Genomic DNA, 144,179 nt, shown 5'->3' with positions numbered 1-144,179 from the left:
TTAAGGGGCGTTCGAGGGGCTCCAGGTAGACCCCGAGCTGCTCCGCGACTTGGGCATCAATAAAGTCCTTCTCAGCCCCGGAGTCGATAAGGGCGGAAACGCATAAAGTCTCTGTGCGAACGCACAGGGTGGCGCTGAGCCGCAGTCTATTAGTAGAGTCCAGGATGTGTTGCTCGCCCACCAGTACTCCCAGCGCTACTGGTGGGCCCCCCCTTTTGGCCGAACTGGGCAAGTGACCACATAATGTCCGCGCTCACCGCAGTAGAGGCAAGCCCCGGCCAGGCGACGCCTCCGTTGACGCTCCTCGGCCGACACAAGGGTCCTGTCGAGTTGCATGGGCTCATCTGGCGGGGGCGGGGCAGCGCGTGGCTCCGGCGGGACCGGTGACCGGCGTCTCTCTCGGCGACGAGCCCGTAGCCGGTTGTCAATACGGTGAGTGAGGGAGATGAGGCTCCGCAGGTCGGGGGGTTCGTCCCGGGAAACCAATTCATCTTTCAAAGTCTCGTTCAGGCCCCGCACAAACACAGCCCGCAGCGCGCTGTCCGTCCAGTCCAGCTCCGCCGCATGTGTCCAGAATTCAATGGAATAATCCGCTACCGTCCTGGAGCCCTGGCTGAGAGTCAATAACCGGGAGGCAGCATTGTCCTGGTAGTGCGGGTGGTCAAACACCAGCTTAAACGTGGACACAAATTCATTAAAATCCAGGCTATCCACAGACGTCTTCATTAGGCGCGCCTCTGCCCACTGGAGAGCTCTGCCCCGGAGTAATCCACATATATACCGGATCTTGGTGGCCCCCGAGCTGAAACGAGAAGGGCATTGCTGGAACATGAACTCGCACTGGAACAGGAATCCGCGACAGAGGTGAGGTTGTCCAGCATACGGCTCCGGATCCGTGCCTCTCGGCTCCGGGAGGCGTGGCGGCGCTCCAGCTGCAGCAGGCGGGGTGACGAGGAGCGCGGCCACCTGGTGGTTAAGCTGTGCCACCTGCTGGGACAATGTCTGATTTAGCTCCAATAGAGTTCAAATGGATTGTTCATGCTGACCCAGCACCGCCTCGGGGTGAGAGTGCGTGAGGCGGCGCGTCTGGTCCGGGTCTGAGCCTGCTTGGTCCATAGTGGCCAGACCGTTCTGTCGTAACGGTGCGGATAGGACCAAAAGATGCAGACCAGAGCAGTTTTAACAGTGTTTATTTACAGCGGTGAAAATGCAGTCTTTAAACAGGTCACAAGAGCAGGTACAGGAACCGGGGAGCGGGAGACGGGTCAGGCGGGTGCGGTGCAGGTAGAGGCGGGCAGGACAGGACCAGGACGGGGATAGAAGCAGGTGCGGTACCAGGGCGGGCGGAGCAGACGAAGACCAGAGCGGGGAGCGGGTGACAAACCAGAGACCAGGACCGGACAGGAGACGAGACGAGCAGGAGACGAGACGAGCAGGAGACGAGACGAGCAGGAGACGAGACGAGCCGGAGACGAGACGAGCAGGAGACGATACCGGGACTGGAACGTGACGGCAGGAGCTGGGCGAGTGGAGGCAGGAATCTGGAGGGTGCATAAATCCAAATGAGCATTTGCAGGAAAGTACCAAATAACAAAGCTTAGCTAGAAACATTCACGTTTTACACGCGGACGGTCTGGCACCGAGTGTAGACTGCCAAGCCTTCTTGTACTCAGCAGCAGGTGGTGGTGATTAGGCTGATGCACCCCAGGTGTGCACGGGAGGAGTCAGGCACTCCACCCAGCTCCAGACACACAGGTAGGGGAGGGGGAGAGAGCACGGGAGGACAGGGAAAACTGACATCATGACAGAAATTGACTTGCCTAACTTTACACACAAAAGTTTTGACATTTTGAAGGATGATATATTGCTACAAAAAAGACTGCGAAAAACGATAATATTGAAACTACTTTATGGCACTTAAGCAAAGCAGGACAGTCCCAGTAAACCAGTTTTTCAAGACAAAGAAGTTATCTATTCAACCTACCTACCACTCACATATGACCGTAATAGATACAAATGGCAAAAATGTCCCTACTATTGTAATGAAACTGTACACACCATAAATACTGAGCCCAAAAATATTGTCCCAGGTTTCATACATTGAACAATAAGTCGATATAGTAATTATCGTGGCAGGTCTAGACGAAACTGTCTCTGTATCTTTTGGGGGAAACAGTCTAAGCAGGGACTTCCAGACTTCCCTCACCCTGGACACTTCCTCCAGCCGAGAGACATAGTCCCTCCAGCATGTCCTGGGTCTTCCTCGGGGTGTTCTTCTGGTGGGCGTCCAGAACAGACCTCAGTTGGCTCCTCTCCACGTGGAGGAGCAGCGGCTCTACTTCAAGCTCCTCCCGAGTGACTGAGCTCCTCACCTTATCTCTAAGGGAGCACCCTGCCGCCCTGTGGAGGAAACTCATGACCATAGGTGAGGGTAGGAACCTGCATTGAGCAGTAAATCGAGAGCTTTGGCTTTGGACTCAGCACCTTCTTTACCACAACAGACCGATACAGCACCTGTCAATCTCACACTACATCCTGCCCTCAGTGAACCAGGACTAAACCAGGTCTAACCCAGGACCAACTAAAACCTTGTGAACAAGACCTTGAAATACTCTCCAGTTTACAGCTATGATGGATGGAGGTATGATGGATATATATATATATATATATATATATATATATATATATATATATATATATATATATATATATATATATATATATATATATATATATATATATATATAAGGCCTTTTAATTCAGTTGAATAGAATTTTATTCACATAAATAGAGTTTTTAAGTGTCTTTTGAGCAGATGAACAGTCTGAATCTTGGACACAAGAAATTACGCTGACTTCTAAATGTTCATTCACATTAAGATCCCTTTCTCTTCATCTTCCTGCCTTCGTTTTTCTTCCCTCTCTTCTTCTCCATCGCAGCAGACAGTCATGTGCACATTAGAGCGCATTACTGTAAACCTGTTAGCCGGAAGTCAGAGGTCACAGGAAATGCTCACGTTTGATCTGTCAGTGCAGAGTGTCTGACCAAACAGAAAACTTTGATGCCAGCCATTACTCTTAAGCTGCGCACCTCCTTTATCCAATTGAAGCAAAGTCTGGTGCCCTTCCTGCTCACGGCACTTTGTTTGTGGAGACGTGAAACCAAACCTGAATATTTGAAATGAGAGTTCTAGATCATATCCACAGCAAACAAAAGCATAGTGTCCTCTGTAAAGTGGAACTAAACACCAAACAAACATTTATTGCTACTAAAGTGTGCATATGGTGTTTGAAGCATTGCCTTCTCTTCCTAGTTCTTTTTGACATTTGCAGTGTGTCCTGGCTCCAGTGGCCAATGCAGTTTCAAGTACTATGTGACATTACATAAGACTCTAGCTCTGGCTCCAGGGGTGGAGTTTGAAGTGTGCCATCTGTTATTCTTAATTACAAAAACATTGAACATGATGTAGAAAATTTTATAATTTGGTGTTTTGCTTCCCAAGATGATTATCCAATGATTTAGGTCCATCCAATTGGTCGACACCTAAAAGGCCTCTCTCTGATCTGAATGGTCACTATCCAAACCCCAGCACCTGCAGCCAATCATGAACCAGGGCTAGTGCAGCCTCTGCGGCTCAGTGCAGTGAGTGAATTCTGGAGGTTCTGAGCTTTCACACAAGACATGGTCTGTCCATAACCTGAGAATGTGCATGAAAAACTTGTATGTGTCTCTGTCGGCAGGTTTAGACACTGTGATCACAACCCAGGTTCAGCTGAGATCGTAGTGCTGTTTTAACAGTAAGAGAACAGGTTACACACAGTATCTTAACAAAGATAGACAGATCCACTATAAACAGGAGCGTAATAACACGGCTGCTGGACAAAGACTAACTGTCCTTATCTGCTGTGAGGCCTGTGCATCACCTCATTCCTCTGAGGTGACTGTGTGAGTACACACAGGACACAGCTTTCGCTGATACTGCAGCACTTCCTGCTCTGGCATCCTCCAGTCAGGTGATGAGGACTGGCTAACCTGATTATGGGATGTAGGTTTGAGTTAGGCCTACCGCACCATAGCACTCAGTTTGTCTGTGAGTGTGATATCTGCGTGTATGAAAAAGGACGTCTATTGTAAAGTATTTTGCAATGATGGAATAAAGTACTTTGTACTTCATGATTTTGATGAACTGAATGCACAAACAAAATGTCCACAAAAATACATTAATTAAATAAAAATACATTAAATAAATTTAAAAAAGCAAATACATCAAATCAATAAAAAAAAATTCTGTCACTTTTTTTCACTGAGCAGGCTTGTCTTTCCATAGATCTGGCCTGCAATTTGGTCTTGCTTGTCTGCATGTACATAAATAAGTTTGATAGCACTTTGGGCATATCAGGGCAAAACAGCATCATGGACCATGCACCAGGAAAGTGAGTTAGTGCTCCCTTGAGGCTGTTCAGATACATTTTGTCTGCAGAGCTCCTGCTCCTGTGGGACTACATTTGTTAAGGAGCCATATTGGCAGTGGTGAATTAGTGTTAATGAATTGCCATTCATTAACGCTAATTCAGAGTCTGCTTTTGGAGCTTTATTTGTCATTAAATGAAGTCTCAGATAATGATTTATCTTTAAAGTAATCAGATTAAACATTAGTGACCTTTACCTGGCCCGGGTATAGAGTATAGATCACATAGATTTCGACTGAACTTGGCAATATGTGGACATCTGCTTTATATTTCACCTTCTTACATCATCAAAGAGGGTTCCTGCAGATGTTTGTGAAAAATAGACTTCATTATGAAGCCCTGTACCTGTAACATTTACTGATACCAGTTTAAATAATGTGAAATAGATGAAATAATGAAAACACCATGTGCTCAAATTAAAATGCAGATAATGTAACCTATTAGCAGCTAAAGGAAATTGACAGTGGTTAGCAAAAAGTATTTGGGATCATTTCTCTTCAGTCTACTCTCTCTGCCTAATTAATAGACTATAATGGTAATGGACAATACACAGATGTAGTTTTTGGATCGAGGCTATGGCTGAATCATTCAAATAAAATTAAACAGAAAAAAACGATATCGCTGTAAAAATACTTTCACAGTTCAAGTAAAGTACTGCTTGATTAGCTGCTAGCCCGTTTAGCTTCAGAAATCCACTTCTAACATCAATCTGCAGCTTTGTAAATCTGGTAAAAGGCTCAGGCTTCTTCTACACTTGATATTGTGAACATCCTGGTGTGCAGCAATACTCCTACGGCCGACGCTGTTGTTGGGAATTCTCTGCCGCGACTACTGACACTATGGAGTTTGCAGGTGCATGCTGGGATTGTATGACAACAACTGCAGGAGCTCTATAGATGTGCCTTTTACAACAAGCTGTAAGGGACAACAGAAACGATTCTTGCTTTCCACAGATCTGAACTGTAATCACCTGACCTTCTTCATGGAGATAAATAAGTTTAATGCCGTTGGTGCCTTTTATTGTCCGAGAACATTGTCCAGGAAGTACGCATTAGAGTGCTAGTCTACATGTCCCTGTTTTTTATCTCACTATTGTGTCCGTAACATTAAAAAACTGTTCACTCCAGATTGGCTCTTTGGTTGCTACAATGCTCCCAGCCAAAATTCCAAATATGGACTTCAGCTCCAGATTTGCCCTATAACTGCTCTAGCCTCGATGAGCTTCATTTGACTGGAGCCGAACACTATGGGTGACGTCACACTCCCTCACTCTACTTGTGTATACATGCTGTGGCCTCTTAAAGGTGTGAAAAGTGCTTATAAACTCATCGCAGTGACAAATTAGGATGTCCGGAAGGCATAAGGTGAGCAAAGAATAACTTTGGACCACTGCAATTGGTTTAAAATGAAGTAGTTGCAGTTAAACATCAGGTACAGGGCCTTGTCAGAGGTCACGTTAGGTTGCATCATGTCTCTGGATAAACTAACCATTCCCTCACAGGTCTGACTCTTGTGTTCTCCTCAATCTCATCAGTCAGACACCGACAGCAGAACAATGGACCGGTGTAACCTTTAACAACAACGTGTTTGTACAGAGACGTTCAGATATGATTCAGCTGACTGGGCATTTTTACATCGGGGGAAACCACATTGCAGCTTTAGTTATCCAGGAAATGCTAACCTGAGAGTAGCCTCAAGCCTGTTCTGCTCTTAGTTCATCTCATGCTGTTATTGCAAAGACGTTTACTTTGTGCATGACAGGTTCAGAAAGAGTCAGATTACCCAATTTGAGTCATTGGGCCAAGTTTGCGTCAGTCATGCTAGTGGTTAGATTGACTATATTTTCGTCATTTTATTTAAGATGTTATCGGTCGTAGTAGCATTCCCCATTTCGTCAGGTTTTCATGTTTTTCTAATTATGGCGTGGTTTGGTGAGACAGTATCTGTGGTCAATATTTATCGTAGTTTTACATCAGTTAAATGTCAGTTTGTGGAGAAAGAAAGTTGAGAAGAAAAGTACAAAATTACAGGAAGTAGCGCTGAGTTCTGATATAGAATACTGCTATTGAATATTGCACTATCAACACGGAAAAGACAGAGAGAGAGAAGAGACAATTTATGCACAAGGAAGGGATTTTTATGACAGTTTAAACTTTCATTTAAAGAAGACATATTGTGCTTCTGTCTATGTCTTCTGTCGGTCATTATGTTATAATTTGGACATTTTTAAACGCAACATACATCTAAAACGACTTAATAAAAGAAAGAAATCAGCTGACTTCCGCGTTAGAAAACTGCTGTGCCCAATGGCAGCTGACGTCATCACAGCAAAGAGTCGCGAAGTTGTTGACACCTCCAACGGACAGGTTACTGCACAATGTTGACGAATCCTACGTGTCGTTAAGAAAATAAAAATGGAGGACAAAGGAAGTACAGAACAGTGGGCGTATGTCGGTGACGGTGAAAGCGAGAGTTGAGAGACAAAATGGTGTCTTGAAAATAAGCGCTTAAAGATTGCTCCAACATGCACGAATCACTCCAAAAACAACTTCAGGTGAGTAAATGGTAAGGGGAAACAACTATAACATGGTTAAAAGCTTTACAAATTTGGCAATTTTGCAGAATAGGTCTGCTTCAACAAAATAAAAGTGTGCTCAGTTTATAACTTTACTTCCTGGTTGGACACAGTCAGAAAATAAGATGTACGTAGAGGGAATTCTATAGCAACCATAGTATTAACGAGGGCCCAAACATGTCTAAATTACACAATAGTTATCATTAGTCACATACAAATAGATGACAACATATTTATTTTGTTCAAATCGAATCTTAAAACTGTCCCGGCGTGTTTGATGCGGTTTTGGTGTTGATGATATAGGTAGTATTGGTACGTTTCAGCTGATGTAATCACCATTCCCTGGGGGTGTCATACTAACTCTGTCTGAGGCTTCGTTAGACTTTAATCTGCGCTTAAATTTAACACAATCTGACCAGAAACAACTGACTTAGCTGGAACTACAACATATGAGCTGATTTGTGCTGTTAAACACGTCCCTGTCAAATACTCACTTTTTTAAAAATTGAAAATCACTAATATTGATGACAGGCTCCTGAAAATGTGCTGTTTAAATCCATTTCTTGAGTATTCAGATGATCTTAAAACTTATCTGGCAGTGTTGTAATGTGTCCATTCTGCCCCCATGGTAACTGCTGAACAATTTGCCTCACACATACATGCACAAATCCCCCAACGTGATGTCCTTCCATTTCATCTATGCTGTTTAATAACTCACTACTTCCTGTATCTTTCCACTTAAGTCATGTAAAACTATGATAAATATTGACCCACCAAACCAAGTCAGACTTAGAAAAACATGAATCTTGTCATATGCATTTAAGTTTTATCGTGTGTTTCCTTGGTTACTCAGAGGTCACGACTTGTGGCATTGGAAAGTACCACATCAGCAGAGCACCTGTCGGACTGTGGCAGGGACTCAACACGCACAGCTGCTTCCTGTCCACACAGGAAGTGATGTCCCTGCTATACGGGACATTCTGAGAAACACCGGACTGTAGGAAATGTTCACCTTCTGCTGTGTGGAGCTGGATTTGGGAGAACAACAACAACAACAACAATATAAAACATTCAATATGTCACGTTCACGTCCTAGAATTTGATGGTGTATAGTTTCAGATGGAGAGCGGAGGCCTGTATAACTCTATATAAATCTATAAGAGATTCACTGTTTTAGGAAGAAATATTCAAATGTATTAATTCACAAATGTTTGATGAAAAGTTATGATTATTTGTTTGGGACTAGCTTCATGTAGTTGTAATGTTAATCTCATGGTTTACAGGCCCGCAACTGACAACAGCCACGTTTCTAATAATGGCATGACTTTCTGAAGCTATTGCAAAAAATAAATAAATCCATGTTTGTTTATTTATACTGACAGAGAAGACGCTGAACTTTGTGCCAGTTTTTTAATTTTTATTTGGATAGTCCCAGTAATTACAGAGATATTAACCATAAACCAGGTCAACACTTCTGCAATCTATGAGCACATCTAAAGTTTGAAGTAACAGTACTGGAGTATAAAGTTTTGGTTACTCCTCCCACTGTGAGGAAGTCTACAAGCACAGATACACAGATGTGTAGTACTCAGTTACATTTTACTTTTTGAACAACCGTATCTTTACTCCTACTTAAGTAATATTTAGTTTGAAGTAACAGTCAACAAGTGACAAAAGCTTTATGTTGACGATATGAAATGATCTGAATATTTGTGTTTCTTGCACCGCTCCTTCAGTAGTAGTTTCCTAAATACTTCATATAAATACTCAACAACTTGACAAATTTCTTGGGTTACTCTTAATCTTATTACTCTTATTAGTATAATATGTGGCCAACTCTACCCAAGTTGCACGGACATCAAGTAACAGCAACATTTGACTCACAGTTAGCTAATTACTACTAGCGTTAAACAGAATATATTTAATATTTTTTACATAAATTAAATGCCTAAATGTAGGTAAAGTATAGTAAAAAAGTCATCTGACCTGGGACATGCTGAGACCTGAAGTGGTTGAATTTGAGCTCAGTTGAGTTCAAGTTCTGCTGAAAAACAAACAAAGAATTAGCCGATTAGCTTGATGCTGTTAACCGCTTTTTAAACACAACCCACAGCTAACACTACACTTTCTATTATCAAGATCATTGATAAAACAGACATGGCCAGAAACAGAAAGAACAGGAAGAGAAGGACCTCTAAGACGATGAACGAGCACAGCACTCCTGCTGAGACTGTTGTTGCCCACGGTCCTGAGGAAATGGACACAAGGTTAAATACAACCGTAGAAATTGTGCAGGTTCCTCAACCTGAAACAGGGTCACGCGCTGAGACAGTTGAGGGGCCAAAGCAGCAGATTTCTACTGCTCAACCTCCAGTGACCCGAGAGCCTTTGAACCCCTCCACCCCAAATGAAGCTGATCAGGGTGTGGAGGACAATTCAAATGAGGACATGGGGTTTGGGAAACCCAGAAAAAGAGATGCCGCCGAAAACAATGTCAAAATACTTGCTGCACCTAGGGAACCACCATCCAACCCCAGGCCCAGAGATGCAAGAGGCGTGCCCTCTGGGGGCACTAGGCCAACCACCCATCACCACACTCACAGAAATCACAGGCACGAGATGGGCCACCCTCCACAAAAGTGAGGAGAGGTGGACATTTTAATGAGCCCGAGAGGAAAATTGCCCCTTCCAATAATTGACAAGTCAAGGCTGCACCAAACACTGTCAACCCACAGCAAATACAAGCAACACCACACATCATACTAGAAAGTACAGCCAAAAGACATACACTAAACAAAACCCCCACAACACAAGGGGAAGACACGGACACAATGACAATAGAGAGGGCAGGATTGAACAGGGGTTTAAAAACAGGCCAAAAGGAAAACACGACAGTCACAGTAAAGCACGAAGGGACAATCATCCACAGACCTGTCAAACATCCACAAACCAGGCTCTACAAGAATTTATTGTGTCATCATCATACCATACCCACAACCAGCTCCTATTCCTAAAGTGAACCCCTGGGTGCAAAGAATGGAGAAGCGGGCTCAGGAGGCCGCAGCCAAGCAGGCTGCACAAAAGGATGACGGGAAAGAAAGTCCCTCATCAAATGTTCAGTCTCCTCCATAACACCAAAACCCGAACCAGAGGTGACTCTCAAAGAACAAGGATCAAACAACACGCCCAGTGTTAGTGTAGAAACATCTGATTCAACAAGTGAGGCACCTACTCCAAAAAAGAAAAAAACAAAATCGAAATAGGAGGATGAAGCAGACTTTACGTGTTGAGGAACCCGCAAAATCATCTGTTTCTGAGCCTGAGGAGACGAAGACAAGTGTTCATTTCTCCAGAGAAACTGTAAAAGAACCAGTAACTTCAGTCACTCAGGAAACATCATACCCACAACCAGCTCCTATTCCTAAAGCGAACCATTGGACACAAAGAATGGAGATACGTGCTCAGGAGGCCGGAAAGAAAGTCCCTCATCAAATGTTCAGGCTCCTCCACAAGCTCAGGCCCCAACACCAAAACCAGAGCCAGAGGTCACTCTCAACAACGCACCCAGTGTTAGTATAGAAACATCTGATTCTACAAGCGAGGTACATACTCCAAAAAAGAAAAAAACAAAATAGGAGGATGAAGCAGACGTTAAGATTACAGGCCAGCCTCATCCAATTAAGAAACCAGGCCCCAGCACCAGAGCCTGAGTCAATGGAGAGTGCCCCTGCCCCCCGCCCACCGAGAAGGATGTGGGTGGACATGCCCAATGAGGAAAAAGATGATGGTGAAGTCTACGCCTGGCAGCTGACAAAGCCTCTTTCTCCCCTTCCTCCCTCATCTTCTTCCTCCTTCACCCCATCCTCCTCAACAAACAGTAGGTGTTAAGCCCCAAACCACTGACGCCTAAGTGATTTAGCCCTCCAGTAGGGCTAAAGATGATGGCAGACGGTACAGTGTTATGAAGTGTAAGAGGAAAAACACTGTTGTCTCAGATGAACTATATCTTTGTTCATTCAACAATGTGACATAGTTCGTTTGAGAGTTCTGTGGGCCCTTCTCATGAGCTTTTAACCCAAAAAGTGCTATCTGACATCAACGGAGCAGTCCCCTCAGCTTTCCTAAATTCAAAATTTTCCCCAAACCATAAGCACCCCTACCCCCTTTTTACCCTTAAAAAATAAAAAATGTAAAAAAATTCCATCCTTCCGTCTATCTATCTTTTTCTACTTTTTGGCTGGGTCTCGGAAGCAATAACCTACACAGGGGCTCCCAACAAAAACATTTCTCCCATCCTCTATATATGAATATATGAGTACATGAAGTGCTTTAAATGACATATTTATACAAGGAATTATGTCTATTTTTCAGGTCATGAAAATTCCATTTATTACACTAACAGTAACTGCAGTATTTTCCGGAGTATAAGTCACACTTTTTTTTATAGTTTGGCTGGAGGTGCGACTCATACTCAGATGAGATTTATATGTGGAATTATTAAAATATATGATTTCACATTTTCATAACCGATACTGTAAAAAGATGTAAGTTTGACCGCTGGATTAGCCAATCAGGGACAAGCATGGTTCATCCGTATCTAAACTAATATGGCTGCTTATGAGAAAAAAATATCAAATATCATAGGGGACTGAAAAACATGGCGTATTTTTGCAGAATTGATCAGCAAAGCACTAAACTCATCTAACTTGTGAGAACATATAGTAAAATAAGTTGTAGGAGTGAAGACCCCAGTCCATAAGTGTAATGCCAAATTCTATGCACTTTTTTCCTGTCCCAGTAAAAAGCCCCTGTGTAAATGATGGACTCCTGCCTATGGCTATGTACAAACTCCATAATAACTCCATAACTGTGTCAAAGCTGCATTACCATGTGTTGCAGCATCTTCCTCCTCCTCCTCTTCGTCGTCCTTGTCCTCGTCTATAGATGCTGCTGTTCTATTTCTGGGGGCAGAATGTGGGCGTGTCCTACCCCCAGCTGTTCCGTGTGTGCGTGTGTGTAGGCGGGTATTTATCACATTATGGGTACAAAAATCAGGGTGCATTCACATTTGTCGTTGTTTAGTCCCAGTTTTTGTCCTATGTAGACCCGTTCTAGTCTTGGTTTAGTTCTAGTCTAGACCCAGTTTAGTCTTAGATGTAATTTTAGAATGGTGATTGCGGAAGTAATTCATTATTATTAGATCAACATCATGATTAAAAGTTCAGATACTGGCTTAAATAGGTTATGGCTTAAGTTAAACACAGTGTACCTGATTTTTACTGTATTAAAAATGCAAAAAACAGTGGTCCAAAGTTATTCCTCATTCTGAACATCCTAATTAATCGCCATGATCAGTTTATAAGCACTTTTCACAGCTCTCACACACCAGATCGGATGAAGCGCTTTCAAATTAGACGCAGACATTACACAGCGGTCTTATTTTGACCTCAAGAGCTGCTTATACAATATATCTGTGCTGGGGCAAGACAGATTTCACTGGATAAGTTTGGAATCAGTCTTCAGGAAATGAATATAAGTCAATGTAATGTCGTCAAGAAGCATGGGAACTCAACGTGTGCATATATATGTGTGTGTGTGTGTGTTGGATGGTTAGATCTGCCTCTCCCACTCCTCTCCCAGGCCCACCCTCTGCTCCATGCATGGGACAACAGCGGCATGTAGGTCAAAGCAGAGTGGAGAGGAGACAGGAGGACAAATGGAGGGGTGGGAGACAAAACATGGGGCCAGGGAGACACTTATCCACTGTATGGTAATGAGGTCTGGGAGAGGGGGGCGGGACAAGGGAGGGGTGGGTTTGATCTAGGTGTACTGCTTTATGGAAATCCGGAATGACTAATGTTGGACGTTGGAATAATAACACTAGTAACATAGCTCCAGATAACGCTTCTTTGCCCCCGTCCCATAAAAGATGTATTTTTATAACATACATTGATCCTCTCGTACACTCCCTACAAGACCATGTGCAGAGATATGCTTTTTTTGTGATCTTTAATTCAATTTAAATAACAGATATCAGTATCGGCTCAACAAAAATATCCATATCACCATAAATAACATTATGATCCAAGTATGTTATGTGTTAGTGTAATACTCCCTCTATTAATTTGTCATTATATTATGTTATTTTATGATACGTTGCCATGTTATAACAAGAAAATTACCTTGAAACATGTAAATAACAGTTAAAAAAAAGGGAATGCAGCACAGGTCACAGTTCTAGTGTGAGGCCTGCTGCATCTGGGGCACAAATGGTTGACAAATGCACACATTGGTGATTGGAATGAGCTGCCATTTGTAACACCACATGTATTTATTTACTCTAACAGGTTTATTTAGTACTTCTAACACCTCACATGGCACTACAGGACAGCACTGCAGGAGGTATTCATGGTGCAAACATAAAACAAACAAGTAAACAACTTTATTTTCCCCAATGCCTGGTGCAGTCTTCACTAATATGTTTTTGTACTACTTGTAAAACATGTCTACCTGTGCTACACTTGTACTTCTAAGTCTCCTTGTCCCTGTGTCAGATGAGAGCAGCTCTGATGGAAGAGTGTGAATTATTCAGGGCCAGTTCATTTCCTCTTGGCACGATCTGATGGAGGACAGGAGCAGGACTGTGACTCTGACTGACCACTGCAGAGTGAGCCAACTACGGCAATCCTGTGCTGTACTCCTACTCCGTGCTGTATTCCAACCACATGAGGCTCTTTTCTGGGGTACGCTGCTTTTAACTTTTTAATTACCATATTTTCCAGACTTTAAGTTGCACTTTTTTTTGTAGTTTGGCCAGGGATGCGACTTATTCTCAGATGCAATTTATATGTGAAATATATGCTTTTTTCTTCATTATTGTGCATTTTTTGGCTGGTGCGACTTATATTCCAGTGAAAATGATAGTCCTGAATAAACAGTAATCAATTTTAAATAAAAGCATGACATAAAACTGTTCCAAGATTGCATTAAAAAGTAATCAGTTTGAGTAGTATTTTTCATGCATACTTTATACTTTTACAAAAATGTAAGCAACAGTATATAATGTTCTGGAGGTGGCAATTGAAGATAATAAATAACTTTTATGTCAGACTGTGGAATATTATAGCCAAAGGAACAAAATTTCCATGGAAACAAGAGGAGGCCCTTCTCAAGGCCAAATAAGAGTCAGGTTTGTGGAGATGCAAGCCCACTCCAAGTAAGGGTGTTTTTTCAGTGTGATAAACCTAACAAAAATGGAAAAAAAAAAAAAACAACAACAAGTGACATGTGGCTTTAAGTACAAATTTTACAGCACTACTTGTACATGTAAATTTGAGCCATGTAACTTTTACTTGAGTACAAATTTTCAGCACACTTTTCCACCATTTTTACCACTGCTCCAGATCTCCCTTACGTAATAGAAAAACTATATATATATATATATATATATATATATATATATATATATATATATATATATATATATATATATATATATATATATATATATATACAAAGCCCTTGGTTAGTAGTTGCTGTCTATACTATCTAGACGGGTTCCTCTGTGTTTTTAAAGTCAACATTCTTCCACCGGCATCCGTCCATTAGTATCATATTTAGAATTGCCATGCTGCTAATTCTGCTTTTCACAATGTTCAATTCTTCAGTGTTACCAGCAGAGGGCATCAGTGCTAATCCCCATTTGCCCTGATTACTGTCACTGTGTCCTTAGGCAAGACACTTCACCCACCTTGCCCGCTGTAAATATATTGTATGAATGAGCGATTAGATTTTGGCACAGAGAAAACAAAAGCATCCATTTGCAGAAGGCAGTTTATTGACTTTGCTGAACGAGCCTCTTCCTCCTTGATTCCACTTCCTGTGTGTGCGTCACTCTTTTCCTTCCCCCCTCTGTTGTGGGTTCCCCTGTTTTTCTGTTCCTCTGGTGAACAGGTGTAGGGTCAGTGCTGAGGTGCTGATGGAGAAGCCTGGGGGAAGCACATGTTTTCAATGTTCTAGAAACGTGTCTTTAACCATGAGCTCATGTGTTATTTTAGACACGGGACCAAAACAAACCTCTGTCCATGTGGTTAAATATAATGTTTTAAGTTTACTGTGGCAGAAAAACAGTAATGAAGGCTGTTGATGCCAAAAAACAAATAATTTCTATCACCGGATACAGGAGTATTGTAGAAATAACTGCATGGCTAACACTCTAGAAGTTTAATTTTGCTTCGATCCGATACCGAGTAATATACAAGTATCACAATATCGATCCAATACCAATAGTTTTATATGCAAATGCAATGAAACTACTACTATAAACAAATTTGACTTTAATGTTCAGAGGCTAACATCTCTTCTTTTCACCCCAAAGTCTAAATATATGTGCAGATAAACTCAAATATAAACATTGTATCTATCAAAAATGAATTAAAATGTTATTTAATAAATCTGCTATTTTAAAAAAAAAGTGGATGGGGGGAATAAGATTAATAGTTTGATGAACATAGATAAGGAGAGGCATTCAACTGCAGAGGGTAAGTATTAGACATGCATTTGGAGGTTTACTAACTCATTTTAGATCAGCTGCGATGATGAACTACGCCTCCCTCCATCTATCTAGTTTGTGCTGTTTCATTGTTTTAGTCCTCTATGTAAAAAAATAAATAAATAAATTTAAATAAAAAACTAGTTTCAATGGGTTTATTTGAAAGTCACTTGAAAATCGAACATAAATGAGTTGTCACCTATCTATTTCTGTCAAAATGTGGTTATATGTATGATAATCGGCTTTAGCAATTATAGCTTCAAAGTTTCAGTGCTAATCCTAAATTACTAGCAACACCTGAATGTCTCATAGCCCCTGTTCGCAGCTATTCTGTTGTTTGAGCTGCTGTAGACTGGGACAAGAGTGATCTGGCAGGTTTTGGAGCAAAGACGATTTGAATTTGAGCTCTCTGTGCATGTAAATGTAGAGACTGAAGGATGGGTCAAACGCAGTTCTCACCGTGGGGACAGTAAAGTTGCCCTTACATGACTTTGTGCTCCAGGGCCTGTCATATTGCAGGGCTACTGAGCTCCAAGGGCCCCAGCAGCAGCATATCAAAAACCCACACACAGAGGGCCCGTTTGTGCGGAGCTGAGCCGGTGTTAGTGACTGCAAATGAGGAGATGGAGCTGTGTAGGGTTTCATCAAACAGGAGAGGGATATCTATATGCACACTGCCTCTACTGTTAGGCAAGGCAAGTTTATTTGTATAGCATAAGTCGTACACAAAGTAATTTAAAGTGCTTTACAGAATAAGAAAGACATTAAAATCCTAATACAACAAATCAAAACATAAATAATCATCATAAAATGTGCAGAATAAAAACCTTTCAGTCGTATGCACAGCTAAACAGAACTGGATTTAAACATTGTCAAAGTAGAGGCCTGTCTCACATCTTCAGGAAGACTGTTGCAGGTTTTAGCTGCAGAAAACTGAAACACTGATTCTCCATGTTTAGTTCTAACTCTGGGCGCCAGCAGGAGGCTGAGATGGTTCATATGGCACTAACACTAGGCCGTGGAGAGACAAGCAGAGCTGTTTTAAAGTCTGTTCTCTGAGCCACAGGAGCCAGTGCAGAGACCTGAGCACACTGCTTGTTGTGCTGTAGATGTGCTGTCTACATGCACCTCGGAAACAGCTCAAGCTAAGGTTTGGCACAGAAATGTGTAATATGATTGCTTATTGTCAGAGTAAATAAATAACAAATAATGAATGTAAATTAAATGGTTTGGATTCCCACGACACACCTGGGCTCTGATTAGCTCTGCAGAAGCTGCTCTCAGCTCTCAGCTGAGCGGGGCCTGACGCTGGACTATAAATCAGCCTTTATGTGCTCGTACTTCCTGGTTCTAGTCAGAACCCGAGCAGCAGCCTTCTGGATGCACTGCAGCTGTCTTAGCGTTCGTTTGGAGAAGCCAGTGAGCAGGCGTCTTACTTGAGACAAATAAATGGATAAGTCTGGTTTAGACAGTATACCTTTGATTTTTGCAATGTTTTTTAGATGTTAAAGAGGGACTAAACACCTAAACTCAGTGCTGAGTGATGTCACCAACTACTGGAAATCGGAGAGGGCAGATAATACTATTAAAACCCCATATACACAGCTTAGATTTAATGTTTAGTCCAATTTAAAGTTCAAGTCTGAGTCCATTATTACCCCGACAAGTCTAGCCTGAGTTGAAGGTTTTAGAGAGACTGGAAGTGACTGCTGACACTTTCTTTATGTTTCTATTTTTCTGTTTGCGCTCGGAAATGAGGTCTGCACGTTTATCAATCTGGAACGGCTCTTGTCTGAAAGCAATCAGGAAAAGGAACCAAACGTCATGATGTATATTTGAAGCTGATTGGTTGAAGCCAAGAAATGAAACTTTTGTTAAATTCAGTCGACAGATTAGCATGGACATCTTTCCTGTTCACAAATACACAAAGCGCTTTTTACTTTACCTAAACCTCCAGACGGTATGAGTGCATTTTGGAGACTATAGGCATTCTTGTGGCTTAGATATTGCAGTGTGAGAAGAGGAGAGGCTGAACCGGAGGAGCCAGTTCACCACAAAGAGCTCATTGTACCTGAAACAAGAGGGCTAGATCTGTGCTGAGACTGGGGCACGGCTGCACTACAGGTATATAAGCCATCATGAGAACGCATTTGGACGGGAAGGACTTAAAGGTGACATATTATGCATTCCCGTACCTTTACTGGGCCTATAAATAGACTTACGGTCACCTGGCATTAGGATTCATAATGGGTGCATTCAGAAAGTACATTTCGGAAACTGTCACTTCTGTCTTTCCAGTTTTACGCTTTATTTTATGATGTAACTTCAGGCTAGAGGTTACGTGTTTAAGTTACTGCTGCTAACACGTTAACTAACTCAGAATTTTTCCATTTTATCTAAAAAAGTCTCTCATTTGTTTTGCCAGTTTCAATGCTGAAATCCATTTGGTTTAAACCTAAAAGGACTCTCTCTGATCTGAATGGTCACTACCCAAACCTCAGAAATTCTAGAGGTTCTGAGCTTTCACATGAGGCCTGTACTTATACTGAGAATGAGAGCGGTGTACCCCAGGGTTCTACATTAGGGCCAGTCCACTTTGCTCTGTACATGCTTCGTGTAATGGAAATTAAAATATTGTGCCATTATTTTACCTTTCAGAAATCACATGGTCTCCTAACTAAAACTCATTTGGTTTGGTCGTCAAAGACAGTGTTAGAAAAAACCTTTCATTTCAACCCTTTTGTTCCCTTTTGGTGGCTAGACTTGTTAAGATGTGTTGTAATGCAAGTGAAAGTAGATGCAACCAGACCATACAGTCGGCTTTCAATCCCTATTGACCCCCTGAGGGGACCCAGCTCATGAATGTCTTCAGGAGCTGGTCTGATCACCCCTCAATGGGAGTGTCACATGCTTACTTTGTAATGTATGTCCTCTGGTCATCTCAAACTATATAAACTGGGTGCTTTCCAGCATTCGGGGTCTGACATAAGGGGGAGATGCTGTCGGACTTATTTCTTGCAAGAAATAAACTCTTTGTCTTTTGCTTCAATATTCTTCTTATTTCCACGACACTTCAACCGGGTGATGTTTTTAGAAAGCACAATGTTGCATTTTAGTATTTTGTAGATAACATTCAAATATATCTGCCAAACCACAGTCAGAGCTCTGCAGGACTGTCTCAGGGATGTGCAGACTTGTCTGAGTACAAAATCAAACTGAGATTGTGGTGTTGCTTGGGCTTGACAGTGTGAGTGGTCGTCTGTCGTCTTATTGTTGCCCTGCAGTGAGGAATCTTGTTCTCTCTTGGACTCTATGTTCAAACTGGACAAGCACATTAGCTCTGTCAAGTCCAGTTTCTTTCAGTTGAGGCTCGTTGCTAAAGTAAAGCCCTATCTTCCAGAGACAATTTTGAAAAAGCAATCACCTCTTTTCCCTGGCGTTTGATTCTAGCTAGGCAGAATATCTTGGTGTTTCATTGTTTTATTTCCTATCTGTCTTTTTTTTTAATTTTTAATATGTTATATTGTATGAATAAAATTGAATTGAATTAAGAAAACCCTGTATGTGTCCTCTACCTGCAGGCTAAGACTCTGGAAACACAGGTTCAGTTGTGATTGTTGTACCTTTTTAGATGAAATAATACTTCAGTTATTCACCAATTTAGCCATTTTTTGATTCAGTGTCAGACATTAGTATCCCTGGTTGGTTCCTGAACCAGAGAGAGCCTTCCGTCAGTGTGAAGGACAGAGCGCCTAATCCCGCAGAGAGGAAGGAGCTTTGAACTGTCAGGATCAGAGTCGGGATCACAGGGATCAGGAGGAGATCAGGGTTTACACTAATGAGACCAGCCTCACTGTCAGCTTAAGAACATGCTCACTGCTCGGCTAATGTGACACTTTATGGACATTTATATATGGATTACCAATTATATACAAATCGTTTACATAGGATTTTAAAAAGGCTAGGCTAATGCGATGCTATGGGGTGTGTTCACGATCTCGATTTGAGCCTGGTTAAGTCCTGGTGTAGACTGGGTTTGGTGCTGTCTTACCCCTGCATAGTTTCATCATGGGCTAGCTCAGGTTTAGCCCCGGGTTATGTCCCAGTTAAGGCGCAATTTAGATGTAGTGTGCGGGTTTTTATCACATTGTAGTGATGAAAAACTGTACGCACATTCACATCACGGACACCTGCCTCTCTTATCCAGTCTCCATGACGTAAATCCTTTATTATTAAACCAACACCATGATTTAAAGTTAAAGAGGAGGTTCTACTTTGAGGTATTAACTGCTAACACATAACATTTTTAGATCACCACGTTACCTTTTATTGTTTTGAAAATGCTATATGCTCCAAAAACAATTTCAATGAGTCTCCTCTCCCTTTGCTCTCCACCCTAAGTCACTCCCCCTTCAGAGCACTATCACAATACAGTCTCACAAATGAAACTACTGCACTTCGAATCAGGTTTGTGAAGTTGTAGTGTAAGTTTTTGTGTCCTGCTTTTGTCTATTTATCGAAAACTGCCTTGTGGGGGCATGGGTTACGTACGTTTGTGGGCGGAGCATTGGACAGAACCTTACAGCTAACCGTAAGTAGGGTTTGAATAGATCCCTAGATTACTCAAACATGCATGAATGATATCTTAAACCTATTCAGGCATGTTTTTGACGAGGGAACGCTGTTATAACGTGGTAAAAAGCTAAAAAAAAAAAAAACATTTAGCACAATACCCCCGCTTTAAGATGAGCTAAAATAGGCGAAGGTTAGGATCAGTCTCCAGGAAATGAATGTAAGCCGATGTAACGCCGCCAAGAAGCATGGAAACGCAACGTGTATGTGTGCGTGTGTGGATTTACTCATTACAATATATTATGTTGATGAAGCTTGTGCAAGTATTTATGTATTAAAATGTTAGTTCTCAGTATTTAGTCATGTTGCTGTCACAGAGCAGACTGAGAAGGAGATATACTGAGTCTGTGTTGCTCCAGGGCCCCAACAATCTCCAGCTCCAAAATGTCTTCTTCACTGTTGTGTTTGGCTGGAGTTAGTTTGTTTAGCTCTATTACAATGATCCATGGAGTGTAAGTGTGTTATCACCTGCCTCCATCACTCACACACGACAGCGTTCAAAAACAAACACCGCTACTTCTCATTACGACGAGCACATGGATATCAAACAGGAAAGTGTACAAACTGACTGCAGTATCGGGAAGTATCGATTCTCATGCTGTTTGAGAGAGAGAGGCAGACGAGAAGAGAGCAAAAGAGAAGAGGGAGACAGAGAGAGAGAGGAAGAGAGAGAAGTGCAGAGGAGAGAGACAGGGAGAGAGAGAGAGGAGAAAAGAACAGAAGAGAGAGAGGAGAAAAGAACAGAAGAGAGAGGGAGAGAGAGGAGAAAGAACAGAAGAGAGAGAGGGGAAAAGAACAGAAGAGAGAGGGAGAGAGAGGAGAACAGACCAGAGGAGAGAGAGAGGGAGAGAAGAAAAGAACAGAAAAGGGAGAGGAGAAAAGAACAGAAGAGAGAGGGAGAGAGAGGAGAAAAGAACTGAAGAGAGAGAAAGAGAGAGAAGTGCAGAGGAGAGAGGCAGAAAGACAGGGAGAGAGAGAGAGAGGAGAAAAGAACAAAAGAGGACAGAGGAGAGAGACAGAGAGGTGAAAAGACCAGAGGAGAGAGAGACAGAAAGGAGAAAAGAGGAGAGAAGAGATACAGAGAAAGAAAGAAAGAAAGAGAAGCGTAGAGAGGAGAAAAGAACTGAAAAGAGAGAGAGACAGAGGAGAAAAGACCAGAAGAGAGACACAGAGAGAGAGAGAGAGGAGAAAAGAACAGAAGAGAGAGGAAGAGAGAGGAGAAAAGAACAGAAGAGAGAGGGAGAGAGAGGAGAAAAGAACAGAAGAGAGAGGGAGAGAGAGGAGAAAAGAACAGAAGAGAGAGGGAGAGAGAGGAGAAAGAACAGAAGAGAGAGAGGAGAAAAGAACAGAAGAGAGAGAGAGGAGAAGAGCTGAGGAGAGAGAGAGAGAGAAAAGAGCAAGAGAGAGAGAGAAAAGAAAAGAGCAGAGGAGAGAGAGAGGAGAAAAGAGCAGAGGAGAGAGAAAGAGAGAAAAGAAAAGAGCAGAGGAGAGAGAGGTGATAAGAGGCTTAACCAGCTGGAGTCACATGTGGGAGGAAACGTACAGTACACTTCACACAATGACAAAACAAATCAGATGTTCTTCTCATGAAACATGTGTCACTGTGGGTGAGGCAGTGGGACATTTGTTTAAACAACACTTTATTCTGAGTGCAGTTATAATCTATGACACACACACATTATCATTTTACATTTTGTTCTTTTTAAACAACCAGAAAAACACATAGTCCATTAAAACAAACACGGCGACTTACAAGTAAAATATATATATGACCAGAGAAGTGTCTAGGGGGGCAACTCCAGGTGCAGAAGATTGGGGGTAAATAACTATTTTTGGGTCATTTGATTCACAATATCGCACCATTTTTTCTTAAAGGAAATAGACATAAATCGTTTTAAATCATATTATTCTCAAAATTATCACCTAAACAAGTTGGTTTGGCCCAGGTGAAAAGTGTGGACCTGTGCTGTATATGACACAGAGGACTGAGAAACAGAAAAGACTCAACAAGTGAAACACTAATCTCTTGTGTATATCTGACGGAAAAACAAGTTCTATATTTCATTTTCAAGAGGAGATGTTTTCTGCATTTGAAAAACACGTGATCCACGGTTGTGGTTGGACCATTCCAAGTTAGAAGGTTAGAGGTTTGAGGCCCTTTGGGTTTGGTTTCAGATCCTTCTGGATTCAAATTTCATCAGTCCTGAAGTGCTCCTCTCTGCGTTTAAAGACTATTCAGGTGATCCTGATCATTTCAGTGATATACACACGGAAACATGGAATTCTCTATCTCTGCACATTGCTACAGCTCGATCACTTGGCGTAGCCGCTGCTCCCCGGAGTTAACTCTTCTCAAACACTCTTTCACATACAAAAGGATAGTGAATCCACATATAAGCTTGTCACGTAAAAGTGGATGTTTGGTGTTACTAGATGTTTACCAGACACTCACAAATTCAGATATCTTAAGTGAAAGTTGGTAAACTGTTATATCAGATTCCACTTTTAAGATGATTATGATCTAAAATAAAACAAAAGGTTTACACGCTCAAAAATTACTTTAAACAAGACTTTAAACAAGGCTTTGTCCTCACCTGAATATGGTCTATGGGTTGGTACCAGCTGAGACCCTCTGGATTATTCCTAATTCACAATTTTTGCAGGCTAATGCTAACAGCTTCAGGAAAAAATACAGGGATCTGGGTCAGTTGTTCTGAAATCTTCTTGGACTAGCAGAGTTGTGAAGTGGATGATAGCATTAACATCAAACACCACATCTAGTAGTTATATGTCTGTAATCAAAATCCCTTCACAACACAACTTAGCATCTTCAGTCCTTGCACCCTCTGCTGGCAGCTTTGGCATAGCTCCATTCACACACAGTACCCAGTAAAGTGCCTAGTATAAAAATGATAGTGTAACTGTAGCGTAACCAGGGAAACCAAAGTCGTAACCTAAGGAAACCAGAAACAGAGCAAAGCTTTATTGGCATATAAGTCTTCCCAGATCCAAAATGTAGCATCAGTTCTAGCTTCGTTCACACATGACCCTGTTCTGGCAAAATGCAGGTAAATTCCTGGGTCATGCTGCATGTGTGAACGGGGTTTTAGTTATACATTCACATACACAGACTGTATAAAGAGTGAATAACTGAGTGTGACATCACCCGTAGCAATCGGCTCCAGTCAAATGAAGCTCGTTGAGGCTGGAGCCAAGTTGTATATTAGGAATTCCAACCGCAAGTAACAACAAAAGAGTCAATCTGGAGCGAGGCTGTTGAAGGTAACGCATCTTCCTGCCCGAACCGCTGGTTTAGAAGGGAGCGGGTATTTAGCAATGCTGTCAATCAAACCTGTTTCTAACACTAGCGGGAGTGACCTTGAGGAAAAAAGGCATCTGATTTTTCTCTTATTAATGTTCATATCTTGATTCACTTCACAGAGAGAGAGGTTACAATTTTTCAATGTAAAGTGAATTGGAGCCAGCGTCAGTGGGTCAGAGTCAGAGTCTTATTTGGAACGCTCCAGCTAGCACGTTCGCTATGTCCATTTACATATAGAGTCTATGTTCACATATGTTACTTTTTAACATTGTGAAATACCAATGCTAACATGCTCAAGTACTTCAAAATACTAAATAAATGTATAAAATGTCCTTATATCATGAGAAATCAGAATAAAAATGTGTCCAAAAGTTTTTAAAACCAGAAAAAAATGCTGAGTTTAGTTAATTTAACACATAAACTATGCTTGTTCGCCCTGCAGCAGTGACATGGCTCCACCTGTGCACAGAAAGACTTTTATGAGTTTTATGGGCCCCAGACTCATTAAGTTCATAAAGGTTTTTTTTTCTTTTTCTTAAGAACACATTTAACAGTCTTGTTAGAGAGAGGCTCCACAGGCACCAGGAGACACACTTTCATTTAGCCTGATTTATGACCTCCACAGACAAAGAAAGAGGCAGAGGGGGAGGGGGAGGGGAGGGGGAAGGAAGGAGGAGGAAGAGGAGGAGGAAGGAGGATGGGGCAGGAGGAGGAGAATGGGGGTCTATTCGAAAACCAGACTTTTACAGAGAATGTGTCATGGAAAAATGTTTAAATGGCTATAGTCTGCCTCTGCTCCAAAAATCATTAATTTGGCGTTAGGGTAAGACTGGCTTATCTGTGTCTTAAATAAAAAAAGCAAACATGTTCAAATTAAATGTGTCTTTTACTGCTTAATTAATTAAAATTACTGATTTATTCTTGATTACACAAACATTGGAGTTGATTATGATATAGTCCAATGAGGTTCATCTGGTCATACTATAATTTATTCCTTTATCAGACCATAGTTTAGTTTGTTTTCATACCTGACAGCTTGGATTGCTCCGTAGCGCTCTTCCTCAGAGTGGTCACATGACGATATTGCTCTGACATCATCAATTTGAAAAAGTTTTTGGCTGTGTCTTCCTTCCAGTGGAGGCAGGATGACAGCACTATCTGCAGTCCGACTTCTTCAGGACAGTGTATCTGGTGTGTGACAGTAAAACGTTCCCCTTGTCCCGGTTTAAAGTCCCGTGGGAAGCTTTCCATATTCCGACTGTCTCCACCAACGAAGATATTTGTGGTCCTCTGTCCCAGTTATGTTTGCTCCATCCCAGTCTGTATGCACTTGGAAAATGAAATGTTTATGATATAATTTGGTGGGGTTTTTTTCAATTTCTGGAGGTTCTGAGCTTTCACATGAGGCCTGTCCATAAACTGAGAATGAGAAAAATGCAACCCACGTTCACTCATTTTCTCATGACATCATTCTCTCCAAAACACTCTGTTGCAACATGAAAACTGGATTTGTCGTCTTGTCTTCTCATTCTGAGCGTCACATTTATCTGCAGTGGTGTCATCGATAAAACAGCAGATCATATTGTAAACCCAGATTGCTTTATAGGTTCATATTTACAATGCACTGTTCTACATTTTAAACATCATTCCAGCTTTTTCAGAATAATTTTGACTTCAGAAACAGTTAAAAGGGCTGTACTTTAACATTAACATTAGTTCACTGTTAGCATGCCTCTAAAAGGTGAGAACATGCTGATAAACTCATTGCAGTGAATAATTACAATGCAGAAGGTAAGTCTTTAATAACTTTGAACTGCCACAAACGCTTTCATTTTTCTATCTAGTTCTGTTTTTCACATTTTTAAGACGGTAAAAATCAGGTACATCGTCTTTAATCCCAAAACCATATCTCCACACAGCACCTCACCCTGTATTAGACGACATACACACACACTCCTCAGACCTTGCAGCTGTTCAGTTCCCCTCTCTCCTGCGTTGTGTTTTGAATGGCACGTGCACAGGGCCCTATCTGAACGCCGCAGGGCTGTCTCTGATGCAACACCGCGCTGTCGGCACCGTTCACCCTCCTCCCACTGCTCCACACACACAGACTCTCTGGCCTATTTCCATCTGAATGCGAATGGGAATTAGGGTTGCCAGATTTTCAGAGAGCAACAAGCGACCAAGCCTTTGAAAAAAAAACAAAAAAACCGACCATAACACACGACCCAAACCCCAAATAGAAGTAAGTTTGTGTGTCACAGATGAACAAGCGTAAATGAATTGAGACGACAGTAGCTGAGTTGGTAGAGTATCTGTGTACACTGGTGTGTGAATGTGTGAATGGTTCCTTGATGTAAAGCACTTTGAGTGTCTTGAAGGTGGAGAAACGATGTATAAAAATGTAACCTGTGGGGAAGCTGGCCTGATGTGGTCGAAGTAGGAGGAAGACTAAGATAAATTCCCCAATTATCAAAATATATTTCAATCACTGCGGTAATGTGTGGAAAAAAATAATACATATTTACAAAAAAACATAAAAAACTGCACAGAACTTAAGCAAAAAGCAACTGAAATTAAGAAACTGAGAAACCACCCCACGTGCACCCGGCTATTCTGATGTTCTCCCCAAAAGACTGACTTGCCCTGCTTTTATACCCTCTCAAACCAGAAACACCTCCCCCAGGTAAACACAATTTACTTCACAGGTTCGATACGTACAATTTTAGCAGGATCTCATACTATACTGCTTTACTTATTAGGGCCTAAATCTCTTTAACTCAAAAAGTGTTTAAAATAAAGCTATAAACACCTAAACATGACAAAATACAAAAAACACTGAAACAAAAAGAAAAATAACCCTGTTTTTTCTCTGCACATGGTCCAGCCCAAGGCCACTCCCAAACCTTTAAATATATTAATATATACCCAAATAAGATATCTTTAAAGTAACAGGTGTGTGTGGTGATTAAATTAAAGGTAAACTAACTGAAAAACTAAACTAAACAAACCCGTGATAGTTCTGTTTAGTTGTATATTGCAAAATTATTGAAAATGACCAAAATGTGTGAATAAACAAAATTATGGTGATATTAAAGAGACAAACGTGCACTTTGTCACATGACCATTTACCGCGTGCATATTTTATTACCATATTTAACATCACTAATGGCTTTAAAACATTAACAGCATGGATATCAGTTGTTTCTATAGACTTTATATGGTCATTACCGAGTCTATTGACATGAAACAGAACCAAAAAAGGATTAAAAAAATCACCTTTCTCTCATCGGGAAGAAAAAGGCAACCCGCAACTCTCAAAATCTCCCCGCACCCACCCAGAAAAGAAACCCAAAGTCACTATAAAGAAGCAGACTTGGAAACCTTGAATTGTTGTGGCTCTGGATAGCAACCGGGAGCCACCTGCAGGAGGAAGGGGCAGAGGGAGAGGAGGGGAGAGAGGGGGGTAACGAGGAGCAGCTTTGTTCACAGTAGAGCTGTTTTAGTAATCCCCATGAAGTGGAGAGGGACAGTCAATTTTTTCCCACAATGCACTTCTGCCAAGACCCGGTTAGCCAACCTGTCCCGAAGTCTTAAACTGAACCTGATTAACTGATCCTGTACCTAACCTTGACCTGATTGTGAAATAATATGTAATCGAAAATAAATTAAGAGTGGAGAGGGAGAGAATGAGAACGAAAACAGAGGGGAGAGAATAGAAAAGAGAGAGAGGAAAGAGAGAGAAGAAGAGAGAGAAAGAATGGGAGTGGCAGTAGTAAAAGAGAGGCGTAGAAGAGAGCGGGAGGAGAGAAAGAGGAAGGGGGTAGAAAGAAGCAATGGAGAAGAAGGGAGAGAGATTGCGAGAGGAGAGAGAAGAGTGAAAAGGAGAGAGGGATGAGTGGAGAGGAGGAGTGGAGAGAGGGGCTGCCTTGTGCACATTCCATTGCTGCACCTGAGTGGACTTTAGATTAGACTTTAACAAGTGAACAGAACAGATTTTTTTCATTTGTACCAAAATTACTATGCGACTCTGCCAAATCCTACATGTACAGTATCACCGATTAAGAAAATAAAATTGGAGAACGAAGTAAGTACAGAGCTGGTGGCGGTGAAAACGGGGGTTGATCGACAATATGGAGTCTTGAAAATAAGCGATTAAAGATGGATCAGACATGCACAAATCACTCCAAATACAACCCTGAAAGTGTAAATAGTGAGAGGGAAAAAAAGCTCTGAAGAGTCAATTTTGATTAATAGGTTTGCCTTAAAGAAAAAAATAAATAGAAAGAATGCTACTGAGCTCCCTTTTTCTTTTTAACCGTAGGAACTGAAAGTTAAAAAGCCGTGTCTTGACCTATGCTAATCTCCGGTTCACTACAAAAGCAAATCACTGGTTAGGACCCCAGGGACCGGCCGGTGCATACGGTTAGTGTGTGTGAACGTGGACGAGCTAATGACTTCTTCATTGTGTCCTCCGGAGAGACCTTGACCTCCTCATGGCTCCGCCCCCTTTAAAGTCACTACCCCCCCCATGCCAACACCCTGAGCATCCACCCACAAGTAGATCTATCCCAATGCTGGCCTTGTCCCACAGTCCCCTACTCTTCTCCTTGTTCTTGTCCCCCTGTTCTTCTGCGCCTGTCTCCTCTATCTCCTTGAGTCCCCGTCCCCTGCGTCTGTCACCCTGCTCCTGTACCCCAAAGTTTCTCTGCTACTGCAACTCTGCACTCGTCCCTCCAGCTCCTGTCCTCTTGAGTGCCATTGCGCTGGTCCTCTGAGTTCCACCTCTGCCTGTGCGCCTGCGCGTGTCCCTCCGTCCCCTGTCCCTACTCCTGTTCCCCTGTCCCCCCGGGGCCTGCCCTCTGTCTCCATGTCCCACCACGTCGCCTGTCCCCTTATCAGCACTTTCCACTGTCCCTCTGCTTCTGCCCCATTACGCTTTGTCCCCTTGCTCTTGTCCCCCTGCTCCCGTCTCCCTTAGTCCCCCGCTGCCCTTGAGTCCCCCTCTCTTTCTGTCCCCCTGCTCCTGTCGCCGGTAGGGCCTTTGTGAAGCAGCGAGCTGTGAAACGTGCTCTCAGAAGGATTAGTTCGGGCGGCTCGTTCAGAGACATGTGAGTGTGGGGAGAGGGCCGCCGCTCACAAGTTCAAATCAGGTTTAGTCCAGAGACAGAGTACACTACAACTTCAAAGGTTCTGTTTGAAGAAGGGTTTTTTTTGTGGAAAGAAAAGGGCGTACATACAATAAATGCTATGTCATCAACAAAACAGTAAGTTATGGTACATTAAGTGCACGAATAACAAGATCAGAGTCAGATCAGTTGTGTGCATTAACGACAAATGACAATAATATACCGTATTTTCTGGAATATAAGTCGCACTTTTTTTCATAGTTTGGCCAGGGGTGCGACTTATATTCAGATGCGATTTTTATGTGCAATATATGCGTTTTTCTTCATTATTATGCATTTTTTGGCTGGTGCAACTTATACTCCAGAGCGACTCCAGAAAGTATGGTAACTCACTATCTCATATAGCAATGTCTACAAATGTTTAATTAGTTTCACTTTCATTTTATGGCGGTCTGAATCCCTCCCTTCCCTTTGTTCTTTGTGCAGCATCTCTCCGCTTGTAAAGATGTTTGTTTCTAGTGTCAGTGTCAAAGAAGACCATGAATCTGAAATGTAAAGTCAGGAGGATTTATTGAGTCTCACACAGACAAAGTTGCAGCGTAGCTTGGGAAAAGTGAACAGCGTAGCTACGAGCTTCAGAAACGATACAGGGAGAACCTTGAGGAGTGCGTGTTTACAGTTTTATAGTGTGTATCAGTGCGTGTGTGTGTGTGTGTGAAGGAGGATCTTTTAGTCAGTAGAGCGTTATCTTCGTGAGCTCACATGCAACGGCAGGGCTGCAGAAACTCACAGGCCCGTCCTTGAGTCCGTGCAACAATGTGTTCTATTGTGTACTATGTGTGTGCAGCTTACTGGCATTAACTTTCGCATTAGTACATCAATCCATTCTTTATAGTACTATTACAACACAGTCAGTCTGCACCCGCTAATGAAACTACTGCACATCACATCAGGTTTGTAAAGTTGTAGTGTATTGTTTTGTATCGTGCTTTTGTGTATTTGTGGGAGCATGAGTAACGTATCCCTGTGAAATCTTACAGCTAAGGAGAGTTCGAAAAGTGCCCGAAAGAGATCGCTAGATTACTCAAACATGCATGGATGACATATAAAACCTCTTCAGGCATGTTTTTGATGAGGGAACAATGTTAGAACACAATAGAAAGTCAATTTTGCATAATACTCCCTCTTTAATAATGCATTTATTTACACGGTTTACATTCACAAACACTTCATAAATCTTGGGTGGAATGTTTGAAAGATCTGGCGCCTTTCTCTTCACAAAACAAACCAAATGAAAACTAATCCCCATGTTGTTGAAGCAGCAGAACTAGTTTGTGTTTAAATGTGTCGAAATAGAAGTTGAAAAGACAAAGGCTGCGTCTATAACTGCTGCTAATACCATAATAATACTGTGCTAACAATGAGAATAAGTCTTATGTAATGCTTTTATACACACTTAAATAGGCTTTGACCGATGCAACCAAACTGACAACGTTGACAAAATGTCTTGCCAAGTAACATAATTACTCAGACCGACTCATCAAGAATGTTAGAACGACCCAGAGTTCAACACAAAAACTTTGAGGGGGTGTGTAAACTTTATTGTGGTCGAAGATACAGCTGGTGCAAAGAAGAAAGCCGGGGAGAAGACACATGCCTGGGGGAGGAATCCTTCAGTGTCAAGTAGACTTCTGGTTGTTCTGTAACTCTGCCATCTGATCATACACATGAGGTTATTTCTGTGTAATCCCTTAGTCATCCAGATAGTAAAATAATTCAATTCTGTCAGGTAGTTGTCTCGTTTCAGTGTAGTAAATCCGCTCAGAGTAGTATTTTATAAGCTCATTGAGTACATTTTTAGCCGTGCAACTAACATTTTCAGTAGCCTACGTATTCCATCACTGCAAATTAGCAAAAAAAAAAAAAAAGCTTTTCTCTTACATATAGATATACCACATACACATACGGTTGCTAATTTTAATGAGACTGTATCAGTTTCTTTTGGCGCAGCACAGATCTATTGCATAAGCAGCTCTTGGGGTCAAAATAACATCTGCATCTAATTATAAAGCATTTTTATCCACGGTGAACCACGAAGTAATTACGGCGCACTTAAAAACACTTGAATAAATGCGAGATAATGTATAGATAATATCTCCATGGAGACAGCTGACAGAGCCTCCACCAGAAAAAGAGAAAGTGAAATGCTGTTTTAAATATCTCACTAGAATGTTGGCTAATCTGCTTGTCTGTATTGACCAATGACTGTCCCACGGTTTGATTCTGTAACTTTCTGTTGGATAAATCAACAATTTTCTGAAGCCCTGTGCAGCGACCGCATTTTCTTTGAGGACTAAAAAATTCATTGAATCGAAGATGACCTGCTAGCTCTTTAAAATGAAAAGGGTGGTGATGTGGTGTCTTGTATTTACAATATAGAGGCTGGGTCTTCCTCCTCCACATCTGCCAACCAGTCGCTTAAGGCTACGATTTATGCTAGCATTACTTTCGCTAATGTGACAGCCATATTTAGCCATAAACACTGGTGGACCTGTCCTTATGTTACCAGTAGGTCATTCTTAGAGCATGACTTGTTGTTGCTAGACACTAAGCAGTTGTTTGGTCTAGACTTCTCCGTTCTCTGTGTCTGAGGGTTCATTCACAGGTCACACATGCGCACTGCTAATATTTGATGTACAACCTGCTACCGACCGAGGCTGCAGTTCTGGAGGAGGGCGAGCGGAGCCTGGTACTCAAAACAATGCCATGTGTGGGGAGTTAGGAGGCACCATATTTGGCAAAGGTTTAGAGCAAGTAAAGCGTTTGAGTAAAGCAAGAGAGCTAACCGAAACTTTGACCATGTTGGGGTTGTTTTAGCCGGGTTAGCTTTGTAGTTATTGGTATTATCCAGGGGATGACTGGTTCTGTGGTTCTGTGGTTTACAATAACGACACTGTAATTAGCTCTAATAAAGCATGGACAAATACCTAAGTCATAATGAACGAGTTATTTTCTAGGAATGATTCAGGCGTAGTAACAACTTGATTAATATCCCAATCTCAGTCCTTTATGCAGCCAAAATATGCAGTATTTAAAGTGAATATGGCATGCTGAATTATTACTTGGATAATACCTGTGATAAATATTTAGGTCTATCATAGTTTTACTTCACTTAATTTGCAGTTTGTGGGAAAAAGCTGAGAGCAAAAATATAAAAATACAGGAAGTAGTAGTGTGTTCTCAACAAGCCTCAGGTCCTAAACATGGTCCACTGAAGTCAATGGGCCTAGATCAAAGGCAAATGTTTCTAGTTTAGCCTTTTAGTGACTAGAGATTGACACAAGGACTTATACAATAGAAATCATGTATTAAGGTAACAGAAATAAACAATTAAATCAGTTGGAGCTAATGATTAAAAAGCCGTTTTTAAGACAACTGAGGGATTTTAACATGAAAAAAGTTTATGATCTGAAAATAGGTCAAATTGACACAAATTCTGAAGCTGTATGTCCCTGTCAGCCAAATATGATTACATTTATTACATTTATTACATTTATTACATTTATTACATTGATTACATTAGGCTCTGCTGGGCAGGAGACGATTTTTTACACTGCAGTACCAATGAGTGGCCACTAATCCAACTCCAAACAGGTCAAAGATAGCAATACTCTGTCCAGTTATTTTAACAGATCCGTGGTTTTAAACTGGAATATTTCTACTTATGTCATCAAAATTCCATTCAGTACACAGGGACGATTGACGCCCAGTGAATACAAGTTTAAACCTTCAATGTTTATTTAACCAAATAAAGGTGTTGTCATGTATTTGGTTTAATCTAAACATAACTATTCTGTCATTTATGCAGTTTGTTTATGTTTACAGTGTGGTTGCTAGGTAACAGCCTCTACTTATGTCATATCTGCTGCCAACCAGGAAGTAAACAGATAAACTTCACCAAGATTGAAAGACTAGAAAAGACTAGACAAGAATTTTAGTGACATGGTCATATAATGATGTGAACTACTATGTTTTAGTCAAATGAGTAGACGAGCCTGTCATACGGTCTACACTTAAAGTCAGAACTGAGTGCATCAGAATGTCAGTGAGCACAAATCACATTGCACTCATTGGAATCACAGGTCTGATCTAATCTCTGGAGAGCACTGTGTATTCTCCCTGAAATAGTCTGCTCCTGTCTGCATAGGGCCTTCTAACATGAGCCTGCCAGGAGCAATATTATTATGTAATACTGCTCCTGATCGGATCTGTGTCTCTTTTGGAGACTTTCTGACCTCACTTGGTTCCTGTAGACCTTGAATACTGTCTGGAACCATCCTCCTGACCGACCCGGGGTGAGACGGAGTTTGCAGTAATTAGTGGTGATATGGATGTGATATGAATGGTTCTTTACGTACAATTTAAAGGAACCGAATGTTTGATTTTATAAATGTCATAAACTTGACCTATGTTTTGTGTCACAAGATTTGAGGCAATCATGTTCAAATCAAATATAGCTTTTACTGCTGCCAATTGCAATGCTGATTTATTCTTAATTATTTGATTCCAGTTGGTTAAAAAAAAAAAACAACAACACAGGTTCACTTTTGGTTTATGTCACTGCCACCTGCTTGTCTCCATGGAAATATTATTGCTTTGTCTATAATATTCCAATGTATTTCATTAAACATATCTCACCAGTATTCACTTACAGATGTTTTTAATGGTAAAAATAATGGGTCCATCTCTCCACAGATCTGTTCTGTAACTGGGTGTGACGGCTTATCTCCATAGAAATATAGCACATTACAAGTGAAGCTGTAACATCACCATGGATACAAGCAGGTGGAAGACCGTTATAGTCAATGGTCCAACTTTATAAAACATTTTTCGAGCCGCTCAAACTCCAAAATGATTAAATATGGAATTTTCTTTGTTCAGTCACTAAAAATGTGAAGAACAGAACTGGTTCATTTTAAACAGTTTGCAGTCGTCCAAAGTTATTCCTCACTTACTTATGCATTCTGAACATCCTAATTATTCACCACGATGAGTTTATAAGCACTTTCAGAGAGCACAGCGCAGTTTTGCCGTCACTGTAGAGCTTAAAACAACTTGCATGCTAACAATAAAACGCTTAATTAGATGCAGACCATACATAGTGGAGTTATTTTAACCTTATGAGCTTCTTATCTGACATATCTGCACTGGGGCAAGACAAGTTTTGTACAAATACGTGGGGAAATAACGGGTATGGGACCTTTAATGCTGAATAAATATTGCCTGTATTAAGTCTCTTTTGTCTCATTACAGACATGGACAGCAGGAAGCAGGACTCCACATATTAACCAAGACCTCTGCCAAGGCGCTTACAATGGCATTTTTATTAAGTTCAGGCTCTCAGAATGCAGACAAGCAGGGGGCGGGTGCACTGATGTCCCACTGTGATTACCTGATTGGTCGGCTGGGGGGCGTTGCCGTGGTGATGCGACATGGTGTATTCTGGTGGTGGTCTGGCTGCACTGTGGAGCTGATAAGCCCACGGAGGAGGTGCGAGGTTGGGGTCGACTCCCGTGGGTGTCTGGGGAGGACCTGGGTTATATCAGGGGAGAGGTGGGACTAACAGGTCGGACCAGGATCAGGACAATCTCAGACTTCAGATAAGGACTGTCATTTACACTTTAACAATAGTGGTGGTGCAAGAAGTACTGCATATTCTTATTTAAGTAAAAGTACAGATACAGGAGCCAAAGAAAAACTTACATAAAACTAGAAGTATCACATGGAAAAATATACTTAAGTAAAAGTATTGAAGTACCTGTGTTTCCTCTTGACAAAGTGTTGTTTTTGTGCTGATTTTGTTCCACAGAAGCTGCTCTTCTTGTCATTTTTATTCATATATTTTGTTTCCTTAAGGCAGAGATTTAAACTCAGCCATGAACATGCTCAAAAATCACCCTACAGACACCTGCTCAAAGATGTAGTGAAGTAAAAGAATCCACTTCAAAATGTAGTGCACATACCTAAAACACAGTTACAGAACTTTTACTTCTACTTTTGTTTACCTTCTTCCATCCCTGGTCAGAGATGAGTAGCACCCAGTTTAAGTTACTTTAAGTTAAAAGTTAAAACCATACTTTGGAACATTCTCCATGGAGGATGTTTTACTGTAGAAGATTATAGTCAAAGGAACAACATTTCCATGGAAACAAGCAGGAGGAAGCCCTCCTTCAAGACAAATAAGAGTCAGGTTTGTGGAGATGCAAGTCTACTCATAATAAGGGCACATGCTTTTCTATGTTTTTCATCACAATAAACACATCCAAAATGAAAAAGCATGCTTTGATTTTAATGTTTTTGTTTTGTTTTGTTTTTTTGGCTAGTTATAGTTGTACTTTTGGAGTAGTTTGGAGTAGTTGGAGTAGTCAGACACAGTAATATATTGTGCAGTGTAACAGTACTCTTTCTTGAGTAAAAGTTGTGGTTCCTCTTCCTGCTGTGAGTAAGTCTACAAGTGACAAAAGCTTTATGTCGACAATATGAAATGATTTGAACATTTGTGTTTCTTGCAGCTCCTTCAGATATGATTTAGTTTGTTTCATTTTTGTGCCTATTATTTGAAACGGGGCAAATGTTAAATGTCAAAATGTTATATTGTTACCTGCAGCCTGTTAGCTTAATATTATAATAGAAGTACACAGTAAGAAAGGCACCACTTTATAATAACTGCATCTTAATTAGCCTTAATAAAGCATGCACAAAGAACAAAGCTGATATCAAGTGTTACCCTAAGTAATAGTAAAAGTAAATACCCAGTGATGCAAAGACCTGATGCAGTATGTCTGAAGTACTAATGAGAGCAGTAAAAGTAATACATCCCCCCATGCCCATACCAACCATGTGTTTTTACTCAAGTACTTTTTCTAAGGTACCTCCATTTCATCCTGAACAGGGCCCGAACAAGGCAGAGAGAGGGGGAGGGGCCTGAGAGCGACAGAGAGAGACAGAGAGATAGAGTGAGACAGAAAGAGACAGAGAGAGAGAGAAACAGAGGGGGAGGTTAATGGGTTAATGCATGGCTCCAGGACAGGACAGTTGTGTACACTGCTTTGAACGAGAGAACAGTGGACCAGACCAGAAATGGGACATGAAATAGAATTCAAGCTGGTAATTGCAGACCTTTAGTAGTATGTGCAGCATTATTAGTGTAGTAGTAGTAGTAATAGTAATAGTAATAGTAACTTTTGTTCAGATATGATTTGTTGTTCCTATTACAGACCTAGCCCAGTTTTAGTCATGGTTTAGGCTTGGGTTAGTCCTGACACCTCTAACTTAAGTAGCTAATTTGAATAAACCTAATAAAACCATGTCATTCTATTTGAAACTATTCACAAACAGAAGGTTTTAAGGACAGTTAAGCCCCATTTCAGTCTCTGTGTGGTCCTATGTTAGACCTGGCTTATATTTTATGCTTTTAGACCTAGTTAAGTCCACTTTGAGGCCTTCTAAGCTCTTTGGAAATACAGTGTAGTTGAGAAAATGTGTATTACCCCATGTCATGAGCTGGTTTACTTGCTTTTAGTACAGTTATGTTTTTGTAATACATTTCATAATAGTATTCTTGTTTGATTATTTAGTAGTTTTGCGTGGCTGTTCAGAGCCTGAATGTAGCAGTCAGCTCATTGTGTGTTCTCTGCTCTGTGCTTCTGCCCAGTTGCCTCGCTCCAGTCAATAGGGAGCAGACCTTTTCCTTGGGTTCAAGTTTGTGGGTTTTTTGTTTTAAGTTAGAGGTGCTGGCTCTGGGTTTTATGGCCCTGTGCGGGGTTGGCCCAGTGCTGCACCTTTTTGTTCAGTTTGGCCGTCTCATCAGGTCCACTTTTCTCTTCTTTACTTTTCATTATTTCTGAGCACGGGACGTTTTTTTAAAAATAATTTCTTCAAAAAAATTTGTGTTAAGAAAAAACAAGAAGAAAATGTCTAAATAAAAGAAATGAAAAGTTAAAAGTTCTGTCCTTCACGTCATAACAAAAGCAGCTATTAAAGCCACAGGATGTAACTTTAAATAGACTAAAATAAAAGCATCTTTTTTTTCATGTTCGTGTTCATAAAAGTTATCTATCTCGATGAATAATGTTTATGGTTTTAACTTTCTATTTCTATGGAATCATGCAGGTGACAAGCCATCTCAAGAAAGTTACATACTGTATCTTTAAGTTCAAAATAAGTCCACTGCATGCTTTCTGCATCTAGTTATAAAGCATTTATCATCCGAGAGTGCACTGGTAGCATGCTAGTTGTAGTTAGCATTAGCGTGATGGCAAAACTCCACTCTGGTCTCTGAAAGTTATGAAAAGCTCTTATAAACTCATTGTGGTGAATAATTAGGATGTTCTCAATGCATAATGTAAGTGAGGAATAACTCTGGACCACTGCAAACTGTTTAAAATGATGAAATATGTTTTTAAAATAATAAAAATCAAGTGTAATGCCTTTAAAGAATCACAGATATTTGATGTATTTGCAAAGTATGAAACATAATGGACAGATATGTGCTCGGTGGAAGTAGCAGAGTTTATATTGTGTCCCCCTTGCAGCTGAAGTGACCCAGAGGGAGGGGCTTTCTGTGGGCCCAACAACAGCTCTGGCCTCTGGGTCTTCTGGGTCAGTGCACCTGTTACAGACCAGCCACAGCAAAAGCATTCAGCACAGACTAGTCCACTGTCACCAAGAGCTTTCTCTGTCTGTGAGCCAGTGATTCAAAACAACTCCAAATATCAACTCAACATGTAGTTTTCATGAATCATCTATGACGTTTAAAGGTCCTATATCACCAAAAACTGTTGAGCTTCAAAATATTTCCACATGTTATAATAGTAATTGTTTATATTTAGTCTCAGTGGTGACTACGTGGTGAAAACGTGACTCAAGTAAAAGTAACATCACATGAAAAAATCTACTTAAGTAAAAGTATTTACCATTTAAAAGTGTACTTTAAGAGTAAAATGTGTGTAAAAAGTGTTGTTCATTTGTTAAAGTGTAAAAGTAGTGATACTGATAAAAAAATAAATAAAAATGCGACTTCATTTCTTAATTTTTCTTATTCATTTTGTGTATTTCTTTTAGTTTGCTCAAAGCCAAAACTTGAACTCGAAAACTTTAGTCAGGATGTTACCACGAACATGGTAAAAATAACCCCTCAAATCATATGAAAAGTAGTTTTTACTTTTCAGTCCTGTCCAAAAATGCAGTAGAGTAGAAAGTACAGATACTCTTCTCAAATGTAGTGAATAAAAGTAAAAAGTATCCACTGTAAAATACGTACTTAAGGTATCTGTACTTAAGTAAAGTGCAGATACGTAGAAAGTACAGTACTTTACTACTTGTACTTACCTTCTGTCACTGGTTTGTTTACATCTCCAAAGCTCAAAATGCTCTGTTCCACCTTGTGATGTCATGAAGTGGTAGATTTCAAGTTAACAGCTCCTTTTACCTTTAGTTCAGTAGAAACTGGCAATACCAGGGCTAAAATCATCACAATGATTCTAGTGATGTGTATGGAGTTTAAAAACACAGTGGAGCACTTCCTGTATCATCTCATGACATCACAAGGTGGAACAGAGTGTTTTCTGTTTGAGAGATAACAACTCCAGGTCTGTTTTTGATGACGAAACAACATTATAACATAGATATAACTTATAAAATAGCTTAATATGGGCCCTTTAAGTCACGGTACACATTCTATGGTCAAAATATGCTCACATCAAACACATGGCTCTATTAGCGTAGCATTCTCAGGAGATAGACTTGAATGAGTTGTGTTGCGGTCGTTCATTCTCGTTGTCGGCAGCTTTAAACTGTGCGTGACCTGAATTTCACACAAGCCAACTCAACACCATCGCTCTCATCCAGTTGGACCAATTCCCACGAGATCCCCACACCACATGCGGATTATAATGATCATATTTAAGTGGAACACATATTTTTACAGGGAGGGACTCGGGCCTAACCACCAGTCAGACGCTCCGCTGTACCGCTATTTCAGATGCAACTGTTGCCCGTGTCATTAGGGGTGTGAGGGAGAAGGGAAAGTACAGACGAGTCACACTTACAGCTGTGGTGTTTACCCGGACACAGGGAGGTGTCTGGGGAGGGGAAAGTGTCTTCATAAACATGGTCTAACAGTGTCCCCAAATATGACACGTGTTCAAATCAAATACAGCTTTGATGTAATGCTGATTTATTCTTAATTACAAAAACACTGGACATGATGGTGATGGACAAGTTGCTTATGTTATAATTTGATGTTTTGGTTCTCAAGACGATTCAGTCAGAAAGTTTCACAAGTCTCTCATTTGGGTTGCTAGTTTCATTGATGAAATCCACTTGGTTTAAACCTAAAAGGACTCTCTCTCGAATCTGTCACTACCTAAACCCCAACCCTCGGTGAGTGAATTCTGGGTCTCCTCTGTGTTCTGTGCGCAGACAATTTACACACTGTTTCATTTAATTAATAATGGACTCAGTCTTGAACTTTAACAGCCACATCAAATCCCTGGTCTCTCCAAACAAGCCTTAAGACAGCTGCAGTACGTCCAGAACACTGCTGCTCGGGTCCTGACTAGAACCAGGAAGTACTTCTGGCTCAGAAAATAGACTTTAAAGCAGCTCTGCTTGTGACAAGTCTCTCCATGGCCCAGCACCAAAGAACATCTCCGACATGTTAGTGCCACATGAACCATCTCACACTCAGGACTTCAGGGACCGACCTCCTGCTGGTGCCCAGAGTCAGGACTAAACATGGAGAATCAGTGTTTCAGTTTTATGCAGCTAAAACCTGAAGATGTGAGACAGGCCTCTACTTTGACAATGTTTAAATCCAGGCTCAAAACAGTTCTGTTTAGCTGTGCATATGACTGAAAGGATTTTATTCTGCACTCAGCTGTTTTAATGTTTTATGATGATTATTTGTGATTATTTATGTTTTGATTTGTGTGATTTTAATGTCCTTCTTATTCTGTAAAGCACTTTGAAATTACTTTGTGGACGAATTGTGCTATACAAATAAACTTGCCTTGCCTAATTCAGGTCCATAAACTTCTGCTCTAGGATTTCCACACATATAAAACTATATTTTATCTACAAAACTTAGAGATAATCCTGTATCTGGGGCAGACAGGCTGTCTGTGCTCTTTAACTTTGGTCAAGTGGTGGTGAGGACTCCACCTCCGCTCGGTCACCACACTGAAGAGCCCCCCCCCCCCCCCCCCCGGTACCACAGGCTCACAGGACTATACTTTGGGCCGTGGGCCATTCATGAAGAATATAATACACACAGATGTAGGATGGACCACATGTAGTGAAAAAATAGACAGAGAGGCTGTACAAATTGCAAACACAAATTGGACAACAACAACATGACTTATTTGCAATTCTCTGTTGAACATGTTTGTGTCTTACAAAGGCAGGAAGATGCAGGAAGTGTCTGGGGAGGGGGAAGTGCAGGTGCTCAGATACAGTAAAGCATTGTTGGTTTTCAGACTGTAGAATGTGATGATGTCATACTTCCAGATGTGGAAGCAACAGGCAGATTTTCCTATTAATTATACATTGTACTTTGCCATGAAATATCCAAAAGGTCAATTCAAAAATATCAAACCTGATCATTTTATTATGGACTGGACCAATTTACTTCTTGTATTACAAAAAACAAACAAACAAAACTATATAAAACATTACTGGTCTATAGAATGTTGTGATGTCAGTTGATACCCAGCATTTAGCGCATGTGGAAGTACTCTGAGATCCAGGGAGCCATGTGCAGAGGTGTAGTCAGCCTGTGTGAGGAGAGAGAGGGCGTGTAGGGTCCTGTCCCAGCCCGAGGAGCTCCACGCCGGGTGCTCTGCCTGCACACCGGGCCCTCAGGATCACACCCATAAACTCTTTGACTACTTTGACTGCAGGCTGCACTGTGAAAGGCCACAAACACAGGCAGGTGAGCAAGAAATTCAAAATACAGCTATGAATATTGTCTATGAATAACATAATAGAATTGAATGGACCATGCCTGCTTACCATACTGTGTGGAGCCACGTGACTGAAATGTTGAGTCGTGGGTAAGTTGTATAGTTACCTAGTGGACCTTTAAGATTAGATTATGGTCTAGTTTTGGTATAGTTCTGGTTTTGAACAAGTTTTATTTAAAAAACAAAATAATACACCTGTTTTTAAGACTGGTAGACTTGAAGATTAACTAATTGAACTAAAACATAGTAAACATCATTATATTTAAGATTGTAATCTGTTTTCTCTCGACCTTTCTTCCACAAACAGCCATTTAACTGATGTGAAACTCTGATAAATGTTTACCACAGGTTCTATCCCACTAAACCAAGAGATTATTATCATCACCCCTCCCCCATGTTGGTGAATAGTACTCCATTTTTGGACATAGTCACACCTGGACGGTTGGTGATAGAGTCATGTCCTCATTGTTGTTTTTTTTTATTCAGTACATTGTGGAGAATGGATGTGCCAAATGTGTTTCAGGGGGAGGAAAAAAGTGATTTCATTCAGGCTTTGTGAGGACGCTCTATTTAAAAAGACGCTATTGGGTTCAATCAATAGCGTCTATAAGTTACATTGTAATCATTTTGCAATTTTTATTTAATTAAAGTTGAAGTATCCAACTTTTTGCCACTCTTCTGTCTTGATAGAGCAGCGATGCATGATTCTCTTTGGTCCAGCATGGCATTCTTTTCTATGGTGAGTTTTTCAGCAATTAACTTCTTCTCTCCCTGCAAGTGGCTTTTAAGGCCTCTATTTCACTATCCTTGTCATAGATTTCACTACGAAGTACAACAACCTGTCTTCTACACTCACAAAACTCTCTGCCTTTGTTTGCGTTTATTTTCTACTTAAGCTGTAAACTAAAAAGTGTGCTTCCTGTCAGTGGTCAGATAAAAAGTGTCGTCTACTCTGTGGCGTCTGCTTTGTGTTGTCTTCTCTGTGTCGTCTGCTCTGTGGTGTCTACTTTGCGTCATCTGCTCTGTGTCGTCTGCTCTGTGTCGTCTGCTCTGTGTCGTCTGTTCTGTGTTCGTCTGTTCTGTGTCGTCTTCTCTGTGTCGTCTGCTCTGTGGTGTCTACTTTGCGTCATCTGCTCTGTGTCGTCTGCTCTGTGTCGTCTGCTCTGTGTCGTCTGCTCTGTGTCGTCTGCTTTGTGTCGTCTGCTCTGTGTCGTCTGCTTTGCGTCGTCTGCTCTGTGTCGTCTGCTTTGCGTCGTCTGCTCTATGTCGTCTGCTCTGTGTCGTCTGCTCTGTGTCGTCTGCTTTGCGTCGTCTGCTCTGAGTTGTCTGCTCTGAGTCGTCTGCTCTGTGTCGTCTGCTCTGTGTCGTCTGCTTTGCGTCGTCTGCTCTGAGTTGTCTGCTCTGAGTCGTCTGCTCTGTGTCGTCTGCTCTGTGTCGTCTGTTCTGTGTCGTCCGCTCTGTGTCGTCTGCTCTGAGTCGTCTGCTCTGTGTCGTCTGTTCTGTGTCGTCTGCTCTGCATCATCTGCTCTGCGGCGTCTGCTCTGCGGCGTCTGCTCTGCGGCGTCTGCTCTGCGGCGTCTGCTCTGCGGCGTCTGCTCTGCGGCATCTGCTCTGTTTGTCAGCTGCTCTGTCGTCATCAAACTCGTAAAAGCCTGAGCAGATATAAATTTCTAAATTGCGAAAACTTAATCTGTTCAGATAATGTACGCATCTAATATAATGGTCTATAAAACCTTCCATGGTGTTGCTCCACCCACATTAAAAGAGTTCACACAGTTACAACTTAAATTTCAGTCAGCACCGCTCACTCCAGGAATCTGGTCTCTGCAGAGCTAAGGAACATGACGTCCATCCAGAGCTTTAGTCGATCTGTGAGACTCTGACTCCTGGACAATCAGACATGCGATAACAACATGGACTAATCTGTTTAACGTCTTAACAAGTGTCTCTGTCTCATCGAGATTGCAATTTTTGTGTATTGTCTTTAATCTGTGTGCTCTGTGTGTACTTTGACTAATATGACACATTTTGTATTTCACAGATCTTTAATCTATCTGTCATGATATATCTCTGTCTTGTCACTCCTTGTGTTCTGCATGTATGTCTAGGGCGTAATGTTCCGTGGTTACCGCGGTGACGCAACGTGCACATTAGCAAATACAGCTTGATACGTTTTTAGATCATGTGAAAACTCTACAATAAAAACAAAATGGATTTAAACAGCACATTTTCAGATTGTGTTTGTCAGATTGTGTTGAATTAAAGTCTTAACAGAGCCTCAGACAGAGTAGTGCTTACAGTTAGCATCACATGCCCATTGAATATTGATGACTACTATTGATGTATTCTTTTTTTTTTTTCTTTTTCTCAACTGAATACGTTTAAACAAAGCATTTAATTTATGTTCTAATGGAAGATAGGGGTGGGATTTAATGTGTTTTCTTCTTCCTACTCCTTTTCGAGCTTAAATACAAACAAATGTGTTAAATGTGCTTTAAGTGTACCTGATAAATGTGCTCAAAATAAATAAATAAATAAATGAATGAATAAATAAATAAATAAATAAATAAATAAATAAATAAATAAATGAATAAATGAATAAATGAATAAATAAATAAATAAATAAATAAATAAATAAATAAATAAATAAATACATAAATACATAAATAAATAAATAAATAAATAACAAAGCTACAATGTGTGAAAACCTGGCATATGCACTTGAGCTGTGATTTGGCCCATAGTGTGTGGAGCGCCCCGCACACACAGGACAGAATCGTGTCACAGCTCGGGTACGATCAATCTCCTGAGCTGGACATTGATCTAAAAACATCGAGTGAAACTTTTAGAGCCGACGTGAGCTTCAGCAGCACTCGTTTAGTTAGTTTAGTCGAACAAGTGTTTTGAATCGTTGAGTAAAACACTGTATTTGGCTTCTTTTGTCATAGCCCTTTGATACTGTGCAGTGACATCAGTGTTACTCAGTGTTCTAGTAGTTTTTTCTCGTAAAACTCAAACTAAAAATAATTCAACTTATAGTAAACAAAAACATAAATATATATAGCAAAAAGTCAATTTCAGCTCAGTTAAGTCATCTTTTCAACCCAGTATAATAATGAAGGGTCCTATATTACGTAAAAATTGACTCGTGTTATTCTACTTTTACCTCGTCTCTGTCCACGTCTCCAAAGCTCAAAATGCTCTGTTCCACCTTGTGATGTCATGAAGTGCTAGTTTTCAAGTTAACAGCTGCATTTTAGCTTTAGTTCAGTAGAGATTGGCGATTCCAGGGCTGAAATAATCCAAATGACTCTCATGAAAGCGTGTGGAGTTTAAAAACACTATTGAGCACTTCCTGTTTTGCCACGTGACATCACAAGGTGGAACGGGGTGTTTTCAGGTTGAGAGAAGAACTCAGCCTAAATATGCAGGTTTGTGTGTTAAACATGTGTGAATGAAACAAAACTCAACTCTATGTCTGTTTGTGATGAGGAAACAACATTATAACATCAGAAAATAGTGTAATATGGGCCCTTTAACTTTGGAATTGCAATAAAGTGATTTTTAAAACGTTTTTAAAATATTTTTATCGTCTGAACTGTCAAAACCCATGCGCTAAAGTGTAAGCCCTTGTTTTTGTTCAGACGTAATGATTATGTCAGATCCAAACGTGTACAGACGTGTGCGCACCACCCAATCATACGCAGCCCGAGAATGTACTCAGCAACTTCAAAACCGAAAAGATAAGAGTATTCTGGACATAGACTAGGCCTGTATTTGGTAAACTGATGTCGTGGTACCTGATTTCCCAGTTCACACAAAGGTTCGAGTTCTTTATCAGCAGGAAAGAGCCGTTTGACTTTTGTAAGGTTGAGCGCACCTTTTTGCTCACTGCTAATGACGGGTTTGGTTGCCTGGTTTTGGCTTCTCCTGTTACAGCAAACAGAACACATAGTACCACACAGACACAAGTTGGATAAACAGAGGTGGGTAGAGAAGCCAAAAACTGTACTCAAGTAAGAGTAACGTTACTTCAAAATCATATTACTCAAGTAGAAGTACATAGCAATCCCAGAAATCTCAAATCATTTCGTATTGTCGACATAAAGCTTTTGTCACTTGTACTTACTCACAGTGGGAAGAGGAACCAAAACTTTTACTCAAGAACAAGTACAGTTACTTCAATACAACATAGTACTCAAGTAGCAATAAAAGTACTCTGACAAGTACAGTTTCTGAGTCATTAAGTACTACCCACCTCTGCGGATAAGCTCATTTTAATCATCGAATTGGAATGTGGTGACTTGGATAATGTTATAAGAGGTAAAAGTATGTAACAATTTTGTAGAAGTAAAGTATTTGGCGACTTTGTACAGGCTAGTACTAGTAAAAAAGTATGTGACAGAAATCTGATTATACTAATTAAAGACAGTGACGGAATAAGTATTCAACTTTTTTACTGGAAAACTATAAAGAGGGAAAAATGTACTCAACTAAAAGTCACATGAAAAAATATACTTGGGTAAAAGTAAAGTATAGTAAAAGTATTTCAAGCTGATTTTGAGAACTATTAGTGTTGAATGTAGTGATATTCATAGGTCAACAGTAGCAGTTCAAATCGATTTCTGAATGTATATATTTGTGCATGCTCAAAGAGGGACTTGAACTCAAAACCTTTAGTCAGGATAACACCATGAAAGTGCAAAAAATACCCCCTCAAATCATATGAAAACTTTTTACTTTTCAGTCCAGTTCAAGAACGTACTGGAGTAGAAAGTACAGATACTGCTCTCAGATGTGGTAAAGTAAAAGTACTCAAGTGTATTTTGTACTTTTGTTACTTCCCATCGCTGAAACAATTATCAAATCAAACCATTTAAGTCAAAAGTAACTTATGTAAGAGTACATTTTAAAAAGTCCAACCACTTTTACAGATTTTGCATTTGACCAACCACATACTTCAACAATAAGATCTGAAAAGTCAGTCTTTGTTCTAATGCATTTTATTCAAAACAAGATAAAGTATAATTTGTCAAAACATTGTGTCATCATATGTTTTTCATTTATTTGTATATCAATTTTTTTTCATATAAAAAAATCATCCGACTTGTGCCCCCCTACAAACAACTGTAAACTGTGAACTTATCAACTAAAGTGCATTTAACAAAATCTAATGTAGCGCAGCAAGCTAACGGAAGCTAACAGCAAAGCCAAGGTACACAGTAATACTTCACAGAAAGTCCAGTGTAAAAAAAACAAAAAAACAAAAAGACACTTGGGGCAGCTAACTCATTACAATATTCAACACAATGATTAAATATTACAATTTTGTCATTTCATACAGCCCTAATAACACTTATACAAATAGAAACTGTGGTGCACTTTTTTTCACTGTCACTCCTAAACCTCCGCCATCTTAAACTTTTCAAAACATTTCTTAAAAGATTTTTGGTAATATCTCCATCGGCGTTCTGAAACACTTCCAACACAACGTCCAGTGCTTTTGTCAACGTGGAAAACTCATATCTACATATCTATAACTTTCATATATTTCAATCTATATATCCTCTGTACTCACTTACAAACCCATCGGACCTACACGGCCAGGCAAAAGTTTGGACCTCATTTATGTTTTTTCTCTATTTTTGTGACTATTTACATTGTAGATTCAACACTGAGGGCATCAAAACTATTAATGAGCAAGTGTGGCCTGTAGTGAACACAAAATTAACTCAAAATAACTCGAAACTTGATTATAGATTTTGAGAAATGTGTGTATACTAGTCTATGTGTCTTATACTTGTTCTGATATAGCTCAAGATCATTCTAAAGCTGTTCAGAAAAGGTTAATTTCTGTCCTGTGAATGTGACTTTTTTTAGTATGTATCTAAAATGTAGAAAGTAGTAAACAAAGAAAAACAACACTGACTGAGATGGTGTCCAAACTTTTGACTAGTCTTGTACGCTAAAGCTCGTGTGCACTGATAAAACTCAGCAGGGCCACTGTAGACATTTGAATCCATTCAGGACAACAGGACCTTTCATTGAAAGTACAAAGGAGTGGACAAAGGAGTGTCACATCAGTTACAAAGTTAGATGTTTTTCAGAAACTCTCACTATGTAAACATAGTATCTATCTACTGCCAGGAAATGACCCATTTCACCTCTGAGGATTTCTAGACAAAAATGTGTATTCTAGACCAGATTTTTTGGTTTAGCAACAATCTTAGCACGCACGTTAGTTCTAGTGTTAAAATATACCCCCTAAACTAGATTAGCATGTGTGAAAGTGCATTCATCAGCAGCTAGCTAGCAGGCACTCCAACCCAAAATCATGAGGTGAACGTGGAAGACCTCAAGTTACAAGTAATAGTAACTCTAACCCAAAACATGCTGACTAAGGAGTAATAGGAGTACCTAGCTAGAGGATTACCCCAACTATGAACCTAGCTAAGATCTGGAATCACGTCCCCAGGTTAAAACCCAGTGCTATTGAAGGATGGTACAAATGCAGGGGACAATTAAGTCTACCTTAACCTCTACTCAAATTATTTTGTTCTGTAAGAGCATTTTGAGGTATTTTAAGTATTTTAGAGTAAAATTACAACTTTGATCAAATCTACTGGTTCACAATGTCAGAAACATAAAGGCTCTTTCACTTATCCACATTTGGTTGTCTGTCCCCCCTTTGTTGTTTGTTGTTTCTGCTTGTACAATGTAGTGACTACCAAAACTCTCTCAAATGGGAGCAGGAGCCAGTACTTTACACATTATATGGTACTTTCATAAGAAATAACCAAAAGGACAATTCACAGATTTTGAAATTGAGAATTTTTGTGACAAAGTGCATTATTCTTTCTGCTATTATATTTACCCAACTATACCACAAAATCTGCTTATTAACCTCTGTGACTTTACCTACCCCCATTTCAGTTATAAATTCGAGTCTATAGTCTATGTTCACTTGACATCACAACCTTGAGCTGGAGGACCGGTCAGGATTCTATGGTTTAACTCTCCGACTGCAGGTTTGCTAACCTGATTCATGGTTAATATCTCTAATTAAATGGGCGTTTCCACATGAAACACAAACCGGCACAAAGGCCATTGTATTTTCTGTCAATACAAATAAAACATGGAATTATTTTTCCACAATAGCTTCAGAAAATGGTGCCATTATTCAGCCTCAAAGTCGTGATTGTTGTCAGTTGAAAGGACTTTAGGCCATAATATTAATGACATGTTTGTAGAGCCAAATTTCCCATAGAGTTGTACAGGCCCTTGTCCTCCATTTGAAATTATGACATCACATTTTAGGTCGTGAACGTATCGACTGTTGTGTCGTCAACTAAAGCCCATTTTCAAATCCACTCCTCTATACCACCAATTCCTTCACATAAAAAACACTGTCCCTCTGCGCCTCCCTTATCTCTTCTTCTTCTGCTGCCTTAGCGCCTTCCTCCTCTTCTGGATCATATCGTGCAGTCTCTCTATCCCCTCCCGCAGGCCGTCCCCGATAATCGCGCAAGTAGGCTGCAGGTGCCAAGGAGTCGCGGGCCCTAGCTCCTTCAGCGCTAACAGTTTTTCGATCTCCTCCAAACCCAAGGCGTGTCTTAGGTCCTGTTTATTCGCCACCAACAGTATGGGAACGCCTTGGTTTTCTGACGTTTTGGCGATTTTATGGAGTTCCGTTTTGGCCTCCTCCATGCGCTCGGTATCAACAGAGTCTACAACGAAAATGATTCCGTCCGTGCAGCGTGTGTAGGATTTCCAAAGCGGACGAAGTTTCTCCTGTCCGCCAACGTCCCAGAAATGGTACGTCACAGTTCTATGTCCACCCAGAGATACTTTGACCTTTTCTGTGTTGAAGCCTTTAGTAGGTACAGTATTTACAAACTCGTTGAACTGCAGTCTGTAGAGGACCGTGGTTTTGCCGGCGGAATCCAGTCCGAGGATGGCGATGTGAAAAGACTGGAAGAATGGAACGTTGGAGAGAAAGTTTTGTTGTTCTGATAATCCGTTCCCCATCTTGAAGCATGGGGAAGGACTCCAAAGGTAGAATCCCGTAAATAATCCTTCGAGGTGATTATATTCCAAAAAGAGTGTGGAGGTTACCTGAAAGCATAAACAGATTAGTTAAAGGCCATTCATTTTTTTCCCAATGTATTTAAGATCAGTACACATATATTGTATAAGCTCAGTACACATATATTGTATAAGCTCAGTACACATATATTGTATAAGCAACTCCTGAGGTCAAAATAAGTCAGCCGTGTTCTGTCTGGATCTAATTATTAAGCGTTTTATTGTCAGATAATCAGGAAGTTTGTTAGGGGTCTTACCTTTATAGTCACAATAAACCTCCGCTTTTGTCTGAGAAAGTACTGAAAAGTGCTTTTAAACTCAACGCAGAGAATAATTTGGACACTCTGAATGCATAAGGTACAGCAATGTCAAAAGTATCACACTCACAGGACAGAAATTTACTTTTAGAATGATCTCGAACTGTATCAGAACAAGTATAAGACACATATACTAGTATTCGTCCATGGACCACTATGAAAGCTACCTGGACAACCGAGGGATTACACAGATATAAGGCCACATCGTAATATGAAAGAAAGTACTATGTTTAATGTTGAAAATCAGATTCTATTGTCTTAAGAGAGTTTTGTTCTGCAGTATTGTATTCGGTCTTGAGCATTGAGTCTATTCATCAGTAGAATTTGAAATGTTAGTATTGTGACACTACTAAAAAGGTAAGTAAGGAATAACCACTGAAAAAACTTTTAAAAATGAACTAGTTTGTTTTTTTTTCGCTCATATTTTTAAGACAGGTACAGCACCTTATAAATTGCTTTGTGTAGGTGGAGTTCAAAATGCAACTAAAACACCATATAATTATAAACCATAAAGTGAGTCAGTTCTTTAAAGTAAACAATTGACTAGAACAAATGTGACGTGAACTAGCGCTTCCCAGAATTTCATTATCATGTTCAATCAAAGTATCACTTTATGTTTTGGAAGCTAAACACACTTTACCCAAGTTGGCTTGTTTGTAGCAGATTATTGGCCTACTTAAATGAACTGTATGTACTGTGTCCCAGATACAAGGTAAACATGTTCAAATCAAATATAGTTTTTACTGCTAGCAACTGTAATGCTGATTTATTCTTAATTACTAAAACAGTGGACATGATAACCAAACTGTTTATGTTATAATTTGGTGTTTTGTTTTTTATGATACACCAGTCAGAGAGCAGAATGAGCCTCACATGAGTCTCTCATTTGTGTTGCCAGTTTCAATGCTGAAATCCACTTGGTTTAAACCTAAAAGGGCTCTCTCTGATCTGAATCATCGCTGCCTAAACCCCCAGCACCTGCAAACAATGATGAATCAGTGCCTCTCTTGTTGCAGTACGATCTATCCATATAATGAGAATGAATCTGCAGGTTAAGGCACTGGCAACACAGGTGGAGTTCTGATTCTAGTATCTTTTTCAAAAGCTGTAATTGCGCAGGTCCTTCAGTTTGTATCAGTTTTATTTTGTCAACAGATGTTAACTTGATATATGTAATTTGTTTCGTTTGACTAAGATGCAGTTAAAGTTTAGTATAGTAAAGAAAATGTCATGTAAACTTATCTGAGTATAATACTAAGCCAACCTGTTTGGATTCAAATGCTCGATCATATTTCATATCAGTTTTTATGTTGCACAACAGTGACGCCTGCTCAGGTTCTGGCAGTAAATTTTCCATTCACTTTTGCCATAGAAAAATTTTAATATTACATGTTCAAAGGCAACCAGCTAAGTGCTAACTAATATCCATAATGCGGTTGTTTTTAGCCCAAAAAAGCTGTTTAAGATGCAAGATTCTGCTAAATGTTTTAATAACTTAGTGGTTTAAAAAGTTTCAGAAACAGAAAAATGATAGGTCGTGTGGTCATTAGTTACCACGTGGCTGATTATCCCTGAGCAAGCTTCTTCTTTTTTTTTTTTTTTCCGGTAAGTCTATGAGAAGAATGAATGGGAAATTTATTTCCAGAAGAGCTCGGTGGGCGGTCACTGTTGAGCTCTGTTGCTTTGTTGGTTGGAAGAGGATAAACAAATTCCAAACTTCACTGAGCCCCAAGACAAAATGTTTGTCAAGAAATGTAACACCAATCTGTAGAATTTATTACTGTAAAGTCAATTGTACTTATTACGTTAAGGCTGACAGGTAAAAGTTCAAAATTAACGAGCACCAGTCCAGTGAGGATAAATCACAATTTTACACAGTTTGACCAAGTTTTCAATTAAATTCTCAATGAGTTGCTTCCTGTGCCAAAACTGGAGCTCCCACACTACAGTGTACAGAGAGATGAGGTTAAACACGACAAAATATTCAAAAAGTGAATACATTAAATATAACATTTATAACATATAGAGGAAGTAGTTTTAACACAATACTAAACTTTCACATTTGATTTTGATTCTAAGGAATTCACTCAATACTTGATACCGATACCACAATGAAGATAAAAAATGTTCCTTTTTACTAAAAGAATGTAAATTTCATATACACAATAATAGTACTTTCTTTATCGTAGTATGAAGTCTTATGTTCATTCTGATAAAGCTCAAAATCATACTAAAACTGTTCAGAAAAGCCCAAACTTTGTCCTGTTAACGTAATTTCTTACAGTTTTGATACTTGGTCAAATGAGTACCTAGTTGCAATATTAGTTTTAGCATCGATTAGTATCTTACAGCCCTAAGAGGAAGTAACACAATGGAGTTTTTAATTTCTTGAAACAGTTCTGCTTTTTTTTGCACTGCGTCATAGGGAAATAACTATTTTTACAACACATTTTCCACAGACGTATATTGTAAGTAGTGCAGCAAGATTGTTCACAATCGACACCACTGTTAGAATGGACGCAATTAGCAAATGCAAAGGCTGCATTTTTTTAAGTACAATCATTTCCTCCAGAAACAACAAAACCTATTCTTATTCTGCATAAAAACTGCTAACCCTGTAGTTTAGATCTGCACAAACACGCTGTGAAATGTGATTGTTGTATTAGTTTTTCAGTTCAGTCTTTTTGTTAATTCTTCTTCTTTAAAATGTGCACATGTTGTCAGAAAAATTGCAATAAGCCTATTTTTCCCAAGTCGTTAAGCCCTAGTTGTAAGTATTCTAGGTAGTCTGGCAAAGAAGTAGTACAATTTCAACTTTGATTTTGATACTAAGGAACAGATTTGATACTCGATACCAATTCCGATGCCACAATGACAATAAAAACACACTTTCTTTAGACAATAGAATGTGATTTTCAACATTAAATAATAGAACTTTCTTTTATATTGCCATGGGGTGTAATATCTGTGTAATCCATCGGTCATACAGGTAGGCTCCATAGTGGTCCATGGGTGTACACTAGTCTATGTGTCTTATACTTGTTCTGATACAGCTCAAGATCAGTCTAAAGATGATCGGAAAGGTTCATTTCTGTGCTATGAATGTGACTTTTTTAGTACTGATATTTGCTCAAATGAGTATCAGGTTTTGACACTAGTATGCATGTGATTGCCTACACTTTTGACAGATCCTGAGTGGTTTGTAATCCTACTCTGTGCTCTGCCACCCAAATCAGAAACAAGACACCCACTCTGCTGGGATAAATTATAGTGTGCCCTTTGTTTTGCCAGCATTTGTTGTTGTGCAGGTACTGGTAGTAACGGAAGCTATTAAGTTACAAGCTGCAGAACCAACAATAAGCTCAGGGGCCACAATAAAACAGAGCTAGGGGCCCCACTGTGCATGAGGCAGGAGGTTTATCCGGCTGCATGTCGAGTAGTTTGGGTGGAAAATCTAATTCTGCTGACACAAGATGAAAAAGCATTGATTCTACATTTGTGGCTTTTGTTCTTATATGAAACGCCTGTAATTACGCAAATGCAAGCTATTAAAACATGATCAGTGCGTTATTAAAGCCTACAGTTTTGGATCGCTGTTTAAAATCCCAAATCCACAGTTAAATGCTGAGTTATAACAGTAGCCAAGCCCAGTGCAGGTGAATAGCTCCACAACCGCGGCTAAAACAGCTCCCAGTCTTTTTACCTACCGTTTGCGCCGTCGATTCCCACTCCAATCCAATCTCACCCCGAGTGAAAACGTCCTAATTACAACATATTGTCCATTTCCACTTAAACATTTTCAATCTTGATGCTTAAACCTGTTAGCTCGTCTAGCCCCGGCTGCCTCCGCTGCGTCTGGCCGTGCTGTGAGCGCGGAGAGGCGGCTGCTACACTGTCTGCGAGCCGTGCCAGCGGACACGCCCACTTACACAGAATACGAGGCTGCTATTGGTCCGCGCGGGAAGATATCTAACAGCTGATTGGCTCACGAAGCTGTCACTCAGGGCGCTACAATGGATAAAGATCACCTGTTGCTCGCGCTGTCTCGCCCATTTTAATAACTTTATTTTTGTATTAATAATTTAAATAACTAATTAATTCAATAGGTAATCTATGAATAAACGTTAAAATACATAATTAGGTAAAAATAAAAATAAATTAAATACAATTAATAATAAAAAGGAAACGCAAGCAATACCGTATTATTTATGATTATTTATGGTTTGATTTGTTGTATTGTCATTTTTAATGACTTTTTTACTCTGTAAAGCACCTTTAATTACTTTGTGTACGAACTGTGCCATAACTTAACGTAACGTAACGTAAACATATTTATTGTTACATTTTACTCTTTTAGCTGTGGACTAGGGTTGCCAAATTAAACAACTATTAGACCAACTACGAATTGCAACATGTGTAGGCCTATGCAGTACTAAGCCTACTAATACAAGCCTACAATGTAAAAAGTGAAATAAAGTGCAGTAGCCTATTCATTCACTAGGGATATCAATAATTAACGTATTTATTATAGGTCTGTGCGTAATAGTGCATTTTGGGGCATTGTGCCAGTGAATTTGGATCGCACTTTGAAGAAATGTTGCTTAATCAACTCATAATTTTAACCTCAGTCTATTATTCTTTAGTATAATCCAGTCTATTTTGATTTAGTCCGAAAAATATGAAATAAAATGGCTAAAAAACTATCCAGGAAAGATCCATTTGGTGTTCGTAAAGCGCATGTACCAAAGAATATAAACAATACTCAACCCAGCAGAATACCAAACTTGACTCTAGCCAGGGGGCCTATGTAAATAATGAGCCTATACAAAACAAGACTAGTCCTGTTCAAAGATCAGAGAGTAGAATAGAAAGTTGCATCAAATTGACTTACTGTATGGATTAGTCAGCAGCAGCAGCAGTACTCCCTCTCGCTCTCCCACTGAACTGAACGCGTGTGTGCGTGTGTGCGCGTGTCTGCAGCCCCACAAGCCCCGCCCCTGTTTTTCTTCAAATTGATTGGCTGCCAAACAGGAAGAGGTCGGCACAAACCCCGCCCCCCACGCCTGACAGATAACAGCTCGTAACGGCCTCTTACATAATGCGCAAAGTTTATATTCCCAGAAGGAGACCACATTTAAGGTGGAAATGGAGTGATAAGTTTGTGAATAAAGAGTTAGTCAGAGTGTTCTGTAGAAATGTAGGGCCAGCTGCGTGATAGAGCGTGAAAAAGGGTTGAGGAGGATGGGTTAGTCACACAGATAGTTAAATGTTAAATGTGACATGTTAAATGTGACATGGGAGGTTTTAAAACATTGGAAAGAGTATTTGGTGAAAAAATATTTTGTATTCATAGGCATCTCACTAAACATATAAAATAGTCCAATTTAGACCTATTCAGAACCAGACCTAAGAGGGCCCTAAGCCAAATGTGCCTCAAAATCATCTGCACTAAAAGCGATACCCACATCAGACAGAAGCACAAACGTATTTATTTAGCTATCAGTTTGCGTTAATAAAAGTTAAATAAATGTTCCTGGGCAAAGCTCTTGATTTATCAATCAACCTACGTTCCTACGCTCACCTATCATGATCTCTAGTTAATGACCGAAAGGACAAGATCGTGAATACAAGTGGCCAAAATGGGCTTCCTCTGCAGAGTGCCCAGCCACTCAGCAGAGGAAGCCTGCAGAGTGCCCAGCTCGGTTACAGGGGAGGAGCTCGAAGTAGAGCTGCTGCTCATACACATAGAGAAGAGCCAGCTGAGGCAGCTCAGGCATTTAGGATACCTCTGGACGCTTCCCTAAGGAGATGTTCCGAGCATGTCCTAACAGGAGGAGGCCCTGGGGAAGACCCAGGATGAGCTGGAGGGACGACGTCTCTAGGCTGGCTTGGGAACGCCTTGGGGTCCCACCGGAGGAGCCGAAGGACGTGTCTGGGGTGAAGGAAGTCTCGGAGTCCCTGCCTAGACTGCTGCCCCCACGAACCAACCCCGAATAAGCAGAAGAAAATGGATGGATGTTAATAAAATAAATTGAATTAAATGGGAGAGTAATTTGATTTAGATAAATAGCCTATGTAAGAATCAAACCTAATGTATAAAAAATAAAAAATAAAACAAAAAGTCAAAAGTCAAACAAATCTTCCCAATTTGGCAAAAAAGAAAGTGAAACTGATATTGGGTTGACAGGAGCTCAGTAGTCAGAGCACTCATCCACCAACCTAAAGGTCAGAGGTTTGATTACCACTCAGGCCTGTTCTGACACTTGACCCACATTGCCTAAAATGACTATGAGGGTGGAGGGTGGAGGTTTGAACATATCCAAACCCACAAACATGAGGTGAAGCAAGCTAAAACATATCCTGGTTTAACTGTCCTTTACTTGTTGAGTTTCAGATGACATCACAAAATTCTATGAGTCCATATTTAATTAATACTGGGGGCGGCTAAAATGCTCTGATTCAACATTTGTGGTTTTTGAACCCTTCTGGATATTTCAACTGAAAGTACAATATAGGGAAAAGTGTCTCTTGCCCCCATCTGGGAGAATGACATCATCACATTATAGAGTCTGAAAACCACTAATAATGTTAATGCAGATAATGGGATTTGATTTTGCTGTGCTGTGAGATCATGGACCTAATTCCTACATAAATCATGGCTTCAACGTTCACATAATTTTCATAAAAACTCCAAAGAATCAATACAAACTAAACTGCCTCTTGCCCCCTGCCCCAGTATCACGTTCTCAGATCTGTGACTCTGAGTGCGACCCTGCTAAACTAATCTGTTATCTTAAGGTCACATGCAGGCTAAATATAAAAACAGAAGCATGAAATTGACAGAAAACCACATTTATCCAACATATTTCACATACATTATAGGTTTCCTTGGTTCAGTTGGTACAGTTAATCCAAATGTACATTAAAATAAGTTTTAAAGGCGCTGTGCCTGTTTTTTATTGTCTTAATAACATAAAAAAACAAACAAAGCTAGTTCATTTTAAACAGTTTGCAGTGGTCCAAAGTTATTCCTCACTTACATTATGCATTCTGAGCATCATAAGTATTCACTGGCATGAGTTTATAATGGCTTTTCACAACTTTCAGAAACCAAAGTGGAGTTTTGCCATAAAGAAAACAACAGCTAGCATGCTAACATAGACTTCCTGATTATCTGACAATACGCTGTACACAGCAGTACACAGCAGACTTATTTTAACCTTAAGAGCTGCTTATACATTATATCTGTACCGGGGCAAGACACATTTAGTTAAAATATACAGGAAAAAATAGGGTACAGGATCTTTAAAACCACATTAACATTAAATATGAAGAAATAGAACTATAATTCACTAAAACTGCATTAGCATGTTGGATGAGACAGTGAGGGGGCAGAGGGTTAAAAGTGTTCCTCTAGGCAGTACTGTCATCCATCTAAAGATGACTAAACTCTGACTACATCTGTGTTTAGAGCAACAGGCAAGTTAGGATCAGTTGGAGGGATTTGCAAAGCTTTTGTAAAAAATTAGGATTGTCAAAAGTATCGGAAAGCAGATATTAATCTATATTAAAGCTTGTACTGAAACTAGAAACTGATTTGAGCAGGTATTGATACTGAAAAAGTCACATTCACAGGACAGAAATGAACCTTATTACATTTTTTAAGCCATCTTCAAATATGCTACACAAATATGTTTAGTTTTTTTCACTATTAAAACAAAAAAGTAAATCTTCCCACAGAATGCTCCCTAGGCAACAACTAGGAATTATGCATTTTGGTCTGACAAATATAGCGGCGTAATAATTGTCAACTTAACGCCAACTGACACATGTGCAGTGAAGGCATCTGAAAAGTCCTGTAAGCTTTTAAAAAGATTAAGGGGTTTCCTCAAGGAGTTATGTTTCATTTGCTCATCGTAAACTCAAAACTCTTAGTCCCATCCTGTGGTGTATGAATAATATAAACCCCACATTTAAAACATGCTATCAGAAGTATTGTATTTGAATGCAAAAGTAAAGCAGAAAGAATGTTGAGGTTAGTGGCCTGTATTCTGGAGAAGGACCATAGACTGTACATATAAATGGACATAGCTAACGCACTAGCACAGCGTGATCCAAGTAGGAAGTGATCATAGCTGTGTTTCCGGCTCTATCAACTTGAAAAATTATCACCTGTCCTTCTGTATCTGCTGCAGTGAATCTCGTCATTTTAGTCTTAAATGTTTGTATTCATCCGGTCTACGTGATCCCGCTCTACATTTTTTCCATGATTCAAGATATGAACATTAATAACAGACAAATCAGGCGCCTACTTTCCCCGAGGTCAATCCCGCTAGCCTCAGCAACAGGTTTGATTGACAGCGTTGCTAAGTGCCCATTCCCTGCTTCGTTTAATTGGAGCCGAACGCTGTGGGAGATGTCACTTTCACTTAGTCCACTTCTTTGTACAGTCTATGGAAAGGACGGTGAGCTTGATTACTTTAGTCTGGATTTAAATGGAGTAGAGCTGGAAGTTTTCAACACTGAACATTTTTGCTCTAAAAAAAACCAAAAAAACAGCAACTGTATTTTTAAAAAGTTCATTTTTTTGTATTACTATCAGTGGTGGAACATAACAGTAAGTAAAAGTAGTAAGTAAAAGTAAAAGTAGTAAGGTTTTATGTATCTGTACTTATACTTTTTACTTTTACTTGAGCAGCTATGTGTACTTTCTACTCCACTGCATTTTTGAACTGGACTGTGAAGTATTTTTTACGCTAACTTAAGACCTGCTGAAAACACATATTAACAAACAAAAACATACAAATAAAAATAGCTAGGAAAAAAAAATCATTCAGTTGTTTCTGTTGAACAAAACTCAGCAACTTCTCCACAGATCTGACTTGTAACTTGGCCTGGTGATAGATAATCTGCACCATCAGCCCCTTCAACCTCCACCAGTCACTCACACACCACTTTCATAAGCAAGATGGGTGAAGCGTCTTGCCCAAGAACACAAAACCAGCACTTGGTCAAAGGATTCAAACCAACCACCAACTTCTCTCTGGTTTGTGGGCGAGCGCTCTAACCACTGCTGCACCGATCCAGCCTCTTTCAGCTGTTCCACATAAGCCCCTCGTCTCCTGTAGTCGTCTCTCAGTTGTTCACTTCCTATTAGCCCGTAAAGCTACATTAATTAGCTTGTTTTCGCTTCACGGGCTAACTTCCTTTTCTTTGATGCTAACAGCAGTGGGTCGACATAATGGAACATGATTTTTGTACTTTTTCCATTCTTTTTTTTTTTTGCCGCTCTTTGAAGACCTGCACCCCTTCCCCCCCCCCCCCTCCTGCTTCCCCTCCCTCTGGCGGGTGGGTGAAATCTTCCATGAAAGCCCCCCACATCAGACCGCTCACATGCCATAAGCCCCCGGTTTATGACGCCGCGCATTCTCCACTGGGGTTCAGACGGATAACAGGGCGGGGTCGGGGGGTCTAGCAATGCACGGCTCGTGATGATGATGTCACAGAATGGCATGATTGGATTATACACTGCACAAAAATACAAAACAGATGGGTGAAGTTTATTGATTTGAAAATTAATCTGACGTTGAGTAATACTAAGACATGTTTATATCAGTTTAGCCTATCTATTAGTCTATTATGTTTAGGATAATTCAGGTTTTTTAAGGAAGCCAACATTTTCATAACCTTGCACAGAGTCATAATGTGTAGAACTCAATACAAAGTCATAGAGACAAGCAAATAAGAGTCAGGTTTATGGAGATGCAAGCCCACTGACAGTAGTTTTAGTGTAATAAAAACCTACAAAACGGTAAAAACCCAAACATGTTCCGCAAAATGTTCCACAAATGTTTCTGTCTATATCAATTTTGTTCATTAAGGGTGTTTTTTACTTATGAGCGGGGTCACCTCTCCACAGATCTGACCACTTACTTGACCTTTTGGAGCTATTATAGATATGTTTAATGTCACTCTATTCAAAAGTGTAACAGCTCCATAGAGACAAACAGGTGGCGTACCCTCTACCTGGAAAAGTTACACAATGCACTTTAACTGACATGTTTTTTGCGGTGTATTCCTTTTCTGTTGAGACTCACATGTAATGAAAGTGCGAGCCGTGTGCGCTGGTCCCACATGCCTGTCATAACGACGGTGTACGGAGGAATGGACAGCTGTTTTTACCATAGGGCTCAGGCATACATGACCTCTGTGTGGGGTCAGGGGTCACGCCTCACAGTGAAATGCCTCCATACCACTGACAAAACAAACAAAACAAAGTAACTTCATTCGTCCTTCAAATATGGAACATTTGCTCAGTGTTTGTCCACTAATCCGAAGGTTGGCAGTTCAAATCCTGCTCTCGACATTAAAATTCATTGGTCGAGCGGTCAAATTCACTGATCCACAGGTCGACGGTGCGGTTCTAGCTCCCACAGATGAATGCTGTTGTTGTGTCCTGGGGCAAGACACTTAACCCACTTTGCCCTCAGTGTCTGCGTACACTGGTGTGTGAATGGTTCTTTGATGTAAAGCGCTTTGTGTATCTTGAAGTTGGAAAAGCGTTAAGTAAAAAGTGACCATTTACCATTTGCAAGAAGGTTTCAGGCAGGATTTTTTGCAATTTTAGTATAAACTATAAGTACATTTGCAGATTTCTGGTCAAAAACTCCAAACACTGTCCTCTTTAGTCCTCCAGGTACTTCACCAGTTAATGCTTGTCTCCATGGAGCTGTTATTTCTTTGCTTAGAATGTTTGACAGAAAACCATTAAACGTGTCAATCTAGACTAAATTTAAGAAAAAAACAAACAAACATGCAGTCTTTCTATGAGCAGAGTCGCCTCTCTTCAAATCTGGCTCATCACTGGACCTGGGTGAGTCACCTGCTTGTCTCCATGGAGATAAGTGTAATGCCTTGCTGTGGAGCTTTCTAGGAAAAGCAAGAACAAGCTGGTATAGTGGACCCTCATCGGAAAAGTTATATCGTGCACATTTAATAGCTCTCTTTGAAATATGTTTGTAGGTGGAGTTTAGGTGTTTAGTCCCACTTTAAAGGAACCATATGAAAGATTTTGATCATAAATTCTAATAACATTTCCAAACTGTGTCCCCAGATACGAGGTAAACATGTTCAAATGAAATATAGCTTTTGCTGATAACAACTGTAATGCTGATTTATTCTTAATTACTAAAACTTTGGACATGATAGACAAGTTGTTTATGTAATAACTTGGTGAGTACAGACTACAGGTTACAAGTGCGACGGGTTTTCATGTTTTTCTAATTCTGACTTGGCTTGGTGCGATAGTATCTATGCTAAATACTTACGCTTATAGTTTTACATCAATCCAGAGGCAGTTTGGGAACCGTGATGACTAAACTGGGATAATCTTAGAGCTAAATCAGGACTGACAGACTCCACATATAAAAAACATACAAATAAATGATAACACCTCCTTAAATGAAGGTTTAAACTGCCAGAAAAGTGAGATTCTTGCATATAAATGATGATGGAATTATGTGTATGAATGACATAAGAGGTATTCTTCTTAAAAACAGTCCTGTACTTTTCAACTTTTCTTGAACTTTTCTTCACAAACGTGCACTGGACTGATGTAAAAGTATGCTAAATAGTTAACAAAGGTACATAAAAACCTGCCATACTCTGACTGCTATATAATTATCATCTATTTTGCATAATGATTCTGCTTTAAGTAAAACTGGATCATAACTTCTGCCAGGATCTCGTAAGTTTGTCCTCCACACGCTCTAAGAAGGCACTGTACGCTCCTCTTCTGCGCCTGTGTCTCTGCAGAAGCAAACATGCACGTACATTATACAAATACACAAATATGAATATGTTTATGTAGTGTTCTCAAGAGGAGGTACAGACTGTGTAGGAGGCAGACTTAGGAGGCCAGGGACCAGTCGGTAGTAGCAGTCTGGGGTCCCACTGGGGCTCTGCGGGTCTGAAGGTGTCCATCTTTGATTCAGTGCGTTTGACCGTGCGAGTAGGTGAGGATGTTTGAACTGGAGAGAAACATTCAAATGGTAAACAATATCATTTTAAATATAAAGTAGAAACCTTCAAATGTGTAAAAAGTAAAAAAAATATATATATATACAGTGGTCCCTCATTTATCGCGGGGGTTACATTCTAAAATGAACCCGCAGTAGGTGAAATCCATGAAGTAGTCAGCTTTATTTTTTACACTTACTATATGTTTTAAGGCTGTAAAATCCCTCACCACACACTTTATACACTTTTCTCACACAGGCGTTAACATTTTCTCACATTTCTCTCTTGTTTAAACTCTCTCAAAGTTCAAACCTTCGTAGGCGCCTTTGTCGGTTTCATCGACATCGTGGGTTTTGTCAGGGAGAAAACGTGGAAACATACAGCATAAAAGAAGAGTCAAGGTGTTGTTTATTTCTGTTTAGATTGAATGAAGTAAGAAATTAATCTTTCCCTATGAATATCAATAGGAAAAAATAAAAGCCTCGAGGTGATTTTTCTCAAATGTAGCTACTACATAACTTTAACAAAATACACCTTGTGAAAACGTAACAGAGACAGAGGCCTGTACAGATCTTTATTCAGATTTCACAGTTTCATGTCACCTTGTTGTAGGTGACATAAAGTAATGAACTATGAAAGTACATTTGTTCCAAAAAGTTTGAACACGTAAATGTTGATTTGTACACTGGCAAATAAAGAAATAATAATAATAAATTACAAAAAATTCATTTTACACTTACAAATATTGTTTTATGCTTACAAATATCATTTTACACTTACAAATTTGTAATTTTACATGTACAGATCTGAAAATTACACTCTCACAAGTTTTGTGTCTCACGAGTATTCTTTGTACATATTGTATGTTGTACTCACTGGTGTCCATCGTCCTCAGTTTGATCCTGAGGTGGCCTGAGTCTCTGTCATATCTGGTGATGAAGTCTGGAACATCTTCCTCCAACTGGAAAACAACACAGCAGTTTGAGTTTGGAAAGACAAATGGCGCCACCTTGTGTACAAAGAACTCTTCACGGTCACAGAAGCAAAATCTGTGAAATTTTTTGAAGTGCATGGCCTTAAATAATTACATATACAACAAATGTAGAAATCCTAGAGAGATAGACAGACAGATAGAAAGACAGAAGTGTGTCCAAACTTTTGACTGGTAATGTAGATATTATTTTAGTGTATCTTTTAGCTAAAAGGTTACACGTTGTGGCTTTAAATATGACTCTTTGGTCATATATGGTCTCCTTTCAGATACTCACAGGTCTGAAGTTGTGCGGCGTTGGATTCTTGAACCTCTCCTTTGGATACTTCCCGTTCTTCACAAACAACATCTCAGCCTCTGCAGCATCAGGAGCTCTGTAGAACGTGTAGAATCTTGGCCTCTCCGCTTTCCTCCCCCTCTCCACAATAACTTGAGGTAACTTTATCTTCTGTTTCTCTGCAGGCGTTGGTAGAACTTCCCTCTCGTTCTTCTTCTTCTTAGGGTTGGAGATGCTCTTGTACAGTCTGACAGAAAAATCGGGAGGTTTGACATTCCAAATATCAACATTATTATCAACTTTTGAATAAGAAAAACATTTGCGTCTGGCGTAGGGGAGACTCTGCCTGCTGGAGAAGTGGAATTTGTCCTCTAACAAAATGGAGGACAGTGGAATTGGCAAATAACGTGATGTCATTATTTGAAAAAAACAAATTCGATCAGATTTGGAGATGAGTTGGGAGCATGAAGAGGCTTTCCAAACACAGTGGAAGGTTAAAGGCTGAAGACATGAAGTTCTTGTAAAATAAAACACTCCCTGGAAACATTTCTGTAGGTCAAACAATAGGCTAAGCTAAAGCAGGGCAACGCTGAACAGTAACATGGCAACAGTGGCCCTCTGTAAACTGGCACTGGAGTGTACAAAACAAGTGTAAGAACAAAACGTCAAAAAGCCCCATGACACAGAAACAACTGTCTGGAATAAAGCAACACAGGTGTTTCCTTATATTTCTCACATCCCTGCTACTATTGGTATATTTTTTGAGAATCAAGCATCTGGGATAATGACAGAGAGCTCGTTTCCCATGATTCTCAGTAACAATGTGTCTGATTAGATGAAAAAGGTGAATAGATTATATGTTAGAATCTCTTATTTAGCAACTTTTACCACACAGCACATATAAAGACCGTTTATCTGGACAAGAATACGTTCAAATCAGGTAGAGGCCCTTTGAGTAGAATAAGTACTGAAGTAATGGGTCACTAATAATTCTCTGGGTTAACTGTGCCAGAACACTCTCTCTCTTCTCACTGTTGCGTCTGTACAACACAAGCACACAGCACATTACAGATACTTTGTGTTTGTTGCTGTACAAATAAAATGAACAAGCAAAAGTAAGAAAATATAAAAGTACAGATAGTGTGCTAAAGTAGAATTTTGGGGTATCTGTACTTTACTCAACTACATTTTTCACTGGATACTTTTTACTTTTACTACTTTGAGAGCAGGTATCTGTACTTTCTACTCCACCACATGTTTTAACTAGACTGTATAAAGTAGAAAGTACATTTGTTTATGGTGACATATGGGGTTTGGGGTCAACTGTGGTACTTAGACAAACAAATACAGACTACACTAATGTAAATTATTAGAAAAAAAGGTTTTTTGATCAAGATACTTTAAATAGTTCTGGAAAACTTTCTTTCTTTTCTTTCTTTATTCTTTATTTGCCAAGGACCATGTACATATTCATTCATCATTGACACTAGCAGTAAAATACAATAAATGTCCCCATGTCCAATAGAGTATGTTAAAATGTCCCCATGTCCAATAAAGTCCAAACCAATTTTAAAAATCAATTATGTGCAGGTTTTTACACTGAATACAGAACATTACACAAAATTATTAATCTGTGTTAAATACTTTTGCTTTTTTACTCAGAAGTACATTTTTCACGTAATACTTTCACTTTTTAAGTATATTTTGGCTCCTGTAAGTATCTTGTAAAGCTTTTGATTCACCACTAGATGTCGCTGTTAACATGTTGGTGTGAGGTGAGAAGTTGTGTGACACTGTTCCACTTGTTGAGTGTTTTATTTATGGATGTAATGTTGTGTTTATACTTCATAACCACATTCTACACAATAAATACTAATAAATAAAAGGAGCAGAAAGATCTAACATGGAGTAATAACAGAAACAGGTCCATGGTTCAAAGCTGTAGAAGTGATTATTTGCTGCTTGTCTCATTTTAAACTCACTAAGCAACATCTTGGCTCGCCGCCACGTTCCAAATAGGAAGTGAGCATAAGCGCTCTTCCAGCTCCATCGACTCTGGCTCCAATTCACTTTACATTGAAAAATTGCCTCTCTCTGTATCTGCTGCAGTGGGCCTTGTCATTTTGGTCTTAAAATGTTCATATTAACCCATTCTACATGATCCTACATGATCATCCTGGTGTTTTTATTCCATTGTTTTGTCCCTCAATCAAGATGTAACCCTACAGAGGCAGATGCTATTGTCACCGATAGAACACGGTTGTGAACTTTTCCATTTCCATTTTCCATTTCCGTAGCTCCACAACCAATTGTGCTCTCATGTAAATTCAAACGGCATCTCAAAGCAGACGCATGGGGCTCTTTAAATATTTTACTGTCATTACGGGAATCTGGTTAAGTTGTCCCTCGAACATGACGAATCAGAGCGCAGGTGCCATAGGGATTTTCCAAGTCACTTATTCAATGCGTCAAAGAAAAAATATGGATGGATATGTAAAATAGAGGTAGTTGTGTGAAAAAATGCAGTACATTCTGACACTTACTTTAACTTGATTTTTATGGCTAAAAAAAGAATAAAAGTCTAGGAGAGCTATACTGGTTTATAGTGTGCTCAGTCCTTAAAGGGTTACTAACAAACAAATCAGGCACCTCCTTTACCCAAGCCTTAGCAACAGGTTTGATTGACAGCGTTGCCAAGCACCCACTCCCTGCTAAACCAGTGGTGCGGACGGATTGGCTCTTTGGTATTATACTTGCAGTCGGAATTGCGGCCTGTAACTTCGAGCCTCGATGAGCTTCATTTGACTGCAGCCAAGCGATATGGGTGAAGTCACACTCACTTACTCCACTTCTTTATACAGTTTATGAGACGTACACATCTGCATCTGGATACGTGAGTAGTGCAAAATGAAAGAACTAAAACCCTATTGAAAACAAGACACTAAAAACAAGAGTACACCTATGGCACATGTGTGGATGTGCATAAATAAGATAGGCCTAAATAGCGCTTTTGTTGTAGTGCTTGGTTTTACAAGATACTTTAAACCTCCGTCGTCATGGGAGCAGTTGGAATTCATTATTAAGAGGATGGCAGTGATCTTTTAAAATGTCCCCTGCCAGCCTCTGTACCCGCCAAGAGATGCAGAATAAACCTGAGACTCCCCGATTAAGTTCCCAAACCATGAAACAAGACAAAAAGATACAACAGATCCAATAAAATAACAATAAAACATGTTGGCACGCACAAAAGGTGAATAAAGTGGAGCGAGTATTAAAGAGAGATTGATTTGGTGAGTTTTTGAATGCATAAAGTAGTGTCTGGGCAATATTAACATATCTGAGCGAGTCTGTCCCATGGATCTAGGTCTCTCCATGTACAAGGAGGCATGTACACATCTGTGAAATACATTACATCCTCACAGCTCACCACTTCCTGCTGAATCCAGGTCAGACGCAGCTCAAAAACATGCCCGGTGCCATTCTGTAGTCTGCTGTCCACTTCACTCTGGATCTGCACGGACAATATGAGCATCTAGAGTGAAGAACAAAAACACATAAAGTTATTCTACAGATGTAAAGATAGTAGAGTATCTGTGTGAATAGACGCGTCATTTTGAACCTCTTGAACTCATGATGTGACGTGTCTGGAAAACTCATCATCTGCTCGACCTGGTTTTCAAGAAAAGCAGAAACAAAGAAATGCATCAGGCTGTATCCGGTTACTTCTTGGGCCCAAGCCTCGCCATTGATGTAGACCTAACTAAGATATTTAACTAATGCGCATTGTTCAAGAGCCAAGTTCCCAATGCGCACGACACTAAAGACCAAAGCAGGAGGCGAAAGTGTCATAGAGTGTCCTTGGGTTTCAAAAATGATGAGAATCTAGGACCGTTACTATCAGGGCCGGCTCTAGCTTTCAGGGGGCCTAAGCTGAATTTGTCTCTGGGGCCCCCGGCAGTGGATGTATCTTGGCTCAGCTATTGGTGATTCACATTTGTCAAATTGTGTTTGTATTTATATGACCAACATTAGACTGAAAACATCCAGAATGTCACAACTACCATAGTCACAAGAACAGAACACAAACATATCACATATCACCTCTGCCCGACTCAAAAACAAAAATCAGCAGCTCTAGATTTAAAACAAATGTAATCGTTTAAGAGGGATATTTAGACTGCAGTAAACACACAAGCCCTGTTTAAAATAAAATGTTACATATTATTTTTAATATAAATGTATGGGCTCTTGAGGCCCTATGAAAATAATATAATATGTAACGTTATACTAGAAAAAGAGCTCAATTGTTTACAGCAGCCTAAATATCTCTCAGCAAAATGTCTGCTGCCTACATTTGTTTTTGAACCAGGCGTAAGTGTGGGCAGCTCTGTGTTTACACCCTGAGGTGCGCTAAGGCAGCAGAGGTACTTTTGAATGGCTGTTTTATAAGTTAGATTAAAAGATTTCAGTCTTTTGGTCATATAAATAGAAAAACAATTGGACAAGGTGATGAGAGCAGGGTCATAATGTGAATGTTGTCAAAAGTGAGTCACCAACAACTGAGCACAGGTACATCCACTACCAACGGGCCCACAGACACATTCTGCTCAGGGCCTCCTGAAAACTAGGGCCGGCCCTGGTTATGGCCTAACTGGGGATGGGAAAATGTCCTCTGTCCACGAATAGGCTCACTAACAATGTCTCTTTGTGTTTTCTTTTCACGATACTCCTCAAATATAAACTAGAATGAGAAATGTAAATCTCCCCCCTCTCCTCAACCCAGTGCGCGCGTCCCTCTCCTGGAGCGCACACATCTCCCCGCCCTCTCGGCTCTAACCTGGGCTGGACTGTGTCTGAGCTCCAGGAGCAGCTCTGTGTCCCTCTGCCCCGCGGCTCACACACTTGAATAACCATGCCTCATAGTGCGGTGCTGCTGGCGGTGTCCGGGGCGGTGCTGGCCCTCTGCGGGGTGTGCGTGGCGCGCTCGGACGCTCCTCGTGGGGTGGCGCTCGGCTTCGTGTTTGACCCTAAAGCGCAGTGTGAGCCCCAGTGCGAGCACGGAGGCATCTGCATCCGAAACAACACGTGCTTCTGCTCCCGGGGATACGAGGGAGAGACCTGCCAGTTCGGTGAGATTTGCATGTTTGTAGCCTCTTTACCAAGCCTACAGTGTGGCCTACAGTGTGGCCTACAGTGGGGTTATGTAGGCCAGTTTGGGGTCCTAAACCACTGCCATCTAAAACTCTGGGCTCACCTTTTTATTCAATGCATTTTTCCTTAAGCTTACCACTTTATACATGTTATATACATGGAGAAGACATCAGAAATATGAGGCAAGATACATGGAATTATGTAGCAAGGAAAAAAAGTGAAATAACTAATCTATATTTAATGTTCAAATGCTCACAGTAGACACCATTTGCTTTGTTCACAGAGCTGTAAACCCTTGGCCTCACTCAATTATCTCCATGATGAAGTCTCATGAAATATTTTTTTACTTAAGCTGTGCCTTTTCAGGGTCAAGAAATGCCAAAAGTACAGGCAGTGGTTAAAGCAAAGGGTGGATATTTTAAAAAATCTAAAAACCAACCAAAAAAACTCCAAAACAAAAAAAGGTATTTTGTTAGTTATTTTGAGTTTATTTTTGTTTGTTACCTTCCACATGTGTCATTCATAGTGTTGATGCTTCAGTGAGAATCTACAATGTGAATAATCATGGACATAAAGAAGAAACATAAATTTAAAAGTGTGTCAAAACTTTTGACTGGTCATGTTTGTATCATTGTTTTACAAAAACTAATATGTATCTACTAACAAATCCCCTCATCACCAATTCTTCTAAAACAGCGTTTCTCAAACCGTGGTGCTTGTACAGTGGTGGAACTACACGAAAATCATTGTAGTCACATTGTAATAAATCAGAGGTTGGTATTGTACTCAAGTAAGAGTAACGTTGCTTCAAAATAATATTACTCAAGTAGAGGTCCAAGAAATCACTCAAATAAGAGTAAAAAAAGTAAAAAGTAAAAAAGTATTCTACTCAAGTAAGAATAACTTAAAGATTAACTGTCAGGACATAAAATCTGATTTATCATTTGACGTTAATGTAATTTGATGGACAAAACATTAAATACTTCACAAAATCTGGTATTTTCAAATAATAGACAAAAGGAAGAAAAAAACTAAATCGTATCTGCAGGAGCTGCAAGAAACACAAATGTTCAAATCATTTCATATTGTCCACAAAAAACTCAAGTCACTTACAGACTCACTCACAGTGGGAAGAGGAACCACAACTTTGACTGCTCACTAGTGCTCTCCCTCAGAGTGATCACATGATTTCAACGTCACTAAACTAAACCTCGGTCTGGAAACAGAATCTATTCAAATAAATGAAAGGAAGACCAGATGAACCTCACTGGACCTCACCTCTGTTCTGGACCATGCAGACTCTTCAGTAGCCTACACTTTCTTTGTAAATATTCTCTTTGTAGAAGTCTTCAGTCTGGTTTGACTTGGTGCTTAGTGGTTCTTTACTCCTCTATAGTCCTGATGTAGTCTTGCTTTTAGTGTTGTCACGATACTAGAATTTCAAACTCGATAGTAGTAGTTCAATAGTAAGGAATAGACTTGATACTCAATATATGATACCACGGTGATTAAGTTATTGTACTTTCATTTATATTACTATACAACTTCAGTCGTCCAGGTAGGTTCATAGTGGTCCATGGGTGTATACCGGTCTATGTGTCTTATACTTGTTCTGATACAGCTCAAGATCATTATAAAGATATTCAGGAAAGATTCACTTCTGCCCTATGAATGTGACTTTTTTAGTTTTGATACCTGCTCAAATGACTGTGTGTTTTTAATATTGATTAGTATCTGATTTTTGATACTTTTGACAACCTTACTTTAAGTCCTAGTTTAATCTAGGTTCAGTCATTCACAGCTACTTCTTGTTGTCGCAGCCACCTGTTATCCCAAATGTAAGAATGGAGGAGTGTGTCTGAGGCCGGGGAAATGCAGATGTCAGCCGGGGTACGGAGGACGCTACTGCCATAAAGGTAAAGAAAGTGCAGGACAGGTTTTCCCTTTTTAATTCTGATTTGGTTTGGTGAGATAGTACCTGTGGTCACTATTCATCATAGTTTTACATCAGTTAAGTAGCAGATTTTGGAAAAAACCTGAAGAGAAAAGTACAAAAATACAGGAAGTAGTGCTGAGTTATAAAACAAAATACCTCTAATTATGTCATCAACACATTCTACCCAAAATGTGGGACAATTTAGGCACAAGGAAGGCATTTTTCTGTCTGTTTAAACCTACATTTAACAAAATAAAGATATTGTCATTTATTTTTATTTGTCTAATCATAACTAATGTGCAATTTGGAAATTTGTGGCACTTTTTTACATCATGGTTGCTAGGTAACAGTTACTAAATTACCTCTACGTGTGTCGTATCTGCTCCCCGTGTCCAACCAGGAAGTAAAATAATAAAGCTATTCAAAATTAAGTAGAAAAAAGGAGTAGTCTTAAGTCGTCATATGCACTTTAACATCATCTGTGTGTGTTGTTTTGTTCTGGTGCTGTTGTGGTGCAGTGACCTGTGATGGAGGCTGTTGGAATGGAGGAGAGTGCTCGGCGGTGAATGGGGTGCCCCGCTGTATCTGCCCCTCCAGCTGGACCGGAGCTCGCTGTCAGGAGGGTGAGCTGCTCTGCCTTATTTCTGTCACACTGCAGTTGGTCAGGTCTAGGTTCAGCAACAGTCTGTGCTCAAAGAATGAGGTCAGCTGACACCTGAATATACTGAATGACCAGGTTATTCCATCAATGGATTTTTTTCTTCCCTGATGGCACGGGCATATTTCAAGATGACAATGCCAGGATTCATCGGGCTCAAATTGTGACAGAGTGGATCAGGAGCATGAGCTAGAGCAAGGTAAAGGCGGTCCAACCAAATATTAGAGTGTGTGACCTTGTTTTTTTGGCCAGGCAGTGTATAAGCTAATATTATTTAATTTATATGAGGGACAGATAAAACTTATATAATTAAAGTGCAGATTATTGTTTAGATGTAGCAAGAACTTGGCTGCCGTCACTAATAGAATGATCAGGTTCAGCATTTGTGAATTTACCTTTTGGATATTTCATGGCGAAGTTCAATGTAATCAACATGAAAAACTCTCTTGCCTCCATCCAGGAGTCTGACATCATCACAGTCTGAAAACCACCAGTTTCATTTAAAAGTTTGCTAAGCTTATACATGTACAGATGTGGGTAATGTAGCTAAAAAATATTCAAATAAGAGTAATGTTACTTCAGCATAATATTACTCAAGTAAAAGTAATTATAAGAATAATAATAATGCCTTACACTTGTAATGCACTCAACAGCCTTGCTGAAGTGCAACACAGTAATTCATTCACTCAGTGGTGATAAGCTGCAGTTGTAGTCACAGATGCCCTGGGGCAGTCTGATGGGGGTGAGGCGGCCAATCTGTGCCTCAGACCACCAACAACTACATTCATACGAGGCAATGTGGGTGTCTTGTGATAGAACTTGATCCAAGGGGGAATTGATCCTCTGACCTTTGGATTGGGGGACCACTGGTCTAACCACTGAGCCACTGTCGCCAACAGTCCAAGAACTTACTCAAGTAAAGATATGAGATATTTCGGAAAACTACTCAAGTAAGAGCGGGAACAACATTATCACATGGTGGAAAGCCCATTACACTTAATACCATCTTTTTAATCCTAAAGGTACTTTGTGCTGTGTTCTCGTTGTTCTTGCTCTGATCAGCTCTTCCTCTTTGTCTGTTGTCTGCAGCGCTGTGTCCCCAGGGCTGTCGGAATGGAGGGCTCTGTGTGGCCCCTGGAATCTGCAGCTGTCCGGACGGCTGGCTGGGCGGGGCCTGCCACACTGGTGAGACACGACATAGGGATGTCACAATATAAATGTAACGGTTATTTGATTACACACTATGTCCAATCAACAGTGAAATCCTTACATGTTACAGTGTGTGGAGTAGTATGAAATACAAAGTAAAGTCGAGGTGATATAAACAGTCCACAGATAAAAAAGCACTTTACACTGATTGTACTTTTTGCAGAATCAGGTGAATCATTTTGATAATGAGGCTTCTAATACTAGAAACTAGACACTCATTTCAGCAGGTGACTGACACTGAAAAAAACACAGAACTATATGAGCCCATAGTAATATCTTTATAGTAAATAAACATGTAGTTAAGCATGGGCTCTCAGGCAAAAGGATTGCTTCCTGATTAGAAGGATTTGACATGACAATAGCCCTCCATTGTTCTACAGTGGGCTAATCAGAAAGACTGCAATTATTTGATATATTTTCCTCCCGAAGGATCTGAGTGAAATTAAGCACAGTGAAGGATGAACTGAGGAGCCTTTATTTACCACTTTTTAAAGAGTCTAAGTCTATATAAATCATGATGAAATGAAAGTCATGATCTGGCTCAAAGAAAGTTGTGGTATATATTTTGTGGTATACAGTATATCTTGCACCTCTATTTGCTGTATCATTTTAAAGTAACAATAATATTTTTCTGGCGTTTTTCTAGCTTCTCTACTTTAAAATAAGTTTATTAGCATCAGTGAAGTAACAGTACTCTTATTTGAATAAAAGTTTTGGTTAGTCTTCTCACTGTTTCATATTTTGTCCTTCAAATTACAAAAACTTTCTTGGACCACTACTTTGTACTTCTGTTTTCAAGTAACAGAACTCTCATTTGAGTGCCGTTTTTGGCTGCTCTTCCCACCACTGTTGAAGGTTTATGTTTTATTTATCATCCTAACTTTTATATATTCTGTTTTTATGACTACAGTTTTGTGCGTATTTTCCCAGATGTAAAAACTAGACATATTTTTCGCCCACACGACTGTATCGACTGAATGAAGTGTGAAGTGCTCGTTACTTGGCTCCGGCGCACATGTTTAACCCTTTGTCTCCCTCTCGTCCTGTAGCCGTGTGCGCACTGCCCTGTCTGAACGGAGGGAAGTGCATTGCTCCGGGGAAGTGCCGCTGCCGCCCGCCGTACTCCGGAGCTCGCTGTGAAGACAAGAAGAAGAGCTACTAATGTCACCTGACCCTGAGGTTAAAGGTCACACAGGCTGCTTTTAGCATGGAGCCGGTGTTTTTTGTACTTCAGGAGTCAAGTAACATGGTACTTCCACTGTTGCTAAAGTGTCTGTGATTCAGAATATTAATCTTAATTTGAGATTTTGATTTAAGATGTATTCACGTGTAAACCCTAGATTATTTGACGTTGCACTTAAAATGAGACAGAGATGATGAGATTACTTTTGAATGAAGTACCGGAAATAATCAAAATCAAATAATCTGTACATTTGCTCAAATCAAGATTAATGTTGTATATTCAAAATTATTTAAAGTGGAACTAAACACTAAATCTACTTTTTTTGGCGATTGAACTGGTGTTTTAACTGCATTGCGTACTGTTGCAAGTCACTGTTGCAATTTTCTTGTCAAAAAGAGTCAAAACTGATTGTGCGCTGCCTCCAGTGGCCACTACAGTTTCAAGTACGACGTGACATCACACATGACTGTCCAGATTAATGGCAGGTGTTGCTGGTGACAAACATCTCGCTGCAGGGGCGGTTATTGAAGTGCGGATACTTCAGACCAATCACACTGTTCTTATTCACATTATTGGGTGCCACCATCGTCATTCGGGTTGTATTATTTGTATGGAGCTGCTGATCTTGACAGCAAATAAGTTCTATGTGGATTACAGAGCCCTTTAAAACCTTGCAGAGAAATATCGAACATTTTATTGAAATTAACCTACTTTATATCATATTTTAGTGCAAAACTTTTTCCAAATTCTGCATTGAAATGAACAAAGAAAGCACGGTTTAGTGTAATTTACAGCAAAAGTGAGCAGGTTGGAATAAGTTCAATACCTCCAGACCTTCGAGTACTGTCCAGTTTAACAGCTCTATTTGAAATGTGGGTGTGGGAGGAGTTAAAGTGTTTAGTCCCACTTTAAACCCATGTAGATATTAATCGTTGCAGTGTATTGGAATTTTTTACTTACAAAGTCATAGTAGCAGGCCTCACATCCACAAATCATGAGGTTTGATCCTAGGTTAGAGTAGGAGAAGCAGTTGAGCCGCAGTAATAGTAATAGTAATAGTAATAGTAGTAATTACAGGAATAGCCGTAGTTGTAGTAGGTATTTTTTCCACCATTAGCCAATATTTAAAGTAAACTTGTGAATACAGGTATGTGACTTTTTATTTGTATTAAGTGTAAACCACATAGCATGTAAATCTGCATTTTTAATTGTCAAATTCAAAGCACATAAAAGTTTAACAATGTATTATCTAACTCAATAAAAATATGAATGACCTTCTCAACGCTGTGTGACTGACTTGATACCATTTTGAACAATCATAGTGAATTATTACAAAGAAAAAAATAAATTGTACAGCTTTATTTTCAAACAAAAAATCCACAGTTATCTATATATAATCTTTTTAAGTTGAGTTCACGTTCTAGTATTTGAGGGCCTGTATAACTCTATGGGAGATTTACTGCAGTATTAATGTCATGTCTTAAGGTGCTTTCAACTGACAATAATCACATCTTTGGGGTTGAGTAATGGCACAACTTAATGAGGCTATTGTGAAAAAATGTAGTTTATTTATACTGACAGAAAAGACGTTGAAGTTTGTGTCAGTTTTTGTTTCATGTGGATAGGTCCAGTAATTACAGAGATATTAACCATAAAGCAGGTCAACACATCTGCAGTCCACCACAGAGATCTGACTAGTCCTCAAGTACATATGACAGGATAGACTAATTTCACTAAATCATAGTTAACATAATTATATATTTCAGATTTTACTACAAATCTTTCAATTTTTTTTATTTTTTGTTACGTATAATTTTACTTCCTGGTTGGACACGGCCAGCACATATGACATACATAGAGGTAATTCCATAACAGTTTTGTGGCAACTATAACATTAACAAGGGCCAAACTCTGCCTAATTTATATAATAGTTATGACTAGACTAATAAAAAGAAACCATAACACGTTTATTTTGTCAAATGAAGGTTTAAGCTGTCAGAAAAATGCCTTCCTTGCGTGTAAATTCTTGCATTTTGGGTGGAATTTGGACGACACAAATAGACATAGTTTTTTCCACAAACTGCCACTTAACTGATGTAAAACTGTGATAAATATTAACCACCAAGTCATAATTAGAAAAACATGAAAACCTGTTGTATACACTTTAAACTACAGGGATTTTAAAATGTTGTGATGTCACGTGAGCGCAACCTATTTAGACAGTATACATAAGGAACACTGTATCCTGAATCCTGACTGATCCATTTGTCCTGGTTTTCCATTTCTGTGGTCAGTCTGTCCACATTCTAACACTAATGCACTTACCATGTGTGGAGTCATGAGGTAGTAGTGATATACAGGGAATAGACAAGTGCAATACATCAGAGCCCTCCTCACATGTGCAACAGCAGCACACACACAGACACACACACAGACAAACACAAATGCATACAGACACACACATGCACACAGACACACACAGTTACATACAGACACAGGTTAAGTTCCACACTTTCAGAGACCAATTCTAACCTTAACCCAATGTTAAGTTAAATGGCCCGTGCTGGATTTTAAATTAATATTATATTTATTATATTTTGACCGCTGTGGTGTTGGTAATGTTGTGGACTTGAAAGTTTATAAAGGCACGTTTGGTCGTATTGCAGCCAGTTGTACATTAGAAAAGATTCATACATTTCAAATACAAGTAAATACAAGTGAAATAATTAATTGAATTACCCAGACACAAATATCTTCAAGAGATAATAGGCTGACTAATACACAACAATGTGAGACCTCCTTCGATAGGCTACCAGAACTATTGGTGGAAAGCTTCAAGTTCATGCAGCTAGTTTTTTATCACTGCCTTTTATCTGGTTTGAATCAGTGACATAGTTTATACTGTGTCATATGAAGCGTCAAACATCACATGTCTCATGATCTGTCATGGACGAATGATGCTTCAAGTAGTTAACTGTTATCAATTAAATTTTGGTCAAGCGCTTTATTGCTTGTTTGAAACACAGTTGTTTCTGTGTCATGGTGCAATATCACAGGACGTAGTGGGTGGAGCTAAAAGTTCAAAGAAAAATGTGTTCCTGACTCATGATTTGAAATTAGGTACAGGCTCTTTTAGTTTAACATATTACAACCCATATCTTAACTACCATGTTGTTAATCTAATTATAAAGGATTTATGTCACGAGGATCTGGTGTTTGTCCGTATGAGTCCTCACAATGTGATAAATACCCGCACACACACTCAGTAACACTTTGTGCTCTTCATTTGTGCAGCTCTGCTCAGATCCATCTCTCTTCATGCTTGTGAAGCCTGCAGACACATGCATTATGATAGTTACACACAACATAGATTTAGGAAATGTATTTTTAGTACTTTGTCTCTGTGTTCTGCACAATGCCCAGCGCTCTCAAAGGGCCTATGTTACGCTATTTTCTAATCTATGTTGTATCCTCATCAAAAAAATACCTGGAGTTGTGTTTTGTTTCTTTCACACGTTTGACACACAAATCCAGCATATTTAGGCTTGTTCTCTCAAACAGAAAACACTCTGTTCCACCTTGTGATATCATGTGGTATTAAGTGCCCCGCTCTGTTTTTAAACTCCACACACTTTCAACAGAATCACTGGGATGATTTCAGCCCTTGAATTGATGACATCACAAGGTGGAACAGAGCGTCCAAAGCTGTGTGCTGTACTGTGCTATGCCACTTGCCTTTATTGCACATGTGAGTCCTTTAAATCCTTTGCGACAGTGGCAGTAATCGGGCAGCACACACCTCCCTCCGTTCAGACAGGCCGGCTTACACACAGCTGAGCACACAAACAGAAACAGTTTGTCAGACTTGTGTAAGTGCGTCTCTCAATACACCTCATTAAAATGTGGTGTTACTCACGGCTCTGACACTGGAGCCCCTCCCACCCCACGGGGCACTGGCAGGTGTTGGGTCCGATGCACTCCCCTCCATTCTTACACTTTTGCAGACACACCGCTGTGGAGCACAAACAGAAGGCTGAATAGATGGATACTTCTACATCATGTAACCTTACTACACTCTCTCACCACAATTACTTTATCATTTTTTCCTTCTACACAGAGAAAGGTAAAAAATGTAATTGCAATTTTTGTGATAGACATTGTGATTGTGATTACATTTAGGATTATGTTTAAAGTTCACATTTTAAAACACATACAAAATAATTAATAAAAAGACTAAAATATGAACTGACACCACTAATACAAATACAAGAATGACATTTCAGAACATGTTTGTACAGATCCAAACTACAGGGTTAGCAGTTTTTTATGCTGTTGTTTGGGGAAGAAATTTTGGCACTTCAAAAACTGCAGCCTTTGTGATTTGCTGTTTGCATCCATTCAATTAGCGATTTCAATTAAGTTGTGATTAATCTTGCAGCCCTAATTATTCAGTATGTAACCCAACCTCAAGATTTCACAAATTAGTGTTATTGAAGGAAAACTGGCAAAAGCTTTTCTTTAAAAAAAACAAAAACAAAACAGCTGTACTGTCTGATTCTATGTAAAATGTAGACGCCAGTTCATGCACAAATGTCCAACAATGCGTAGCCATTTGTTCCACACATAACCATCCTGTATATGAAAATCCAAACAGCTACAGCGACAAGTTCCCATGAAGAGAAGGGTTTTTAACAGAAAGTCAATGCAGCTGTTTTTTTAGATCAATATTTATGTGAACAAAATGTAAACTTGTGATGTACATGTGATTGTTATGACTAAATGGCAGAAAACTCATCTGTCTTAGTCTAGTCTTTAGTGATGCCATTTCAGCACAACATAATGACAGGGTTTTGCAGAGCAGTGACTCACGTATGCTGCACCTGTCCCCGCTCCAGCCCGATGCACAGGAGCAGGTGTTGGGCCCCACACACTTGGCTCTGTTCATGCACACGGGCTCACACACACCTAAACAAACAAACACATTATCAAACATTATTATAAACACATTATCACAAGGGACGTCACCATATCAAATGTAATATTTAGTGTTTCTGATGTCTAACATGTTGCCATTCCTCATGTGATCAGCTTTATGAAATCAGATTTTCTCTGATAATGTGGCATAAAGCCAGATAAAAAGCATTCTGAATGTACTTTTGAAATATAGGTTCAATGGAAATGACTTAATTTTGCTTATAAAATGGTCACGATTATTATTTTTCCTCTTAAACAAACTGTATGTAGTCTGCGCTCTTACTGTTTAAAAATGGTATTACAATCACAACTGAACCTGGGTTGCCAGCGCCTTAACCTGCAGATAGAGGACACACACAAGTGTTTTGATGCTTTGACCAATACGATTCAAATATTTGTCATGATATTCCGCCTTTTTACTTCATATCTGGAGATGCAGTTCGTTTGTGGAATTTAAATTAAAGTTTTACATGCAGTTTCTTTAAAGCAAAAAAATCAGCAAATTGATTTTTCAGAACTTGTTTCACCATTTACTCACTGTTTTTTGGAGTGATTTGTGCATGCTTGAGCAATCTTTAATCGCTTATTTTCAAGATGCCATATTAGCAATCAAGCCCGTTTTCACCTCCACCTATGCTCACTGTGTATTGGTGATACACGTAGGATTCAACAGCCCTGTGTAGTTATTTTGGTACAAATTTTTAAAAATCTGCTGGTTGCTAGTGTGATGTGCAGCTATTCATCAGAGGTGCTGAGTCTTTGTTGTGATCACATGTACGGCGACGTCAGCTCCCATTGTGCACCACAGTTTTCTAACACGGAAGTCAGAACACTTGTTTCTTTTATTAAGTCGTTTTAGATCAATATTGCAATTTGAAATGTCCAAATTATAACATAATGATCCACAGGTGTCATAGATATAGCCATATAGCAGACACAAGCACAAAAGATCCTCTTTAAGATTTAATAATTATGACTATGGATTGACCCTATAGTTTTGACATCTCTAATTATGACATATAACAGTCACAGTCCTAGATGACCCTTGCTCACTTACTCCTCTGGCACCTCCTCCCGGTGTAGCCCTCTGGACACGAGCACATGTTGTTCCTGATGCACTGGCCTCCATTTTTACATGGAGGGTTACATAAGGCTGAAACACAGAAAAAGAAGGTATAAGTTCTATAAGTATGTATTGTAGTTGAGTGTGGACTACTGACCGATGTGGCAGCGCGCGCCGTAAAAGCCGCTGGGGCAGACACAGGAGTTGGGTTTGATGCATGTTCCTCCATTGACACACAGAGGATCACACAGAGCTGACAGGTATAAACAGAACAGTGAGATTTGGGACAGTGGTTTGTACTCAGAGAATGAGCTGAACAGAGTTAGTACCTGAAGCGCAGGTGGGTCCCTGCCAGCCCGCTTTACACCGGCACACATCAGGAGACACACACTCCCCTCCATTCTCACAGTGTCGACTACACACCACTGCTCACAACGGGAAAAAGTATTGAGACATTTTGAGTAGGACATGTTTTTATGTTTTTACTGGTGGTAAATGTAAATACATTCCCTAGTGTGATGTCATGATTTCTTTTCCCCCTGTGGACTGTCACAAGGGTTGGTCCTCAGTTCAGCCCTGTTTACATCTACATGCTCCCCCAGGGTCAGATCATCGATAAACACAAAGTCTCATTCCACTGTTATGCTGACAACACTCAGCTGTACATAAAAATGGTCTCCACATCCCCCTTAGCCCTGTTGGCACCCCACACCAAATCAAGTCATCCTCCCTCACCAGTATTGTTGTGTCTGTCCACAACACTCCTCTGTCCTCCTTTGTCACAAACTTAGGAGTCTTGAGCCGCACCTCTCATTTGAAAACCATATTCACCACCTCTGCAAGGTCTCCTTCCTCCATCTCAAAAGCATTGCCAAACTCCACCCCTCCCTTTCCCAAACTGATGCTGAAAAACTGATTCATGCCTTTATCTCCTCCAGATTAGATCACTGCAATGCCCTGGGATCCCTTCTCTGGCTGCCCTTTCAATACAGGATCTGCTATAAACTCTGCCTTCTCACATACCGGTGCAAACATGGAACTTCCCCACTACCCACTACCTCAGTGAGCTCCTCACCACATGCACCACCTCACAATGCCTCTGCTCCACCATCTCCTCCTACTGCCTCCATCAGCCCAGGACTAAGCTCTCCACTATGAGAGAGGCCAAGGCTGTTCATGGCCGTCGCTCCAGGCCTTTGGAATGGCCTCTGAGGGCCCCCAAGTGTGGAGGGCTTAAAAATGTCATAAACACAAACTTTTTTTTATTACCATTTTAATATTTTATGTATTTCCTATGATCTTGTACTGTTATGTAATTGTTTTTAGCTTTGAGTAGTAGCAGTAGTGTCATTATTATTATTATTATTATTATTTAGTATAATTAAATTGTTCTGATCGTGCTGCTTGTGTCTTATTACATATTCTTCTCGACTCACTGATTTCACATCTGGGGCCCACATAGCCATAGGGGCAGGTGCAGTGGTTTCTGGCCGCACATGTTCCACCATGCAGGCAGGGGGGGTCACAGTGGGCTACATAGAAGAAGATCATTACATACACTTATCACATATAGATGCAGTTACTATTATTATCCTTATTATCAAATTTAACCTTGTTCACAGGTAGGTCCAGTGTGTCCCATAGGACACTCACACACGTTAGGCCTGACACACCGGCCCTGGTTCTTACAGTCTGGACGGCACACTGCTGTGGGAGGACAGATGTAATAAAGAAAAGAATTTTCAAGTCAAGATAAATGCTCTTAACATCATGCATTGTACGGTAAAAGCTGCTAAATCAGAAGAAAAAAAAAATGAGGGTCCTCTTTTTTTCACCAGACACATTATTACTAAAACTCATCTAACTGCCTGAGACTATCCCAGACACTTGATTCTCTGTCATGGCGCATGTACATGAGTGTCAAAACACAAACAGTAGCAGAGATTGAGAACTTTAAGGAAACAACAACAACCACCCAACAGTTGTTTTGATGTCAGGAAGAAATATCACAGCGACATAAAGGACCACATACGCGGGACTAAAAGTTCAAACTAAAACATGTTCCTGACTCATGGTTTGAAATCAAGTACAGGCTCTTTAAGATCCTGCTCTTACCAATATGACAGTTGTACCCGGTGTAGCCTTCTTTACAGGTGCAAGTGTTGGGCAGAGAACACTCCATATTTCTTCCACATGGATACTTGCACACGGCTGAAACACACACAAGATTCAAATATGGGTCTATTTGGGCCAACAAATATTTTTACATTACAAAAAGGCTGTAGCTAGCTGTGGGACTAATAAAGGCATATCTTAACTTATCTAAGGGAGTAGCTAGAAGTTTTAGGAACTTATGTTGTCCTGGGGCTCAAATGTGTCCTTGTACTGTGCAATAGTTTCAGATGGGGCCTAGATTACTGTGGGATTTATATAAGTCTCTCCAACAAGACTGTGGGAGATTGAGTTGTAGTACATTTTTGCACAAGTTTGGCTCCATAAATACAAAATATAAATCTGGTGGCTTCATTCATTTCAAATGACAGCAATTAGATTTTTGTGACAGAATAATGACTTTTTAAAATAAAATACGTACAAAGTAATAAAGCTGCAAGATTAACTGTAATCAAATCTAAATCTCAAATTGAATGGACGAATTAGCAAATCGTAAAGGCAACATTTTTTAAACAACCATAATTTCCTTTACAAACAACAAAATATCTTATATATGCCTTATTCTGTATAAAAACTGCTAGCCTGTTCTGAAATGTGATTTATGATTCTCTTAGTTTGTCAGTTCATATTTCAGTGTTTTGTCAGTTCTCCAGGATGAGAAAGGTGAACTTTGCAGAGAATCCTATCGTTAAAACCTAAATCACAAATTTAATCACAACGCTTGTCAGAAGGAATGCAATTAAGATTTTTTTTTTGAAAAATTGCAGCCGTAAAAGGTACCTCAACTTTATGAACTATTAGAAAAGCTGCAGACCTTTACACGTCACACCGTCTCCTGTGTAACCATGTGGGCAGGAGCCACACTTGTAAAGCCCAGGGGCAACAGCTTCACAGGGCACTCCTGGGAAACAGGTCCCATCCGCACAGGCTCCACCCCTCCCCCCTGTGCTCGGGTCAGGGGTCAGCAGTGTCCCGCGGGGCTGCCCTCTGTTGACGAAGGGGGAGAGGGCTGTAGTTTGATTCCTCTCTGTGGTTCTCTCCTTGGGCCTGCCTCTTCTGTCGGGCTGTGTCCTGAGCAGACTGGACTTGGTGGGAGGAAATGGGTTGTGTTTGTTGACCTGGGGGGGTCCATCAGCTTCACTTGGGATTGTTCCCTGGTCTGTAAAACACTGGCAGTTACAACACTGCCATATGCTTTTCATTGTAAAAGGTTCAGATGACTGATAGCGCTGGGTGATACCTCTCTCTCCCATAAACTACAGAAAACTAAACTAGAAGTGGATTATTTTTTCATGGCTGATTCCAATTTTAGAATCCAGAGCAGTTGATTAGCAGTATTAGTCAGTATTTTGGGGACAATATGTAGCACCAATCAGTTGCAATGTGAAATTATGCTGTGCAGTACTTGCCTGGCAAATCCAGATCCTCCAATCCTCTGTACTTCTTATACAAAGAGGTACAGAGTTTAGTGCTTTGCTCAGTCCCCTGTGATAATTATTTTCCTTCTTTGTTCCTTGTAAGCCATATTTGTTTTGCTAGTTGCTTTTAGCTTTACCAAAACTCCGCTCTGGCTTCTGAAAATTGTAAAAAGCTTATAAACTCCTTGTGGTGAATAATCATGATGCTCAGAATGCATAAGGTAAGTAAGGAATAACTTTGGACCACTGCAAATGAATTTATAATGAACTAGTTCTGTCTTTCTCATTTTTAAGACAGTAAAAATCAGATCAGAGCTCCTTTAAGTTGGAAGTTGACACACAGACTCACTTGTCCTTCTGCAAATACGTCCGTTTCCTTGGAGACCGTGAGGACAGGGCCCACAGACATATCCTGCTGAAACATGGACGCTCTCAAAGCACTGCACCCCGGGGTGACAGGGCCTCCTGCTGCAGAGGGAGGTTGAGGGTGGCCTGGTGGATTTGGGCCTTGATGGAAACTGTGGTCCCTCTGATATTGGATACACAACAATTGACTTTTCAGAGCTTTTAGTCATGTTACAGCTATAGTCCTTTCACTTTTATCTGTACTCTGTATTTGTTTGTATGGTGAATTATGCATGTTTCAGTAATCTCCTGTATTCAACATATCACTCCGATCAACCCCCCATTTTCATTGCCACTGACACTTGCCCACTGCTCTGTACCTAGTGCCTTCTCCAATTTTATTTTCTTAATCTTTGACACACATATGACTCGGCAGCATTGTGTAGCCATTTTGGTACAAATGAAAAGAAAATTGCGCTGCTCGTTGGTGTGATCTGCAGAGCACAGTCCTGCAGAGCACGGCCCTCTTTGTTGTGATGACATTTACCACAACATCAGCTCCCAGTTTTCTAATGCGGAAGTCAGTGGACTCGTTTCTTTTACTAAGTCATTTTAGATCAATATTGTGATTTAAAATGTCCAAATTGTAACATAATGATCCACAGATCATAGCTAAGGTAAATGGTCACATTTTTCTATAGCGCTTTTCCACCTTCAAGGCACTCAAAGCACTTTACAACAAGGAACCACTCACCCATTCACACACACATTCATACACCAGTGTACGCAGACACTGAGGGCGAGGTGGGTTAAGTGCCTTGCCAAAGGACACAATGACAGCATTCATCTGTGTGAGCTAGAATCGCACCGCCAACCTATGGATCAGTGGATCTGACCGCTCAACCAATGATGTTTATGTCGAGAGCAGGATTTGAACCACCCCCATAACTAGACTATAACTATATTTTTTCTCATGTATTAAGAGAAAAGTTGAGTGCCTTACGTGTACAGTTTTTGCCGTCCCCAGAGAACCCTGGAGGGCAGAGTCCACAGGTGAAAGAGCCCAGCGTGTTGTTACATCTCACTCCAGGGAAACAGGGCTGAGACACGCACTCATCCACATCTTCTCTGCACGTATGACCTGAAAACACATTGTGATAAATCAAGTTACAGGTCAGATCTGTGGAGAGGCTGTCCTGCTTACAGTAGCAAATCATGCTTTTATGGTATTTTTGAGCAATTAAACATAATATCATGACTTTCTTGTAGCCAGATCATGATTTTGATTTGATCACAATCATGTACTTGACATTCTTATCATGCCTTGAAGAGGTAAACACTGCATCTTCTGAGAGTTTAATCTCACTCTGGCCAATAGGAGGTGTGGGTGCTTATGCATTGACCTCCGTCTGGTTACCTGAATTGCACTCTGAATTTAGTTCTACACATTTATCAGTCTGTAGCAACTTTGATTGGTCGAAGCATCATAACAACACAACAAGCCAAAAAATGAAACATCTTACCTGTCCACAAATGCACAAAGCTAAACTAGGCTGAAGTGTCAGCTGCTCTGTGACTGGTGACAACCAGCGGCTGGGTTCTACCACACCAGCTGAAGCTGCCAAGATGGATTTGTGATATTACTGTGGATGTAGATATCACAAGAATCCATTTTGCTGTGCATGCTTAGCATTCAAGAAAAAAAATGTGAATTGCAAAAATAGCAGATTGTGTCATGAATTAGATCACGATTCAGATTCCAGCCAATGATCCAGAATACACGCTCCTCCAATACTTGAAGAAATACAGAGGGATAACATTCTGGATTTTCCAGGGCCCAGCTCTGATTGGATATTGGTTTGGACTGACAAACATCCATATGGGACCATCCCAAATAAATCTGGTGTACTTTCAGTGACAGGTGCATAGCCTGTTACCGGTCATTCCTGGTGGGCAGATGCAGGAGAAGGAGCCTGGCGCGTCGATGCATCGTCCGTATCTGCAGGGGTTGGGTTTGCAATCGTCGATGTCCTCGTCACAGCGCCCCCCTCTGAAGCCTTCAGGGCAGACACACAGGTACACTCCACTGCCAAGGGGGTGGAGGGGGGAGGGAACACATGAGCCCCCATTTAGACAACCACACGGCAGCACAGACACCTGGGAACACACACACAATAAAGAGGGCTGCAACTATAACAAATTATCAAATAAAGAATACATTTGACTAGTGAGTTAAAAAATAAAAATGAGTCAACTACTAAGTAATCTTTAGTCGTAGCTCTTAAAATGAGACTTGCCTGACCAGCCAGTTCTTCCTACTTTCCTCCTACTTTCTGTTCGAATACAGAAGTGTGTGGAACCATAAAGGGGACCAAACATCCGTCCTAACTGTTGACAGTCCAACCACAGCTGCTAATTTGTATCACATGTTTCTCAAATACTTGCAGAAGACATCTCCATGAAAATCCTTCTGAGCAAAATATTACTTCTTTTATTTGAGATAAAGAAAAGTTTAGTGCTTGGGTACAGGTTAGGGGTTGATAATCGATAATAATTAAACCAAATCCAAGTACTGCAGCCAGACCCTCTGTGGTTCTGACTGGCCAGGCAAGACTGAGACATGAGAGACATGACTGCTGGCTCAATTAGGATACAGTGCCCTCTAATGGGCCAAATAAGTAAAACATTCTGTACAGCAACATGAACTCGTCAGAGTTTGGGTAATTTGCATGCAATATGTTATCTGGTCAGCCAGAACCACACAATTTGACAAAACTGACTCCAAAGAGGGTGTGACTGACAGGAGAATTAACCAATCAGAGAGACGCATGGTGGATTTCTGTAGAATCAACACTTGAAGCACCAAACTCTTAGTTATAGATTTTGTTCTGAATGATACAAGAATTTTCGAGTTGAAATGATCTGTAAATTTGAGAGAGGGCCCCTGGTTGGGAAACACTAATCTACAAGAATGACAATTTTTATTCTTCACAAAGATATTTTTCACACCACCTTGCATATTTGTCTGGAGGTTTTGTGCAGTTGCTTGTCCCTGTACAAATGCAGTTACCTGTATTTGAGCTGTGGTGTGAGCAGCGCAGTGGTCAGTCACAGACACTCTGAATGTATATGTGTCCTCTGCACTCTCTGAGGCCTTCCATGTGAGCAGACCGCTGGGGGACACAGAGGAGCCCTCCGGACCAGAGACCAGACTGAAGAGCAGAGCGGAGCCTTCTGGGTCCTGAGCCTGCAGCTGGTACACCACACTGTCCCCAGAAAAGGAGTGCAGCAGAGGAGGGAGTGACTGAAACACCGGGGGCATGTTCTCTGGTGGAAAGAAAAATACAACATTGCAATATCTACTGATAACAAATAAACAAGATTCAGTTCACATTTTATAAAGGCTGTATTATGCAAAAATGTCCTTTTGGAGCTTTCTTTATAACTTTTGGTGATCTCTCCCAGGTCCTATTTGTACCCTCCTTACGGTCAGCAGTACAACTCTATCCAAAGCTCAGCCCACAAACCTAAGTCACTGCACAGACATTTTTCATAAATATACAAAAATAGGACATAACACAATACACTACAACCTGACAAACCTGCAACAATGTGCAGTAGTTTCATTAACGGGATGCACGGTGTTTGTGTTTCGATGGCGCTCTGAAGGAGGGGTGACTTTTGCATGAAGAGGGGGGACTCAGAGCATCAAAAACAAAACTTTTAAAACATGTCAATATGTTGCTTTCACTGAATAGCATTTATAGCACAATAAAAGATAACATGGTGATCTAAATATGTGTCAGCATAAAAGTTTAATACCCGCTCTTTAAACATACAAGAAGCAAACATTAATTCTTGTGAAACTACTTTTGGACCACAAATTTACATTTTAAAATGAAAGAACCAATGGTGGCCACAGAAGACACGAGGATTCCACCTGATGGAGCAGCACACCGAGTGAAACAGTTAAAATAATATGGCCAAAAACAAGAGGTGCTGGTATCAAAAGTTGGTCAGAAATGTTCACTGACTTCAGTCATTAAAACGTAATTACTAAGAAAATAAAATAACTAAGAAATAAAAATGCATAACGAGTAATATTGTTATTTAAAAGAAACTGTATGTAGCCTGTGCACTTACAGTTATAAAAAAGATACAATCAAGTGAACCTGGGTTGCCAGAGAATCCAGACTCCTCCTCACTGAGCTGCAGAAGCTGCACTAGCACTGATTCATGATTGGCTGCAGGTGCTGACTATTCAGATCTGAGAGAGTCCTTTTAGGTTTAAACCAACTGGATTTCAGTATTGAAATTGGCAACCCAAATGAGACTTGTGAGGCTTATTCATGCTTTATGATTGGATTGGATTTGGAGAACCAAATCATCAAATTATATATATACTATATTCAATTGTTATCAGTAAAAGATATATTTGAGTTTAATCTGTTTACCTCATATCTGGGATCACATGTCATGTTTTTGAATTTTAAAATCAAAATCTTACATACAGTTTCAGTTAAAGTGAGATGTTTGTAGCAGATCTGACTGTTGTCTGACCTTAAAGGTGCACTCTGTAATTTTTCAGGGAGAGGGTCCACCACCTGACTGTCCCCATGGAAATTTTAGCACTTTGCCTGGAATGCTCCACAGTGTGCCATTAAATGTATCTATCTTGCATTAAGTAGATTACAGGTATTTTTACCAGAACTGCCATTCTTCCTGTCAGCAGTCGCCTCTCCACAGATATGACCTGTAACATGGACGTGTGCCATCACCTGCTTGTACCTTTAGAAATCAGTAAGTTTAATGCTGTGCTGTAGACAATTCTAAGTAAAGAATCTCCATGGAAACAAGCAGTTGGCATACCTGCCACCGGTAAAGTTACACAGTGCACCTTTAAAGGATCAGTACAACATTAAGTGAAGTTACCTCCACAGTTTGTTCAAGGCCTAGCTGCTTCAGTGGTTCCAGTCTCCCCTGTACTGCTGACATGATCAAACTGCTTTAAGCTGCGACAGAGCCAGAGAGCGTGGGCCAGCTGGCTCTGGATGTTTCTGGAGAGGCTGTTCACATTGCAAATAAAATGAGACTCAAATCAGTTTCCTGATGTGCAGACAGGACAAAACTAGGAGTTAATGGCACAGGCTATACCATTTAAATATATATATTAGTGAGAACAATTTGTCAGTAAAATTCACCATCTTTATCTTTTACATTAAAAAGGCTTGACTCCCAGTTTCCCCAAAATATAAATTAAAGAGGGGATATTTTATTTCTATAGGGTCTTAGCTGCTAACACACAACATATTAAGATCACCATGTTTCACTTTAGTTTTTGACGCTCTGAGTCTCCATCCCTTTGCTCTCCACATTAAGTCGCTTCCCCTTCAGAGAGCTACCCCCCCCCCAATGATACTCCTGCACTTCACATCAAGTTGTGTGAAGTTTTGTATCATGTTTTTGTATATGTATGGAGAATTGTCATGTGGGAGCACAGTTGATATAGGCTTGTGGGCTGAGACTTGTACAGAATCTTATAGCTAATCATAAGGAGGGTTCAAATAGGGCCCTGGAGAAATCGCTAAGCTACTGAAACATCCATGGACGACATCTAAAACCTTTTCAAGCATGTTTTTGATGACGGAAAAAATCTATTTTACATCACACCTTGTGTTCTGAATGTTTAATTGTTTTGCATTCCTGGCTTTTTTGTGAAAAACTGTAGCACCTGTAACATTTCAGAGCTGGAAAAATCAGAGAAATGCGCCTCACATGGTCACACTACAAAAGATCTGATCCAAATCGTATTTTTATGTCCACATATAAAAGTGGCCAGGGTCGCATTTGATAAAATCTGATTAGGTCACATTTGGGCAAAATAAAGATGTGACCTGCAGTGGGAACATAGTTATGCTTTAGTTTGAGCCACAGCAGTGAGCTGGTGACGGGGGGTGTCGCGGACATACTGTCAGCAGTGGACCAGGCGTGGGGGGAGGAGTCAGGGCGGCAGGAGAGACAGGGGCTGCTGGGACTTCTCTCCCCCTCACTGTAGCACATACCAGCAATGTAGCACGTCTTCTCCTGTGAACAACAGCACAAGGAGAGAGAATGTGAGAGAGAAATACGACAAAACACAGCAGGCTGGGAACTATATATATATATATATATATATATATATATATATATATATATATATATATATATATATATATATATATATATATATATAATATATATATATATATATATATATATATATATATATAATATATATATATATATATATATATATATATATATATACACACACACACACACCACACACCCCCACACACACACACACACACACTGTTAACAAACTGTAGTAGAGTTGTAGAGTAGGACTGAACTATTTGGGGAAATATCTAATTGTCATTTTTCCAATAAGTATTGCAATGTATGATTTTTGTTTTAATAAGATTCTGTTCAAAGTTCACATTTTAAACTTGTTCAGAAGAACTGACAAAAAAACTGAAATATGAAGTGACAAACTAATACAAGAATCACATTTCAGAACATGTTTGTACAGATCTAAACCACAGGGTTAGCAGTTTTTATGCAGAACAAGACTGGCAATTTAATAAAAAAATATTGTAGCCTTTGTGACTTGGTAATTGTGTTAATTTAAATTTGTGATTTCGATTTGATTACGATGAATCTTGCAATCATACTGTAAAGACACTGCTCCAGTTTTAGATAAATATGACTGTAGCTGTAATCTTCCAGTCTCAAGCTGCATTATTTCAAATGTATTTGTTAGGATAACGATGACATTTAATAATGTGTATTATGTATAAAATATAATAAAAGTAAACTAAATTACTGGACAGGTTTAGTTAAACCCAGAGCCATCAAATCCAAAATGAGGTAAATTATAATGATGTTGAGTCTATAGGGCTTTATAATTTTGTGCATTATTCATTCACTTCACACTCAGTGGTGGAAAGCTGATATTGATTGAGGCTCTCATCACACTGTCTGTCCTCTGAACAGGACACATGGAACTTACCCTGAGTGTGCAGAGGACCTCCGCACTGGCACTGCAGATGTGGCAACGCCCATCGTACAGCGTCACTATCTTGGCATTACTGTAACTGTAGCCGTCATTGGAAACCTTTCACAACATATATGTGTTTAGTATCATGTGGATCTTAAGCCAAAAATGCACAGAAATGTCTGCTCTGCTATGATAAAAAGTAAAGGTAAAGGTAACTATGTAATCAGGCCTCACATCCAACCTTTATATTTGCACATTTCTTCTTATATTTGTATATTTGAAAAAAAAAAAAAAATCTAGCCTACTATTTTATTAATAGTAAATTTAATTAAGGAACTGCATGCACGATTGTGAATGTTTAAATGTCATAAACATGTTCAAATGAAATATAGCTTTTACTAATAACTAAGTTGTTTATATTATAATTTGGTGTTTTTGGTTCTCAAGATGATTATCCAGTCAGAAAGCAGAATAAGCCTCACACGAGTCTCTCTCATTTGATTTGCCAGTTTTGATGCTGAAATCCACTTGATTTAAACCTAAAATGCATTTCTCTGTATGGTCACTACCTAAACCCCAGCACCTGGAGCCAATCATGAATCCATGTTAGTGCAGCCTCTGCAGCTCAGTGAGTGAATTCTGGAGGTTTTGAGCTTCCACATATACTGAGAATGAGAAAATTAAAAAAAATGTATATGTCCTCTATCTGCAGATTAAGTCTCTGGCAAACCCACGTTCAGCTGTGATTGTAGTACTGTTTTAAAACAGTAAGAGGGCAGGTGGTTCCTTTGAGAATGTAATACAGCATTATCTCTAGTAGATTAGGTACATCTAGTTGTGAGAAAGAAACATGCAAGTAGTACTAGTGCAGTGGGTCTCAAACTAAATACATCTAAATAGAAGGATAACAGATTTTATTTTATTTTTTTTCAAATCACAATTTTGATTGAATTGCATTTTTTGCGCGGCCCTATTGTATAGTGCTATCCAGTTAAATAGGGAAAGAGACATGTAGTGGAGTAAGTGCGTTTAGGAGACGCATCAGTCAGTGGAGACAACACTGACTCGGATCTGCCAGCGGGACACTGCTCTGTTGGCTGCTTCTGCTGGCTGCTGAGAGACAGTGGGGTGCTGGCTGTCCTCTAGGGGGAGCTGGCATTCCAGAGCTGTCACATCCAGGAAGGAGGCCAGGACCAACTGCGGCTCATCCAGAACCCACTCATCCTCCACAAACTGGGCAGAGAAGAGACACAAGGACCAAGTATACAAAGACATTTCATTGGTCACAGATACAGTATGTTCACTATGTTTACATGCACAGTACTCTGACTATGCTCCATGACTGATTATGATCTGATCTTGTGCCAGTCTACACACAAGTCAAACAGCTGTAATCAAGGGCTAAGAGACGTTTAAGGATGTCTAGTAGGGTTAAAGGTCCTATATTAAACAAAATTGACTCTAGTGAGGTTTAGCCATGTTAGAATGGTGTTACCTGCTCAAAAACAGACCTGGACTTGTGTTTTGTTTCATTCACACATGTTTGAGTAGCCCTTCATTATTCATCTATGTAAATTTTTCTCCACCATATGATGTCATGAAGAAGTAGTTTCCACGTCAACAGCTGCCCTTTAACTTTTGTTTAGTAGAGATTAGAAATTCCAGGGCTGAAAGTGTATGGAGTTTAAAAACACAGTGGAGCACTTCCTTTATTAACACATGACATCACAAGGTTCTGTTTGAGAGAAAAACTATACTACTATAATTAAAAACATTAAAAACAACAATTAAAATAAGCTTGATTAAACATAAAATAAACTGAAACATCTGGGTATAAGATTATAAAGTGAAGTGGCAAAGTAAAGTAGCAAAAACAGATAAGCCACATCTGGTTTACGTTAAGCATCTGGAGCGGACTGCGTTACTCACAAGTTATTTGCTCTGCGCAGCACAAATAAACACTTTGAAGCTGTGGTAGATTTTTACTTTCTTTTACAGAGCGGACCAAAACAATGAAGCAACACAAGCTAGTGTGATCTAACGAATGAGTACACATCCAAACACATGTCATATTTTCCAGGCTGTTTCTCACCTCAAGCAGTTGAATGCCTCTCCTAGTTTATGTAGTGTAGGGGTGGGTGATATTGACAAAAATATTTCTAAATATATTGATATATGTTTTTACATGATCTCAATAACGATATTCAGATGATATTTCAACAATATCTCAAAATGTGCTTGTAAATGTAAAAGCAGAAAATGTCAATGGGCCATAAAATTTACCACAAAGGGCAGAAATATAAGTGTATACTGTCTGGGAAATTACACTATAGCAGAAAGGACAGTACCTTTTCTTGGACAAACTCACACTTGAGCTGATAGGATTCTCTGAAGCCCTGTCCGTACACACGCACACTGCTGCAGTCTGTCTGTCCCACGTCACACACACCGGCTCTCTCCAGCTCACTGATCTCTGGGATCTGATCTTCACAAGAAACACACGCATCAGTTCAGTCACTATCACACGGTCTAATGCACAACCTTGGAAAAGTCAGTCAGAGGTGGGTAGTACTCACTTACTTTTACTCAGTTACATTAACTTGAGTAACTAAAAAAACAAACTTTTCAGAGTACCATATTTTCCGCACTATAAGTCGCACTTTTTTCATAGTTTGTCCAGGGGTGCAACTTATACTCAGATGTGATTTATATGTGAAATTATTAAAATGTATAATTTCACATCTTCATTATTGTCACACTGACAACTGTGCGAGGACACTCTAGACTTGTGTACCAGTATGACAGCCATCTACTTCTGGAGCAGGCGGAGTTGTTCAGAAGCCACACCAAGGATGAAGAATTCAATGGATTTAGTGATTTGGAGTGAGATCGAGAGTGAACTTGTTGGCTTGTTTTTTTATGCTTTAGTTTTCTGATTAACTGTTAATATTTTACGTTAACATACCAGACATATATTCACTTGCGTTTAAAGATAAAATGTCTGTTCTTGGTCTCAGAGTTTGTTAAATAAATTTCCTTAAAAAAATGCATCTTACATATGTCTTTTTCTTAAGCATTTTTTTCGCTGGTGAGGACTTATACTCCGAAGTGGCCATATAGTACTATAAGTATTATATATAGTACTTTTCTAGCAGCATACTTTTACTCCTACTTGAGTCATATTTTTATTGAAGTAACAGTACTCTTACTTGAGTAAAGTTGTGATTACTCTTCCCACTGTGAGTAAGTCTACAAGTGACAACAGCTTTATGTCGACAATATGAAATGATTTGAACATTTGTGTTTCTTGGACCGCCTGGTCAGATATGATTTAGTTTGTCTCATTTTTGTGCCTATCCTTTGAAAATAGTAGATGTTGTGCATTATTGAAGGTTTTGTCCTTCAAATTGCATTAACTTTAAATTATAAAATCAGATGTTACTCTTAGGTTACCTTCTTTCTTCAGTAGTAGGTTACCTTTTTACCTTTTTACTCTTACTTGAGTAAAATTATTTTTAAGTAATGTTACTGTTATTGGAGTACCATTTTTGGCTACTCTACCCACCTCTGGTTACATTAGTGGTGTTGTCACAATATACTCAGAATTCACATTTTGATCCTATGTAAAAAAAAAAAAAAAAAACTTAAAAAAAAAAATAACTAAAGAGCTAAATACTCAACACTAATTAAATGCAATACAAACAAACATATGTAAAAAGCATTCAAGTGCAGTCCAGTCTCCTTTACATCACTATATTTTATTATACATTATTACCATACAATACAAATACAATTTTAATCTTTAATTTGTAATATTTTCAGGTTCTACGTGAAAGAACGAAAGACTGCCCTGATTACAGTCAGGTGTTTGTAATCAGAAACAGGGGTGGAGTCTGAAGTGTGGATACCTGTTAGACCAATCACAGTGTTCTTATACCTCCAGACCCGCCTTCCTCTCCCCTGACTCTCTTCTTCAGTCCTCCAGGTAATACCCACTTTATCAGCTCTATTTAAAAGGTGGGTGTTGACGGAGTTTAGGTGTTTAGTCCCACTTTGGTTGTTGCACTGTATTGTTTTATGTACAGTAAACGCTGATTCATAAAAGAAATTATTTAGTTGAAAATCTCCTGATATATGTTTAATTCTGACTGGCTGTAGATATTTGCCTGGTGACAACAGGGCATGAATGTGTCTAACTTTTACAGTATGAGTGCTCCATGTGTTTAATAGGCCCCATAAACACAGAGCAGGAGAATGTTAAGTACTTTACCAGACAGGGAGCTGCAGTCGTAGGAGCCGAAGCCCGGGAAGCACACGCAGCCCCACTCCGAGCACTGGCCGTTCCCACTGCACAGACTGGGACACCTGAGGGAACAAGACATGTCAGCATTTTAGCAGAGCCCAAGTTCTCTTTTATGCTAATTCATGTGCACATTAAAACACAGTCTTCTTCTGAAGATTCACACTTGACTCTGATTGGTTAAATCCGCCTGTCACTCACTCAGAGGGTGACCGAAGCTTGTCAGTAGGATAAGTGGGTGGGAAAAGTAGATCACATGTACAATATTAAGAGCATGTACCCAATTTCTTAAATATATTTAAGTAAAATGTGTCTTGCCCAGTACAGATATAGTTTATAAGCGGCTCTTCAATCAAAATAAGTTCTCTGTGTCCTGTGTGGATCTAATTATTAAGTATTTTACTGTCCGATAATCAGGAACTGTATTTTACCTACTAGTTATTGCTAACTTTACTGTCACAGTAAACTCCTCTCCTGACCACTGCAAATGAACTAGCTCTTAATTTTTAAGCCAGTAAAATCAGGTAAAGCTTTTAATACTGGTATCAGATATCTGGACAAGCACAGGAAAAATGGTTCCAGGAAAGTGAATCAAGGTTTTTTCATTCTTGGTGGGCCTGAAAGTCCACGGCTACTTCTATAGAATACAGTAGAATGTGTGGATTAGTTTTTTATTAGTTAGTTATAAATAATTCAGTTTTTAAGAAAGAAATATGTACCTTCGGTCTCTGATATTTGTAATTATTATAATATTATAATAAGTATTATAACTTTTTCACAATAATTATGCAGCCCTTAAACAGGCACCGTAAAGCACAGGAACTCTGTCATATCTACCCCTACCTAAGAATGGCCAAGACCTCTGGGTACTCCTCTCTTCTCCTCTGCTCCACCAGCCTGCGCTCGCACTCATTCTCCAGCAGGGGGAGTGTACCATTCAACCACGAGTCTTCATCTTTGAGCTGCAGGTCAGACACGCACATCCCCACAGCCCAATCTAGCGTATCCGCATGGAGTAGCCGCACGCAGCCTAGAGCAATACTGGAATTCACCACCGTCCTCCGACACTGCACCCTGGCCTGCTCCTCGCTCAACCCGGAATGAGTCGGCCATGTCGGGGGAAAATCAGGCTGCTGAGGGGCAGGTTCATGGTCCTCCGGGAAGAAGTAGGCAAAGTCTTCTAAATGCGATTGGCTCAGGCTTTGGGAGTGATAGTGAGGGAGGTATCGTACAGAATGCCGTTTGTTTGGATGCAGTGGGTGCGTTTTGAGGAGTTCCACAGAGGTGATGTATTCCGCGGTTACGTCCAGAGTTGGGATCATGGAGGAGATAAGGACGTTCCCATGGTGAGAGCAGGAGTCTTCAGAGGTCAGGTGGACTTGGGCTCTGTTGGAGGTTCTAGGAGGCTTTGGTCTGGCAGTGACAGAACCTTAGCGAGGGCTGGTTGCAGTCAGAGGAGGTGATGGAACTGAGTCAAAGAAGCTGCTGCCCAGAGGAAGTCTGCAGAGAGAAATGCACAGTGTATTTGGATGTTTTGAAATGCTAAATGGTGCACCATGTTTCTGCTGGAGGGTTCGCCACCTCCTTGTCTCCATGGAGGTGTCATTGCCTTTTTTAGAATGCTTCACATTAACACACTAAACTTTCTCTCTAAAACTCTTCTAGGTGATGCCACAGGCTTAGCACAGGCTAAAAAAAAGTTTTTTTTTTCATTATTTAATAGCCATTTAATATTAGCAATGAAAAAATGCAAGAGTGATAAGCCAAATGTAGCACTGTGGAACATTGCAGGTAAATCTAAATATAAATCATCTGATTTCACATGGGGGACCTGAGTTTCGAATTTCCCTCTTAGGGCGCAATAAGCAATTACCAACAGCCAGTGTGGCTTCTTAGGCAAGACCCTTCACACTACTGCCTACCCCATATAATGATGAGTGCGACTCAAGCTTACAAGATGCCGGCTCAGACATCGTGTGGCCAAACAAGGTCTGCACCAGGTGTTGTGGAACCAGAGCACCTTAATGAGAAATGGGCTACTGGAACAAGACGGAAATGGGCGAGATGTGAGAACAAGGCTCTGTTGGAATGCTACTACTTTAGTGACCTGAATCAGAGGGGTTAAATGAACATGATGTGGGGAAAAATGGTTACTTCCAAACCCACAGTCCAAGTTTAGGACAAGTAGCTCAGTGTTCCAACATCCCCAAACACATAAATGAGCTGATATACCCTTGAATCATACTTGAATCATAAGCTGGCCAAAGGAGGAGGAGGAGATACAGACCACAGACCCAACACCTCCTGACCATGCATGGCGGGTTGCATCCCAAATCCAGCACCCTGAGACTGTACGTGAGCCGTAAGAGGCCTAGGACTAGTAAGTGTGAGAGCTGCTGTCCAGAGCACAGAGGCACATCCCAGCTGCACAGGAGCAGACCTTGAGCACTAGAGCGATAGAGGCCTAGATCTACCACACCAGACAAGACCCAAGATGTAGGCTGTGCAAAGAGGCCTCTGAGATAATCCAGCACATAACTGCAGGGTGTAAGATGCTGCAGCGAAAGCACCCATGGAGCAGCAAAACCAAGTGGCGGGCATCGTGTACAGAAACAGCTGTGCAGAGTACGGACTTGAGACCCAAGGTCAAGGTGGGAAACACCTCCAAAGGTCGTGGAGAATGATCGAGTCATTGATCGAGTTGTGGTGACATTGCAGTGCCAATTGATGAGAACATGGGAACCTAGAGAAATACTAGGGGCTCAAAGAAGAGCTGGAGAAGGCCAGGAAGGTCAAGACATCTGTGGTGCCCATGGTAATCGGAGCACTCAGGGCAGTGACCTGGAGGAGTGGCTACAGAAGATCCCAGGAAAAACATTTGACATCTCCAGAAAAGCGCAGTACTAGGAACAGCTAAGATAAGGTGCAGAACCCTCCTCGGGAGAGGATGAGATTTTATATATATATTTTTTGGACTTAAAATATCAAACAACAAAACAAATATATCTCCCTTTGTATATGGAATCAAAAGTATGTCTTTCCACATTCCTACATTTACTTCTCCTTGAGTAATCTAACCTGACAGTGGCCTTTGTGTATGTCCTCTACCCATGACTGACCTCCAAGCTGAGACAAAGCTGTGCACATCTGGCAGTAGTGTGCCCTCCGCTGAGTGGAAGTCATTGTGAGGCTGTCCGTCGTATGTCCCACACAGGCCCTGGGTGTGACCCCTGTCTGCTCCAGGGGCCCTCACGGTCAGACTCATCCCCCACGAGGACACATCAGCACGAACAAACGCTCCTGATGAAAGGCTCATCTGCAAATAGTCCATGTTTAGCATAAAGCTCAAATATCTTTACATAAGCCTTTATGCTCACTGTCTAACCTGACTCACACCAGAGTGATATATGTAGCATTCTGAACTGTGTTCTACAGATTTTTTAATCTGGAACAGCTCTCACTGAAAGTGAACGGGAAAGCACAAAATGTCTGATTGGTCGAAGCATGATAACAACAAACAAGCTGAGAAATCTTTTGTTACATAAAGTTGAGAGAAAATCACAGACATCTTCACTGTCCACAAACACAGAAAGATCTTCCCTCTGCACCTTTTTCAAAATAGTCCTTATTTTCATTCAAATAGTTTGAAGTACGTCTGTCGGCGTTCTCATGTTTATTTTGGGTTCTTTGATTCCATCACAAAGCATATCACTACTTAGTGATTTGTCCGCCCACCAGCCTCTGGGCCCTATCGCACCAACGGGGGCATGCCAAAATGGATTCTCGTGAGTTTGTGAATGAGTTTAACAAAATGTCTTCTCTCTAAGTGTAAATAAACTCTATTTCAAAATATTCTAAGGTCTTGGTCGCAGCATATAGTCAAAAAGAGAATCTACAAGCAGCTAGTTGTGGCAAACCCTGATGTTTACCCACCGTGAGCTTGCGTCCCTGGTAGGACTCCGTGATGCGCACACTGCTCTTGTTTAGGCCCTTGTTTTTGACTGACAGGTGAGGCTTGGTTTCTCCCAACTCTCCATAGCACATGTCCAAAGAGATGACGTCGTCTCCGTCTCGAGCCACAAAGCCACAGACACATGAGGCTGCGTGCTCCACACTGCCACACTCCCACTGACGCACATGAACCTCGACATTCCACGGGACACTCCTGTACAGGACAAAAGTGCCGATCTGGTAGTTTTCATAAGACCTGGAAGAATCACAAAAACATGCCTTCTTTGTGAGTAAATAGTCTCTGCATTTTGAATATAATTTTTGGTGTTAATGACATATGTAGAAGTATTCTGTTTAAACTGCTTCCTGTATTTTTGTACTTTTCTCCCACAAACTGCCTACTAGTGTAATCATAATATTGACCACAGGTACTAACCCACCACACCAAGTCAGAATTAGAAAAACATGAACTTCAACCCTAAAACTCTCAGGTGTAAATGACATACAGAAGTACTTGAGGGGAGAATAGGGTTACCTTCCATCAAAGGTGACAGTGTGTGGATCTGTGAAGACGTAGCAGTAGGCAGACTGGACATCTTGTACTGTTATCTGAAAGGAAGAAAACAGTCTATAAATATATTATACTGTCATATCACACCTGTGGTGGAGGAAGTACTTGAGTAAGTCATTTTACTTAATTAAAAATACAGATCCAGAAGCCAAAAAATACTTCAAAAAGTAAAAGCATCACATGAAAAACCTAAGTAAGAGTCTTAAAGTGCCCAATTTAAAGTAAAAATATTTCAAATTTTGAGAACAATTTAAAAGATCTTTCTTTTATTCCATTTGATTTGAATTTATTAGATTATATTTTCTACTTATATTTATATTTACATATTTTGGTTAACTTAAGGCAGAGATTTGAACTCAAACTCCTTTACCACTAAAGTAAACTACAGATACCAGGTACTTCGATACCTTCCACCACTGTAAAACACTGCAAAAAAGGAATATCTGCAGGCATTCAAATGATTTGCTTTGGTCTGTCTCAGCTAGACTATTACTCTCTACATTTCTACACAAACGAGGTGAGTCTGGTCTGTGTGAGTTGGTTCACATTACGGTGTAATTTTGTTTGCTTATTAGACTGCAGCAGTGCACTCAGACTTCTTTGGTAAAAAGGAGGATGAGTCTGACTGTGCCAGGTTAGTGTACTCTTGTCTAAGCCCCACAAATCCAGATTAATATTCTGAAGTCAATACATTTAAATAATACAGATATTCTGTTTATTGTGCAGGTTCATATAGTATCCCCCTATCATCCTTCTCTCCTCATTATCAGTTCAGTCTTGTCCATCTTCTAATCCTGTGGGTTGCAATGAATAGACAATAATTTATACTACAAAACTCTATCCTGCACAATCCATTCACCTGAGCAGTTTCTGGGGTGTATCCATTCCACAGGAAGTTCTCGGTGACGATGGGTTTGACAGAGATGTTGGTGGTCCTGTTTCCATCCAGAATAAAGTCAGTGATGGGGCTAAAATGAAGTAAAGCCTGGCTACATACGCCCTCTGCACAAGGGCCAGGGGTTAGGTCCACTGCACAGGAGGAGAGCGACAGGTCTGATCCCAACAGCTCCTCATCTGAAACAACGCAGGGAAATTATAAATAGAGCTACAAAATGTGTCTTGCCCCAATACAGATATATATTATATATAAGCAGCTCTTGGGGTCAAAATAAGTCCTCTGTGTACTATATCTAATTAGAAAGCGTTTTATTGTCCGATTATAATTTCTCCTTAATTTTACCATAGCACTGGCCTCTGAGAGTTATAAAAAGCACTTACAAACTCTTTGCAGTGAACAATTATAATGCTCAGAATGCATAAGGAATAACTTTGGACCACTGCAAACTGTTCAAAAGGAGCAAGTTGTGTGTTTTTGTTTTTTAAGTACTACATCTTTAAAGAGTGGGTATTACACTCCTTTGGGGTATTCATTGTCAACACATTACATATTTAGATCACCATGTTACCTTTTATTGTTTTGAAAAAGGCCATATTCACTGAAAACATCATATTAAAATGTGTAATTAGTTTCAATTTCATTTTTGATGTTTGTGACTTCTGCTTCAGAGCGCTGTCACAGCACAGTTTGTCAGTGTGCATCACCCAATGAAATGATTGCACATCGCATCAGGTTGTAGTGTATTGTTTTGTATTCTGCTCTTGAATATTAATGAAAAATAGCCATGTGGGAGCATGAGTGACGTAGGATTGGGAAATGAGCATTGTACAGAATATTACAGCTAACCGCCCGGAGAAAGACTGCAAGATTATAAGAGCATACATGGATGACACATAAAACCTCTTCAGGCATGTTTTTGATGAGGGAACGATGTCATGTGGAAGAAAACTCCAAAATTTTGATTTCGCATAATAATCTTCTTTAAGGACATTAAGAATGAAACTAGCACCACAACACAAAACAACTTGTCCTCCATCTAAATTTGAAACAATTGCTGTTTTAGAGTGTTATGACCTGCACAGGCCTGTCGCAGTAACTACTATATCAACTTACTGTTCAATTCAAAGTTTTTCAAAATTGAAAAAGTATTTTCTAGTTTGTGTAGATTTTCTTTGGACTAATGTTGGTGCAATGGAGTAGTTCCAATGTTATCATTTATCATGATATTTTTATGTAGCAGTTAGGGCTGCATGATTTGGGAAAAATATCTAATTGAGATTTTTCTGAAAAGCAATGCAGTTAGATTTGCGGTTTTCGTTTTAATAATAATTGAATAAAAGTTTGCATTTTAAACACATACAGAAAAATTGACAAAAAGACTGACAAGTCCACTGACTTCAATGTTAGAAAACTGCCGTGTCCATTGGGAGCTGATGTTGCCCTAAACACCGTTAAGCTGTCGGCCCCTCCTATGAATAGCTACAGATCACGCTAGGGGGTAGTAGATTGTCTTTCTTTTGTACAAAAATGACTACACGACGCTGCCAACCGAAGAAAGAACAGAGCAGTGAGTAGGTGGTAGTGGAAACAGGGATTGATCACCAATATGGCGTCTTGAAAATAAGCGATTAAAGATTGCCCAAACGTGCACTAGTCATTTTAAATCAACTTTGAGAGGGTAAATGAGAAGGAAACAACTATAACATGGTAAATGCTCTGAAAAGTCCATTTTGCAGAATAGGTCTGCTTTAAACTAATGAGTTAATTAATTAGTCAAATAACACAACTTCCAACCCAGTTGACATTAACAATATATCGCACTTGAACATTTGTTATGGCGTCAGGCCTGGACATGCACACAGCCTGTAAGCCCAAACCTTGGCTGCTGGTGCTGAGCTCCAGGCTCAGCGTGCAGTCGTGTGGAGATGACACCTCCTTCAGACATGGAACAGGGACTGTGCTCTCCAACAACAGCTCATACAGTCGACCATCCTCAGGCACACTGCTCTCTGCTGCTTTCAACTGCAAAAAACACAACAGGTTAGGCTAGAGCATCTGTCATTTTAGCATTAGGCCTGTCATGGTGGCTACGATATCAATTTATTGTTCAATGAAATATGAAACAGTCATTTTTGGGGGGTCTGTATTTATTGTGGGTACTTTTTCTTTTGCTTGTGATGAAGTTTTCTTTTTCTGCACTTTGTTAAGATTTGAGCTGTACAGGGTTGAATAAATAACTTCTATGGCTCTTTATAGATACAAACTAACTACTGAAGTGTTGCATTCTGCCATTTATTTATTTCACCACATGATTATATTAAAAGTGGAATCCACTTTTTTCACTACCAAATTAATTAATGTACTGTTCCAAGTCTTTTTTTGACAATTTTTTGTGCAAACTAGATAAATGTGCACTGTCTGGAGGATTAAAGACTAAAGTTTAGCAGCTCTGTTTGAAATGCGGATGTGGGCAGAGTTTATATGTTTAGTCCCACTTCAACGATATTGCAGTTTTGGTTTGGTTTCAGTTTTTGGGAATAATTCTGCTTCTTGGTCATGTCAGTGCCATAAATTAGTTTCTATATCATCATATTATTATTGTCTATGTTTACTTGCCATGACAGGCCTATTTTTCATCCATAACAAATACATAAAAGATAGATGAGTGTAACATACTCTAATTCCAGCAAAGAACTCTGCACTTTCCACCGAGGGGCTGTGGACCTCTGGAGAGTCCAAGAAGAAACTTGAGCTGGAGCAGTAAATCTGAGTAGAGTTTGGAATAACACATTCAGTTATTGTATTATTTTTGGAATTATTTAGTAATTATGCATGAAAAGACAGTAAACAGCTCCTAGTATTACACAAGTTCCACAGAATAATTTCATCTTAACTACATTGCGCAAAATTGACTCCTGTGAGCTTTAAGCCATGTTAGAATGTTGAAATTTCCTCAAAAACAGTTGTGTTTTGTTTCATTCACACATGTTTGAGTAACCCTTTATTATTAGTCTGTTTACATCTCCAAAACTCCAAATGCTCTGTTCCACCTTGTGATGTCATGAACTCTTAGATTTAAACTTAATGGACACTTTTTACCTTTGGTTCAGCAGAGATTGGCAATTCCAGGGCTAAAATTGTCTAAATGATTCTAGTGAAGTTGTATGGAGTTTAAAAACACAGTGGCGCACTTCCTGTATTACCACATGACATCACAAGCTGGGACAGAGTGTTAAATAGCCCAAATAGCCTACATATGTCTGTTAAAGATGTGTTGATGAAACAAAACTCTAGGTATAGTTTTGATGAGGAAACAACATTATAACATAGATCAAAAAATAATATAGGCCCTTTTATCAACAAGGGTCTTCCCGTATGCTGTACTGTTAAGTGGGGAGCATAGACTGTATATAAATGAACATACCTAGCCCCGCTAGCCGCCACATTTCAGATGAGCAAGTGAGCATGGGTGAGGTTCAGCTCCATCGACTCTGGCTCCAATTCACTTTCTATAGAAAGGTTTTCACCCTGCTCTTTTTAACTGCTCCTTTCGGTCTCGGCATTCTGACTTTCAAGGGTTTTAACCCGCTCTACATGGTCCTGGAGTTTTTATTTCATTATTTACTTTCTATATCAAGACATGAACATTAATAACAGACCAATCCGGCTCTGCTAGTATTAGCAACAGGTTTGATTGACAGGTGGGTACTTCGTTTCCAAGTGTTCGCCCCCTGCCAAACCCATGGTGTGAGCGTGAAGGGGCAAGTACCTTCAAACACCTCACTCCTGATTGGCTCCTCATTAGGCTGGAGTTGAAAGCTATAGGTGACATCACACTCCCTCAGTCCACTTCTATATACAGTCTATGGACAGATATTTCATAGCAGTTTAGTACACTGTAGCCAGTCTGACCTTGTCCCCCAGGCGCAGGTTGAAGCCGTCCAGCTCTATGAAGGCAGAGGTGTGAATGGTGGTCTCCTGTTTGAGCTCCTCTCTCAGGCCCTGAGCAGACAGGCGGGACCAGGCCACCACAAAGCCCACCGAGCTGTTGGAGTGGCTGTCAAAGGAGCACTTCAGGTACACACTGTTTCCTCTGGCCTCTGGGGCAACCAGCACTGAGGATGGGGCAGGAGGCTGCTTTTCTGTCAGGGAACAGGACACACAATCACACATGCTGTCCACTGCTCTGTCTCAGTCTTAGGATGGAGTAAACTGCAGGTATGGTACTGGCACAGAACATTTTATGCATATTTCCAAAAAGAACACATATTATGCATTCGTCTGGTTTTCATACTCTTTTAATTGTTATTTTGGACGCCCTGGAAGAAGTATTTCACATTTTCTAACTTAAATTAATGTCTGTATTTGGAAAACACACTTTATAAAATTCAACTCTGTTTCCAAAGAGGTATTTAGGCATTGCAGCTCCCTCTGCTGTCAGCAAGGGGAATGAACTATAAGAAAAATAAACAGTTGACGTCCTTATTCCCAGAATGTGATGCTAATAGAGCCGTGCATTCATTGTGAACACAATTTGACCACAGAATGAGTCTTTAACCAATGGCTGTTAAAGGCTTAAAAACTATGTAGGAAAAGTTCGGAGTTTTATTTGTAGCATAACTAAATGGGTAATACAGAGCATTTTTGAGTGCTCAGAGAAGATGCCTTTGGATTAATGGATTAAAGCGGAACTTTTTTTTTTTTTTTTTTGAAATAAGGCGGTATAATGACATAACAAACCCATTGCCATATATTTGTTTCTGGGGGTTTCTGGGTGTCTCTTTAGGTCGATGTCTGCCATGCTGTAAGGCTAGTTTTACACACAGAGACAGCAGGTGGTGATGACACTAATGAAACAAGCTTGAATGAACCAAAATACAACCCTGGGTATGTTTGGGGACAACATTATAACATGGTTAAAAGGTGAAAAAAGTAAATTTAGCATAATATGTCTTTAAAACTTTTTGGTTACGTAAAGAACGTCACTCGGATCATGGTTTTGCATGTCACCAGGGCGACCAGGTCAGGTGGATGCATGGAGGCACATGCTGAGCTCATTAAGAGGAGCAGTGAGGGGCCAGTGCTGCATTCCTCAGCACATGGCAACTTCCGACCTCCTCAAGGTCCAGTCTGACCCACAACATAAGCACAGTGAAAGAGATAAACAAGAGCTCACTTTGACATGTTCCACCGCTGTCCACGTCGTCACGGCTGCAGGGGGGCGTCCTGCCCACTGACCCCTCTGTCACACACAGTACAGCATCAGTCTGGCACCTGTGTCCTTGTCCTATCAGAGTCATTTCAGCACACACTGTCTTTTTATATTGAGATGACGTTTCCGACAAGTTTACACTGAGACTATGGTGGTGAGTATGTCTCTTATTGCCTCTACATATCAAACAAAGTACTGATTACATATTATATACTAGGGATGAGAGATGTATCGGTTCCAGTAACAGTATTGATACTGATACCAATTCCTCATATCGGTATTGTTCAGTATCGACACTCTAAACTGATCTGCGTGCCCTTTTTGAACAGACTAATGAGTAAATGGCTGTATGTTTACACAAACATAGCAGATTATTTTTTATCACAATTAAACACATTTTGTTATTGGTTTACAAAAGTGAAAAGTAAATTTGTGATCTTTACTTTACTTCTTACTTAAGATACATTTGCAGGCCTTGCTATGGATTTTAAAAGCTAAATATCAGTAGTGGAAAATATTGGTTATTGACCCCAACAGCAAAACAAATATCAGATATAGGTATCGTCTCAAAAAAATAAAATAAAATAAAATCCTTATCGACCCATCACTAATCTTAAAAGTTGACCTAATAAATGAGATAATTAAACTTGACTCTAGCTCACACACATGTGCATTGGAGGTTGGCATGACTCTATGGCAGACTCACCCTGAGCACAGTAGGCCATGCAGCCCTGGGTCGGTTGCAGCAGGTACACATAGAAGTCCCCACAGTTGCGCACAGTGACGGGGAGGCGGAACGTGCAGCAGTCTTTGGTGGTGCTGGGATAGACATGCCACGCTGCACAGGCTGACAGTTGCCTCACCTCCCCGGGCCCGGGCAGAGTCTCGCCCGCAGACAGGGACAGCCACACTGGAGCCTGGGTGCCACAGTGATTCACCTACACAAAATACAATGTAGAGAACATGTGTCAAAGTCAAGGCCCGTGGGCCAAATGCGCCATTTTATGTGGCCCTCCACAGGGTAAATTAAAAGGTATGATGCTCTTAAAATCTCAATTTATCAGGAGATACACAGTTACACAGCCATATTTTTACATCTAGGCAAATGCATATGCAATATTTGTAACTTGAATAAGTCATAAATACAGAAACAGTTAATTAACAAGTTGAAAAATGAGTTAGATTTATTTTACATCTGGCCTTTTGAGAGCAGCCATTTTGCTGATGTGGCCCTCGGTGAAAATATGTTTGACACCCCTGATGTAGAGGGACAACAGAGGGCATGAATGATGACTTTAATACTCAGAATAGAATGTAGTTGTTGTGGTCTGTGTGATTAATAATCAGGAACTGATGAATATACCTTCACTGAACTCATTTGGAACATACAGGCTTTATTTGCCATCACTAGGGCTGAGCAATATGAAAAAATGCTCATATTATTCAAACTCTATTTCCATCATTTCAATTGTCTTTTGTCTTATTAAAGCTCCACCACCTAACTATTTAGATTAAAAATTGGACAAAAATAAAAATAAAAGTTATAAAAACATATCTATCTCCTTGGAGAATTTTCCAGTTACCTCCATACAGTGTGTTGGCACACACACACACACACACACATTACCTCCACACAGTGTGTTGGCACAAACACACACACACACACACACACACATTACCTCCACACAGTGTGTTGGCACACACACACACATTACCTCCACACAGTGTGTTGGCACACACACACACATTACCTCCACACAGTGTGTTGGCACACACACACACACACACACACACATTACCTCCACACAGTGTGTTGGCACACACACCCCCACACACACACACACACATTACCTCCACACAGTGTGTTGGCACACACACACACATTACCTCCACACAGTGTGTTGGCACACACACACACATTACCTCCACACAGTGTGTTGGCACACACACACACACATTACCTCCACACAGTGTGTTGGCATGCTAGCGGGCTTGTGGAACAGCTGAAACTTGTACCAGCCGGCTGTGAGTGAGTGGTCACAGATGAGTTCGTGTAGGGAGGACTGCTGTATCCAGCTGGAGCTGAAGGTGGTGCTGCGGTAGGGCTCCTGGAGCAGGGAGTGGCCCCCAGGCGCACACTCTGGAGGGGGCTCTGAGGAACAACACAAGAGCCATCATAAAACATCAAAACAACATAAAGTGAAACTGGATTAAAAGTAAGGTCAAGGTGTTTATAATATGATTTTCCTATAATTTGCCTTAGATTCAAACATCTGAATATTTGAGGATTATACTACTCAGGTTATGGTTAAACATGGCTACTACGATTAGATTGCTAACTGACTTGAGTAACTTTCAAAAAGAGACATTAGGCTAATAAAGGAGTTGGGTGAATCAGTGCGACAAATGGATGTATTACAATTTAAACCAGCAGTTATCCAGCCCTGGTTCAGTATTGATGAGGTCAGTGAGCTGTCAGACAGTGTCCCAGCACCTGTCCCAATCCTTCTGCTCTGTCAGTCTGTCACAGGGGCCCCGTGAAGTGCCCTGTGTTGACTTTATAAGACAGCAACATGACAGATGACACCAGACCAGGAGATTTATAGACTAGCAGCTATAGCAACGTGTGGCCTTGGGAGCCTACACTCACATGCTCTGGAGCTCTAAGGCTTTGTTAAAGGGCCCACGTTACGTTATGTCCTGATCTATATTATAATGTTGTTTCCTCATCACAAAAATTCCCAGAGTTGTTTTGTTTTGCACATGTTTAACACACAAACTCTGCATATTTAGGCTGAGTTCTTCTCTGAAACATAAAACACTCTGTTCCACCTTCTGATGTCATGTGGTGATACAGGAAGTGCTACACTGTGTTTTTAAACTCCATACGCCTTCACTAGAATCATTTGGGAAATTTCAGTCCTGGAATTTCCAATCTCTACTGGACAAAAGGTAAAATGTAGCTGTTAACTTGAAAACTACCACATCATGACATCACAAGGTGGAACGGAGCATCTTGATATTTGGAGATGTAGACGGACTAATAATAAAGGGATGTGAATGAAACCAAACACAACTCCAGGTATGTTTTTGAGAATTATAACATGGCTAAAAGCTCACAAGAGTCAATTTTGTGTAATATAAGACCTTTAAATTATCTAAATGTCCCTCAAATAACACAAATATACCTATGACAAAGGACTACTTCTATTTTGTAGCACAACATAACATCTTATTCTAGTCGCCTAGCTATGATAGTATGAAACAAGCTAATAGTGTTGAAATTGTGAAAGAAAAAACGACAAAAAAGCAAATCAGTGTTATGTTGGTGGACTTACCTGCTCGGACATGTGCAAACAAAAACACGAGGAGCTGAAGAACACAAATGTCACGCTTCATTGTCCCACAGACAGGGGCCAGTCCGCTGCACAGAGTAACCCGAGTCCCGCTGCTTTCACCCGGTATGTGCCTCCCTCTGCTCCGCGGGTCTGGAGCTCCTGTGGGCGAACACACACACACAGACAGACTGAGGACGAGACTGAGGGCTGGAGAGACGGGGGTGTGCTGTGTGAGTGTGTGGAGCCTGCTGCCTCCGCTCACCTCCGCCTCCACAGCACCACAGGCACGGCGCGGACAGGAGGAGGCTCGACCCGAGACACAGCGGACTGGGGCGGACTGGAGCCGGAGCACGAGCCGGGGCAGGGTGCACCGGGGTGTCCGCGCGTGAGCAGGAGTTGGACGGTGCACGAGACCGTCAGCAGCCCGCCAAAACTTCAAACTGTGTAATGTTACTGTTGTAGCGCGCGGTGACGTCTATGTGTAGCTCGCATACTTCAGGTGGACAAACATATCAAATTGATAAAATGATAAAAATGTAATAACGTCACTTTTTATAGCCTACAAACTACATTGCAAATTGGTATACTGTATTCATTTTTGCTGACATTAAATGCGTGTATACAAAGCCATTTTGGAGTCAAATTAGATAAGCATAGACCTACATATTTTAGTAATATTTGTATATGTTAAACCAGGGGTGTCCAAACTATGGCCCGGGGGCCAAATGCGGCCCTCAGACCAGTTTTTATTGGCCCTCAGGCCTACTGCTGAGCCAGCCCAATTGATCATAAGCAGTACTTTAAACAGCAAATTAAACTATTTATACCTCTATAACCTCAAACATCACATTTCATTGTTATACAGACCTAAAATGAATGTGTTTCAAGCCTTATTAATACACAGCGGCTCTGTCAAAGCTGTGTATAAAGCACCGCACTGGTCTCCGGTCTGTGGCCCTCCGCTTCAAATATGTTTTGAGATGTGGCCCTTGATAAAAAAAAGTTTGGGCACCTCTGTGTTAAACTGTATTTGGCACCCTGTCTGTACAAACAGGGCTGGTCAGTCAGTTGTCTGTTTCTTCACAGATTTGTCCTACACCTCATTTTTGCAGCTGAGTACTATTGTTATATATATAGTTATTATTATTATGCATCTAGAAACCATATGAGTTACGACAGAAAATGTACATTCATGAGGAGATATAACAACAACAGTGCAGTGGTCAGACAGGTGAGACATTAAACCTTTCAGTCATTTGCACAGCTAAACAGAACCATTTTGAGCCTGGATTTAGACACTGTCAAAGTAGAGGCCTGTCTCACATCTTCAGGGAGTTCCAGGTTTTAGCTGCATAAAACTGAAACGCTGATTCTCCATGTTTAGTCCTGACTCTGGGCACCAGCAGGAGGCCGGTCCCTGAAGTCCTTAGAGTGCGAGATGGTTCATATGGCTCTAACATGTGGGAGATGTTCTTTGGTGCTGGTCCATGGAGAGACTTGTTCACAAGCAGAGCTGCTTTAAAGTCTATTCTCTGAGCCACAGGAGCCAGTGCAGAGACCTGAGCACAGGACACATGTGTGAAGTACTTCCTGGTTCTAGTCAAGACCCAAGCAGCAGTGTTCTGGATGTTCTGCAGCTGTATTAAGGCTCGTTTGGAGAGGCCAGTAGTAGTAGTAACAGTAGTCTAACTTACTACAAATGCATGGATAAGTCTCTCTAAGTCTGATTTTAACAGTATACCTTTGATTTTTGCAAGGTTTTTTAGGTGGTAAAAAGCTGCAAATGTTATTGATTTGATGTGGCTGTTAAAGTTCAAGTCTGAGTCCATTATTACCCCAAGATTTCTAGCCTGATATGAAGGTTTTAAAGAGAGAGACAGTGAGACATAGTTCCAGGTGTCATCTGCTTAGTTGTGGTGGGACACATTATTGCTGCTGAACAGCAGCATGTAGAGTTTGCTCAAAAGGAGTCCTAGGATTGACCCCTGGGGCACCCCATAGGTCAGGACTATGTGATCTGAGATACAGTTTCCATTTTCAACACAGTACTCCCTGTTTTCTAGATTGGACTTGATCGGCAGTGTCAAAAGCAGCACCTTGATGCAGTCTCAGTGCTGTGGTGGGGTTTAAAACCTGACTGGAAAACATCAAAGGAGTTGTTAATTGGGAAAAAGTTAATAAGCTGTTGGTAAACAAATTTTTTCAAGTACCCAAAAACTGCACTTATAATGCAGCCTCATGTGTCACAAACGTCATCTTAAACACACCCCTGTGTTAGAACTGCACGCTCACGCTCACACTCACCACAGATGCAAATCAAAACCACGTCTTTCCTGAAGAAACGCCATAACAGCCGCTTGTTCCTCCACACATGTGTAATAGTCATGTTATTCCACTAACGCTGTAGCTTCATAAACACACAGGGCACAGACAAAAGTATGCCGCTAGAAAATTAGTAACATAGCTATAGCTATTCAAGTGGGGTATGTAACTGAATGTCACTGAGGGGCCTACTGACGACCCGCATCTGCTCTTTGCCCTGTTTAATGGTAGAAACAGGCCTGCCTGATATACTTTTAGGTCTATATCTGTTATGAAGGTAGTTCTAGTGCCCTTACATGGGCAGTTATGTGTGCTATTGTTTCATTTGAGATTAGCCCAATTGACTTTAGGTGTGTCTAATTGGACTTAAAGCTACTCTAAAGGTATTTAGGAAAGCTTTATTTCTGTCCTGTGAATATGACTTTTTTCCATATCAGTGTTTGTTCAAATGAGTATCTAGTTTTAACAGTAGTATTAGTATTGATTAGTATCTGATTTTCAATACTTTTGACAGCCCTAATTTATTCTGGTTTAGACTTGAATTCACTCATCTAATCCAAATGAAAACCATGTGAAGTAAACGCTGGTCTTTATTTGCTGCAGACAAATCAGCATGTTTATCTAAGCTGAACATGAACTTGGATTGAAACATGGCATACCAAACTGTATTTTCATCATTTCCAACGGGTTGGAAAGAAGAACGCTGCACCATCAAGAAAAACTGCTAAAAGAATAAGACATTACATTTATCAAATGTAACTACATACACAGATGGCCCTCAAGCTCCAGTCTCCAAGAGAAATAGTTAGACCTAACATGAGTTTTTTATGGCATTTGATAATGGACATATCTTTTTCATTGCTATTTCCAGACAGTTATTCAGATCATTTAGAACCAGATCATGGGTGTTAGAGCATAAGGATAGGGCCATTTTAAAGCCAAAAAAGACTCTAATAAAAGCATGCTTATTTCATTTGGGCTGTGATCATTACATGGAAAAACTTAGAGAAACATGTGACCTTACTGTGAGTGTGCCACAGCTCCACAGACCTGACTCTTACTTGGCCTGGACGAGGGCCTTTCCATGGAAATGTTATATATAATTATAATTATCCACTGTATGGCATAAAACGTCTCTACACATGGAGAATGTTCTGAAGTACAGTTTTAACTTTCTGTTTCCATAGATTCATTCATTCAGGTGATGTGCCACCTCCACATAGTTCCATACTGTACCTTTAAAGCACAAAATCAACTTTTTAAAGCTTCTGACATTGATATAGTTATAGTTTCAGTTACCCTGTTGAAGTTGTATTTAGAGTGATTCATGCATGTTGGAGTCATCTTTATTCTCCTGTATTTACAACGTCATTGCACTGATCATCACCACCGGCACACGCCACTGCTCTATTCACTTCGTCCTCCAATTTACATTTTTTATCTGTGTTATGTGTAGGATTCAGCACATATCACAACTGTGCAGCTCTTTGTTGTGGTCAGCTTTACGTCAGCTCCCATTGTTTTAGATAAATAATGCGATTTAAAATTTTCAAATAATAACATAGACGTCATAGATTATAAGCAGCAGACATGAGCACAATATGTCTTCTTTAAACTGAGCCTGTAGTATATGGTAATAATTAGATTTTTATATGCTCAGGTAATTCTTGTGTGTGTACAGCCCTGGACCTACAACATCAGAGTGCATTGGACCAAAGCATCGCAGAGACAAAGCAAAGCTGCCCTGGGTGCTGGGTCTGTGGGAAGAAGTGGGACAGTAGACAGGCCTCTCATAAATCTCCAGCTCCACTGGTCTGGTCACTGCTGGTGAGTGTCTGCAAAAGCCATCACCAACCGTGTACACCGCATCTCAACTGCAGAGTAGCCAAAATGCATCATTGTTGTAACTTCTGAGGTAGATGTAGAAGGCTGTTGTTGAAATAATTACTACAGTGTATGTAGAAAAAGAGTTAAATTGCAAAAACAGATCAAATTATATAATGTCGAGTGTGGATTTTATCAAGGATGATGGGTTGATTAGATGATTAGATGGGTAGAGAAGCCAACTATTCCTAGTTAAGTTAGTGCAGGTACATTTTGAGGTACATTTTGAGCTTTCTGGTCAAAAACGTCTAATCCTAAATTTGTGCTGCCTTCGTTGATAAGTGCAATTTCAAGTAGTTGGTGACATTGCCAAAGACTGCCCTGATTACAGCCAGGTGTTTCTGATTACAAACACCTGGGCGGGGGTTTAAGTGTGGATACCTGTTAGACACTGTTCCTCGCATGCCCAGACCTCCTCCCCCTCACTCTCTCCTTTAGTCCTCCAGGTACTGCCCAAATTAGCAGCTCAGTTTGGTTTGGTATGGTAAAGTTGCCAAGTCAGTAGTAGTAGTATGACAGTAAACATAAAATAACTTAATATTTGACTTACCCAGTGAATATTGTATGCCCCCTAACCCATAAAAGTCTAAGAGACCAAAGTCTGTTGGTCTCTTGGAACTTTGCATGCTCTGTTAAAATGAGCAACGCAGATACGAAATTTTTTTTATGAAGTGTTTATTTCATCATAATCTTGAAAACTCACATTTATTTTGTTAAGGTTTCCATTCCAAAGACGTAGTAAAAGTCAGAGCAGTTATCCCATAGCACCACCTAGAGTGCAGAGATGGCAATGTAACACACAAAGAAATTAAATTAGTCAGAAAAAAGTGATTACAACCAGGTAATAGTCAATAAAAACATATAAAACAACATGTTGCACAAACAAAAATGCCAAATTTTGTGAGGGTTTTGAAATTTCAATAATTTGAAAACGTTTAGGGCTGTGGCGATATGGGGAAAAATGAATCAATCAGTTGTGAGCTTTAAGCTGTATTAAAATGCTGTTACCTCATCCAAAACATGTTTTCTGCATTCTGCATTTTTAGTCTGTCTACATCTCTAAAGCTCAAAAATCCACTGTTCCACCTTGTGATGTCATGTAGTGGTAGATCAAGTTAGCAGCTCATTTCGCTTTTAATTCAGTAGATTGGGCAAAAGATTCTAGTGAAAATGAATGGAGTTTAAAAACACAGTGGAGCACTTCCTGTATTACCACATGACATCACAAGGTGGAACAGAGTGTTTTCTGTCAGCCTAAATATACAGGATTCATGTGTTAAACATGTGTCAATGAAGCACAACATAACTCCAGGTCTGTTTGTGATGAGGAAACAAAACGTTAAAGCTCTCAAAATTTTAATTTAGAAAAATGGTTCTCAGTATTGATTTCTTGATTATAAACAATGCAGACATTAATTCTGTGCCTTTTAATACAAACCAAAATCACCTTCCTTCCTCTAAACTCTTGCGTCTGTTCCAAACCACATGTTTTTACCCACAGAGGACTGGCCATGGACGTCTCGATTCAAAAACCCAACTATATCACTGACGATTAGACATGTCAGAATCACACTCTCTCCATTCATTGCCCGGCCCTACTTTGAGTCAAGAATCACAAGCAAAAACATAAAAAAAATTGAAATTAAAAGCTAAAGATACAAAAACATAAATTCATTTCCATATACACAAATTTCCATCTCCATATACACAAAATTCATTGTTTGCTTGACATTCCCTTTTTCACATAAAAATCTAAATTGCCATGATACTATTCTTAGACCATTGTGAAATACAAAGCAAATTAACAGAATTTATTGCACAATATTAATATTTACAGCCCAGTTAACTGTTAAAAGGTCCACTCTGTAAATTTTCTAGTGGATGGTCTGACACTTGTTTTTCTCCATGGAGATGTTATTGCTTTATTTGGGATATTCCACAGTATGGCATTAAATAACAATTTCTATGAGGTACTTGTATTGTTATTGGGCTTCAGACATGGTCTTGAGTAACTCTTGGTTTTGCACTGCATGAATTAGAATTGGAATTGCCAATCTTGACTGAACTAAAGACAAAAGGAGCTGTTACCATGAAAACTACTACTAGATGACATCACAAGGTGGAACAGAGCATTTTGAGTAGAGAAAAGTATCTGACGCCATTAGGACAGGTCAGTAAGAATATAAAAGACAGATGAGTTTAATGTCCTGCAGCACATTTCAGAATTTCTGCTGAGGCAATCCAGGTGCCCAACCTCCATCAGAAACGTTACATAGTGCAGCTTTAAGTACTGCTTCTACATTAAAACATTTTCAGATATTGCCTAAAGGGAATAGCTAAATGTTAAAGTGGTCCAATACTGCTTAGTGGTCACTGTAAAATAACAGCTCTAGCAGCTCACATCTTAAAGAGCCAATGAGGGGTTTTTCTAATTCTGACTTGGTTTGATGTGACAGTATCTGTGGTCAATATTTATCAGTTTTACATCAGGTAAGTGGAAGCATTGCCTCATGTATTTTTGTACTTTTTTCTACAATCTGAGTCCTAAAATTGAATAACTACCGATGCCATCAACACTGAAAATTCTATCCAAATGCTGAGACAATTTATGCACAAGGAAGGCATTTTTCTGACAGTTTAAACAGTAAAATCTCACTATGTTGTAACCCGCCATATACATTTTAAAGACTATAGCGATATAGGCCACAGTTTCTCTTACACGGGTCGCATTTTTGGAAAACAATGTCTTCCATGTTTGATGCTTTCATGATTTTGGAGTGAGCGATTCACTTACCTGACACAAAAGAGAAAATTGTATGGCATGTTTTTGTTGCCCATGTCTGAATAAACTGTTATTGAGGCAGTGGCTAAAATTCTAATAAAATTTGACTTTTCAATACAATATCTGCCTTTCACGCAATCATCAAATCTGAATACACATCAAATTGATATTACAATCACAATATGAACAATCCAAATAAGCGAATTATAAAGACAAAGCATTATTCAAGAAATGTTATGTCTTTGTGTCTTATCTCATAGAAAGTAGTTCTCTACACGTTCTGAAATGTATGTGATTCTTGTGTTAGCTTAGCAATTCAGAATTCCCGCCAATTTGAACGAATCTGAATCTTGACTTTTGAAAATGTATCAGTATCGGTCTGTCCTCACTCTCGACATGTTCTGAAACACATGACACTCTTCTTCAGAATTGCAATATTACAAAGAAATTTGTGGCATTTCGGACATTTTGAAATCGCTCAGGCCTCGTTGTAGTTCATTTTCACCCGTTCATTTTAGAGGCTGTGCGGGAATGTCAGGTTCACCACTCACACATACTCCCCATTATCTGGTTACTTGCGTTGCAGAGAACATTGAGGCCTGCAGGGGGAGCGCTCCAGTGAAATTCAGCCCTGGTTCTTAACGTTTTCATTCTTTGTAGATGCGTGCGTGTGCGGAGTGCAGCGTGGTGGTGTTGCCTCCACAGTCCACGTACTGGTAGGTCTCCTGGGAAACCTGCTCGGCGTGGCCAAAGTACGACGTCGTCACGGTAACTCTGTGACAACAGGTCAGACTGGATGAGTAAGTGAGTGAGATATTATCGACACAAACACTGAATTGTAATATAATACATAAGGTCATTTTTACATCTCATTTGTACTGTGACTTGGGAGTTTCATCAGTAATTAAGAGGATAAAATAGTTGACCAGATGAGAACTTTAAAAAAAAGCGTTTGATTATTTGACTAATTTGCAAAGTCCGTTGCTAGAAGGGGGTTTATAAAAGGAAAAAAAAGGGTTCACGTCATGATTTAACAATATACAAAGGCAAATGCAGGTCCTCACTGATTGTTTATCAATGAGGAGATGTCTGATTACTATTTAAGACACGTTTAAGTTCATGTTTAAAACCAGCTCAGTCAAAGTCCAGTTTCAGCTCAGGGGCATTTTCACAAATTTTGATTTTAAATTTCAAACACATGACCCGTCTGTGTCCCTAGATACAAAGTTAACATGTTCATATCAAATAGTTTAATTACAAAAACACTGGACATGATGGTTATATAGTCTTTGTTATAATCTGGTGTTTTTGTTCTCAAGATGATTATCCGACCAGAAAACAGAATGAGCCTCATGTGAATCTCTCATTTGAGTTGCCAGTTTCAGTGTTGAAATCCAGTTGTTTTAAACCTAAAGTACTCTGTGTCCTCTATCTGCAGGTTAAGACACTGACAACACAGGTTCAGTTGTAATAGTATTAGCTTTTTTCACTCTTAAGAACGCAGACTACATACGGTTCCTTTAAGTCACTTTTTGTACAAGATAAAACATTTAAAACTGAAGATGTTATATTTGTAATGTTTTTGATTTTTAGTTGTTGAGCAGTAAACAGACCACAATCAGCTGTCAGTTTGACTTGTGTCATTTTGTAAACTCAACTGGACTTCAGCCTTTGCTCTTCACACAGACCTGGGAAATGATATATTTAGCTCTGAGGTCAGGCAGTTACACCACGCTAGAAGGAGAATGTTGTCAGCTATATGTTGTGTTATGAACTCAATGGACTTCGTAACATGACAATGACTGAGTAACAATTCAGTTTGGCTTAACACAATTAGATGAAAAGGAAAATATTCAAGGAAGTAATAAGTAAGTGTAATCAGTCAGTCGTTCAGGTAGGTTCCATTGCAAAAGAAAATTTAACAAAAATTTTAGAGCAGATGTTTGGCCACTCATCCATCCATCTTCAGTTCTATCCAGATACAGGGCGAAATAGCTCCTCTTTTCAGACAAATACAAAGCAGTGACTTACAGAACCATGTCAGGACTGAAGAAGCGTCTTGGATGAGTTGTCAAACACATTTACTCTGAAAAACTTTTATCCAGTTGACAGAATTCACTTCTATTAATAACAATAAGTTGCCAAAATAAAGCTTTGATGATGATAAGAATAGACTTACTGCATCATGACTCCTATGTTATGCACTCTGATGGTGGGTAAGGTGCAATAGTCACTGTGGAGAAACAACATGTCAAAGCTGCACATGTTTGGAAATCATAAATACAGTTACAAAAAAATACTTACAACATATAGCTCATGTCATCCGCTATGATGGTGGGAACGGTGTAGTCAACCTACAACAAAAACACTCGTCATAAAGGCACCAACATAAACAATACTTTACTATGTTGTTGTTTTGTTACAGCTGAATGATTGGGGGAAAATATGTAATTGAGATTTTTCTAACAAGCATTGTAACTGCGATTAGATTTGTGATTTACGTTTTCATAACAGGAAAGTTCACATTTTAAACATGTCCAGAAAAACTGACAAAAAAAACTAAAATATGAACTGACAAACTAATACAAGAATCACACGTTTAAAGTACAGGGTTAGCCATTATTATGCAGATAATACAGGACATTTTGTTTTTGTGGAAGAAATTATGGTACTTCAAAAATTGCAGCCTTTGAGATTTGCTGATTGTGTCCATGCAAATTTCTATAAGATTAGGATTAATCTTGCAGCCCGACATCGTAATACAATTTGTCAGAACCTTCAATTATGTAAATGTGTTCAAGTCCAAGGACTAAAGCTACAGCGGACCTTGTTTCATTCATCCATGTTCATGTCACTTCATTTGTTGAACGATCGCTCTGAACTCAGCAAACTCCTCATTAGCAACTGAAACGGGCTTGGGTCTAGTGGTGCCAAACGGTGCGTGCAAGACAGGTTTTAATGTTTTTGGTGTAAATATAAATGACAGTTTTACACCAAATCAAGAAGCAATTTGTGCAGAAAAGTTGACATATATGATGGAAATTACAGGAAATAGAGAGTCCCAAATTTATGACATCGCACTGGGAGAATTTGAACAATATAAAAGGCCTTTCCTTCTTATGTACACACAGAAATAATTATGTGATAAACAACAATATAAGAGCTCTGACCTACTGTACAGCATGCTTCTAGGTAACAATTATGTAATTTCCTAGAATGATGTCATGATTTCCAACCGAGAAGCAAAAGTTGAATCATAACAAATTGCCAAAATGGGGAGAAAAGCTTAAAATATTTAGTAAAATCTAAAATATAATGATCAGTGTTTTAGTAAAATGATTAGCCCGACCTGTCATAGACACTTTACAGCATCAGCACATATCTACATCTGTTTAACGAGTCTGACAAGTCTGACTGGTGTCTAGCGTTTGTGGTGAGACAGCACAGACCTGTCGCTCGTCCAGAGGTATAATGAGTGTGCTGTTGTTGATCTTGGCCTTCCCGATCACCGTTTTGGAGAACTGCACTTGAGCTGTGATGTTGGTCATGTAAATGGCGTAGTAGTTGTTATTGGTGATGTTCAGAGTGCTCTGTGGAGGATGACATAAATATATAAGACACTGTGTGATTTGCATTGCATGATTTTTATATTCAAGAAAAAGATGCAAGGTTCAATAACTGGATGATCCAATATTTCCGTGTTTGTTTGATGCGTAGGACAGTGCTGATAACACATTCTGAAGTCTGATATATTGCTGAAGAAAATATAGATGATAAACATACGTTGGAACAAATTTATGGAGCTGACACAGTAACACTAAAAAAGATTGTTCCAGCTGCTATTTATTTAATAAGTCGATATAGTGATTATCATGTACAGGATAAGTGCATCATTTCCAAGTCAAATAATTGTCTACCCCTGGACTGTGTGGAGTTTGAGTAAAGAGTATCCAAGCAGACACAGGCAGAACATGCAGAGTTTGAAACCATGTAATTAATTATGTTTCCATGTCAAACTTTTGATGTGATTCTTACTGATATTGCCGTAGCTGAATTGTAGGACTTTTTTTCTGGAATCGTCTCTTACCTTCGATACTTGGCTGTGGTTATAAGCTCACCAAAATCGGATTAACATCATTTTTAGACCTTTAAAATTACTTAAAATGACATGTAAACTGCACAATTTGATTTGAGTAATCAGAGGGAACATGATCAGAGAGAAATCAGATGATTTTACAGTTTACATTTAATTTTAATAATTTTTTAGCTGCAAAAATCTGCTTTTGAGTGTGCATGTAACCGTTTTGTTCTCATGGTGAGTCATACCTATGCAGAAGTGTAGAGTCACTGTGGTGTGCGAGGGGATGAGGATGTAGTCAATATGAAACATACCAAGTGCCTTTCTGTGTGGACAAACTTGAGCTAATATAATACAGTGAGTAATATTTACAATTTGTCTAATACAGAGGAGCACATTCTTTTCTACTTTGGGACAACTCAAGTGACTCCAAGTCTTGATTTAATTCATTTATAGCTAAATAGACAGACTAGGGCACAGTCAAAAACATGAGTCAATATAAACGGACAGTGCAGTGAAGATTTTTAAATGTTTGTTATAGCATCTCATGTGCAATCTGAGTGATTTTATAATAAAGAGAGCTTTCCAGGCCCATAGGCTCTATTTGACAAGAAGTATTTGTGAGCTTTTAATATTGGACCAACTTCATCTATGATATTTATTACAGAGAGTGACTAAAAGAAAAAATAAGTTGCCTTTCAAGTGCGGGTTCATTCATGTTTTTTGTTTATTTACTTAAATGTACTTAAAAAAAAAAAAAGGTAAAATATTAAAGTACCAGTAGTATTCTAAATAATATTAGTATTTTCTCAGTAATGGTATCGATATCAATAATCAGTATCAAATATCAGTATGAAAATGTTGCTCAGTGCTGCTCTATTCTCCCTGTCCCCGGTGCATCAAATGTGTGGAAATACATTAATAATTACACTAAAAATGTGAGAAATTATGTTAAATCCCAGATAAAAACATTTTGTTATTACTTTTACACAATTGAAAAGTTTTTGTGATCTTTACTTCAACTTAAGATAAATGTGTGGGCCTTGCTATGGATTTTAAAAGCTTAATATCGGCATCGGAAAATATCGTTTATCAGTCACAGCAGCAGATCAAAAATCCACATCAGCCCATAAGTGTGTTTTCTCACCGTGATGTTGAGATAGACGATGCGCTTGTCCTGGTCGTAGGACACATATGCAGACTTGATCCCTACGTAGGACACATCGATGGGCCGAGGGAAGAGGAAGAAGACGGCTAGACCCGAGAGCAGCAAGCACAGGGCCACAGATAATGTCACGTACAGTTTTCTATAGAGGAGACCACACAATGCTCTTTGAGTTTGTACATTTGTGTTTGACATAGATTTTGTTAAGACTATGGTGGCATACTTTTTGATTTGAATAATTTCATCTCATTCAATTTGTGGAGTATAAACGTCAGGTGCTGCCTATATTTACCCTTTAACCAGGCATAGGCACCAGTGTAGTCTCTTTTATAAGTTTATGATAACACAATGAGCATCGATCAGTTTCTGTAATGCCAATGTATAGTCCAGTTTATTTTAAACTACGAGGTGCCAGCATAGTGTCCTGTATTAATGGGACTGCATGACACAGAGACGTCACATGACCGAGTGTACTCACGTGCGGCTGGGTCTGAGACGCTGGTCACTGTAGGGGATCAGAGCCACCAGCTGGTTCTCTTGACCTGAGAAACAAAATGAAATAGGTCATTATTTTGGTTTAACTGCATTTTAAAAAGGTCAAAAGTATCAGGAACTAAATATTCATGTGAGCAACTATTGATACTGAAAACGTCACATTCACAGGACAGAGGCTTTTTACTATTATTATTATTATTATCATTATTATTGAGCTAGTATTTAGCCTGAAAAAATGGCTCCAGTCTACTGTGGTTTTTTTTTATTAATGTCCTGAAAATAAACAACACTGACATTAAATCACTGTCATTTCACACAGAAAAAAAAATTGTGAAACATCTTCCTCTAAAGTTTGAACAGAGGATTGGGTGTAGAACTCGCCATAAAAACAAAAAAAATTTTAAAAAGCCAAGCTGATTACTGAAATCAGAAGTGGCTGCATCTCGTAGAGCTGGGGAATTTTACGTAGCAATAAAAAATGGACAAAAAAAGATTTTCGATTAGATTTTTTTCCAGACAAATTGTTTTGAACTTAGAAATTAAATTAAGTAAATCAATTTAATCAGTTTTTTGTTCCTAAAATCGGATTATATGCACAGTCCTATCTCCTATTAATAATTCATCCATAAAACAGAATGAGGTCTCCCTTTGGTTTGATCAACAGGTTTGACTGACACCGTGCTTCATTGATAAGCTGTTTTAGTCTTTTTGTCAATTCTTTTCATCAATTCTTCTGAACGTGTTGAAAATGTGATCTTAGAACAGAGTCTCTCAGTGATGTGGATTCTCTGGGTTACCTCTGGGTATCCGGCCGGTTCCCTGGCAGGTCGGACAGGTCACGCTGTCCCTCCCGGTGAACTCCACGTAGGGGAACTGTGACACGTCCTCACTTTTCTCCTCCTTCTCCACCTCAGAGCCCGTCAGCACATCTTGGCTGTCGTCTTTGCGCTTACCCAAGAGCGACTGGCTCTTCCCCATGGTGAGATCTACCTCCACACACACACACAAACACACACACAGAGGAGAGAGAGGGGTGTAAATGCAGGAACTAGATTTCAAAATAGGGCTAGTCAAATGTTGCCCAGTTAAGTCTAGAATAATTTGAAGAACAGTTTGGTCTCCACTCCCTCCGTCGAACTGTAAAATCAGATTTGTTTATTATATGACCAAAACTAGCTCAAGATCTTGTCATGATACTAAAATTAATAAACTAAATTTCGATACTAAGGAATAGATTCAATACCAATACAACAATAATTAAAAACACTCTTTAGACAATAGAATGTGACTTTCAACATTAATTTGTAGTACTTATATTACCATCTGTTTAATCCCTCAGTCGTCCAGATAGGTTCCATAGTGGTCCATGGGTGTACACTAGTCTATGTGTCTTATACTTGTTCTGATACAGCTCAAGATCATTCTAAAGATATTCAGGAAAGATTAATCTCTGCCCTGTGAAGGTGACTTTTTTAGTGTCGATACTTGCTTGAAACTAGTGTAACGTCCAAACTATATGACATTATTAGGCTGCAGTTACAACGACAAAACAGAGGCAACTATCTGAATTGTGAAGAGAGTGAGCCCAGGAAAACATACATTAATATTACATTTATATAGGAGGATACAACAAAGTGAGTGGAGCATGCACTTTAGTACATCACATTGATTAGCATCTGACTTTCGATACTTTTGGCAACCCTATGTTTTACTGTAAAGCACATTGAGTTGCTATTGTGCTCTATATAAAGATCTCTTGTCTACTTCTCTTCATAGTCTTATTATAGTTGGTCTTAGGCAGCGTTTTCTCAGTCAGTCCTCTAAATACAGACAGAGAGGTGTGAGGGAAAGCTGACTCATAGTGTCGATGTTTGCTCCACAGCAGCTGACACCGCAATCTTGTTCAAACACACTCATGTGGGATTAGACTGTGTTCACTACTCCACCTCTGTAATGCAAAGCCACATACTGGTACAGACCTCAAGTTGTGTTTTGTTTCATTGTGTGTCAACAGTAACCCTGCATATTGGTTTTCTAAACTGTGGTACGTGCATCTATCGAATTTAAAAATGGGCTGGAGCTGGAGGGCGGGACAGAATCCTATGGCAGAATTTGAACGTTTTTTTTGTTTTTTCCACAATAGCTTCAGAAAGTGGTCCCATTATTTATTTAAGTGCATAAACGTGATAGTTGTCAAGTGAAAAGACTTCAAGCCATAAAATTAATGTGTCATGTTTTTTGTTTTTCGCCAGTCCCAAAATATAATGATGTAAAGGTTCAACATTTGTGAATAAAGAGTTTGAATATTTCTCCCAATGGCCTGTCATGACAACTCATTTTGAAGTGCGATATACTGCTGAAGTAAATATAGACGAAAAACGATAATATTGAAACCAAAACGTAAAGCAGAATACTGAGTCATATGAGTTCATAATTCAATCTTCCACAGCTCAAGTCTCACTGTAAAAGAGAAAAATAAGCAAAAGAAAATATGCCCATGTTATGCAAATATGTAGTACTTTAGACCTGGTTTAAAAAAAGGCCTGGGTTTTGAAAATTCTGCCTTTAGATTAAAATGATGACATACTTTATCTAACAACTATATGACATAACTCAGAGTTTGTTTTGCATTTCCTTTCCCACTCTGTTGTACACCATTTGAACTGTTGTGTTGGGATGGTTAATATTGAGGGCTGAATAATAATAATATTATAAATAATAATAATATTATAAATAATAATAAATAATAATAGGGCCTAACAATGAACTCTTTAAACTAGGCATTGGCCATGAAAAGAAAAAAAAAGCAGCGGCAACCGTTGGGCGGCAACCGTTGGGCGGCAACCGTTGGCCGGCAACCGTTGGCCGGCAACCGTTGGCCGGCAACCGTTGGCCGGCAACCGTTGGCCCGCAACCCGTTGGCCCGCAACCCGTTGGCCCGCAACCCGTTGGCCCGTTGGCCGGCAACCCGTTGGCCCGTTGGCCGGCAACCCGTTGGCCCGTTGGCCGGCAACCCGTTGGCCCGTTGGCCGGCAACCCGTTGGCCCGTTGGCCGGCAACCCGTTGGCCAATACTACAAAGTTACTCACAGCATGTTTTTGCATTAAAGTGTTAAGTGTTAAATATCGGCGTGATATATCGGCCAATTGATATATCTGTGGTCTACCTCTACTTTAAACCTTTCATTTATTACATTAGTTCTGTCACTCACTATAACAAAATTTGAAGAACGACATATTGCTACAGAAAATATATATAAACAATAACGCTGAAATAAATGTAGCTATTCTAAATCTACAATATCGTTGAATAAAAACTTGACTTGCAATAAATAAATAAGAGAATGGAACCGTTTAGGGATAAGTTTGTAAGTAAATTTGTCTATAATGGGCCATAGCAGTTATTTCAGCTCAAATGTTTCATAGTACGGAACAATAACAAGACCCTCCCTATATAATAACAAGTAACAAGTCCCTCACTATTGATGCATTGCAGCTGATATCATCAAGATTCCCTGTTACTCAAGACTTAGACTTTAACCTGAGCTTTAGTTTGACACTATCTGAGCAAAAACAACAGCAGATGAGCTGATCTGTGCTGCGAAACAAGTCCCTTTCAACGGTTTCTCAGTAAAATGTGCTGTTTAAATCCATTTTGTATTTTTGGAGAACAGCCCTAGCATGATGCCACTTCAAAGTATCAATAAAATAAAAAAGTACCCAAGATTATTTTAGTAGTCTATTGTACATTAAGACTTTTACACTTAAGTGTCTTCTTTTTTCACATTTTGATGTAATGCGAGACCTGTCACAATAGCACATTTTGAAGCCCAATATTATGCTACACTGACATACTGCGATAAACGATAATATTGAAACTACTCTATGCCTTTGACAATAACAATAAATCACAATAATCACAGTGAATCATTTTTAAAGACAGTATCATTCAAAGGCCTGAGCTGCAACAAATATATAACAGATTGTACCATTATGTGTCAATATTTAGTCATTGAAGTTACTTGCTACAATATGAGACTTGAGCTGGATAATATTGAGTAATAATACCACAAATCTTCCCATTTTTAAGAAAAAAATATAAAATGTGCACATGATAAATACTGAGCCCCAACATATACTGTTCCAGCTTTCATATATGGATTGATAGAGCAATGATCATGACAGGCCTACATAATGCCACTGTCTTTGTTATGAAAAGGGCTCTTTGTAAGTGTTTCAGAGTCTTTATAGGCCAGAATGATAATGATTATCAAAGTACGTACAACTATAATGATTAGTCAATATTACCCCATAAAAGATCATTCCATTCACTGAGTGATTAGTGTATTGTGACAGGGCTGACTGTTAAAGATGGCAAATGGTTTTAACAGTACTAATTATAATAAGTATTTTGTATTGTAAATCTTTCAGGCTATTTTTTACTTTACTTTTGCCGTCTTGGTTCTGAAAAATACAAATAGAACTTTCAATTCACTTGATATAGAGTACCTTGGTATTGAGCTAATGCTTTACAGTGCAAAAACACATCAACAGACTGACAGAGACAGCCTAGGTCAAGGCAGTGGAGAATGTACAATGACTAGTTATTTATGACCATAGACTGTATATATAAATGGACATAGCTAGCCTGCTAGCCATCACGATCCAACCAGGAAGTGATCATGGGCGCACTTCTGACTCCCATTGACTCTAGCTCCAATTTACTTTACATAAAAAAATGTCATGCCTGTCTCTGTAACTGCTGCTGTCAGGCTCGTCATTTTGGTCTTAAATTGTTCGTATTAACCGGCTCTACATGATCCTGGTGCTTGTATTTCGCCATTTTGTCAGTAAATCAAGATATGAACATTAATAACAGACAAATCTGGGGCCTTCTTTCCCCGAGGTCACTCACTTAGCAACAGGTTTGATTGACAGCGTTCCCAAGCGCATGCTCCCTGCTAAACCAGTGGTGCGTAAAAGGGGCGTTACCTTCAAAAGCCTGGCTCCGGATTGGCTCTTTGGTTGCTATGATACTCGTAGTCAGAACTCAGATTCGCCCCTATAACTGCTAGCCTTGGTGAGCTTCATTTTACTAGAGCTGAATGTCACACACACTTCACTAGAACTAAACCAGGTCTGAAACAGGACTAAACCAGGTCTAATGTACTGTACTACTAACCTAACACCACACCAGGTCTAAACAAGAACTCACAGCTAAAGCAGGTCTAAACAAGGACTATATCAGAACTAAACTAAACTAAACTAAACTAAACCAGGTCTAAACTAAGACTAAACCAGGTTTTAACTAGGACTTAACTAGATCTAAGACCAGCAGCCTACTAAATCAGGTCTAAACTAAGGATAAGATTTAGACTAAACCACGCCTAAACTAGAACAAAACCAGGTCTAAACTAGGACTAAAGCAGGCCTAAACTAGAACAAACCAGGTCTAAATCAGAACTGATCAAAATAGTAAAAACTGATCTGATCAAGTGTAAACAAGGACAACACATTGGACCAGTTATCAGTTCAGTTGACTGCTGCTGCGTGAAGACATCAGAACTAAATCAGGTGTAAGTAAGGACAAAACCAGGTCTAAACTAGGACTAAACCAGGACTAAACTAAGACTAAATCAGGTGTAAACTAGAACAAACCCAAATCTAAACTAGGACTAAACCAGGTCTAAACTAGGACTAAACCAGGTCTAAACTAGGACTAAACCAGGTCTAAACTAGGACTAAACCAGGTCTAAACTAGGACTAAACCAGGTCTAAACTAGGACAGCACATTGGACCAGCTGTCGGTGCAATTGTGAGAGAAGGACGCCTCATGCCTGCTGTTGCATAAAGACATCAGAACTAAACCAGGTCTAAACTAGAACTACATCAGAACTAAACCAGGTCTAAAATAGGTCTAAACCAGGTCTAAAGTAGGACTAAACCAGGTCTAAAGTAGGACTAAACCACGTCTAAAGCGGGACTAAACCGGGTCTAAAGCGGGACTAAACCGGGTCTAAAGCGGGACTAAACCGGGTCTAAAGCGGGACTAAACCGGGTCTAAAGCGGGACTAAACCGGGTCTAAAGCGGGACTAAACCGGGTCTAAAGCGGGACTAAACCAGGTCTAAAGCGGGACTAAACCAGGTCTAAAGCGGGACTAAACCAGGTCTAAAGCGGGACTAAACCAGGTCTAAAGCGGGACTAAACCAGGTCTAAAGTGAGACTAAACCAGGTCTAAAGTGAGACTAAACCAGGTCTAAAGCGGGACTAAACCAGGTCTAAAGCGGGACTAAACCAGGTCTAAAGCGGGACTAAACCAGGTCTAAAGCGGGACTAAACCAGGTCTAAAGCGGGACTAAACCAGGTCTAAAGTAGGTCTAAACCAGGTCTAAAGTGGGACTAAACCAGGTCTAAAGTGGGACTAAACCAGGTCTAAAGTAGGACTAAACCAGGTCTAAACCAGGTCTGAAGTAGGACTAAACCAGGTCTGAAATAGGACTAAACCGGGTCTAAACCAGGTCTAAAGCGGGACTAAACCAGGTCTGAAGTAGGACTAAACCAGGTCTGAAGTAGGACTAAACCAGGTCTAAACCAGGTCTAAAGCGGGACTAAACCAGGTCTGAAGTAGGACTAAACCAGGTCTGAAGTAGGACTAAACCAGGTCTAAACCAGGTCTAAAGCGGGACTAAACCAGGTCTAAAGTAGTACCAGACGAGTTCATCAGTTGAGTTGCAGAGGTGGATGCCTCGTGCGGCGCCATGCTAAGTCTCTGGTGGAACACCGCGTACTAACTCACCGGGAGCACACTGTGTTCGTTAACCCCGGATGGAGCACATCTTTCGGGCTAGATGATACGATCCAACTCGCTGCAGGGAAGGATCCTTGGTTCTCCCAAATACATTTAGTTTTATCAGAATATAATCCAGCTTTGTCGCGACTGTCGGTGTGACATATAAGTGAATCACGCACGGTGCAGTCAGGCGCATGGCATCGTTACGTAAGCGTATGACTTGTAAATAAGTATATCCTTACCTTAAAAGTAGACAATGAAATAGCAGAAATATCCAGTATAAGTCATGCGCCGTGTGTCTGGTGTTTATTATGGTTCACTAGAGCGAGGGACAAGATGGCCACGCCCCCTCGCGCTCTGATTGGACCAAACTGACGTCGAGGGCTTTGTGTGCACGTTCACCCTCTGGAAATTATAGAAATAAATAAATAAAAAATAAATAAGTAAAATCATTATCTGATATGTATATATATAACATTTAGACTGTCTGACAAGAAATCCATAAATTTATAGAACATGTGTCAAGAAGTCACAATTTGTCTAATAGGTAGGCTGTAGGCTAATTGAATTATTTTATTAGTTAATTTAATTACCTTTTTCTTTTCTTTTTTCACTTCACATCACTTGTGCCTCCAATGCCTCTAAAGCAGTTTAATGCTTTGTCCCCTCCTCATTTAAAGTTATTGAAACACAGTATCTATCTTTTGTATATATGTATGTATTGTATTTTACACTTACAAATATGTATAGATTTACTCAATAAATAAATAGGGTTATTGAATATTATCTATTTAAACGTTTGTATGGGGCCCACAATTGTATTTTCCTGATATCATCATTACTATTAAGTATTACTGGACATCAACCTTTACATTAACCTACGGTCATGGACTTTTGTTGTTGTCCTTTTTAAAATAATGGTAATAATAGTAGTTGCTGTAATACTGTCATCTATTAGGCTTTGTTTCAGTATCTTATTGCATTAATATATCAGTATATTTTTTCTAGAGTGTGTGAATTTCCCTTTCAGATTGGCATTTCAGTATAAAATATTTAATTTTTTTTTTTGTTCAAAGTATTTTTATTAAGCATTCAATTAGAAAAACAATTTTGAAACATCACAATGTTTTGTGGATCTGGAGAAGGCATTCGACCGTGTCCCTCGTGGTGTCCTTTGGGGGGTGCTCTGGGAGTATGGGGTCCGGGGCTCTTTGCTAAGGGCTGTCCGGTCCCTGTATGACCGGAGCAGGAGCTGTGTTCGCATTGCCGGCAGTAAGTCAGACCTGTTCCCAGTGCATGTTGGACTCCGCCAGGGCTGCCCTTTGTCACCGGTTCTGTTCATTATATTTATGGACAGAATTTCTAGGCGCAGCCAGGGGCCGGAGGGGGCCTGGTTTGGGAACCACAGGATTTCATCTCTGCTGTTTGCAGATGATGTTGTCCTGATGGCTTCTTCGAGCCAGGACCTGCAGCAGGCACTGGGGCGGTTTGCAGCCGAGTGTGAAGCGGCTGGGATGAGAATCAGCTCCTCCAAATCCGAGGCCATGGTTCTCGACCGGAAAAAGGTGGTTTGCCCTCTCCGGGTGGGTGGTGAGTCTCTGCCCCAAGTGGAGGAGTTCAAGTATCTCGGGGTCTTGTTCACGAGTGAGGGAAGGATGGAGCGTGAGATTGACAGGCGGATCGGTGCAGCGTCTGCAGTGATGCGGTCGCTGTATCGGTCCGTTGTGGTAAAGAAGGAGCTGAGCCGGAAGGCGAAGCTCTCTATTTACCGGTCAATCTACGTTCCTACCCTCACCTATGGTCATGAGCTTTGGGTAATGACCGAAAGGACAAGATCGCGGATACAAGCGGCCGAAATGGGTTTCCTCCGCAGAGTGGCCGGGCGCACCCTTAGGGATAGGGTGAGGAGCTCGGTCACACGGGAGGAGCTCGGAGTAGAGCCGCTGCTCCTACACGTTGAGAGGAACCAGCTGAGGTGGCTCGGGCATCTGCTCAGGATGCCTCCTGGACGCCTCCCTAGGGAGGTGTTCTGGGCATGTCCCACCGGGAGGAGGCCCCGGGGAAGACCCAGGACACGCTGGAGGGACTATGTCTCTCGGCTGGCCTGGGAACGCCTTGGGTCCCACCGGAGGAGCTGGAGGACGTGTCCGGGGTGAGGGAAGTCTGGGAGTCCCTGCTTAGACTGCTGCCCCCGCGACCCGGCCCCGGATAAGCGGAAGAAAATGGATGGATGGATGGATGGACAATACTTTTCTCTTTTTCCCCCTATAACATCCAAACCCCAGAACAAACCCACCCTGTTGCACCATAAAAAAAAATATATATACAAAGAACATATATATGATACTACCCACTAAAGCAGTAGTGCCATTACTCCTGTGAGATGAGTGAGGGATCAATATCTCTAATCTTACTCAAAACAGGTTGCCAAGTACTGAAAAACTTATTGGTGCAGCCTCTTGTAGAAAATCTGATTTTCTCTAATGTTAAATGGTATACAAGGTCGTCAAGCCACAATCTAAAAGTTGGGGGTTGTTTATCCTTCCATTTGAGCAGTATCAATCTTCTAGCCAAGAGTGTAGCAAAAGCTATTATATTTTTATAATTCTTATGAAGGTGAATACATTTTAGTGAAATACCAAATATTGCGATTGTGGCTTCAGGTTCAAAGCTAGGCCCTAATGCTTCAGAAAGAAATTTAAAAATGGACTGCCAAAAGTTTCTCAGCTTTGAACAAAACCAAAACATATGTGACAATGTCCCTGGCTCAGTTTCGCAACGATCACAATTACCATTAAGTTCCGGTTTGATCTTAGCTAGCTTTACTTTGGACCAATGTAGTCTATGGACAACTTTAAATTGTATAACTCTTTGTCTTAAGCAGATTGAAGACTCGTGAATATTATCTAAGACCGATTGCCAAACATCATCAGAGAGTTTTATATCCAGTTCCTCTTCCCATTTCATTTTAACACGAGACAGAGGCTCTACATTATATGAGTTGAGTGCGGTGTAGACTTTACCAATGATTCCTTTAGAGTGTGGGTTTAAGTCCAAAATATTTTCAAGAAGAGAGTCTGCTGGCCTTGAGGGGAAACAGTTAAATGAGGTAGACACAAAACTGCGAAGTTGAAGATACCTGAAGAAATGAGAATCAGGGATATGGTACTTTGTTTTCAGTCTTTCAAATGAGGCAAAAAGACCTTCAATAAACAGGTTCTTCAGTGTCCTTAGACCATTTGTAGCCCATAGTGTAAAAGAGTCATCAATAACAGATGGAGTAAACATGTGGTTTTTCACAGTTGGGGCATATATTGACATATTTTTAAAACCAAAATTTCTCCTAAATTGTGCCCAGATTTTGAATGAATGTTTAACCACTGGATTTAAAGAAAATTTATCTAATGATTGAGATAAAGGTAGCTCTGAACACAGCAGTGAGTGCAAAGAGGCAGTCTGACATGACATTTTCTCAAGGTTCAACCATTTGGAGTCCCTTTTACATACAGACTCTGACCATTGCAACATTGCACGAATATTGGCAGCCCAGTAGTAATATTGGAAGTTAGGTAGTGATAGTCCTCCATGGTTTCTATGGTATTGTAAAATATTTTTACGGATACGCGCATTCTTCCCATTCCATATAAATGATGACACCATGTTATCTAAGTTTAAGAAAAAGGTTTTCGTTAAAAAAATAGGAACCGATTGAAAAAGATATAGAAATTTGGGTAAAACATTCATTTTAATAACATTTATCCTGCCCCCCAGGTATAATGGTAATGTATTCCAGCGTTCAAAGTCACGTTTTATGCAATCTAATAATGGAACAAAATTTGCTTTGTATAGGTGCTTGTAGTTATTAGTAATCCATACTCCTAGGTACTTAAATTTATCCTTACTTAGTTTAAATGGCATTGACCTCAGAAGAGACTGTGATGTTATTGAATTTATGGGCATTAATTCACTCTTTTGCATATTCACTTTGTAGCCTGATATTTTCCCAAAGTCATTCAGTAGAGTAAGTAAATTCGGCAGACTTCGCAAAGGTTCCGACACATACAAAAGGGTGTCGTCCGCATATAAAGACACTTTATGTTCAAAATCCCCTCTCTGGATACCTTTAATAGAAGCATCACTACGTATTGCAATCGCCAAAGGTTCAATGACCAAAGAAAATAACAAAGGGGATAGGGGGCAGCCTTGCCTTGTTCCGCGTCCTAGCTTAAAAAAGGGTGACAGATTATCATTTGTGCGGACAGCAGCAACAGGGGAGAAATATAAAGTGTGTATCCATGAAATAAACTTTGACCCAAAGCCAAATTTTTTAAGCGTATAGAACAAATAATCCCACTCCACCCGATCAAATGCTTTCTCAGCATCAAGTGATAAAACTACTTCTGATGTGTCGGGTGGAGTGGGATGGTGGAGGATATTTAGGAGTCTGCGAATGTTATGGAATGAATAGCGATTTCTAATAAACCCCGTCTGATCATCACAGATAATGGAAGGTAGAATGGTCTCCAAACGACATGCTATAATTTTGGCAAAAATTTTACTATCTACATTTAGTAGAGAAATGGGTCGGTAAGAGCCACATTCCAATTTGTTTTTATCTTTTTTGTGAATCAGAGATATAACAGCCTGTCTCATAGTTTCTGGGAGCGAGCCAGAAATTGATGACTCCTCATAGACAGAAAGCAGGATAGGGGCCAGGTCATTAGAAAATGTTTTGAAAAATTCACTTGTAAAGCCGTCTGGTCCCGGTGATTTCCCGCTTTGCATGGATGCAACTGCCTTAAGAAAATCTTCTTTCGAGAAGGGTCTTTCCATTTCTTGAACTGATTCCTCAGCAATAGTAGGCAGACTAAGTTTACTGAAAAAACTGTCAAAAAGTAATTCATTCCCATTGGACTCAGAAGTATATAGTTGTGTGTAATACTCACTGAACCTACGGTTAATCTCCAAAGGATCTGTTAACCTAGCTCCATGTTCTCCATTAATAGCAAGAATAGCTTGATCAACCTGCTGTTGACGCAATTGGTGGGCTAACATTTTACCTATTTTTTCGCCATGTTCATACATTTTATGTCGACATTTATTTAAAAGGTTTTCAGTTTGCTTTGTTGTCAACAGATTGAATTCAGTGTGGAGAACTATGCGTTGTTTAACCAAATCAGGTGAAGGAGAGTTGGCTAACGCTTCATCTAGCCGCAAAATGTCCCCTTCAATCTTTTTAACCTGCTCATGTTGATCTTTTTTAATTTTGGCACTATAAGATATAATTTGGCCTCTAAGGTAAGCTTTTAGTGATTCCCAGATTAAACCACAGGATATGCCTGGAGTACTATTACGTAATATATATTCATTTATTTCATTTGAAATAAATTTGACAAACTCTCCATCAGAAAGTAATAAAGTATTAAATCTCCATGGTCGGTATCTTTTGCCTAGAGTTGGCATATTTAGGCTCATTAACAACGGTGCATGATCTGAAATAACTATTGCTTTATATTCGCACTTATTAACTAATGGTAGTAACTTGCTGTCAAGAAAAAAATAATCAATCCGTGAGAATGTTTTATGCACTGGCGAATAGAAAGAGTACCCTCTGCGACCAGGATTTTGAAATCTCCAAACATCAGTCATTCCATAGGTTTTGAGAAGCTGGTTAACCACTTGTGTTGACCGAGCTGGTTGGATAGTTTTAGGCGAACTTCGATCCAATGAGGGAGATAACACACAGTTTATATCGCCTCCGAGAATGAGATGATGTGTGTCTATGTTTGGTATACGAGAGAAAATTCCGGTAAAGAAGGCACCATCATCCCAGTTAGGAGCATATATGTTCGCTAGGACAACAGGGGTATTATTTAGTCTGCCCACTACTATAATATATCGCCCAGCTGAATCAGCTTCTACTTTTGTCATGGTAAAAGAAATTGACTTTTTAATGAGAATAGCTGTACCTCTAGATTTAGAATGAAAATTTGAATGAAATAATTGTCCCACCCATCCTCCTCTAAGTTTTGAATGGCCGAATGTATCTAAATGGGTTTCTTGGAGAAATGCGATGTCCACATCTAATTGCTTCAAGTGCGTAAGTACCCTTCTACGTTTTACTGGGTGATTTAGGGACTTAACATTCCAGCTAACAAGATTGACCTGGCAACTATCAATTTGGGTATTCGATAAGTGACTAGCCATATGTTTTGAGATAAAATATTATTAAACCATTCAATCTGACAATATAATAGAATTTACAAAAAGAAAATCCCGTCACTATCACAAAAATATGCAAAACGGATAATAACAATTTCACATTAGGTGCAACAGGTGCCCCACCCCAACTGTCACCAACAGGAACATGGTGATAATAAACTAACCCTTTACAACTAAATCCACACATTATGTGTTTGTAAGAGCACTAGCCTAACAGTTTGCTCTGCACTAAAAGGTGTAAACGAGATGAGGTACAAAATTAAAATTAGAAAAAAAAAAACCGTTTCAGAAATTACTAGTTTAGTATTCGACTGGCGTTCAGTTGAATTTGCCATTATATATAATATGCATATAATTATTGTTGACTTATATTGCGTGAAACCAAAAGGGTACGGCAAAGGAGAGATAGCAAAGGAGCTCCCTCACAGAATGTTATTCCTCACATATGCCATGGCCTCCGTTGCATCCCGAAAGCGCTTTTCGACACCATCATGGGTGATCCGCAGCAAAGCCGGGTGGAGGATCCCGTAGCGCACGTTGTCCCGTCCGCGTAGGAGTTTTCTGACGTCATTAAAGGCCGATCTGGCATGAGCCACACTCGGCGGGTAGTCGGGGAAGATGAGGATGGTGGAACCATTGTGGAGGAGAGGACCAGCATCCCGGGCACGGCGGAGGATGTCGAGACAGTCTTGATAGTAGTGTAGTTTGGCTATGATCGCTCTGGGCTTACCCTTTACTCGATTCGACGGCGCGGTGCGGTGGGATCTGTCAATCAGAACATCCTTATCCATTTTCAGTATCTCTCTGAGCAATTTAGATACTGATACTGGTGTACTCGGGGATTCTTCGGCTACATTCAGTATACGAATATTTGATCTGCGCATTCGTCCCTCCATGTCCAAACACTTATCCTGAAGAACCGCCACTTTTTTCTCCAGTTGCTGGACGGAGTCTTGTAATGTTACGATTTGGTCAGAACATCCCGAAAGTCCCTGCTCCATATCAGACACCGTAGATTGGATTGTGTCTAACTGGGAGCGCAGAATCGTAGTGCTGCTAGTTATTTCAGACCTGACTATCTGCATCATCTCCGTTTTAACATCATCAAACTCCTTTGCAATGATCTTTGCAAGCTCACTTTGAAAGAGTGCAGCCATCTCGGTCTTGATAGAGGATAGTATTTCAGTTTTGAAATCCAGCGCAGCTGGCGCGGGTTGGCCACTCCGCTCCGCTGGCTCCGTTAGCTCCTCCGATGGCATGCTAGGTGCGGTGCTAGGTGCGATGTTAGATGCAGCGGAACTCGTGTTGCTAGCAGCGGTAGCAGCGGTCTTGCCCGTATACTTGTATTTGCGCAGATTATTCGCCATTTACACCCGTGGATGGAAGCTCAAATGTTGTATCAGAGTTTTAGAAAGTACACATATGTTAAAGTTACAGTCATACGCCAAATAAAACGGCTTTTTTTGCAAATTCGTGCAGAGCACACTAAACTTCCAACCTACTCCATTGCCTGCTCACTAGCGCCCCCAATATTTAATTTAATAAAAAAAATAAACAACTTTATTCTAAAGTAGTCAGTATCTTTTAGACCATGTGTTTACCTTCCACTGCTCTTTGCCACTCTAAAGTCTCAGCTCACCCACTTCTACAAATAGCCTCTTCTTTCTCTGAGTGTAGCTCAGTAAACTTTGTCCCACTTCAGCCCCCTGGCCTAGTCTGCGCGCACACGGCAGATGAGATGAGAGCTTCTTGGAAAATGTGATCATCTGACAGCAGCATGTACATGGCACTACAAACAGTGCATTGTATCTTTAATGGACAGGATTTATACTCAGATTTACTTACGGTATATGTCGTATGCCGACCCTGTGGGTGTCCCTTGGGTGCTTCAGTTTTGTCAGTCATATAAATTTAAACATCCTGCCACCTGCTTGTCTCCATGGAGGTGTTATTGCTCACCGTATACGAACAAATGCCTTTCAAGGTATTTTAGTCTAAAAGAGAAAAATAACACTTGTAATTGAATAAATGCAAGATATACAAGTTAAATGCCATAACGTGGTATAAATACATTGGAAACATATGAAAAAACACTAAGCAGTTTAAAAAAGTTAATTTTAATAAAAACATCATAATTCCATTATGATACAGCTAATGTCATTAAGTATTTGAGTCCTCCGCACTAAAATGTATTACTACACTTGAAAATAAACATTTTTGTCGTAACATTACAAATCACTTTTCCCACACAGACATAGGAAAAGACTCCGATTAAAGGAGGGCAAATAAATTAAGTCTAGAAAGATTGAATTACTCATAGACTTTCTATTGAAGAGCTCAAGTAGATTACACAGCCTAATGTTTACTCATTTAAGTGAAGGCACAGTTATAAAGATGCATTACAAAGACAAAGTAGGCTCAAATCCTCCTATTACAGTAATCACACAATTTCAAAATGTCAAACTGAGTCGTCTTCAGAAACAATGGTTCAGACACGGGTCAAAATGGTACACCTTTTGGGAGTATCCAAAATTGTCCTGTCAGAGCACTGTTACTTCAAAATAATATTACTCAAGTAGAAGTACAAAGTAGTGGTCCAGGTATGAGTAAAACTGTGGAAATGGGGAAAACTACTACTCAAGTAAGAGTAATTATAAGAGTATGTTTGGACGCTTAGAGCTTATTTTTAATTTTTAGAAACAAGTGTTTACATGGGTTGATTTTGTCAACATAAAACTTTTGTCACTTGTAGACTTATTCACAGTAGGAAGGGGAACCAAAACTTTTACTCAAGTAAGAGTGCTGTTACACGAGGGCTGCATGATTAGCAATGAGATACTCTGAAAAGTAGCCTATAACATATTCAAAAGTTAACCAAGTAAATTGGGAAACAAATTTAAAAAAATAAAGTATTACAAATCTATCTTGTTTTCCTCCACTGAATATGTGTAGAGGATGTTTTCGATGTCCCTCTGCAATCGGGGCAGGTGGTGTGGGGGGAGAGTGCGCAGTCTGTGTTCAAAGTACTTCAGATAGATGGAGATACCGTCCTCCCTCTCCCTCCTCTCCCCCCTTTCCCCCCTCTCCTCTTTCTCTTGGGACAGCTGCTCCAGAGTCCTGTTGATCACTGCGATGAGGTTGGCGGTCGTTTCGCTGATGTGCTCCTCCTTCTTGAAGCGTTTAGCCCGGGGCCCTCTGCTCTCGCTGGGCATGGGCGGAGGGGGCTCGGAGGTATGAGTGGATTGATGGGTGGACTCGGGCATGGGCAGACCCGGGGAGTCCAGGGGTGCGGTCTCTGGCGTGGGGCTCTGGGCACACACCTCCAGGAGCGTGCTGGTCCATGGGGCATCGCTCTGGGCCTCCGACTGGCAGTCAAAGTCTCCAGCAAACGACTCCTATGGTTACATGACAAAAGGAAGGGTAATACATGTTACTGTGTTAGCATGGGGGAAATAAAATAACTACAACAGGGAAATTCATATATATTAACTCTGGGACAAATTGCAGTACCCTTTGATAGTGTTGGCTCTCCTGGTAAAGAAAATGGGAGTTTGCAGAAAAGGGTTGGATTTTGGGATCAGAAAGTCTCAGATTTTAGAGCCATTGGAATCATCCGATTGTTGCTAGATGTAGTTGTAATATTTGACATAACTGTCAAATCACAAAATGCCATTTGAATGGTCAATTGCAGTGCAGTTAAATCTTCTCTGAAATGTTGAAACAACTTGACATGTTTAAAATACACTGGATCTAATGAATCCGGATTGTAGATATCTATTCATAATAGTTATTAGAAAATCTAAATTTCCAAAGGGCAATTCAGTTCACAGTTCTCTGGCCATGAACAAACCAAAAAAAAACCCAAACATGTACACAACACACACCATACAAACCTCAGTCCACTAGGGGACACATTTGCAAATTTACTCTTGGTTTAAAAGTTTTAAGGAAGAAAACTGTATGTATTTAACACATATACACAATAAATTGTATGCATTTTCAAACTTGTTTCAGCCTTTAAACAGTGCTGTCCTATCTCCTCGTGAGATACCCGTTACCTTGTCTAAGTAGGTGGACAGACTCTCCTTGGTCTTGGTGTGGGGCTCCAGAAAGTGCAGCTTGCTGAGGATCCAGTGCTGTCGGGCCGTTCTGCCTGTGGGGGGCAGTTTCTGGTATCGGACATACTGTGTGCGCAGGGACTCCCACCTCCTTTTCATCTCCCTCTCTGTGGAGCACACGTCAGCCCAAGTCACTATGGGGACTTTGGGAAAAAACAACTCAGGCATGCTATTGTGTGTGCAGCCTTTGATTAATGTGTTAGTTGATGTAGCTGGATGTGAAGTATTGTTCAAATTATGGTATTTCCGAATCCAAACTATAAACAATAAACACTATAGTTATTGCATTAAATATTATCAGAGTCATAACATTTGGCTTATTAATGCTCAAAGGAAAGAAATCTATTTCTATATATTTACTCACTGTAAATAATGTTATATGAAACAGTAACATGTGGCATGATTCACCTTTAGAGCTGTATTTGACTAATCTGTTCACAGGACATGTCCATGACCAAGAATATCTTTAGTCACTAAAAAGGGGGTGTGGCAAAACTCTTCAAAATATCTATCTGCCCAAGCTGCACTCTCAAGATTACACCTGCATGAGAGTTCATGCAAAACACCCATTTGAACACAGGAAAGTACTAGGAAACTGCCTTTTGAAAGACATATTAAATACAACTTAGACAAATTTTGTTTGACGATGACCATTGACAGATTAATCACCTAAGAGCATGCAGCCCTATGAAACTTATGGTTTTGTTTTTTCCAAAATATAACTTCATAATAAATTTCAAATAGAGAAAGTAATATTATCTGAATATGCATAGAATAACATGTCACGCATGTGTACTGCAGTAATAATCATGTATTTTCTGTTCAGATTTATGTTGGTGACATAGATGAGTTTTTATTGTAGGCATGTTGATGATAATACCATGAATAGCCGAGCAGTCCACACGTTTTATTGCAAAGGCAATAAGCAATACAGGCAACATAAACACAATTGACTTCAGCTGCACAGACCTACCACAGGGTCAACCCGACACGACCACACCAAACCATATCAAACCCTACCAAACCGCACCACACCGTCTTCACACTGTACCCGTCGTGTGCAGTTGGATGTCTCTCACACTGTACCCGTCGTGTGCAGTTGTTTGTCTCTCACACTGTACCCGTCGTGTGCAGTTGTTTGTCTCTCACACTGTACCCGTCGTGTGCAGTTGTTTGTCTCTCACACTGTACCCGTCGTGTGCAGTTGTTTGTCTCTCACACTGTACCTGTCGTGTGCAGTTTGAGCTCGATGTCTCCCCACAGCTGCGCCTTCACGCTGCGGTTGTTGTAGTTTCTGTTGGTGCTATCGTACAGCGCGGGCCTCTCCTGCACCATAATCACAAACTGTTCCTCCATGGCGTCGCTCCACACCGCCATGATCCTCCCCAAACCCCGCGCACAGGCCGGACGCAAACTAGGCCGAGGGTCGCGGCTGATGGCCGACGCTAGCCTGATTTGTTGTGTTTTCTGAAAGAGTCGGCACTTCCGCCTTCTCCGAGCGGCCTGGCCAATCAGCAAAGCGCGGGCGGGGAAGCGAGCCAATCAGAGAGCACGTTTGAGGCAGACTGCTGACGCTCACAGACTGGAGTGGGGTTGCGGATCGTGCCATCGTGTCCGACCGACAGGAGACAGGAGGAGGATCAGGAGGAGGGACAAGAGGAAGGACAAGAGGAGGGACAGGAGGAGGGACAGGAGGAGGGACTGGTCATTGGGTGATGCTGCTTTGTATCTGAGTGGAAAGTAGCTAATCACAAATATTCACGTTACTGTAATTTAATCGATTTTTGGGGTATTTGTTCTTTTTTGAGTACATTTTAAACCTGCAATTTTACACAGTTTGACTTTATCATGTTTTGTATAAAAGGTTGTTTTAAAATCTAAAATGATGTTAAAGGCTGTTGTGGAAATATTTGTGCAAGAATGAAATAAGAAGAGGACTGGACAGAGCTTTAATGGAAAGTACTGACTGAACTAGGGCCAAGGACATGTTTTAATGTATTTTCCTATTAGACGGCTCACACTGATTACATTTCCATGGAAACAAGCAGGCAGAGGCCCTTCTTCAGGCCAAATAAGAGTCAGGTTTGTAGAGATGAAAGCCTGCTCAGAGTAAGGATTCAGGTTTTCCAGTGCAATAAACACTTTAATTTGTGGCTAAAAAGTTACATGCTGTGGCTTTAAAAAGTAATAGGCCTATTAAGTAGTATGATTCATTGTGTACTTTTTACTTTTCCTTAAGTGATTTTGGCAGCAGTACATGTAACTGTGTAAATGTTTAACTGGACTAAACAATCAGTTATTAGTTGAAGAATTGTTCCAAGATCTTTGCCTTTACACATTAAGTCTACAACCTGCAAAATGTGTGTGTGTGGGGGGGGGGGGGGGGGGGGGGGGGTGTGTGGGGGTGTGTGTGTGTGTGTGTGTGTGTGTGTTGTGTGTGTGCTGTGTGTGTGTGCTGTGTGTGTGGGGTGGGGGGGTGCTGTGTGTGTGTGTGCGTGTACTGTGTGTGTGTGTGCTGTGTGTGTGCTGTGTGTGTGTGTGGTTGGGGTTTAGGCTGGGGTCCCTAAACCGATGCTGAGGACAGAGGACAGTGGAGGTCTGCTGTTGCAGGTGGCCGAAATGTATGGAGCATTTGGATGCAAGCAAAGTTATTTGTAATTAATAAACCCACTAAATGTAAGTTCAAAACCATTTTGTCAAATTATCATAATTAACACAACTCAATAGTTTTCATAGCTTTTAGTTGAAGACTGTGAAATAAAGAGATGGTTAAAAAAATAAATAAAATTCTCGCACATTATCCACAATTGAAATATTTCAAGAATCATGCGAGAGTGTTACACCGGCAGCGGACTGTTTTTTGGGTTTTTTTTGCGCTTTCGTTCTATGTTTACAGTCGTTGGTTTGTTATCTTTTAGGTGTTACTTGAAGAATGCTGTCTTTTGTTGGCTTTAGTTGAACGAAATGTTTGGTGTTGTGTTTTTGTACATTTAAATAGGAATTTGGCTAAAATAAATGATATTTTCTATATTACAATCTGAACGACTCTGATGACTTGCATTGTCCACCTACACTGCACTGTTGTGGAATTTCTAATAGTCAAAAAGTCTTAAAGATATAAAAATCAACAGAGAAGTTGTCTTGAATCAAAGGTCTTGTTTATTGAATCAATTGTGCACAATTGTCAAAGAGCTGTGTCCCTAACGGTGTCGTCTCTCCCTCAGCTGACAAATGTAAACAATACAGAGTATTTATACCACCAAAACAATCTTGCCAGTTTGGTCTAATCGAAGTGGCTTTGACGCCAGACACAAAAGGACATAACAACATAACAGATAGTATTATGAAGGTTAGGTCAAAATGATCCATAATAATACAAATAAAGATTTATGCTAAAGAATGCCATAACAGCACATTCGTCATGTAGCGGCCCTATATACAGTTTGACCAAAGCTCCGTTTGTATCAAATCGCCAAAGTCAGTTTGTTATTTAACAATAATTAAAATAAAGAATATTCTAATCATTTAAAATTGTATCACCGAACTGAAGTAAGATAAAGTACAGTAAGTCAAAAAATTTAAATAAATCTCAAATTTGAACCATGCTACGGGGCGGGGCAACTGATGTGGCCCGAACTCGAACGGAAAACACGCTTATCTGTTTAAGTTTGCACTGCAATTTTGGCGGTTCGGCACAATCCGGTTTGTGACTGGGTCGGGATGGCGTCCCAAGAGGATGATGACGATGATGGGGACTTTGACGACTTTATACAGTCAGGTAGAACAGGAGGACTGGGGAGGGGAAAGGCTGGGAGTAGGAGCAGCCAGAGTAGCAAACGGAGAATGTCTTTGGAAGATGTGAGTCCAGATGAAGGGGGATCGGGGGTTCGGAAAAGAGCAGTGAGGGAGCAACATAATCCTAAAGTCATTATTAAGTTTAAAAATGAAGGAGAGATTGGAAAAATCGGAGTTCTTGCCTTGTCTAGGGAGATAAAAAAGAAATTTGGGGATGTGGTATTGGCAAAGGTTTTGCGAGATAGTAGTCTGTTGATTGTGTGCAAGTCAGAGGAGCAGAAAAACATTGCAATGAAGGTTGGGAGTATCGGAAAAATGGTAGTGAGTGAGTGCAAGGTTGTGGGTGAAAGGAAAGGGGCACGTGGGGTGATTTCAGGGATTCCTTTGGATGAGGATTTGGATAAAATCAAAAACAGTCTGGGTGAAGGGGTGAGTTCTATTAAAAGATTGATGAGATGGAGTGATGGTCAGAGAGTTCAGAGCTTGTCTGTACTTTTGGAATTTCGTGATGTGGTGCTTCCTGAAAGAGTGAAAGTGGGTTGTTTGAGTTTCCCGGTTAGAGAGTTTGTCCCGCCTCCGCTCCGGTGCTACAAATGCCAACTGTATGGGCATATAGCTGCGGTGTGTAGAGGGAAGCAGAGGTGCTTAAAGTGTGGAGGGGAACACAGGATTGAGGAGTGCAGCGAGACTGCCCAAGTTAAGTGTTGCATTTGTGGGGGGCAGCACACTGCGACGTTTGGTGGGTGTGAGGTCAGGAAGAAGGCAGTGGAGGTGGAAAAGGTCAAACAAGCAGAGAATATCACTTATGCGGGAGCTGTAAAAAAGGTCCACGTGCAGAGACGAAGTGGACGAGTGGCTACTGCTCCATGCAGAGAAGAGATAAGTCCAGGCCTGGTTATGGATGACTTGTTAGTATTTTTAGCATATGTGATTAATTGCTCTGAACAAGCCAAGCATAGGGCAGATAAAATCAAGATTGTGGTAAAGGGGGCAGAGAAGTATTTGGGTGTAAAAGGAGTGATGTGGGAGCAAGTGTACAAGAGGTTGGAGGAGGACAGAAAGTTGGGAGGAGCAGGTGAGAAGACCTGATTGTACTTCAGTGGAACGCTAGAAGCATTATAGCAAATGGACAGGAATTTAAGGGGTATGTGCAATATAGTAAGGTGAAGCCCGATATAATTTGTGTACAAGAGACATGGCTTAAGCCTACATTGGATTTTAGTATTACAGGATATGAATGTGTTCGAAGGGATAGGCAAGGGGGGAATGGGGGTGGGTGTGCAATATTTGTTAGGGATGGGACTCAGTATAGGGTATTAAGTAAAGGAAAGGTCCTGGAGTGTATTGTGATAGAGGTTTGGGGTAAAGAAGGTAAGGTTAATATAGTAAATTTTTATAATCCATGTAAGCGGTTATCAATGGAGGGACTAGAAGAATTTACAGTTTATCTTGAGGATAAGGTTATATGTTGTGGTGATTTTAACTCGCACAGTACATTGTGGAGTGGGCATAATGATGAGAATGGGTTAGTGGTGGAAGACTTGATGGATTTGAAGGGGCTAGTGTGTTTGAATGATGGAAGTGGGACCAGGTTTGATGCAAGAAATGGGACACAATCAGCGGTAGACTTAACACTAGTTTCTGAAACCATTGCAGGGACTTGCTCGTGGAAAGTCGATAAAGAATCTACTGTAGGTAGTGATCACTATCCAATTATAACAGAGGTAGGTGTCAGGTTGGAGAAGGGTGACACGAGTGGAGTGAGTAGGTGGTGTTTTAAAGAGGTAGAATGGGGTAAGTTCAGAATTATTTGTGAAAATGAAATGGAGAAGATAAATGTAAATGTTAATGTGGATGACTTGAATTTTTCTTTGTGCAGGGCAATCTTGAGTGCAGCAAAACAGACAATAAGGAAGAAGGAAGGTAAGCAAAAGAGAAAGATTGTCCCTTGGTGGTCGGAGGAGTGTACTAAAGCTGTTCGAGAGAGGAATAAGGCATACAAAGTATTAGAACGAAATCATTGTTACCAAAATTACATTGAATATAAGAGGAGAATGGCTATTGCCAGGAAAGTGGTTAAGGGAGCAAAGAAAACATACTGGAGAGGGTATTGTGACACATTAGGTAGGCAAACATCTATAAGCCAAGTGTGGGGTACGATTAAAAGAATGTCTGGTAATAATACAAAAATTAGTTATCCTGTGATGAAGAATGAGGAGCGAGTAATTTTAAATAATAAAAGTAAAGCAGAGCTATTGGCAAAACATTTTGTGAAGGTTCACAGTAATGAAAATCTGAGTATAGATGAAAGGAGAGCAAGGAGAAAGACAATGGGGAAAAATATTGAAAGGTTAGAAGATGTGAGTGAGTATGAAAGTGTGATAAATGTGGAGTTCACAATGACAGAGTTAAATGCTGCTTTAAGTAAGTGTGGAAAGACATCACCTGGAAAAGATGAAATCTCTTACTGTATGCTGAAGAACCTTAGTACAAAAAGTAAGTTCAAGCTCCTAGAGTTGTACAATCGAGTGTGGGGGGAGAGTAGTTTACCTGAGCAGTGGAAGGAGGCTGTAGTAGTTCCCATTTGCAAACCAGGAAAAGATCCCAGCCTAGCAGAAAGCTACAGACCGATAGCCCTGACTTCTCATTTGGGGAAATTGATGGAGAAAATGGTTAATGAGAGATTATGCTACTTTCTGGAAAAAAATGATCTACTTAAA

General features: G+C 40.1%; 6 protein-coding genes across 7 annotated transcripts; 1 reads left to right on the top strand and 5 right to left on the bottom strand.

Annotated features, from left to right (window-relative positions):
• Positions 1-45,690: 45,690 nt before the first annotated feature.
• arl4aa (ADP-ribosylation factor-like 4aa) lies at positions 45,691-54,049 on the bottom strand. 2 transcript variants are annotated; one of them, XM_033981339.2, is made up of 2 exons: positions 53,995-54,049; positions 45,691-48,816 (listed from the first exon to the last, which is right to left on the bottom strand). In XM_033981339.2, exon 2 carries the CDS (start codon positions 48,727-48,729, stop codon positions 48,127-48,129), a length of 603 nt encoding a protein of 200 aa, XP_033837230.1. In that variant the 5' UTR covers positions 48,730-48,816; positions 53,995-54,049; the 3' UTR covers positions 45,691-48,126. The 2 variants fall into 2 exon arrangements, with proteins under 2 accessions (XP_033837230.1, XP_055083736.1); XM_055227761.1 differs by lacking the exon at positions 53,995-54,049 and adding an exon at positions 52,811-52,971 and having other exon boundaries at positions 45,698-48,816.
• A 6,778-nt stretch (positions 54,050-60,827) lies between these two features.
• On the bottom strand, positions 60,828-67,303 carry si:dkey-30e9.6 (uncharacterized protein LOC564083 homolog). Its single transcript, XM_055227769.1, has 7 exons — positions 67,292-67,303; positions 65,802-65,921; positions 63,422-63,429; positions 62,390-62,636; positions 61,998-62,082; positions 60,996-61,132; positions 60,828-60,911 (listed from the first exon to the last, which is right to left on the bottom strand). The coding sequence occupies exons 1-7, from the start codon at positions 67,301-67,303 to the stop codon at positions 60,828-60,830; spliced, it is 693 nt and encodes a 230-aa protein (XP_055083744.1).
• Positions 67,244-72,733, top strand: seraf (Schwann cell-specific EGF-like repeat autocrine factor). Its single transcript, XM_033981410.2, has 5 exons — positions 67,244-67,518; positions 69,361-69,456; positions 69,995-70,099; positions 71,224-71,319; positions 72,393-72,733. Exons 1-5 carry the CDS (start codon positions 67,302-67,304, stop codon positions 72,503-72,505), a joined length of 627 nt encoding a protein of 208 aa, XP_033837301.1. The 5' UTR covers positions 67,244-67,301; the 3' UTR covers positions 72,506-72,733.
• Positions 72,734-75,842: 3,109 nt separating this feature from the next.
• Positions 75,843-107,911, bottom strand: vwde (von Willebrand factor D and EGF domains). The gene is given in 32 exon segments (XM_055227768.1): positions 75,843-75,857; positions 76,262-76,359; positions 76,443-76,538; positions 77,396-77,491; positions 78,558-78,653; positions 78,721-78,816; positions 78,893-78,988; positions 80,000-80,095; positions 80,175-80,270; positions 80,679-80,774; positions 81,550-81,894; positions 82,503-82,682; positions 83,502-83,639; positions 84,436-84,655; positions 85,569-85,825; positions 88,468-88,582; positions 89,550-89,654; positions 90,603-90,770; positions 91,886-92,022; positions 93,808-93,902; positions 94,681-95,337; positions 96,957-97,153; positions 97,771-98,044; positions 98,324-98,397; positions 99,219-99,433; positions 101,135-101,279; positions 101,934-102,023; positions 103,170-103,399; positions 104,434-104,499; positions 105,176-105,407; positions 106,431-106,621; positions 107,808-107,911. Coding segments are annotated over 32 exon segments (5,073 nt in total). The 5' UTR covers positions 107,869-107,911.
• A 4,767-nt stretch (positions 107,912-112,678) lies between these two features.
• Positions 112,679-127,657, bottom strand: tmem106ba (transmembrane protein 106Ba). The gene is made up of 8 exons (XM_033981117.2): positions 127,567-127,657; positions 121,331-121,519; positions 120,517-120,580; positions 120,021-120,180; positions 118,245-118,385; positions 117,100-117,149; positions 116,975-117,028; positions 112,679-115,569 (listed from the first exon to the last, which is right to left on the bottom strand). Exons 2-8 carry the CDS (start codon positions 121,509-121,511, stop codon positions 115,443-115,445), a joined length of 777 nt encoding a protein of 258 aa, XP_033837008.1. The 5' UTR covers positions 121,512-121,519; positions 127,567-127,657; the 3' UTR covers positions 112,679-115,442.
• Positions 127,658-135,644: 7,987 nt separating this feature from the next.
• On the bottom strand, positions 135,645-139,132 carry LOC117383873 (transcription factor Adf-1-like). The gene is made up of 3 exons (XM_033981116.2): positions 138,891-139,132; positions 137,605-137,771; positions 135,645-136,941 (listed from the first exon to the last, which is right to left on the bottom strand). Exons 1-3 carry the CDS (start codon positions 139,039-139,041, stop codon positions 136,459-136,461), a joined length of 801 nt encoding a protein of 266 aa, XP_033837007.1. The 5' UTR covers positions 139,042-139,132; the 3' UTR covers positions 135,645-136,458.
• Positions 139,133-144,179: the final 5,047 nt, after the last annotated feature.

This window comes from Periophthalmus magnuspinnatus, chromosome 16 (assembly GCF_009829125.3).
Source record: "Periophthalmus magnuspinnatus isolate fPerMag1 chromosome 16, fPerMag1.2.pri, whole genome shotgun sequence".
In the NCBI taxonomy this organism is placed as follows: Eukaryota; Metazoa; Chordata; class Actinopteri; order Gobiiformes; family Gobiidae; genus Periophthalmus; species Periophthalmus magnuspinnatus.
Note: the sequence above shows the minus strand (reverse complement) of the source record. Positions and strands in the feature narration are given on the sequence as shown.

Excerpts from the sequence above, each read along its gene's own strand:
- si:dkey-30e9.6 (XM_055227769.1), bottom strand. Across the intron at positions 61,133-61,997 it reads ACTGAGGACGATGGACACCA|TTCAAACATCCTCACCTACT; the intron begins GTGAGTACAACA and ends GTTTCTCTCCAG. Across the intron at positions 60,912-60,995 it reads CTAAGTCTGCCTCCTACACA|AGACACAGGCGCAGAAGAGG; the intron begins GTCTGTACCTCC and ends TTGCTTCTGCAG.
- arl4aa (XM_033981339.2), bottom strand. The coding sequence starts at position 48,729 with ATGGGGAACGGATTATCAGAACAACAAAACTTTCTCTCCAACGTTCCA.
- LOC117383873 (XM_033981116.2), bottom strand. The coding sequence starts at position 139,041 with ATGGCGGTGTGGAGCGACGCCATGGAGGAACAGTTTGTGATTATGGTG. Across the intron at positions 137,772-138,890 it reads GCTCAAACTGCACACGACAG|AGAGGGAGATGAAAAGGAGG; the intron begins GTACAGTGTGAG and ends TGTGCTCCACAG. Across the intron at positions 136,942-137,604 it reads TGTCCACCTACTTAGACAAG|GAGTCGTTTGCTGGAGACTT; the intron begins GTAACGGGTATC and ends ATGTAACCATAG.
- seraf (XM_033981410.2), top strand. The coding sequence starts at position 67,302 with ATGCCTCATAGTGCGGTGCTGCTGGCGGTGTCCGGGGCGGTGCTGGCC. Across the intron at positions 69,457-69,994 it reads AGGACGCTACTGCCATAAAG|TGACCTGTGATGGAGGCTGT; the intron begins GTAAAGAAAGTG and ends GTTGTGGTGCAG. Across the intron at positions 70,100-71,223 it reads CGGAGCTCGCTGTCAGGAGG|CGCTGTGTCCCCAGGGCTGT; the intron begins GTGAGCTGCTCT and ends TGTTGTCTGCAG.
- tmem106ba (XM_033981117.2), bottom strand. The coding sequence starts at position 121,511 with ATGGGGAAGAGCCAGTCGCTCTTGGGTAAGCGCAAAGACGACAGCCAA. Across the intron at positions 120,181-120,516 it reads CGTCTCAGACCCAGCCGCAC|AAAACTGTACGTGACATTAT; the intron begins GTGAGTACACTC and ends TCTCCTCTATAG. Across the intron at positions 117,150-118,244 it reads TACCTCTGGACGAGCGACAG|GTTGACTACACCGTTCCCAC; the intron begins GTCTGTGCTGTC and ends TTTTTGTTGTAG.